The sequence below is a fragment of the Artibeus jamaicensis genome, unplaced genomic scaffold (genome assembly GCF_021234435.1).
Source record: "Artibeus jamaicensis isolate MK-2021 breed Jamaican fruit bat unplaced genomic scaffold, CSHL_Jam_final contig_444, whole genome shotgun sequence".
Lineage (NCBI taxonomy): Eukaryota > Metazoa > Chordata > Mammalia > Chiroptera > Phyllostomidae > Artibeus > Artibeus jamaicensis.
In genome coordinates, this window is record NW_026521831.1 from 9,025,433 (window position 1) to 9,127,791 (window position 102,359).

The window sequence follows — 102,359 nt, forward strand, 5'->3', positions numbered from 1 at the left end:
ATTAAAAGTTGACAGCGTAATGTGTCTTCTAATTTTGGAGGGTGTTGCTTTTACTGGTCTGGTAACTTCAAGAATCTGGGAACCACTGTCGTATGTAGACTGTAAACAGGAAATGAGGTCACTTGAACATCCTACTATTGTAAAAGTTATACTAAATATTAACTTTGCCCCAAACCTCAGTGTATATTAAGTGCCAGAAAACTAACATACGAAAATGAAACAGAGACAGCACGTAGGAGAACGCCACCAGCTGTTTTCTCGGGGGCATCTCTGGGGCTCCAGGGTGAGGAGCACGCCGGCCTGAAGTCTTTGACAGTAGAGCTTCTCCCGTTTTCCACGTGAGTCTGTGTGCAGACCCCAGTTCAAACAAGCCGTACAGAGAGCCCACGTGTTTCCATGAGTCGCCGAGCTTCCCGAGAGCTCCAAGCGTGTGCAGCGGATCCTGACGTCCTGAGCCCGTTGATTTCGGGGGAGGACAGTTAGAGGCGGTGTGTGATAGGCGGAGCCGTCCCTGGGCAGAGGGTCAAACACCTGCTCCCAGTCCTGTTCTGCCTCTGATGGTAGGATCTTGGGTAAATCGGTCCTGTCGGGCCTTTGCTTTCACATCTGTAAAACTGGGTGGCAGAACACTGTTCATAAATTCGGTACTCAGTCACTCCTCCAGGCAATGACCTTTTTAACACCCCCTGGACTGGCGAGGGTCTTTCCTGGATGCTGCCTTGGCCTGTGCACGCCTGCTGGGCTGATCAAGCCCTCCCGGTAACAACAGAAGAGGAAGTTTCCTCACCTTTAGTGAGGACCTACTGTGCCTTGACACCTGCTAGGTGCTTTACGAACACTATTTCCCTTACAACACCATGATGTTATTTTTGCCCCCCATGTTACAGCTGAAAACCTGAAGCTCAGCAAAGCTAAAAACTCGCTTAGGGCCCTGCATTTGCCAGGATTCTCCAGAGAAATGGAGATGGTATTTTTAAACATTACATACATTTAACATAAGCATGACACAGGGCAGAAGCCGTGAAGGATGGGATTAAGGTGGTGTTTTTGGCAATGCATACATTTACACTTCTATGTGTCATTTGTAACATTAAATGAAAACAGGGAAATCTCTTTGCTATAGAAATGAAGACGGGCAAAGTAAGTAAAGGTAATTGATGTCCCTTAAGGTTTCTGGTGGAGCCGGCTGCTTGTCCCCTGATGTCCATTTTCTGCTTGCACAGTAGAGAACTCCAGATTTTCAGCTAAGTAGGTTCATGATCTCTCAGAACAGACTACCTCTCCCAGTGTCCCTTGCAGCTAGATGCTGCTACGAGGGACATGTTCCAAAATGTAGGTGTGGTGGCAGTGTGCCATTTGGGCCTTGTAGAGTAGGTCACCACCTCAGAGACCCTAGGCAACAAGGTAGAAGGAGCCTGCTTCTCTGTTACCTTAAAGGAACAGAGTTGCTAAACTAGCCCTCGATCACCAACCTACAGAATGTGAGAACATGCATCGTTTTATCCTGAAACATACCTGTTGAGCTATTTCTATTGAAACACACACCACCATCACCACCACCACCACACGCCACCCCAAACCCCAAACCCAAACCACCACTGGGTGGAATCCTTTCGACTTTTTTATTAGTTCACAGAGAGTGGCTGGTTCCTGGTAAGTCAGGAGAGGAAGGAGATTTAGGGAAACATCTCAAAAGGAGTTGAACATTTGGGTCTGCAGAGAAAGAGGGAAGTCAGGGATGATGAGAGGAATTTGAGGCACCTGCACAATGCTGACTGGGAACTATGTCCCGTAAACACCTGCAGGGTCAGTGACTCTTTCCATGAGAAGTTGGTGACAAATAGAAGAGGCTGGATTTACCTTTGGGAGACTCTTTAGCCAGGGAGGAGGAGAAAGAAGAGAGGCCGGCAGAGTCGTAGTGAGCAAACCAGGGTAACTTAAAGTCACGGACATGAGGAGAGCGGATGGATGGATCACCAGTGGTCGAATCCTTCAAAGAGACAAGAGAACAATTAAAGATGAAGGGCATGGTATTTGGGCACGAGAACACCGGGAAACTTAGGAAGCATCATTTTAGGTAAATGGTGACGACAGGGCCAGAAGTCTGAGGATTTGGGTGGGACTAGTTGGTGAGGAAGTGACTGACACATGTACCCATGTGTCATGGATCCTAGCTGTGCAAACAGGAAGTCAGAGGAAGCAAGTGTTGACCCTGAGAAGGAACACACATATATCTTCCAAGAACTCCTTGCGGTTAATTGGGCTCAATTAACCACTGCTGGCAGAGGCCTCTCACACACTCCGTGTTTTAGTGAAAAGACTGAGCCGCCAGCACCCTGCAGTGGGTTCCTGCCACCTGAGCTCACCCTTATGAAGACGCTCCTGAAATCATCTTTCAACCAATGGGACTGAGACTCGCCCTGTCTAATTGGACATGCAGAACTACATCCTCATTTGCATCTTTACTAACCAATCAGAGAGGATCCATAATGACCATCAGGATGTATGATCGTGACCAATCAGGAAAATGCTATTGGATCAATCAGACTGTGCAAATCTGGATTCCTCATTTGCATACAAGTGGACCAACCAGAGACTGAGGCAAGACGTTATACAAAAGCAGTCTCCCCTTTCTCTCAACAGAACCTACTGTGGTTTTCACTGGAGGCTGCATCTCCCAGGTTTGCAAAGTGATTACCTGAATACTTTTTCCTTTACCACACCCCATACTGGGGACTATTGGGGACTAATACCAACACACCCCTGTTGGCATTATTGGGTTAGCCAAAACTTCATTTGTTTTTTTCTGTAGAATGGCTCTAGTAGCACTCAGTTGTCTTGAACTTCATTCAAAACAATTTCATTAGATTGTATTGTGACAGCTGTCATATCAATGTGCACTTTTAAAAACTTATCAAAATTAGTGAATTTTTCTGTAGCCATTTTAATATTGAAGATAGAAGAAAATAGGTAACATTTTGGGCATATTATGCTTTATTGCTTAAAGAAAGGTAAAAATGCAATTGAAACACACAAAAAAACATTTGTTCAGTGTGTGGAGAAGGTTCTGTGACTGATCAAATGTGTCAAAACTGGTCTGCAAAGTTTCCTGCTGGAGATTTCTCTCTGGACAATGTCCCGCGGTTGGGTAAATCAGTTGAAGTTGATAGTGATCGAATCGAGACATTAACTGAGAACAATCAGTGTTATACAATGCAGGAGATAGTCAACATACTCAAAATAACCAAATCGATAAAGTTATTGGTGAAAATGAAAAATCTGTCTTTTATTTTATGGAAAAAACCATATGGGCCTTTTGTTCAACCCAATAGATTGGTGGCGGTGAACTTTCATTGGAACAAGTCATGGTCAACTGGAAAAACGAGGGCTCAAGGATCAAGGAGGCTTGGCTTAGGCTAGAGTGTTGATTGTTTGCTGTCTGTGTGGCCGTGACGTCTCTAGGTCTGTTTCCCCCTGTGCAGATGGAGGGGGTCCTATTTGACGGCAGCCTCGTGGGGGTCAAAGGAGAGGGCGCAGTGGAGTCTAGCACAGTCACACACACCCAGCAACGGCCCCTTCCCTGTTCTGATGTGATTATTTTGGACAGTGAAAAATAAACAATTTAATATTAATAGTCAAAGTATATCATTACATATATTGATTTTGCGACATTTACCCTCAATTTGAGGCATCATATTTTTAAAAAATAGCTCATCTGTTTTCCAACCCATGCCACAGTGAGGAAATCGAGTCTCACGGGAGCCAGGAAAGTCCCACTCAGCAGACGATGACCTCTGACATTCACGTTACAATTCACGTTTTGTGAAGTTCTGTAGTTGTGATTGTGTTTAACCTCAATGATGAGAGGTGGGGTAGACATTAGGATCTCTATTTTGCAAATAAAACAAAAAAATAACACTTAGCAAAGGAAGTGATGACCTCTAGAAGCCAGCAAGTGTCCTTTAGCAGTCCATGACTACAAACCTCATTTTCTTTTTTAAAACAGAATTGCTAGATCTGGAAATGCTATTGATAATGTGCATTTTGATGTTAGCTGGGCATCTGATAAAGTCTCCCACCAAATCTTTGTGGACAAGGTGGGGAAATGGAAGCTGAATGAGAGAAGCTGGTAGCACCCCAAGTTAGAACATCAGCACTGGCCCCGAAATGTGGAAAATAGAGAAATGAATCGGTGCCAAGCTGGATGGAGGGCTTCCTTCTAGCACCTGTCCTGGTAAATTTTTAAATATTAATATTAATTTTGAGAGAGAGATCAATAAGTTGTTCCACTTCTTTACACTTTCATTGATTGATTTCCCGTAGGTGCCCTCACCGGGGACTGATCCTGCAACCTTGCTGTATCGGGATGCTGCTCTGACCACCGAGTGACCCAGTCAGCGCTGTCCTGGTTCATTTTTAGTGGAAATTGTGATAAAGACATCATTACCAGCAGATCTGTAGTTGTCAAAGCTGGGAATAACACTTAATATTTGGGTAGTAAACACGTTGAAAAAGATCTGGAACGATGGACAAAAATTTCATAGGGACACACGCAAAACTTTGTTTTCCATTAACAAAAAACACATCAGCAACCCAAGTACGGGATGGAGATGGCGTTAAGCAGCCTCTGTCCTGTGGACTGTTTTTGTTGGTGCAAGTTCAGTCTGAACTTGAGTGACGCAGCCAGTAGGAAGAGAGGTCGTCCAGGCTGCAGCAGGGTCGCATGGCTCACAGGGGACCTGTGGATAGGACCAGGGTGTTCAGCTGGGGAAAAGGATACCAGCTCCGGCAAGAGGTGGAACTGTTTTCACAAAAAGGAAGCTGGTTTTCTAGCAGAGAGAGAAGCCCATGGCTGCAGTGGGGACAATGACGACCAGGGGAAGGTGGTTACATGCAGGGAAATAGATTTGGGTTCAACTCAAGACAATTTTCTAACAATCAGAACTGTTTGATAGTAAGTGGGGCTGTCTTAGTGAGGCTGTGATTTCCTTGCTCACAAAAGTGGGTAATGCAATGCGTACTAGACATTAAAGGTATTTTGGAAAGGATTGTGTAGGGGCGGGAATTCGGACACAGTGACAGCCATGAGGATAACTGACTTATTTCATTCCCTCGACAACCCTCAGAGGTTAGTACAAAATTTCTCTTTGGCAGATGAGGAAACAAATGCTGAGAGATTAAGTGACGTGTCCAGGGTCACCTGGCAGGTCAACTCAGACCCAAGTCTTTGATCAGAGCCCTTTCTCTGTCCCTTTTACTCCAGCCCTGCAGTTTGAGGGTGGAAACCATCTCTGGGGCTGTGGACAATTCTGCTTCCAAGACAATCCGTTTGCTCACGTAGAAAAAGGGCACATTGACTTCCCCTCCCGCAGGAGCCTTTAGGAAGCTTGCTGGCATAAGTGAGGTGATGTGTTGTACTAAGTCATTTAAAACCCTCTCTACCCCTCCAAACAGCCCTACCTATACAGAGAATATTTTTCAATAAATTAACCTCATATCTTGAATAGGTAATACATACACGTACTACAAAATTCAAATTACACTGAAGCGTGAGCAGTGAATAGCAAGTTTTCCTCTCACCTCTCTTGCCTGGCCAGCTACCCAATCGGCTTCCTGGGAGACGAACGATGCTAACAGCATCTTGCATTTCTATATACACACAAGCAAGAACTTGTGTGCCTATATCTTCCCCAGCAATGGCCTGATTTAGACACAGGTCTACAACTTACCTTTTTACTTCATACTATAGTAGGTTGATTTAGGTGAATTTACCAATATTCTCCCATTTTGACCTACAAAATATATGGGAAATCCTTGAATATTGGCACATACAGAGCTGCTTCGGTGTTTTTTTTTTTAAAACAAAGTGGAACAGGCAGAAGATTTCACAAACCCCAACTGCACACTTCCCTGTAGAATGAACACCCAGATCAATAATTAGGACATTACCAGCACCTGGAGGCCCCTGGAGCCCCCTGGAGCCCCTTCCACCTGCTGCCCCATTTTGATTTCTATACAGGGGCATCGGCCAATAGACACTCTTATGCATGTAACTCTGTTTAATTGATTGCGCAATTATCCATTTCTGGGAGTCCCTTACTTTGTTGAACTCTGCTGACGCCCCAGTGATGGACGTTAAGGCTGTTTACAACCTTGCACCATTGCGAGCTTTGCAAACTATGAACAACCTTGTAAATATAATGCATTTAAAAAATGTTTTATGTTGGGAAATTTCCAACGTGCACAAAGTAAATAGAATAAATGGCGGGAGGGAGGTGGGGAGGGCTGAGGGGGGATGGGCTGGGATGGGAGTAAAAGGCAGAAAATGTAGTTGAACAACAATCAAAATAAAATAAGAAAGTGGGAGGGAAGGCCTGAGGCAGAGAGGTGCTTGCATTAATGTGTGTGCTCCGAATGTGATATATGTGTGCAAACATGTTAAAAGATAGAGTTGGCTCATTCAACCTTGGGCCATGTATTTTAGGAGAACTGGGTTGAAACACTTGAAGGAGGCTGAAATATAGCAGTTCTTCCTTATTCACAGTTTTGCTTTCTGTGATTTCAGAAAATATTACATGGACAATTCCAGAAATAAACAACTCATAAATTAAAAAGAAAGAATAAATGGACACTCAGCTTAGACAGCTATCAACCTGCTGCCATTGTTAGAGTAGTTTTAGACTACCGCGGGGCTAAAACAGTGACTTCTTTTCTTCCCACCTTCTACATTCTCTCAAAGGGGCCACTAATCAAATTAACAGAGATGCATTCGCAGTAGAAAATCAAATTTTTAATGCATGTGAATGGGGAATTCTCACAATCCTGAAGCAACATTGGTTACGTGTGACATACTGGAGGAAGGGGGGGGGGGAACGGAGTTCAGGTTTCAGAAGCGAGCCCGTGGTTTAGAGGCAGGTGAGGGACACCAGAACACGTGGCTGCTAAATTCCAGCTCCGCCACCCGGAAACAAGGAGACGCAGGGGAAACCCAGTGAACGGCCCTAGGACCTCCTCCGGCCCACCGTACTCAATTCCGATTAGGCGGCCCAGGCCAACCTCCTAAGGTTCCCTTCCTGGAGAGAGGTCTTTCCCTCCGGACCTGTCAGGCCTCCAAGCAGGGACGGTCCGAATTTCTGAGTCTTTTCTGCATTCGCAGCTTAAAAATGAAAATCCCGAAAGGTAGCTTCAGGGTGGCAAAACTTTGGTCCCCTTCGGTACAGTTCCATTCGCGTGCCAAAAACACGCCCTCTGAGCAGGCTAGACGCGCAGCCCGTGGATGCCCCACGGTGGGACCGTGGGCTCACCTGACCTCTCTCCTCGTCGCTTCCCAGGCCCCCGGCCGCCCGCGCGGAGCCAGGCCTTCCTGCGGCCCCTCCAGCTGCAGGTGTGGCTTCACCGAGGGCCCAGGGCAGGCGCAGGTGGGGAGGGAGGCGCTTGGACGACTGCCAGGTCCCTTTGGTCTTTTGCGGAATAGCGTCTCTGGTGAGATTTCATTTGATGAAAAGGGTTCGAATGCTTTTTTTTTTAAGCAAGAAAAAAGAAAAGTTTGAAGCCACCGATATAATGAATGTGAAGAACTTAGCAGAGGGCTTTTAGGGGGTGAGGGTCGTCCTCCTGTCCTGGCGGTCCTTTTTGTCTTTTCAAAGCACCTTTTCTGTTGTTAAAATCACTTTCCAGCCCAGAGACACTTTTTTTTTAATAAAAAAGTTTTTTTAAATATTTTTTTTAGCTATATTGGGAATATAATCAACATATAACACCGTGTAAGTTTAAGGTGCGCGATGTGTTGATGGGGTCCGGGGACACTTTTTAATTAACACAGGAACGTGCCCGGAGGCTCCGGGGCTGAAGGCGGGCGGGCGCGGCGCGCGCGCCCCGGGGAAGGTCTGCATTGCACAAGCTGATGTCTTCAGTTAGCGCCGGCCAGATTCCGTCCTCCACCCCTTCTGGAAAATCGTGAGTTCCTGTCGCTTACTCCAAGCCTCTGCTTCATTGGTTCTGGTTTCCCCATAAATCATAAGACTCGAGTCCCTGTTGCGGCGTTTGTCACGAGCTCAAGTTATTGGAGAGGCGACTCACTTTTCACGAGTGTACCAAAGCCAGGGGGTGTTGGGGGGCTGGATGCCCTCCCACGCCGCAGCCACGACCGCCCAGCCCGGCGGGGATGTCCTCACTGGGTGGGGAGTAAAGGGTCAAAAGGCCCCCCCTCCGCCCCCCGCCCCCCACTCCCCGGCACTTGCCCGCCAATCGCCTCCAGCGGAGATGCTGGGGGCCCGAGTGCGGCTGCTCGGCCCCGAGGAAAGCGCTCTCCTCCCAGCGCCGAGCACTGGGTCCTGGCAGACGCCCCAAGATTGTTGTGAGCGCTGTAATCTGAACCAGCTGTGTCCAGACTGAGGCCCCATTTGCATTGTTTAACATACTTAGAAAATGAAGTGTTCATTTTTAACATTCCTCCTCCAATTGGTTTAATGCTGAATTACTGAAGAGGGCTAAGCAAAACCAGGTGCTCTCGCTGTGGGCTGTCCAGTGGCTCGGAGGACCCAGGCTCTCCCCTCGTCCTCTGCACGGCTCACTGTCCCCCCCTGGAATACAATATCTGCGAGCCCCACGGGCCCAGAAGAGGCCGAAGTTCAGGAACTGCTCCGAGGGTCCCGCACGGCCAGCTTTTTCTTCCCCGCTTTGCTTCCGCGGCTCACGCATCTTGGACATGCCAGGATTTAAAAGGTAGGCTCTCCCCTCCGGACTTTTCCCTCCAGGGTCTGGAAACCTTCCCGAAAACCTGATGGGTGGAAAATGGCTATGACTGATTCAGGCGGTGTCAGGATATTGGAAAAGGCACGCGCTAGTGATGCAATGATATTGTTAATTATAAAAAGCTGCGCCTCTGTAATTTTCATCTTGAAGCCCTCTTTTGGGAGTGGGTGTTTTAGAATACAGTTTCAGAGTCAGCATCCGACAGAGGTCTGCAAAAACCTCAGCGCTTGGTTCCTCTTTCTTTTCGGAAAGGGCAGCAAATTAGTGTGCCGTCTTTCCAAAAATTTATGTATTTTTTTCAATCGGGGAGAGCCAGGACTGGTTCCCGAGCAATTATTTTGCTGCACTGGCTGTTGGACGAGCGAAGGAGGGGCTGCACATCCCGGGCTGGCTTTGCCCCTTATGCGGGGTCCAGGAAGGGCATGCGCCCCAGAAGTCTCAAGCCAATGAAAAGGGACCGCAGACAGAACTACATGTGAGCAAACGTTTTTGCTGTTCTTTAAGGAAATTGTAATTCCAGGCAAGGAGTCCTCCAACTGTGAAGAACCCTGTCTAGAATATATCTGCCCAGTCTTTTCCTGAGCAAAGGCTCGAAAGCGTAGCTGCTTTAGACAGGCCGTGTGTGTGCGTGCCTCTGCTGAAAACGAAGGGGTCATAGTGCCATCCTGGAGTGGGGGCACCCAGCCCTGAGATTCTGCTGGCCTCTCTGGCTTTCCCCGCGGTGGCTGGGATGATGCACAAGGTGGGTGGACCCTCCTGTTTTCCAAAGTCCCATGGACCAGTTAGGAGCACCCGAGACTTCCCTAGTACTCCTGCAGTTAGTTCATTTTTTTGTGGTTTGCTAGGGTTTTTCTCGACCAGGTGCAACTGTTTGTGACAAGCGAGAGCAGCATGCTTGGGTATTACTTCGCTTTTTAGAAAGCCCTCTCAGTCAGCCTAGAGCTGCCCTGGCCCCCAGGACCCAGCTGTGGCTTTTTGCAGGGGCTGGGCTGGAGACTGGCCCTCACAGAGGGGACCTGTCTCAGGAGCTGCTGTCCTGCCAAAGGGAACGGGAGAGTCAGGAGTAGGGGGAGCGATGGGGTGAGCATGCCTTTTCCACCAGCTCTTGGAGTCCACGGCGTTCAGGCTACCTGTTCCGTCTCCAACATAAACGAGACGGGGTTTTGTAACTCACCGAAAGAAAACCTCATGCGAAGAGACAGGAAAACATTGAAATTCATAATCTACAGCCTGGAAAATAAACTTGTTATTGTTCTTTCATTCCTTCCAGATATAAATCTGGCCGTTGCAAATATCAAAAAGCCCTGGGATTTGGCTCTGCGCTGTGTAAGGTCAGAGCTGTCTCCAGCGCTCTAGAACTTTGGCTCATGCAAGCACTCGGATGAAATAAAAACTTGTGGACGCTCAGGGTCTTCAGTCTTTGGACTGGAGACTAGATGAAGGAATTGGGCTGGCATCTTCAGTGCCACATCAGGCTTCTGTCCCCTCTGGATGCCACCTTAATCCCAGGGTACTTAATTTGGGTCCTTGGCTTCCAAGTACCCAAAGCTGTTAACTCAGATGGGCCTTGTTTCCTGAACTGGGTGAGCTTTAATAGTGGGCTGAACACTCTCGTTATGAAGGGAGGGATTATACAGTGCAGATTTATTTGACAGGAACATGTCACTGAATCCAACCAGGTCCCAGGTTCCACCGCTCTGCTGAAGAAGCCTTCGAGATCACCTCCTCCAGGAAGCCTTCCCTGACCTCCCTTTCCCTAACTTCCAGCCCGGCTCTCATGGCACTCAATGGGTATTTCTGTCAGTGTCCTGACCAAAATAGGTAGATATTATTAATTCATGTATCTCCCCAACCAGCTCTCCGGGGCAGGCATTGGGTCCTAGTTTTGTAGCCCTTCTGCCTGAGGTCCACACCTGTAAGGTAAATCCCTCAGATAAATCCCCGTTGAACTGGGTAATGATAGCACCAAATAAAGCTGTATATTTGCATAGATTTTGGTTTTTTACCATCTTAGCCACTTTAAGTGTGCAGTTCAGTAGTGTTAACATTCGCATCGTTGTGCAACCAACCTCCAGAACTTTCACCTCGCAAAACTAAAACTGTTCCCATTAAACAACTTCCCAGTCTCTCCTTCTTCCAGCCCCTGGGAAGCACCCTTCTACTCTCCATCTCTATGATTTGCATTGCTGTAGGCACCCCCCGCAGTGGGATCCGACAGTATCTGCCTTTTAGTGACTGGCTCGTTTCACTTAGCGTGATGTTTTCAAGGTCCATCCAGTTTGTAGCCTGTATCAGAATTCCCTTCCTTTTTAAGGTTGAGTAATATTTCATTGCATGGAGATACCGCATTTTGTTTATCTGTCCACTGATCCATGAGTGGAAGGTTGCTTCCACCTTCCGGCTGTTGTGCAGTGCTGCTATGCACCAGGGTACACACGCATCTCTTTGAGACCCTGTTTTTAATTCTTTTAAGCATATACCCAGAATTGGAATTACTGGGTCATATGGTAACTCTATTTTTTTAAAAATATTTTATTTGTTTATGTTTAGAGAGACAGGAAGGGAGGGAGAAAGAGAGGGAGAAAAGCATCAATATGTGGTTGCCTCTCATGCTCCCCCTACTGGGGACCTGGCCCACAACCCAGGCTTGTGCCCTGACAGGGAATGGAACCAGCGACCTTTCAGTTCGCAGGCTGGCATTCGATCTACTGAGCCACACCAGCCAGGGCCCAATGTTGTGTTTTTAAAGCATATTGGCAACTACGATTTTTGTGGGGAAGAAACTTGTGTGGTTGAAGGGTAGGAATCTCAGGCTCAGAGAGGTTTGGTGGCTTGTGAGTGTCAAAGCTGGCCCGATTCCCAATTTCGTGGCTTCCCCGAATTTTTCCCACTGTGCTTCTTCTCCTGTTGCCCAGGTTCCCTCCTCCCCTTCTCCCACAGGGCCAGCATGAAGCGTGCTGGGGTGGGGGGTTGGGTGACTTTCTGGGATCCACCTTTCCTTTCCTTTTATCATAGGCATGCTGGCTCCTTCCTCTGTCACCATTTCTTAATAAAGGTGTTTGAGACTCAGGCCCATCTCTTTGTAAGCAGTGAGATCAGAGCAGCTGGCTGATACATTGTTCATACCACAGCAGTGGGTTTCAGATTTGTTCTTTGAAGTAGCAAAGCCTTTGTTGAAAAAAACAATGCCATCTAACACATTATCCCAACGTATAAAACCAGTAGAAGAGGCCCATTCTGTATGGGATGTTGGGGTATCCAGGGTCCCCCTTGGTCTCTCCAGAGTTCCCGCCGCCCCTGGTATAAGCACAAGGTGACATCGCCATTGTAAATGCACAGCAGCACGAGATCCACCTTTACCCCCAGACCTGGATCCGGAAAGTATCTCAGGCATTTACGTCACTTTTCGCTCTCCGCAGGATACTCACTGTTACCATTCTGGCGTTCTGTCTTCCAAGTCCTGGGAATGCACAGGTAAGCTTTTAGTTTTATCAACGACCTGGAAGCGTGTTACAAATCAGGATGTCTGGCCATGCCTTTTGCAATCCTAGGCTTGGCAAGGGCTTCACAGTTCACCTAAATCAAGCTCTTCTTTACACAGAGATTAGCGGAGACTTGCCCCAGGCGATGTAGTTCAGAATTGGTAGGCCTGGGACCTCAGTGCCCTGACTCCCAAACTGAGATTCTTATCATCGGAGCATCCCCTTCATTTGTGTCCCTGTGGGGGGTGTCTTGACTCATCTTAAATGTTAAGTCAAATGTGCTCCATTGTTTCTGGGCAGCAGTGCCCCTTGCGTGTCTGCACTTGGCATTAGCTGCTGAGCCAGGGCTGGCACCCAGCTCTGCTGGTTTCCTGAGCTTTATAGCACAGCCTCCTGGCTCGTCCGCTCAGTCTCTTTTGCTCCAAGGCTCTAAGACACCTGACGTACTCCCAGGCATACAGCCTAAACCCCTCAGCTCAGGGAAGCGGAACTCCTGTGGCCTTCCTCCTACAAATGGCAGGCTCCAGGGGCTTCCCGAAAGGCCCAGTGACAGATTTTCTAAATGCAGAAACTTGTAACTCATGTTGTACATGAAGCCTACAACCCTTGGGGACCCTTAGAGATCTATTTTTGGCTGTGTCCTTGTGGAATTGTCTTGCTGCATTTGAAATGGAGGCATTTCCTTTAATCTACTTTTCTTAGAAAACAGACTGCATCGCTGAGTAGCTTTTATTTAATGTGCAGACCTCAGGATCAGATAGAGGAGTTCATAGGGTACAAGGAACTCCTGATGGGTGCTGAGAGGGGGAGGTTGAATAGCACCCAGAGAGAGCGACTGTGGACGGACACAGGAAGTGCCTTATCAGATGCATCAGATGCGATCGTTGTGCTTCGTGACTAGAGCGTGAAACAACCCCGGAACCCTCTGCTCAAAACAGGGGTTTTGAAGCAATGGTGCAGGGACTTAAAAAGTAAGGCTAAGTGTGAAATGATTGTGCACAAAAAGGACAAGTGGGGTTGTAACACATGCTGCTGTTGTGGATGTTTTATTTTCTTTGTTTCCTGAGCTTTCTGTGATACCATTCAAATGCTTTTAGAGTTAAACAAAAATATGTCAGTAAAACAACCTTGCCTCTTTCTTCTCTCTCCTCCCTGTAGCAGCAATGCACTAACGGCTTTGACCTGGACCGCCAGTCAGGACGGTGTTTAGGTAAGAGGCCACGGAAGACCCTTTGTGGGGACAGGCTCATGGAGGGGACAGGTGGTGGCAGCCGCGGGGCAGGGCTGTGTCTCCCTTAGCTGTTGCCCAATACCGTGGAGTCTGTACAAGCCTGGCCCACGGAGGAAAACGGTACCACAGGGTGCCACAGGGGGGTTGAAGTCAACGGCACCCTTTCATCCGTCACCTTCTCTGTTCCCGTCACCCGTCCCCTGCACTGGGGTGAGCCCTGGGAGGGGGCAAAGATGGGTAAGAATTGATCCCTGTCCCCAGCGAGCTCTCCATCAGCCTTAGTGTCCGCAGGCTGCCGTAACGAATGGCCACCGACTTGGAGGTTTAAATAGCACAAATGTATTATCTCAGGGGTCGGGAGGTCGGGAGTTCGACAGAGGTCTGACCAGGCTGCTCCCCACGGGCGAGCAGCGCCCGTTCTGTCTGGACGCTGCGGGGGGAGAACCCAGGTCCTCGCTCATGTGAATCGTTGGCAAAATGGAGTTTCTTTCTTTCTTTAAACCGAGATGTAATTGACATATGACATTTGGTAGGTTTAAAGTGTCCGGCATGCTCATTTGATATACTTATATATTGAAATATGATTAACGCCATAGCTCTTGATCGTACCTCCATCACATAATATAATTCTCCCTTCTTTTTGTGATGAGAACATTTAAGACCTACTCTCTTAGCGCTTTCTCAGTATGTAATGCGCACTGTTAACTATAATCCCAGGGCTGTGCATTAATTAGATCCCCAGAACTTATTCATCTCATAGCTGGAAATCTGTACCCTTCTACCAGCCTCTCCCAATTTCCCCCAGCCCCCAGCATCCACCGTTCTACTCACTACTTTCCTAAGTACGGCTTTTTTAGATTCCACATATAAGCGAGGTTAGGTAGTATTTGTCTTTCTCTGCCTGACTTATCTCAGAACAGTACCTCCAAGATTCACCTGTGTCTTTGCAAATGGCAGGATTGCTTTCTTTTGTGCCTGGAGTAATATTCCCAGTGTGTGTGTGTGTGTGTGTGTGTGTGTGTGATATCTTCTTTATGCATCCATTCATTTGTGGATAGACACACAGGTTGTTTCCATGCCTTGGCTACCAGGAATAAGGCCGCGGTGGACATGGGGGTGCAGGTGCCTCTTCGAGACCCCATTTTCATTTCCCTTGGATGTTTGCCCAGACATGGACTTGCTGGACTGTATGGCCTATCTGTTTTTTTTTATCTTAATCTTTATTGTATTTTTTCCCGTTACCACTGAGTCCCCTTCTACCCCCTCCCCAGCAGTCACCACGCTGCTGTCCGTGAGTCCTTTTTCCTCTTTGCTCAGTCCCTCCACCCCCTGACTCCCCCTTGACCAGCTGTCATCTGCTCTCCATCTACGAGTCTGTCTCTGTTTTGCTTGTTAGTTCAGTTTGTTCATTAGATTCCACATATGAGTGGAATCATATGGTATTTGTCTCTCTCTCTCTGACTGTCTTATTTCACTTAGCATAATGTTCTCCAGGTTCATCCACACTGTTGCAAAGGGTAAAAGTTTCTTCTTTTTTATAGCTAACTATAATTCCTCCCAACGCACCGCTTTCATGGATGAGTTCAGGCTGACAGCTACTGACTGGGGCATCAGAGCCCCCACTTCTGCTTTCCCAAGGTGGGAGCTGGTGGGGGGTTCCCAGGTGAGATGGCTGGGGTGAGCCGTCAGCATCCTGACATCCCCACCAGCCTCCTGTCCCACGTGGAGCAGCCCCCAAGGCTGGCGGGAGAGCCCCGTGTGTAGGGGGAGCAGGTCAGCTGCCCATCTCAGGCTGCGGCCAGAGTTCAGGCTGCCCCTGCCCTGGGCCAGCGAGGCTGGAACACCCACCTCTCCTTTCAGGCAGAGCGGGCGGAGCACCAGCCTGGCTGGCAGTGCGCCCCGCTTGCTGGCATGGTGTGAGCTGACTTCCAAGTGGGGCCCCAGCGTCTTAACCAGGAACTAGCTCTCAGCCAAGCCTCGTTTGGAGCAAGGGGCTCTTCGTTCCCTGCCCCGCTGCTGTTTGGAGCAGACATGGTTTCCAGGTCGGCCCCAGGGTTTCCTGAGCATCCTGTGGGTATACAAGTGTATCTGACATGCTGGCCCCCACAGATGCACACTCTTTATTTTAATAGTCATATGTTTATTTTTTCTGTTACCTTCTATTTATGCTAACAGATAGCGTTTTTCATTTGCTATAGTCATGTAAAAATTTTAAAAAAACATTCACTTGGGTTTCAAATGTAGTTTCATGTCTTAAAAAGTATCAAGCAGCTGATACTACAGGCGTTTGAGGATAAGGCTAAGATCCTGATGGTGGCATTTGATGGCTGACGTTTGGGGGACATTGATCATTTTGACTCAAGGTGACAAACCTGTGGTGCACTTGTCGGCGATGGGCACTGTTTGGGAGCAGATGCGGGCAGAGTGGGGTTCTTCTTGGCACAGAGGTCTGCCTAACTGAGCCCCCCACGTGCGCGGCCAGGGGGCCACTCACGCCTGTGTCTTCCGTGGCCTTGCAGACGTCGACGAGTGCCGGACCATCCCCGAGGCCTGCCGAGGAGACATGATGTGTGTTAACCAGAACGGCGGGTACTTGTGCATCCCCCGGACGAACCCGGTGTACCGAGGGCCCTACTCGAACCCCTACTCGAACTCCTACTCAGGCCCTTACCCAGCAGCTGCCCCACCGCTGCCGGCCCCAAACTACCCCACGATTTCGAGGCCTCCCATCTGCCGCTTCGGATTCCAGATGGACGAAGGCAACCAGTGTGTGGGTGAGTAGCCCGGGGTCCCGAGCCTCCTGTCCGCTGTGCTCTGCGGCAGGCCGCGCTCTAGCTGGCAGGGCCAGCCCGACGGGTCGTTAGCCGCCCTTCAGTGCAGCAGAGAAGCAGTGACTTGCTTTTGACCTACCTTGCAGCCTGTGTCTCTGGGTGCCCTCCTGTCTGAGGAGTAGTTGGGTTTGGTGGTCACAACAGTTCTCCAGGAAGCCTATTTGATTTCTCTTTATTTTCATCCGTCTCTCTATTATCTATCTGTCTACCTTCCATCCATCCATCCTCCCACCCATTCATCTTTCTATCCTATCACCTGTCTGTTTAAAGACCAAGCTCAGAGTTTCCCTCTTCAGTGACAAATGCCACTGCTCACTCTTAGTGAGCAAATCACAGAATGAGACCTGGAAAGGACCAGCGCTTTCTTTCCAACACCACCCCCCACCCCTGAGCGGGATGTGTGCTCCTGAAATAGAAGAAGTCGTGAGGGCCAAGACCACCGTTCTGGAAAGAGAGTGGGTTCTTGAGTGGGTGCCAAGCCCTTGTGGCCATAAGGAGCCTCGCTGATGGCAAGAGGGACTCCCCTGGGGTGAGGGAGGTTGCCACGAGTCCCAAAGGGGTCGGCGAGTGGTGTGACGGGGGCCCCGGGGAGCCTGGTGTTCTGGTGGCCAGCGTGGCCTTGGTGGAGGGTAACCTGGACTTCCCTCCCCACACACCTGGCCGCTCGGCTGTGGCCGGACCAAACCCTCTGTGTCTGTCTGCAGCTTTGGGAGATGGTCTAGTGTGATGATGGCTCCCAACTTTTGTGATCATGTGACTCAGGCACCAAGTCTTTTTGTCCCTGGACACCCATTATATGCAATGTATAAATTACATACATATCCTGTTACACGAATACGGTTTGAGGAGTGAAAAGCATACGTAAGAAATAGAAAAATTTAAAGGATGTGGTAAAATGAATGTGACCTGAGGTTCTAGTATTTCCTTCCTTTACCCTAGAAGTTTGGGAAAATGTCCCCAGTCCATTTAGTGAGATATGTTTTGGTTCCATTTCAGGGCTCTGGGGTGTTGAGCAGTAACCAACGGTTAGACTCTGTGTAGTTGTTTTGTTATATTTGAATGCGTGCAAATAATATGCCAGCAAGTGTCCTTCAGAGCTACAAGGGAAAATTGGACGCACCTGAACTCAAATGTCTCCATTCTTACTGGTCTCAAGAGGTGGGGTGTGGGAGAAAGGGAGGAGGGAAGGGGTGAGCTAGTTCAAGGTCACTTTGGATGCAGATGACTGCAGAGGGGAAGAGTGTGGGACCCAAAGCTTCGTGGCCTGCAGCTCTGGTGGGGAAGAGAAGAACACTCTTCTTGTAACAAGCAGCAGAGCAATAGACACTGGGATGGGAAGACACCTTACATGTTACCTTTGGTGTCTTCCTTCTGCAGAAAAGGGAGTGTGGACTCCGGTGGGTCAGATACGTGCAGAGGTGGGCGGGGGTCCGCTCTCCTGACAGCCACTCTGCATTCTCCTAATTCGACCACACGGCCACTTGCATCTGCAGAGAGAAATGATCTCACAAGCAAATGCAGAGAACTCGGGGTGGGGGTGGGGGTGCGGCTCTTCCAGGATATCCTGTGCGACCGGACAGGCCCAGTGACCCATGTGCCTCTTGACACAGCGAAGAGGGAATAATGGCCATTCGAGGCAATCCAGGATTTCGGGTGGGGCTGCTCCATCTGATGTCTTGGGCCGTCTCCCAGGCCCCGTTGGCACAGCAGCTGGGAAGGGCCACGGGGCTCTCAGCATCCCCTTGGCTCCCACGGACCTCCTTCCAGGACCCCAGTGCCTTTGAGCATAAGGGCACAGCTGGGAAAGCTGTTCACCTCCTGGTCCCTGTGACAGCGCACAGTGTGACAACTCTAACCCTGTCACACGGGAGATGTGGGGCCTTCATAATGGTCCTTTTGTAGGAAAAATACAATCTAGGAACCCTGGTGAGGACTGGCACTGGGCCCGTCCATTTCCAGAAAGTTCAGCATTATGCATTCATAAGTCCGGAGTTCTCTCTAACTTCCCTTCACTCCACCCGACGGTTTCCTGATTTACAGAGGGTCCTTCTGGACATTGAAAGAGGTGGCCTCATGAGGAGGGGTCAAGAGAGGGGACAGGGAAGGGAGTCTCTCCGTCCAATGCTGTCTCCTCCAGGAAGCAAGAAGAGAGAGGTAGACCTGGGAACAGGCCACTGGGGAGCAAGGCACATGGGCAATGGGCAGGGGGAGAACTGAAGAGGGGACATTGTCGTCGCCGCTGAGGGAAGGAGCACCTTGGTGTTTCCCAGAACACAGGTCCAGTCCTACAGAGGAAGCATAGCATGAACCGCGGCACCTGGGGAGGACCGGGACACAGTTCTGAAACTCTGGTGCTCTAGGAGAGGCAGACCACGTCTCCAAAGGGGTCCCCTCCCCCTCCTCCTCCAGATAAAAGTAACAGACAACAGTAACAGTAGCAAACAAGAGTGCCATGTGCCCGGATCTGCCCACGAGCGAACACGTTTAATCCTCACGGCAGCCCTACGAGGCAGGACGATTATTATTCCTATTGTGTGCTGACGCCCAGAGCACAGAGAGGTCAGGAAACCATGGAAGCTCACACAGGATGGTGGGGCCAAGCCAGGATTTGAACCCATTCAGGCTCTGGGGGAAGAGATTGGGGTGCAGCGAGGTAAAGGTTTGTTCAGAGCCTCTCAGAGAGTCGGTAGCTGGAGCCATGATTAAAAACTGGGACCTTCCTTTTGAAAAGTTTTTTTGGTAATTAATGTTTGTGTTCTGTAAAGTTCTGACCCTCAACAAAAGCAGAGCAACTTGGTGAACGCTTAGCTGCCTGTCACCCGGCTTCAGCAATTAGCCGTGTACACCCGTCTCATTCCTGCGTCCCACTCACCTGGTGGGTTTCTTTAAAGCAAATCCGAGATGTCATATAATTGTATCGTGAACTACTTCAGAATGTATCTCCCAGAGGTAAAGTTTCTTTTTTTTTTTTTTTTAAAGATTTTATTTATTTATCTTTAGACAAGAAGGGAAGGAGAGAAACATCAATGTGTGGTTGCCTCTCGTGAGTCCCCTGCCGGGAACTGGCCTGCAACCCAGGCATGTGCCCTGACTGGGGATTGAACCCCGATCGTGTGGTTCACAGGTTTCTTCTTAAAAAACAGACACAATACTGTCATCCAACCTACGAAAGTCCACAACAATACCTGGGTGGTGTCCACACCTCCTCGGTCACCTCATAAACACCGTGTTTCTGTCGGTTGGTTTGAATCAGGCCCAGACAAGGCCTGAGCGTTACATTTGGTTGACAGCCCTCTTCACTCTAGTCTCGAGTTTCCTTTGCCCCTTCCCTGTTGAAGAGTCTGCGTCGTTTGTCCTGTAAAGCTTCCTGCACCCGGGTTTAGCCGGTAGCGTTCTTGCGGTGGTATTTCGCACGCTCCTTCACCCCTCTGTTTTCCTGCAAACGGGTAAGACTTAGATCTAGAGACTTGGTCCAATTCAGGACTAGTTTTTTTGGCAAACTGCTTCCCAGGTAGCAGCACTGTTCCTTTGTTTCCTCCGTGCCCTGGTTTCTTCTACATCTCTGGAAGTCCGTGTGAGTTTACAAATGCAGGCAGGCGTCCCTTTCACTGGGGTTGACTGTTTCTGAGTTTTGGGCCCTTTCAAGAAGGCAGTTTCCTCCCTGTGCCTGAATTAGACCATGCCCTGTGTCTGTGGGTCAGGCAGGGCCAGGCTCCTGACCTTGGCACCCGGGTCCCTGGGGCCTCTGAGCTTCCTTCTCCCCATCTCTGATTTGGGTTCCTCTTTGACGTGACTAGACTGTGCTCCTTCAGAAACACAGTTCGGTTTGAGTCCATAATCCCCTAGATGTAAATCTGCGTCACTTGGGACACTCGCAGACAGAGCGAACGGTGACTCAGGAGCCAAGAAAGTTTTGTGTTGTTTAGAAAACTGGGCTCTGGCCGGGTGGCTCATTTGGTTGGAGCATCGTCCTGTACACCAAAGGGCTGTGGGTTCAATTCCTGGTCAGGGCGCATACCTAGGTTGCAGGTTTGATTCCTGGTCAGGGTGTGGACAGAAGGCACCAGATCAATGCTTCTCTCTCTCTCTTCCTCCTCTCTCTCTCTTCCCCTCTCTCTACAGCCAATAAGCATATTCTCGGGTGGGGATTTAAAAAAAGAAAGAAAACTGGCATCTTGTCTCGGGGGTGCTCAGTATCAGCGCCACCTCTACAAGGGTGGTGGGACTCACATGTAGTTAGAGTGTTTCCGCCAAGTCTTGGACCCTTAGCAGATCTGCAGACCAGCTTCTCGGGATGGAGAACCAGAAGGACGTGGTTAATTGGCAAGGAGGAAAGGGCTGCCAGAAGGAAGCCTTACTTACCTAGAAAACAACCAAGACCCAGACAAAAGGCACAAACACACACGAAGGGTTCTGAGTTGGCCCAAAGACGTCTTGGGAACAGAATGGTGTGGTGCTGAGGGCTCAGCGAGAGGGGTGAGCTGCGCCGCGGGGTTGGGGTGCCCTGGGTTTGATCCCCCGTTCAGGAACCTTCCTGTCGCAGCTCGCCGCCTCAGAGGCCTCTGGCACAGGTTCCTGAATGTGGATGCCACTTGCTTCTGAGCACTCATCTCCTTTGGGGCTCAATTTGTCACCTCTCTGGGTGGACATTCTTAGTTCTGCCTTTGCTAATCAACTTGGCAATGGCAGATTTCGAGACTCCACCAGTAACCTGTGTTTGCGGCGTAGAAGCAGCTATTCATTGGAGCCACGCTACCTGGGGGCTGCAGAAACTCTCCTGGCCACTTGCGATGGAGCAGTACCTGTATTCTCCTGGCTCAGGGTTTTTCTCCTGGATCAAAGCACCTGAGTGGCGCAGAGCGACACATATGGGTCCTTTTGGAAGACGGATGCTTGTTGGCCTGAGATTTTCTCTTGAGTTATTTTTCCTGAAAGCCAGCCAGTATTCACTCAATCAATGTATATACAGAACCTTGTTGGTGCCAGGTTCCGGCCCAGGCATGGAGGGGGCAGGGAGTCTGGGCAGAGCCACGGGGCTCCCTCCAGAGCTTGCTGTCAAGGAAGGGAGATTAGATACAAAGCGAGCCACTGAAACACCAGGCGGCCTCCGCCAGGCTCCTGAGAAGACAGGTGTCCTGGAGTGGGGAGGGCCGGAACTCAGGAGTCACGCAGGTCTTGATTGGCACCTTGGTTTGGCCGCTTCTGAGCTGTGAGGGCTGGGTCCCCATGTTCTCATCTGGACAATGGGTATAACAACGCCTGCCTCGCAGATAACAGGTGGAAATGCCTTGTTCAGGGTCTGCAAAAATGTACTGGAAGCCTAACTCCTTTTTTTCTTTTTAAAAGATTTTATTTATTTATTTTTAGAGAGAGGGGAAGGAGGGAGAAAGAGAAGGAGAGAAATGTTGATGTGATATGAGATAAATCAGTTGGTTGCCTCTCATAGGTGCCCTGACTGGGGGACCAAACCCAAAACCCAGCTGTGTACCCTGACTGGGAATCAAACCGGCCACCTTTCGCTTCGCAGGACGATGCCCAGCCCCCTGAGCTGCACTGTCAGGGCTAGAGGTCTACTTCTTTAACACGTTTAAAACGACCTGAAACTGAACTTGGCACACACCCACCTTGCAGGGCTTTGCCCAGGTCAGCCCCTTACAGCAACATCAGTCAGATTCTGCTTTGAAATACCAGCAAGGCCTGGGTTTATTTAAATGGTGGAACAGAACAGTGGGAAGTGGTCCTGGGGTGGCGTTTGTTCCCAGCACATAACACAAGGGCAGGACACTTGGAAACCTCTTCCGGCCATGACGTCACAGGCTTCCCTTCTGACTTTTTATATAGGCCTGGGCTGTAACTTGAAACCCAGTCCTCAGGAAAATGCAGGAAGCCCTGGCCACTGGGCTTAGCAGCAGCAGCCGAGGGCTTTGGTACCAGGAAGGCCTGGGAGGTGGTGGCCCAGCACTGAGGCCTGGGGTGGGCGGGGGGCCCACAGTCGGGTTTGCTCGGGTGTTCTTTGAACTGGGCCTTAGCACACTTGTTCAAGTGCACCCCGCTTCTTGGGTTGTCCCCTCTTGCTTCAGGTGTTTTCCGATCTATGGCTGGAAGGGTGAGCAAGCAGCGCAGCCTCTCTGCACCTCAGTTTTTCCATCTGCGCATGGGGGTTGCAGGGCCAGCCTCCTTCCGCAGCACAGTGGTGAGAACGAAGGCGAAAATGCAAGTGAAACACCTCGCACTGAGGCTGGCTCGAGAGTGGGGGGCCAGTTCCAGCTGCTGTGGTTTTGTTTTCTTTCTGTCGGGCCTCCCAACCCAGCGTGGATTCTCCCACCCACCAGTCATGTTATTCTGCCAGCGCCTGTTCTGCTTTGTGGAGACTAGCTTGGCCAGTGCCTGCCTTTTAGAGGGTTGGGGGGTAAAGCCTGGTCGCTTTTCAGCATGAGGGGTTGGAGACCTATACCTCCAAGGAGATCTCTGCAGCAAAGAGGCCCCAAGAATCATGCAGAGCCGCTCTTCTCTGAAGGTCATGTGCCCAGGGCTCACCAGGGAAGTGCAGGTTCCGACTCCAAGGGCACTTTCTCACTCGCTCCCTGCAGATATGAGGCAGCCGGTCCCCTTGCATCAGCGAGGTTCTGGTCCGTCTGTCTGCTGTTACACAGGATTCTACGTAGAGAATGGTAGAGACTCCCTTTCTTAAATGCAATTTTTGGTTTGTTTGAATTTGTTAGAAGAAGGTATTTTGTTTAAAAACAAAACAAAAAGAAATCTAAAAGAAATGGTTTTAAAGCCTACACAGAGGCAGCAGGCTGTAGTGGTGAAGGACCTGATAGGACATCAGTAAGAACTGGTCTTTGATCCCAGACTTGCTGGTATTAGCTGTGTGACGTTACAGAAGTCACTTGGCCTTTCTGGTCTACATTTTATTATTTGCAAAAAGAATCGATAGCAGGAAATCAGGGTAGGAAATAATCTAGGGTCTGTGGATAGAATTTAGAGGATTCATTTTTGTGTGTTTTCCCCACTAACTTGTAATGAAATTTAGCATTACCTTCAGTTATATAGGCAATAAGTTATAGGACTGTTAGCAGTAGCTGGGACAGTATTAACAAGAGAAACAGAGATCTATTTTTAAAAGATTTTATTTATTTACTTCTAGAGAGGGGAAGGGAGGGAGAGAAACATCAATGTGTGATTGCCTCTCTGGCACCCCCTACTGGGGACCTGGCCCACAACCCAAGCATGTGCCCTGACTGGGAATCCAACCTGTGATCCTTTGGTTTGTAGGCCAGCACTCAATCCACTGAGCCACACCAGCCAGGGCGAAACACAGATATTTATACATCCCACTACAGCTGTAGCAGTTCTAAAATACTTTGAAGATTTGACATTTTAAAATATTTTTAAATATCTTTCTCACTTATTCCTACTTTAAAATCATAGAAGACAATAATTAGTCTTGCTGCCAATCTTGTTTAATGCACTGACAAAGAAACATATATATCACCATAGCACAGGTTTGTGTGTAAAATATCTTGATAAGCGTCTTTCAGTATAACGCTTTTCTTTTGTAATCCTATGACTGTTAACATTATGCACTTAGAAGCACCATTTCAAGAAGGGCCCCTGGGTCTTATCTGTCGGCACAACGGGTTCACAGCATGTGCCCAAGAGGCTTCCACCCCTGGACCAGAGAGATGGTTTCTCAGGTCCTCTCGGACTCGAGAATGTCCCACTACTCCATGTGTCCCCACCCTGCAGGAGCGCCGACACTCGTGTGCAGACCCTCTGGGTCTTCTCAGAGCTCATCGTCATCTGCATGACTCAGTGACACGGGCTTTTCCCCCTTGTCAACCAGCCCACGTGCTCAGGAACATCTTCTGCCAGGGCCGCACCAGTTCCCCTGCGGGAGGCGGCCTCTCCCACCCACAGCGGGAGCTAACTTTGCGAATCGGCCCTGGCCTGCGGTGGGGTGGGGGCCCGTGGGTGGGGCTCGCCCAGCCTTGGAGCCTTTGTGTGGTAGGCACTTCTCCGGTGCCTCGTGTGGCAATTTTCTCAATGACCTACAAATTTTTCTTGGCTCTCACCTTATGTTCCTTGGTCTGGTCTTGTTTCTGTTCATTATGTTCCACTCTGCAATGAGCCAGTGTGTGGGAAAAGCAAGAGACGTTGCAAGAGGCTAGAAGTGTGCACTTTCAACGGCGGGACAGTTCCGCTCTGCTCTCCGTGGTTCTGGCCCGGTCTCCAGAGAGTGCCTGCCGGGGGACAGGAGGTCACGGCTGCCTGCCAGGTCTCAAAGAGCCTCGAGTGCCAGGGCCAGGGCAGCAGACCATTCGGCAGACTGGTCAGTCGGGTGTGCTTTCATTCACCGGCGGGTGCAGGTTCTGGTCTTTCTCACCGAGGCAAGACAGTGCCAAATGGGTTGAAGCAGAGGAAGGTGACTATAGCTTCTCCTTTTTCATCCAGGCTAGGAGATTTCTTTTTGAATGTCCTTTCACTGGAAGTGGGTGGAGTATGCCCCTGGTGAACTCCACAACAGCCTGCTCGTGTGGGTCCCTGGTAGCTTCTCCAGATGTTCCCCGGGGTCCTTACGTGCTATGTGGGCGCGCCTGCAGGATATTGGCGGCTCCCTCCCCCCGGCCGTATGATGCGAGAATGGCCCAATTTGGGAGCTCTTTGCGCCATCTGGAATGGAGTCAATGAAATAAAGAGGTGAAAATATCACCTGAATGCAATTTATTAGTGACATGGAGGCTATGTGCATGAGAGCAATAAAACCGATTACAACCACAGATTAGGAATCCCATCTGATGTTGCTGACAGCAGCCTCGTGTGAATATGATCTGACAGGCCCAGGTTATAACACCTTTATGTTCTCACAGGACCTGGGGGGGGCGGCTCATCGGGCCGGGTGTGGTGGGAGGTGCTGCGATGCCGGGAGAAGAGCCTGCGGTTCAGACACACCGGGGCTCGCATCCCGCCCCCACAGTTGTCCCACTTGAGGTGTTAAACCCTTAGAGTCCATCTACAAGACTGGACCCTAGTACCTTCCTTGTGGGGCTGTTCTGGGGCCTAGCAAACGGGTCTGCTGAGTATCGGACAGTCAAGTCTGCATGCCCGCAGTGACCAATTGGGCTGTCATGCCACCCTCTCCGCCTCCCCGCGGGGGCAGTGATGCATTTGCTCCACATCCACCAATCACTGCCCAGACTCAGGTCAGAGAGTGGGGTGCTATTGGCTGCTCGTTCCACATGGGGAGGTTTGGGAATGGAAAAACCGCCTTTCAGCTTGTGCCACATGCTGACGCTTCTCCCCTTCCTCACTCTGACTCTGCTTGGGCAGGTGGCCTTGACCTTTCTCGGGACCCTCACCCCTGGCAAGGCCAAGGAGCACATGGGCACAGTCATCTTCTGCTCTCTTTGGCTGCCAGCTTCTCAGGACACATGGACACGCAGACAGACAGAGACTCCAGACCACACTGGCCTGGCAGGCTGTGACTGGGGAAGTGCTGGGGCGTCGGGCTGACCCCTTAGTGGAAAGAACCCCCCCCCACTCCATTAGGTGACCTTCCCCGCAGACCAGAGCAGGAGTCTCCGTGTTTCTTGAGTGTCCTGTGGCCCGTACCCTGTGTGGTCCTCCCACCGTGGGCACTCTGAACTCTGAGCTGAACTTAACACTGCAGCTGGAGGCTGATGGTAAAAGATGCCCGTGGGGAACCTTCCGGTCAGACTAACTTTAGGAGGAGACCCACCTCCCCTTCACTCTCCACCTTGGGGTGCACCACAGGGGAATCCGCGGCAGGCTGTGCGTGTTCCCACCTTGAAGCCAGCGCTTGGTTTCCCTGCCAGGGGAGGGTCTGGCTTCCAAGAATTTACCTCTTGCCAGGGCCAGCTCCTTGCACAGCTCCAGGGGGTGCCATTCAATTGTGTAACATGCCATTAACATGTAACATGTAACAGTCAGGGGCTCCTGTTTGTCTCGGAAACAGGAGTGGGCCAGGGGAAGGGTCCCCAGGCCATCTCCGTGGGGGCTGGCAGGGAAAGGACATTCACAGGATTCCTTCTCTCCCAGGGCCTCAGACATCAGACTGGATGTCAGGGACTGACCTCCCATTCCCCTCCAGCTGGCAGAGTCTGGCCAGAGGGGAGGCCGGGACAGCCAGCACCGGGCCCTGCCCTGGGGAGCCAGCATGCACAGACTCCAGGGGACCACGGGCGGCCGGGCCGGGGGAGCCGTGAGGCTTGGGGGACTTGTCAGTGCCGTCTGGCTTGCCCTCAGACTAAGAGACCCAGCCAGAGTTGATTTATGAGCTCCACATAGTTTGCATGACTTAACACCCCCCAGGAGTCAGCGAGTCAGACAGAACAGACTTCGCATCCGGAACCAGTGCGCGTTGGCATTTCAGTAGTTCCCATGGGAATCAGGGGGTTGTAACTGGAGGGAGAGGGTGTGAAACAATGGAAACACACACACACACACCCCCCACGACTCTGCTTCATTCCTGCTGGGGAGGAAGACAAGTTGTCTGATTTCTGCCTCTGAGACTTGGGAGGTGGCGCTCATGGCCTGGCCGCTGTGAGCAGAGGGAGCGTGAAGCACTGGGCCGCCAGTGCCGGCCGTGAGCTCAAAGCACACCTAGCAGTGACCACAGTCCCGGGCTGTGCCCTCGGCACACGCTCCTTAACTGTGATAAGTAGACATTCGTGGTTGTTTATCTCACATCTTGATCCCGAGGGAGCTTTCTGTCCTGGTTGCTCTTGTATTTTTAGCGCCTGGTAGGTTTTTGTTGAACAAGCTGAACACCTAGCTATACGGGGTGAATTGTAAGTGTAGGATTCAGAGGAGCAAAGGTGATTATGTCTTAGATGTCCACACAGGTTAATTTGGTATTATTAATGGACTTCATTGATTCATTTATCATGTAACTGCTGGGGTCTGTGTTGTGCACACACACTAAGATAAATCATCCATCGTGACCGCCCTGGGGAGGTCACACCCTCTTGCCAAGAGTTGGGTGGGGTGGTGGAAAGTGGGGAAGCCACCCCCCCCCACTCTCATAGTTGCGACCCAGCGCAACGCAGCGGCGGCAAACGCACGTAGGAGGCTCCCGCCGGTGCCGGCTGGAGCGTCCCCGAAACTGTCCACACAGACAGGTGTCCCACATCTGTGCATCACTTGTTTGGACAGACATTCGCTGAGCACATCTCTGTGTCCGATGCCGCCAAGTGCTGGAAGGGGATCTGACGAAGCGTCAGACATGGTCGCTGCCCTCAGGCCCTCGCAGCAGAGAGGATGTGGGTGGGGGGAGGGTGTACATCACTCCTCAGCGTCTTGCATGAGCTGGTGCAGAGGCGTCGAGAGCGGTATTGCCAGGGGCTGGGGGCTTGAGTGTCCACCAGAAAGAGGGACTCTGTTCCGGGAATGGATACAATGCCCGTGATGTGGATTTGGGAGGATTTTTATGTGAGGGATGGAGAAGGGCTGTTTTGGTCGAAGGCATAGTGGGGACAAAGCCTTGGAGGCTAGAAATTTCAGGGAGCATGGACGAAGCATGCAGAGGCCAGCCTCAGCCGTGAGCCTGCTGACTGCCTGCCCAGTCAGGAGACCCGGCCTGGCCGTGGACTGGGGGCCGAGAAGGTCGCCTGGACTCTGGGGCCTGCGTTGCTCTGCCAGTGGCTCGGGCTTTATTCTGTGAGCCCTGGGTCTGCAGGGGCAGAGCGGCGCGTTGACCTCTGCCTGGAGAAGATGCCTGCTGTGGGGCCCAGGGAACTGGGGTCCTGGTCCCATCCTGGTGCTGCAGCAGGCTCCGTGGGTGGCTGTGGCTCCAGTCCCTTCTCTCTCTGGCTCCTTTTTCTCACTGATACCAGAGGGGCTGGACCACATCTCTAAGGCGCCCTCCACCCCGACTACTCAGGGTGTGAAAATCTAGGTGGAGGGGACCTTCTGCAGGCAGGTGGATTCTGCAGACAGTGTCTTGTCCTCTGAGGCGTTGATGTTGCATTTAGTCCGAGCTCTGGGGGCTAATCACTGGGCCACCTCATAGTAATACCACCTGCGTGTTCCCGGAGTCCCGGTTGGAGCCGGCCAGAGTCCTGGAAGTTTTGTGCCTGAAAGTTTGTTCCTTTAGGCTGGAGGCAGAGGTGGGCCCTTCTCTGAGTGCCTGCAGGGAAGGGGCATCAGTCAGATGGTGAAAACACAGGGCCTGGTTCCATGGGACATCTGGCATTGCCCTCACAGCACCTGGGGAGGGTTTGCAAGCAGCTGGAGTAAAATACCAATTTGGTATGAAGGCAAGAACCCCCTTAGAGTGACCAGTAGGGTGCTCCACTCTCAGCCTTTTTCTGGAAAAGCCCCCACTGCAGACCTCCTAACGGGGCCCCTTTGAAAGGATCCCCTCAACCTTGTTTGGCTCCAGAGAACAGCCACTGGCCGGGGGCCAGGCGGTGCTGGCCTGTGGTCAGTTGGCTTCTCACTGTGGGATGCTGGTTTCTGCGGCTACATCCTTAATCGACTCCCTTAATTGTGATAATAATTCCCACTTGGACACTGCCTCTCGCTCTTCCCAACGCTTTCACATTCGCTAAGTCACTGAATTCTCAAACGGCCCAGCAGGCAGGCTCAAAATGGTTTCCCTATTTTGGACAGAACTTGGGAGGGCTGCGGGACTGTCCCATCCCAGCACCCACAGTTTGTCCGTGGGAGCGGCCCACCAGAGAGTAGGCCGGCTGACTCTCAGGCCCTGCCTTGCCCTTGAGATGTCTTGATGCTCTTTGTGGCTCACGGGGCCCACTGGCCTCCTTTCTTTTCCTCCAATGGATCAGGCCCTTTCCTACCGCGGGGCCTTTGTGCGCGCCGTTCTCTCTGGGACTCTTCTGCCTCTTCTCATCGCTGGCTCCTTCTCCTCTTACAGGCTTCAGCTTAGTTTAGATATTACCTCAGTTTCACCAACCTGTCCAAATAAGCCTGTGGTCACTCTCCATCACAGCCCTTGTCATTATTGTCCGTCACAAACTTGAGCATGCGTAAAATCGCCTGGAGGAGCTCAAACACAGGGTTGCTGGCTTCCACCCCCCAGAGTTTCTCGTTCAGCAGATTTGGGACGAGGCCAGGATTTCCAAGGGATGCTAATGCTTCTGGTCTGGGCACCACACTTTGAGAACCACTGACTGATAGTTATCTTTTAATTAATTAACTAATGAATTAATACTGAGGTATTTTGACATATAACATTTAAATTTTTTTTAATTTATTGATTTTAGAGAGTGAGAGAGAGGAAGGGAAAGAGGGGGAGAAACACCGATTCATTGTTCCCCTTACTTATGCATTCACTGGTTGATTCTTGTGGGTGCCCTGACCAGGGATCGAACCTGCAACCTTGGTGTAGTGGGATGAGGCTCCAACCAATTGAGCTACCCGACCAGGGCAACATAGAACATAATAGTTTCATGTGTACAGCATAATGATTTGATATTTGTATGCCTAAGCAAATAACCCCAGTTAATATCCGCCACCACACAGAAAAATATAATCCTGGTTAACATCCATCACCACGTATAGGAAAATATTTTTTCTTGTGACGAGATGTGTAAGGTTTACTCCCAGTACCTTTCGAATGTGCGATACAGTATCGTTAACGACGGTCAGCAGGTTGTGCGCTGCGTCCCCGTGACTTAGTTCATAACTGGAAGTTTGTGCCTTTTGACCCCCTTCACCCTTTTTTCCCACCCCATCCCCCGCCCCACCTCGCTGTCCTCTGCATCTGTGAGTTTGTTTGTTTTTAAGACTCCATGTAAATGAGAGCATAAGGTATCTCGCTTCACTCAGCAAAAAGCCCTCGAGGTAGACTCATTCCCTTCTTTTTCATGGCTGAGTAATATTCCACTGTGTGTATATGCTGCATTTTCTTCATTCACTCATCCGTCACGGACACTTATGTTGTTTCCATGTCTGCTGTGTTTATTTGTTTATCTTGTCTCTTACCTTGTCTCTGCCGTATTCCCAGCCATCGCTGGTGCCTGGTGGGCATTTGTTAACGAGTGCTGACTGAAGGCTCAGTCAGGACCCCTCGCTTCACGATCATCCCACTCGTGACAAGGGGAAGGAGACCGAACACTGACAGAAACCCCAGGAGTTATTTGGTCTGATCACTTCTCCAGTTACCTTTTTCTTTAACTTTTCATGCCCGAGCTTTGTCTAGAGCTCACTGTGAATTTTGTGGGTAGATTGTGCGGGTGACGTTTGTAAAGTCCCAGGGGAATGAATTGGACCGTCTGGATTCGAGCCGGGTTGTCGGAAGACACCCAACCACACTATAGGACATCCAGCCAGGTGTGGGTCCCCCCTGCTATGTCTCTGTGCTGGGCTGGAACCCCGACATTTGCCTTCCTTGCGAGCAGGTGGGGAGGGGCGCACACACCAACTCTTCTCCCGGGAGATGGGGTTGGGGGTGGTGGGGCATGGAAGGCTGAGGCTGTGACTCAGGGCCTTCCTCTGTGATGAGCAGACTGGCACAAAGGGAGGGAAGGAACCTTGACCGTGGGCTTGTCGGCACCACACTGTGACAAACTGTGTGGCCCAGCCCAGCTGCCGCGGCTCTGCGCCTCCTGGGGACCGTCTGGGTAAGTGAATTAAAATTTGATGACTGGCTTGCACAGAACACTTCTCAGAATCCCCAGAGCGGTGCTTTGAGAACCGGCGAGTGTCTGGGGCCTGGTCTTGCTCTTTGGTTTCAAAAGAACAAAGCTGAGGTCTTTGCCAGACTGGAATTGGGTTTGAACTGTAAAATTTTATCTTCCTTGGCAAGGAGGAGTTGAAGATAGAATCTGGAGTGATTGTAGATCCCCTGAAGCTATTACTGTGGCCAAGGATTGCTGAGGGTGGGCTTAGATCGGGTTGAAGCTTCGTTCTCCAGGTGGGGGCAGGGCTCCCCCCCATCAGGACTCACAGGAAGTGGAGTGTGTGTGTGTCGGGGGGGGGGGCGTGCTGCCAACTCTGCTGGGGGCCACCTCACCTCGTGGCTGCCGTGGACTAAATATCAAGGGAGCAGCTAATTCTGCCCAAGGCTGTCACGGGGGTCTAAGCCGAGAAAGGACATTCACAGTTCAGTTGGGAAACCTGGAGACCAGGGATGAGATGTACTTTACCTCCAAGATCACCTCCAAGGTCATTCACAGAGCCGGGGGGACAGCCCAGAGTCTCTGGATTCTTAATCCTAAGAAAAGACACTGGCTTTGGAAGCTGAGTGACCGTGGGCAAGTCACTCCTCCCTGTGGGCGTCCCAGAGGAGGGAGATTCACAGGATTAGTTCAGATAGTCATTCGTCGTGAGGATGCAAAATACGGGATGTCGATGGACGGTTTGGGGAGCTCTGATTCTCTTAGCCGTGCTCATTTCTGTATGTTCTAAACAGTTTGGTCAGGCGAGTGTTTGTCAGGGCAGGGCAGGGCGGGGCCATAAACAGAACTGTCTTCCTAAAATGGGCTCCTGGCAAAGGCTTCCAATCCTCGAAGCAGACTCCGGCTTCACAAGAACCCTCCTCCAACCCAGCTCCGCAAAAATGCCACGCTTAGTGTTCTTTTCAGTTTTAGAGCCTCTGTTCTTTCCCCACTCAAGCTCCGTCGAGAGTTGTACGTGGAACAGATTTGACCGCCAGTATGAACTCTTTCTAAAGAGGGAAAAACAAACAAACAAAAACCGAAGCAGAAGACCCTGGTACTTCAGCAGGCAGACGAGCCACCAAAGGGTTAATAGAGCAGGAAGGGATGGGCACTAGGAGACAGTGCAACTGTCTCTTCTCTGTTGAGGAGGGGAGGCTGGCCAGGCCCACATTCCAGCACAGGCTCCTGACCCCACTGACTGAGCAGGAGCGTGCGTGCGGGGTCTGGTCCACAGCGCCCCTGAGTCCAGACGGGGGACAGAGGAAGGCGACACTGTCACTGCCCCTTGGAAGGCCTGCTGCAGCGTGGGAGGTGCTGGGCGGGCACATGGAAGGTCCGAGTCTCCTTGGGCAGCCACAGAGATACCTCAGACAGGGTCTCAAACAACAGACACTTGTTTTCTCGCAGTTCTGGGGGCTGGGCATCCGAGATCAAGGAGTCAGCGAAGTTGCATCCTTCCTCGGATGGGGTCTGTTCTGAGTGTCCTTCCCACGTAGAAGGCTGTCTTCACATTGTCCTCCCTCCAAGTATCTGTGTGTCCAGATGCCTTCATCCTTGGAGGATACCAGTCACACCGAATTAAGATCCACCCTGATCACCTCATTTTAACTTCATTACCTTTTTAAAAGCATCTAACCATCTTCAAGTAGTCCCATTCTGGGGCACGAGGGATTTGGACTTCAACACAGGACTTTGGGGAGGGACAGGATTCAGCCCGTAACTTAGGACACGGCCCTGCTCTTCCAGCAGGGACCCGTCCGAGATCTGAGACACGGGGAACACTGTTCTTTTTCCTTATCCTCAGTGAGCCAGGCCAGATGCGATTTCCTCTTGGAGGCCTTCTTCGTCTCTATTACCCCATCCATTGGAATTCACTCCCCGCCCCCCGCCGAATTCCCCAAACACTCAGCTCGTTCCTCTGCTGGGGCGTCTGTCATCGTCCACCTTAGACTTCATGAGAAGCGTGTCTGTGTTCTCGGTGTGTTAAAGCTCTCACGTATTTGTCTCTCTCGCACCTCCTCCACCTCCTCTCTGGCACACGGAGCCGGTTCAGTGTTCGCTGGCTTGCTGATGGGTCAGCTGGCCCACAAAGCTGGGTCACCCATGCCAGCTAAACACGAAGATGTGGCTGTTAAGAAGACAGCGACAGCAACGTGCCTTTCCTTAGATTCTTTGCACCCCTCGTCGACAAAGTCCAGCTCCTGGATTTATAAAGCAAAGAGGCTCTTTTGCCCTTCTGTCCTCGTTTGACCACAGCGGGTCAGCGGAGGAATCTGCAGACTGGACGCCCAGCATTCTTAAACCCCCAGAGTTCAAAGAGAACGACTCCTTTGGCGAGTCCTGAAGAAACTCCTCAATCATTTCTGGAATAATGGCATTCTTTTGGCTCAGCTCTATGGCTACTCCTCCCTCCGCCCCCAGTCCGGTGACCTTCTGTCCCTTTGTTTCTTGGCTGGAAGTCTGGGGCTGCTGCTGAGAGCAAAAGCCGTTTCAGCAGAGCGAGGGGTCCTTCCCACAAGTCCGGAGCCACACGCCCCGGAAAGCCTGACTGTGCAGAAGCAGCTGGCCTGGGGCAGGCTGCTTGTGAAAAACAGGGCTCACAGTTTTAAAGCACTTCGTGCCAGCTTGGAGGACAGAGAAGGTACCGTCGGATACGGCGGGTCTCCCATCTTCATAAGAGAAGGCTCTATTTTTACTTCCGCTCATGAAGCTGCTCACCTGGCACCTGGGGGAGAGGCATGTCTGGGGATTGGTTGCCTCTGGGAAGGCCGGCAGGGGCTTGGGATGCCTGAGTCCTTGGACCAATCACATCACTGGCGTACTCTCCTCGGTGCCTTACAGTCTTGTAGAATTTTCTGTGTGTGCCTCAACGTGGAAAAGTTGGGGAAGGACTACTTTAGACTGGCGTGCTCTATGGAGATTCTAAGAACACAGAGCAGGTTTCTCAATATTTACCTTTGAAAATGAAACACGTTCACTTATTGCTCTTGGTGCTCTGGCTTTTGACAGAGTGAAGGCCGACATCACAACTCCGCAGACCAGTGGAACTGTAGGCTGTTTGCATACACACAGTGTATTAAAATCACCAGGACTCTGGGCTGCACGTCACAGATACCCAGCTCGAGGTAGCTTAAGCAAACGGTGAAAAGAGAACAACAGGATACAAGAGTTAAGAAAAACTGCATGCCCGCATAATTTGTTTTTTTACAATGGAAAAGGCCGTGAGTAGACTTCGCTTTAGCTATGGTGGGACCCAAGGGCTCACGCGGCATCATTTGGACGCGGTTTCTTCTTTCTCCGTCTCCTGGGTCCCATACTTAGGCTTCCTCATGCTCGCGGCAGCCTCTCTCAAGCAGTGGCCCCTGAGGGCTCCGGGCTTTTCCCTGTCCAATTCGGCAGCCCACAGAGAGGACACCTCAGTCACTACAGCTCCGGCAAGAGGACGCGTCCAGGCTCCGGTAGCCAGCTTGAGTCCCATGCCCACCCCTGAGCTCCAACATGTGCAGCTCGGACTCCCTCAGCCCACGGCTCAAGTCCAGACCCAGAGCCAGTGGTGGGTCTAAAGCCGCCCCCGACGCGTGCACCCAAAGTAGGGGAAGACGATTCCTCGTGGGGAAAGTGGGGTGCTCTTACCAGGTGAAGGGAGTTTAGACGTTGAGAGGGCAAGAGCTGTGCCTGGGACCTCAGCATCCCCCTGGAAAGGGGAGAAGCAGAAGGTCCCTGAGTCTGGTCTGAGCCAGCAGGGCCGGACAACAAGGGGTGGGCTCACTGGCTGATTCAGCTCTGTGTGCGTTGGGGGACAATGACCAGTGAAAAAGGAAGGGGACCGAGGCCTTCATCTACACTGCCCACCTGTGCTCAGGTGCACAGGTCCCCACAGGGCACCTCAGAGGCAACTCATGCTCCCTTTCATTATAAGTTGTCCGGGAAATAATACCACGAATTCTCTTTATAGAAACATTAGGCTGTTGCAGCATTCTGAGTCAAGAAGAGATGTCTAGTGCCTTGCTCGAATCTTCTGTGCTACTGTCTTTCTGGTCCTGCCCTTAGGAAAAACAAAAAACCGGAGATTGTGACCATGTATAACTGCCGTCGTCACCACCACCACCACCGTCATCACCTCCGTCATCACCCACATCAAAGTACCTGTGTGTCCCTGACCCCGTGTTATTTTAAGGTGGTAGCCCTGGTCGTGCGCTTGACCTGCCTCCACTCCCGGGTACAGAGCTGTTGGTCCTTCTTTGCCTCCTGTCTCCTCACCACAGTGCATCTTGGGAATGGCCTTTGTTTTCTCATCTGTAATATGAGGATAATCCTTATCATAAATGTTTTGGGAAGGATTAAAAGAAAGTACACAAAGCATGTGACGTTAGAAGGTGCCCAGTCAGATGCATAGCTAAACAGCCCTAAGACAGGTTTCAAGAGAGCAATTGACTTCTTCCCTTAAAGTCCCGCTGGTCACTTATACGGTGTGTGGATGCTCGTTCTGAGAGCTTTCGAGCTGGGACAGTGGTCAGGGGTGTGCCACTGTGCTGCGCCCCAGAAAGAAAATCATAAGCAGTTGGGTAACACTATTCTAAAAATCAATGAGGATTATTCTAGGAGCTTAGAGCTAAGGTATCCAAAATAGACTAGAGTCTTCCCAGCTCAGCCCCTTGCTAGCTGTGTGACCTTGTCCTAAACTCTGAACCTCAGTTTTCTCTCCTGTCAAATGGGATAAAATTCCTGCCCTGCCTTCTTCACAGGATCCTTAGAGATGCAGTAGAGCCTTGAGTGCCGCTGAACTCTGCAGGACTAATGGTTTCCAGAGCATTTTAAAAACTGCTCCCCACAATCTTTATGAGTGTGTTGGCCCTGTCGTCAGTCTGCCTTGGTGAACTGCGAGCTGAACTGTGGAGAGGACGTGTGCAATATTTGATACATGCACAAAATTGTCTGTCACACATGTAAGCCAGAAGCGTATCGACTGTGCACATGGGAGAACCCAGCACCCAGCCTGGGGACCTGTGGGCTTCTCTGTCATGGGACCCTCTATCTGCCTCCAGGGTCTTCTGTGACTTGCCTGTTTCATTCAACATGTTTCTAAGATTCCCATCCATGTGGTTGTATGTAGCTGTAGTCTATTTCTTGCTTTTGTATACTTTTCTACTCTGAGACTTATGTGAGGGCACCGTGTATTGATCTACTATTTTGTCAGAAGACACTTGGGTCGTTTTAGGTGTTCGCTATCAGAAAGAGTGGCGCTCGGAGTGTTCTCCCGGCTGCAGGGCAGGTGGGGGTGTTTTCGTTTTCTGGATCGCCAGTTTGCACATCACTCCGAGGAGATTAAATCTCTGTTGATCTACAGTCCACCCAGCGCATGGTGTCAACAAACTTCTTGATTTTTCCAGTCAAGTCATTGTAAAATGCTTTTTCTCCTATTCTTAGTTGAATTTTCCAGGTTACTAATGAGGTTAATCATCTTTTAACATATTTATTGGCCACTTGTGTTTACTCTTGTGACATAGTCTGATCATCCTCTTTGCCCATTTTCCTATTAAAGTTTCTTTATTTTGTGCTTGTGATTTGTCTGAATTCTTTTAATATCTAGATACTAAACCCTTTTCAGTTGTATAAGTTGCAAATATCTTTATGGTGTTTTGAACAACAGACAACCCCCATTCATGTAGCTGAATTTATTCATCTTTTCTTTTGTAGTCAGTGTTTCTGTGGGGGCTTATTTGAGAAATCCTTCCCTATGCTAAGGTCATAAATATGTTTTCTTATATTGTCTTTTAAGAGTTTTAAGGCTTTGACTTTCACGTATGAATCTTGAACCTACGTGGAGTTGATTTGTGGGTATGGTGAGACAGGATGCGGTCACCCTTTCCTTCCTACAGACAGCTGCCTGTTACTCCATCACTTTTTATTGCATCCCTCCTCTCTGTTGCTCCGTGGTGCCCCCAGGTTACCTCCCCTGTTGTGTCTTTCTGTTCTCTGTGTCTTTCATTGCCGGTTTGTGCACCGATGCCATGCAGTGTTAATGATTATAGTTCTATAATGTTTTATGAGATAAGCCACTTTAAAAAATGTTTTTTTTTTCTTCAAGAGTGGCTATTCTTGAGTCAAGTGCCTTAAAAAAAACCCAAAAGCTCTATTGAGCTTTTCATTATATTTCACTGAATCTTTAGATAAATTTGAAGAGAACCGACATCTTTATTTTATTGGGTTTTTTTTGTACCCTTGAACCTCAAATCTCTTCCTCTTTTAAGGTCTTCTTTAAATATCTTTCAATGAGGTTTTATAATTCTCTCCAAACAAGTCTTGAAGTCTTTGTCTAGGAAGCTTTTTTGTTGTTGTTGCTATGTTAATAGTATCTTTACAAAATTTAGTGTTTCTATTGTTGCCAGTATTTAGACATGCAATTTATTTTTGAATATTGATCTTATATCCAAATGGCCTGTGAAATGCTCCTATTATTTCCAATACTCAGTCTGTAGAATTTTGGGGGTTATTCTGACAATCACACTGTCTGTGAATAGTGAGATTTGGTTCTCTAATTTCTATCCTTCTTATTTATTTTTCATGTTCTACTGCATTGGCTGCTACCTCTAAAACAGCCCTGAGTATGGGTGGTAACAGTGGCTGTCCTTGTCTGATTCCTGATAGTGAAACGACTGTGTCTAATGTTTTCTCATTCACAGCAAGCTTTGCCAAGTTTTCTCTTTTTCTGAAAGTATTGACTGGTATTGAATTTTATTAAATGGGTTTTCTACAACTCTTGAGATAAATTATGTTTCAAAATCTGCTCATGTAGGGAATTACATTGATGGATTTTTTTATTAAACCACCTTTCATTTATTACTTGGATAACTAAGTTGGTCATGATATAGTATAATCTGTTTAAAATATAACTGCTGGATTTATTTGGCGAATATTTTAATTAGGGCTTTTTTATCATGTGTATGTATTAAAATGCCTGTCACATTCCTTTTAAAAACTACTCTTCCTGGGTTTGCTATCAACATATTAGCTTGATAGAGTGAGATCATCTTTCTTTTCTGTTCTCTGGAAGGCTAGAATGGTCTGTTCATGAAAAGTTTATTAGAAAAGAAAGTTTATTGGAATGTGTATTGGAATGTTTAGACCTCTATTATAAGATCATTGAGGTCTGTTTTGTGTGTGCGTGTGTGTGTGTGAAGATTTTTAGCTGCTGATATAATTTCTTTAAGAGTTATAGGACTATTTGGACATTTTACTCCTTAAGTCAGTTTTACAGTTATGTTTTTGTAAGAATTTCTCCATTCAAGTTTTTAGATTCATTTGCATGAATTTTTTCATAGTGTTCTTAGTACTGTCTTTAAAGTCTACTGAGTCTACTCTGTCGCTGTTCTCTTTCCTAATATTGTTGTGCAGACTCTTTTTTTTTAAATGCTAAAATCAAATCCATTTTTAAAGAACCGATTTTTGGCTTTGTTGATCTTCATTTCTTTTCTTTTTTTACTTTTTTGCTGTTTATTTCATTTATTTTAGCTCTTTATTATCTTTTCTAATTTTTGGATTTCTTTGTTCCTTTCCTAATTTCTTAAGTCAAGTGTAGGGCTATCTTCTTTCTGAATATCGGCATTTAAGACCATATATTTCTCTCTCTGTCCTACAAGTTTGGATATGTAGTATTTTCACTGTCATTAAGTACTAGGAATTGTCTGATTTATTGCGGCTACTTCTATGGTCTATGATTTATTTAGTGATGAGTTTAAAATTTTACACATTTATGGAGGTTTATCTTTTCTTTAACTGATTTCTTTTTAATTATGTTATCACCAGAGAATATGGTCTGCGTGATACTGATTCTGTGAAATTTGTTTGGAACATGATTTGTTCACTTTGGTATCTGTACTGCCTCGCATGGTGCCAAGAATGCAGAAGTGTTTGGTAAATATTTGCCGATGACATGAATGACAGATGAATGACTGTCTAGTGACCAGGCATTAGAGGAATTGTCTCTTTCTGCTCAGCCAAGTTGTCCAGTCCTGCCAGCTACATCACGTTGCAAATTAGCCTTGCAAACGAGCGCCAGTGATATAATGGTCCTCCAAGGTTCTCTTCTAGCCTGTTCACTCCTTCCCCCTTTGGCCTGGGAAGCAGACACTGAGTAGGTGGGTGAGAAACTGCTTATAAAACTGGTGGTGTGAGACGGTCATGCCCAGCCTTGAATGTAATACAGTTAGATCACTGCTTTCTATTTATTTCTTCTATGACCTGGAGAAAAGTATTTCTTCTCTAATGCCAATAGTCTCTAAAAATACATGTAAGGTAGCGTTTCCTCCAAAGGAAACTTAAAAAAAATACTTACAACATTGTCTTTTTGAAAAACATTTTATTTATTTATTTTCAGAGAGAAGGAAAAAGAGGGAGAAAAGGGAGAGAAACATCCATCGGTTGCCTTGCACGTGCCCCCAACCGGGGACCTGGCCCGCACGCAACCCAGGCATGTGCTCTGACTGGGAATCAACCCAGCAACCTTTTGGTTCACAGACTGGCACTCAGCCCACTGAGCCACACCAGCCGGGGCCCAAAGGAAACTCTTATCTCATTGCATCCCTGAAAGTAACCAGTCAGGATCCCCCCTTGTAAAAAAAAAAAAAAATTGAGTTCCTGATCTGTGCTTTTCATTCTGTCCAGGGACCATATCCACCTCATTTTATCACTTAGAATAGAGGGGTGGTAATGCCTTAGACTTGTCTAAGAGAATATAAAGGCATAATAACATTTGACTGAATTCTGCTGGTCAAGGGCATTTGAAGACGAATGGAAAATACATCCACTCTGCTGTCGTCAATACGTATTGGTTAAGTGAGTCTGAACAAATGACTGGTCCTCATTTTGATGAGTTACATTTTAGCCTTTTTGAATCAATACCACCTGGACATACGAGGGAGAAAAGAGTGAATTGTTTGCTTCTCTGTCTTTTCCTAAGTCCCTGAGAAATGCCTTTGGAAGATACCTATTAATTAGGTCCTGAAAGAGGTCCCAAACATTCTTATTTCAGAGTAAACCTCAGGGGAGGTGGCAGTGTTCCTAGATTATAACAACACTTATAGATTATAACAACATTCATATAGTGTAACAATGTTCATATACTGTAGCTGACCATACATTATAACAAATGTATATATTGTAGAAGATACTTGACATGAGGCTGACCAGACAGTAGAAGATAACTAACTTAATTGTTCTCCCCAGTACTTTTTAAAGTGGCATCAAGTTAGGAGCCCTTCCCATTCAGGTCACCCTGTGTTTGCTCCCTGCTTTATAATAGTCTTGGTCTACAAGGTCATGTTCTCATTTTTTGTTTGCCGAGGCAAATTGTGGGCATCTCCCAGCCATGCTGTGTCTATTCCTCCCGTGTCCTCCAGAGGGCGTCCTTAGCCCTGCCTAGGGCAGAGGTGGTGGACAGTGAGTTGGGGGACGGGGGGACGGGGTAGGGAACTTACCTGGAGCGCAGAGGATTCAGACTGATCAACCTTTTTAGACGAGAGACCTCAGACGTCATTTTTCAGGGGTGGAAATGGGCTGAAAAGGACTTGCCTGAAGGCCACCAATGAGCTAGTAGAAGGTTCTGGACTAGAACTAGGCTTTCAACCCCCTTTCCTCTCTTCTTTCAGGGGGTGAGTTTCCCACCCACTCACTTCCTCCTCCTCTTCATCCTCTTCCTTCTGCTTCCCTGACTGAGGCCATCTGTCTGCCAGGCATGATTTAAAGACTTTATTTACACAGGAATCCTCACAAAAGCCCCATGAGGTCCGTAACATCCTTTTTACAAATGAGGAAACCAAGGCTTTTAGTAGTAAAACCAAAGGTTAATAACAACAACAAAAGACGCATTTAAAATCGCACAGCGAAAAAACATGGGGGTGGTAGGATTCAAAGCAGGCCTGACGCCAAAGCCTGTGTCCCCACCAACCTGTGTGGCCTTCGAACAGGTCTCTAGAAGCACCAGATGCCTACAGTCCAGACCTGCTCATTCCCTTCCTCCCTCCCCAGCCATCTGCTGCCTTCAGCCTTCTCTCCCTCCATCCCTTTTCTCCCTGGTTCTCTGCACCCACCCCGGGGGATACACGAGTCTTAATTCCTGTGCAGAGAAGGGGCTGCTGGGGAGTGTGGGCTGTTTGGACAGCGGAGGGAAGCCCCCCCGCCCCAAAGCTCGGGCTGCTGCTGTGTGTTTCTTCACCAGGACTGTGCTGCAGACCAGAGGCGGATTCTGACTCTGGGCAGGACCCGTTCACACAATTTAGAATGGAATTCAGTGAGGAAATAGGCTTTGATGTCCAGATGCTAACTCTTTCATTCTGGTAAAAACACATACCGTTTTCATCATTTGTAAGTGTCCAGTGGAGCTGTGTTAAGTACGTTCATAGTATTGTGCAACCCATCATAAGAACTTTATCTCCTTGCAGAACTAAAGCCCTGTACCCGTTACATGTGAACTGCCCACTCCCCTCTCCTCCCAGCCTTTGGCAACGGCCATTCCACTTTATGTTTCTACAAGTTCAACTACAGTAGATACGTCCTGTAAGTGAAACCATACAAAACTTGTCTTTTTGTGCCTTATTTCACTTAGTGTAATGCCCTCAAAATTCATCCATATCGTAGTATGTGTCAGAATTTCCTTCCTTTCTAAGTCTGAATAATAAATACTCCATTATGAACGTATGTGATTTATACGCACACACCCATTTTGTTTGTCTACCCATCTGCTGGTGGACATGACAGGGGTGGGGTCACGGGAGACTTTCCACTGAAGACAGTCTCTGAAGAAGAAGGGCTGGGTTGACTGTGCCTCATGTTGCTGAGACACAGCGAAGAGTGGAAACAGGGTTATTAGAGGTGACATTGTGGAGGTTGCTCGTGACCTGGATGAGAGAGGCTATAGTCAAGGGAAAGAGAGGGAAGCCTGACTAGAGTGGGTTAAAGAGAGGTAGGGTGGGGGCCCTGGCTTGTGTGGCTTAGTGGATTGTGTGCCTGCCAGCAAACTGAAGGGTCGCTGGTTCGATTCCCACGTGCCTGGGTTGCGGGCCCGGTCCCCTGTAGGGGGTGTGGGAGAGGTGACGGATCCATGTGTCTCTTGAACATCATTGATGTTTTCTTCCCTCTCTCCCTCCCTTCCCTCTCTCTAAAAATAAATATATAAAATCTACAAAAGTGAGAGGGGACACGCAGAGGCCGAGCAGTGACTGTAGACAACAACCCGTAGGCTGTCTGCGGCAAAGGGGCACGAACTGCACTGGTCCCTCGGGAGGTACATTGGACCTTCTGTTTTATTGTTTTTCTTAGGATTTCCTTCACTACTGCTACTCATACTTACCCAAAGTGCATTTACTAGGAACCCGATCGAGCAGGCTCTTGATGCAACTGTTTAGAATTGGGGACTACATTTTGGGGGGTGGCACCTTATTGTGGCTTTTTTAAAATACAAAAGCCAAGTTGTTATGATTGAAGCTAACCCTGAGAGCTCACTAAAACATAAAACATAATTTTAGTTTTTGCTAAAGTTAGTTTCGTCTCTTGACTTTCTTTCTTTTCCCCTTTCCAGTTCTTCCTGACCCCCCTTCTCCATCTCTTCCCCCTCCAGCCTCCTTAGCTTGGCGCCTGATGCTTCACAGATGGGCTCCCCTCCCCGTGCCCTTGCCGAGTTCACCTGCACATCTGCTCACATCAACAGCTCTTCACTCTGAATGTGCTCTGTCCCCTGCACCTTTGCACTTGCCTCTGTTAATGCATCTACTTCTCTTTGTTAACTCCCATTCATTTGGATTAGGGAATATAGAGGGAATGTTATAGTTAAGCTGCTATAACAAAGAGATCTTCAACACACCCATTTAGGTAAGAGAGAACTTTATGTCTGTCTCACGGCATAGTCCAGAGGCAGGTGGTTCAGGACTGGTAGGGTGGCTGGGCCACTCGCAACGTGTGGCTTTTACCTCTGGATCCAAGATGGCTGCTCCAGCTCTCACCATCACACCTGCATCCCAGCCAGTGGGAGGAAGAGAAGGGGCAACAGGACCACACACTCATTCTTTTTAGTATGTGACACAGATGTTGTTTCATGTCACTGTTACTTACATCCCACCAGCCAGAATTTAGTCACATAGCCACATTTCACTGTAAGAGAAGCTGAAAAGAAATCTTTATGTGGGAAGATGGATAGGAGAGGGCGAGATCCGATTGTGGCAGCTTCCGCCACATCATCCATCTAGACTTACCCAAATATCTTCTGCTCCAGGAAGCCTGTTCCTCCTGGGGGTATCCCCATTCTTCTTTCTAGCATGGCACGTACTGTACAGAATTGGGATGACCCGCCCTGGCTGGTGGGGCTCAGTGGACTGAGTGCCAGTCTGAGGACCAAAGGGTTGCTGGTTCGATTCCGCACACGCCTGGGTTGCGGGGCTAGGTCCCCTGTAGGGGGCGTGTGAGAGGCAACCACACATGGATGTTTCTCCCCCTCTCTTTCTCTCTCCTTTCCCATCTCTCTAAAAATAAATAAATAAATCTTTTAAAAAGTTTTTTTTAAAGGATTGGGATGATCTGGTCCCTTATCTGTCCCCTGCTGGACGGTAACCAGACATGGCTCGTGTCCTGTTTGTCCCCGAGTCCCTATCACTTATAGCAGTGTGAGCTCCTGGTGAGTGTGTGCTGCGTAAATGAACCTGAACGACTGTGCTGTCGGCGCAGAGACTCGGGCCCTGGGCTCCGTGGGCGGGAGGGGGCTGGAGCGGCTTGGCAGGTAAGGTGGTTGGTTGGCCCCACAGGTAGCCCCTTCACCTCTCTGCCTTCCACGCCGAAGTCCAGGAGTCTGCCAGGGACCACAGGGAGGTGGAAGGAAACGAGTTCAAGTACTTATTTTAAGTTCAAGTGATAGAATCCAACTCTTACCAAGTCCAAAACGCGGTAGGGTGTGGCTGTCTCAGCTCTGTGCTGTGTGGCGTGGGGCCCTGGCTTCCACACTCTCAGGACACGTGGCCCCCTTGGGCAGGAGGAGGCCAGGACTTTCTCTCTCTGGCATCATCTCCCTACCCCTGCGGTCCCCATTCTTCATCTCTTCCTGCCTTCTCCTGAGGCTTCATCTCCTGAGTTGCAGCCTCAACAGTTATTCTCTGATGTGTTGGGATCATCCGCTGGAGCCCGGAGCTCCAGACCGGGTCGGGGAGGAGGGGCGAGGGCGGGGCGGGGGGAGACCAGCAGAGTGGGGGTGGGGGTCTCAGCACGAAACAGTCACACCCTTCTTCATTGCTTGGCCCACTTCCTGCAACCTGTGATGTAGAAAGAGCCATTCGCCTGTCACGTCCCTCCGTTTTCCTAGGAGACTTCGGGGTCCAGGAATGGGTGTATGCGAAGGGACTGTTCTCCTATGTCACTGTCCAGTGTCCAGACCCGCCCACACGGCCCAGATGAGGGATGCCCCGGTTAGTGTGTTCTCACGGCCCCCTGCAATGTCCTCTGTACTTGCTGGGCCCGACCGCGGCCATCCCCACCAGACCGTGAGCCCTGGGAGGGCCGGGATGGCAGCCTCATTCAGCAACAAGGAAGCAGATGCAGGAAGTCAGTGACAGTTGCCAGGTGACGACGCTGGTTAGATATTAATGGAGTCGGAAGGGGTAGCAGGGTCTCGGATCGATCACAGGGCTGGGGAAGAGAACATATGCATGGTTCATTATCTCACTCCGAGTGTGGCCCTCAGGGAACTGTTGTTGCTGACGAGGGGCCGACCGGTCCCTTGCCGGGGAACTTGCGCACCTGCGCGTTCTCACGGCCGGCCCCGGGCTGGGGTCCGCCCCGAGCCGAAGAGTGGGTCGGATTCCCTGGTTGTGCCCTGAGCGGGTGCTCGGATGCCCGTTCTCAGGCCAGGCGGACGGGGTGCCTTTCCCCTCCTGCACGGCCCCGCCCTCCTCTGGTTGTTGTGAATAAACTTCTCCCCTGTCTGCGACCTCCCGCTGTCTGGGAAGCAAGAGGGAACATTTCCACCAGGCCAAGCACACGGAGGCCTTGGGGGGCTGAGGACACTCTCACATCAGGCCAAGACCGGGATGGGAGTGAAGCCTCAGACACCACAGGCCGGGGCCTGAGGCTCCGTTGGTCCGGGCCTGTGAGCCAGTGTCCGTCAGATGTCCTTCATTCCATGGCAGTGAGATGCAGGCCACAATGGAGGCGGGAGGCCGAACTGTGTCCTCTGACGCCCGTGACTTAATCCGCCTTTCCCCTCTGGCGGTCAGAAAAGCCCGAAAACAAAGTACCTTGGTTGCCAGTTTTCTTCCCTTCCCTTCTCTACCGTGCCAGGCATCGTTCGTTGCCTAGGATACGAGTGTGACTGAGACCCATTTCCTGCCTTCAAGAGACTCGTGGTTTGGAGGAGGAGACAGAGCTGTCCACAAGGAACCGCGTCCTACCATGTGCTGTGCCTGTGCCGAGCACATGTGGGGTGTCGGAGCACATGTGGGGGTGACGGAGCACATGTGGGGGTGTCGGAGCACATGTGGGGGTGTTGGAGCACATGTGGGGGTGACGGAGCACATGCGGGTGTCGGAGCACATGTGGGGGTGACGGAGCACCTGTGGGGGTGTCGGAGCAGCCTGCATGTGCCGTACTGCCGGTGCAGGAAGCAGAGCTCTGAGTTCTAAAAGGAGGGGACGCACAATTTGGAGTAGCAGAGCCCCATGGTCTCTTCTGGGTCTCGGATGGCATGAAGCCGTGATTACTGTGCATTCAGAGGGAGACACGGAGGCCAGTGGACTACTAACAAAGCCATGACGCTCGTTTAGAGAGAAGTCAGTGGTGTAAAGAAAGAGGTCAGCGGGCCAGTTGTTCCAGAACTGCCCACGAGCCAGGAGTGGTGGGCATGGGGATTTGCAGGTGACTGAGGATTCTAGCCAGGGATACTGAAATGCAGTGACTGGTGACAGGGACAGCGTCGGAGAGGAGGGTGTGGGGGTGGGGACAAGGACAAGACGGAGAAGCAGGGAACGAGGAACTCTGGCTCTGGGGGAGGAACAAGCTCCGGGGGAAGCAGGAGCAGGGTCCTGCAGGGAGACGGCAGGATGCCGAAGCTGTTGCCTTTGTCCACTCTGCCGGTGAACGCTCCCTTCCAGAGCAAGGGTCTGTTCGTTTGCATTGTAGTCACAGTTATGACCAAGCCTCATGCCCTTTAAGGAAAAAAAAAATACCATGTCTAGATTGGCAGTGAGCAGCCAATCCTCGTACTCCCAGAACATCTTGATGCATGATGCTCAGGGAGGAATCTGTCATCTCCCTCTTGCCACATCCTCCGCAACTGCAGTGACCCTCCGTCCCCTGGCAGAACCACAGGGGCTTGGCCTACTCACTGCCCAGTGTGAAAGTGGCTGAGGTCAGCTGATGTTTACCAAGCCTTCGGGATGAAAATCGTTACTCAAGAAGCACTCAATGTGGTCCCCATTAGTGGCCACAGTGTGTTTCTGCGGAAGGTCAGCGCTGGAAGGGGCCTTGCAGACTCTCCTCCAAGCTCCCACTTTATGGACAGAAAACAGACTTCACAGAGAGGTGGGAACCTGCCTTCCAGCTGGTTTCTTCTAAGAGGAAAGGATGTTCTGTGGCTTGGAAAATGCACCGCATACTTGTTGCCTTCCTGGAGATAAGACGAGCGAGCCTCGTATCTGAGGCTCAACGTCGAGCGTGAGGAAGCATGCCGTGAACACAGAAAGAGCTGGATCCTCACGACCGCCCGGGTCCCACAGACACACGGAGAGCAGATGTCCTGGGAATCCAGCGAGCGAGTTCTCAAACGCTGAGGTCTTTAATTAAGCAGGTGTTTGGGAAGTAGGCCCCGCAGAGCTTCCAGCCTTGGCTGGGCTCGTCTCCCTGAAAAATGGCACCGGCCCAGCTCAGCAGCAGGCCCGAGGCTGGCTTCGGTCGGAGACGCAGGAATGTGCCATTGTTATTTTCTTCTTTCTTATCAAGCCCCATGAGCTTGAGCGAGGAAGGAGCAAAAACAGGCTGGGAAAACATGTTGTTTCACCGGGTAAAAATTTACTACCAAGGAAATGATTTTGCCGTGTCTAAAAAAGGACTAGTGGGGGCCTTTGGACAGGCGTGGTGGTCCAGATGCTTCGGGACAGTGTCTCCCGGTGTCACCCAGTGTCACCCAGTGGGAGTGTCTTCTGTTGGCCGATGGCTGTGCTCACGCAAGAGCAGAGACCTTCTGCTGAGGCTGTGGGCACAGGCTCACGGAGCCAGCCCTTCGAGTGCACAGTGCGGGGGAAGAGGACATGCAGGAAGAGGGAGGAATCACGGGGCGTGCGGAGGCCAGTCCTCCTTGGCTGTGGCATCCAGTGGGATGCGCACCCGCTTAGGCTTTCGGATGTCTACCACGACGGAGCCACAGATGGGCCCGGAGAGGCCAACGTGCGGGGGAGCCGAGGCCGTGCAGGAATGCTGCTGCCTTCGTGTGCCTCTCGCCTCTCGTCCCAGTCTGCTGGCGCGTGTCCGGGGCCCGGGGGGAGCAGGCTCTGGCTCTGGCTCTGGCTGAACCTTGCAACGAGCCATGCCTTCCAGCCCCAGGTCTGTCACCTTGGTGTCTGTGGTGAGTTCCAGAACAGAGCCCGCAGGAGGCAGGAGCCAGGAGACAGGAGCCAAGCTGCCCGGGTCTGTCCCAGATGCTGGAAGCAGCGCTGCACTGCACCGGGGCCCGGGAGTGGCGCTGCGGGGCACCTCCCCCACCCCCTCAGTGGTGAGGGGGCCTGTGGGTATGTTCGGTTGGGAACACCCCATGCAGCCTCCAAGGCAGGCTGGCAGCTTTACCCTTCACAACACCCGAGGGTCCAAAAGGGCAACGAACTTGCTCAGTAACCATCGGTGATCACGTACAGGAACCTGTCCACACACCCAGCTCTGCCTGGGTTCTTGTTTTATTTTTATTTTTTACCCACTAGCCCTTTCTGGGGAGGCTCAGCTCTTTGGTGCTGGGAGCATGTTCTCCCTGTGGGCATGAGGGAACCATGAGTCTTGGACTTGGAGGACGTCAGCCTGTGTCATACATCTGTCCACCTGAAGCTTCCATCAGGCTGGAGATATGAGACCCAGCCAGGGGTGTGAGACCCCTACAGGGGTGTCCCTAACATGAGACCTGGGAGCCACTGCTGCCTGTGGCCTCCTGGGGGCCGTTGAGGATGATGTTGACTGGTTTTGCTGACTGTCCTGCGTCCACAGTTGTCTTGGACTGTGCATGTTCTCACTGAAGGGGCGTCGGCAGGAAAGGGCAGCAGCTTGGACTGGGCTGGTGGGCCCACAGGGCCGCGCTGCCCCACATGCAGGGCAATTCCTCCCCAGGTGGCACAGTGCTGGGCTCTCATTCTGGAGGAGTCTGTGAGAAGCCCTGTCCTCTGGTTGCCATGACAGCAGTGGGCGTTGCCTCATCTGGGTGGGGAGGAGCCATGGCTGCTGGTCCTGCCATCCTCCCAGTGCCCAGGCAGCTGCTCCAGCTGCAGCCCCAGGAGGGGCAGGGGTGGACAGGGAGCTGGCAGAGGACTGTCAGTAATGTCTGCTCTGGGGATCGGAGCAGATGCAGCACGTGTGCTCGCTGCCAGCGCTCCCAGGTGACCTGAGGTTGGAGAGGACACACACACACACACGCACAGAGCCACTGCAGGGCATGAAGGATGAATGAGAGGATGAGTGAACACATGGCTAAATGAACGCGGCACTCTGTCCTCTCAGGAGACGCTTCCTAAATGTCACACAGAAGGGAAGGAAATTGCAGGCACAGTCTGCATCGAGGGTGGTGGCGCTCGCTCAGGTGGCTGTGACTGGTACTTTTCCGCTGATGCAGAAAAGCACGCGTTGCCAAAGAATGTCCTTGGAGGGAGTCGATGTATTTTTCCTTCTGTTATTTAAGTCAAATGTATTTAATGTAAGCGATTCAGCTGTGAGCTGGGATGTGGGATGGGTCTCCTCACCCCTTGTCGAGCCCCTACCGTGAGCGGGTCCAGCGGCAGTGCCGCCCACTGTGTCGGCTGGCCGCGGTTTTTGGTGGGTCGGGTTGCTTTTAGAGTCCACACACTGGGGCAGCCTCATTAGCAGGTCGGCTGGGAACAGCTCGCCTGGGGTGCAGAGGCAGTAATGCTTGGTATTCACGTGTCTGTTCATTCCTTCACCAAGCAGTTCCTTCTCCAAATACATTTAGATTGACAATCCATTCAATCAGATAGTAAAAGTCGCAAATTTACTTGGTTTTGAATGTACATCAGCAGAAATGCAGTAAACCGAGCTCATTCTTTAACTCTGTAAAAGTGGTGGGGCTTTTAAAAAAATGAACTTTAAAGATTTTGTGTCTGGGTTTGACTGTTTTGCGTGTGCCTGTGATGTGTGCACACACACACATGCACACTTGGGCCCCGCCTGCACTGCTCAGCCCAGTCTCAGGGCCCACACGTGTTGGGCCTTCTGCTCCGGCCTGTGGGCACATGGTGTGCGTGCAGGTCACCCAGACGGAGCCTTGGGAGCTCGCTGTCACCGAGGCTCTGCCACAGCTCTTCTCGCCCTGGGTCTCTCTCGCCCTGCACTCCCCTCAAGGCAGGAAAAAGAGCACAAATTCCTGAGGCAACGTTGTTCCCAGGGTACAATTGCCATCCATCACGCCCCTCTGGAAAAATGTAAATATGCTCCCGCCGATAGTGGCATTATTTATTATCCCAGGCTGCCACATGGGCTGGAGCGGGCGCGGCTGCCGGCCAAGCCTTATCCGTGGTTCCCCTGGGAGGCTCCACTGGGAGGGCGGGTGGGGTGGGGGGAGGGGGAGGGAGGAAGGCCGAGGGAGAGGCGGGAGCTCTGGCAGCCGGGCTGGGGCTTTGCCACCACCGAGGCCTTGCATAGTCAACGTGTCGGGCGGAGTGGGGCTGCCGCCACCTTGGAACCAGGTTCTTGGAGTCGGTCCATGTTTGGACGGAGGCTGGCTCCACGCGATGCCCAGACACATGGTTTTTTGGGGGGTGGGAATCTATGCATGTCGTTGGTGTTTGACTTGCAGCAGGTGGGTAGTGCGTTGTGCTGGCGTCACTTGAACCCGAGAGACCACTGCCCACCTGGCCAACATTTCACCAAGCCAGCTATGCTCACTTCCTGTGTGCACAACTGAGAAGGCCTGTGTTGCAGAAGACCCTTGTTCTCAGGGCGCTTACACACGGGGGCTGTGGGTGCCCCCACCCCCACTGCACTGCAATATGCAATGTCAAGCGGCAGACAATTTTCCAGGAGGGCAGGAGAAGGCACCCAAAACTCAGTCCGGTCTCCTCTCCCAGGCCTGCCAGCTCCCTCACAAACCGGCTTGGTTCCGGCGGTCACATCCACTGTCATTCCCACACAGAGCGTGGCTGGAGTCAGGCAGACCAAGTTCCCATCTGTGAGGTGGGGTCCCCGCCCGCGCCCACTGCACAGGGTGACGGTGAGAACCAATACAGTGAGTTGGGCACACTCCCCAGAGCTTTTCATGTTGTTTCCAACTGTGCGGATGTCTGTTTGGGGGGGGAGGGGGGAGGAAGCTGCAGGGGATCAAGCCCTGACTGCAGTGATGTGGGAGCCAAAGGCGCAGACAGGCTCGGGCGGACAGACGCCAGGGATGGACGCTGGAGTCAGGCCAGGCAGGCCCAGGGCTTTAGGTGGACATGAGAGTGGGTATCGGGAGGTCCCGTGGAAGAATGCTGCATGTTGTCCCTAGAATACAGTGTGGGACACAGCAAAGAAGGGTTCGCCCTGGTGTAAATGAACCGTTTTGGTGCTGCCTGTGTGCACTGGACGTCTTGACAAGTAGGACTCTGCTGCAGCTCAGTCTCTGGGCATTGAAGCGCCCCATTAAGACGGGACTGACTTGGACAGAAGTACCTCCTCGCTGCCAGGCGGAGGCCGGTGGGCATGGAGCAGTGTAAGCAAGCCTGGCGGTAGCAGAGGGCAGGAGAAATCAGCTGTGGGGGTGAAAGGAATGCTGGAGGGCTCCATGAAGCTTCTCGAAGGGGACGGAACCCCAGACCCAAAGATTTCCGTGGAGGGATCCAGTCCAGTGACCCGATGACAAGGTTCCTTTGGCGGGGGACATTTCTTTGTCTTCTGTTAAGGTCTCAGAGGTATCATAGCTCTGTGCACACAGTAGGTGCATAAAAGACCCCTATTTCATCAGCAGAAGGAATAAGCCTAAACAAAATGCATTTCTCTATGGAGTAATGGTGATTATCCAGGTGACTTTCTTTCAGAAAATGATGGGATAGGGCGGCGGAAAAGAGCTTATGGATGTGCGTTCTCTTCTTGGCCATTTCCCTTTGTGGGTTTCTGGGGAGTGGACCAGCTCTGCCCCCTCAGAAAAGGCCAGTGTCTCCTAGTGACGCTCCGCAGGGAGGTGCTGCGTCTTCTTGGCTGTAACCCAGGGACACGATCCACCGCCTGCCAGCAGACAAGCAGGCAGCTGGCACCTTGGTGGCTCTGAGTAGATGTAGGTGACATTCCTGGAAATACGTCTCGTTACAGATGTGGACGAGTGCGCGACGGACTCCCACCAGTGCAACCCTACGCAGATCTGCATCAACACCGAAGGCGGGTACACCTGCTCCTGCACCGACGGCTACTGGCTCCTGGAAGGCCAGTGCTTAGGTGACCGCTCTGGGGCTCGCGGGGACTCCTGGAGGTGACGGTGGCCGGAGGGGGGGAGGTGTGTGAAATGCGGGCCTGGCTGGGGGTCCCTGAGGCAGTGGGCCTTTCTTTGCAGGGGGCGGGGACATACAAGCCTGTTGAGCTTCCGTGTGTCACGCATCACCGCCCTTTCAAATCAGTCGTCACCGTCACCGTCATGTCCTCATTAGAATTTGTTTTATCCTCATGGGAGGACATTTTTTAAATTGCTTTTTTTAGAGAGAGAGGAAGGGAGAGAGAGAAATATCGATGCAATAGAAGCATTGATTGGGTGCCTGCGTGTGCACCCAGGCCCGGGATCTGTGCTGAGACTGGGGATCGTAGGTGTCTGGACCGGGGGTCACATGTTCAGGTGCCCCTTCTGGGAATCGAACCCACAACCCTTCGGTTACAGGACAGTGCTCCAACCACAGAACCACTCCAGCCAGGGCCATCAGAATTTCTGAATGCATTTTTTAAGCTCCCGTTTGATTTTTAGCTACGCTGTCTCCTCTCCTTCTGAAAGCTGATATCCAAGGCAGGAAATGGGAGAGGTGAGAGTTACCCTGTCCGAGTTAGAGATCATGCCGAGAGCAGAGATCAGTTGGTGAAGTCCCAGAAAAGCTTCCGTCTCCAGCGTGGATCAGTGGATTCCGAGCTCACACCGTCTCCTCCCAGCACCCCAGTGGATCCGACGCCACACCCACCCCGAGAGCTGGTCTTTCCTTTACTGTGAAACAGTCAGTCATCCCCAATCGAGAATTCTGTTTCTTGCAGTTGGCATCTGCTATATGATCTCTCTGTTTATTTTTACTAGAGGGCTGTTTTCCTTTCTTTCCCTCTAGTTTTTGGTCCAGCCAAGCGAATGAATTCATAGCAGTCTCGGGCTGTCGGTTTCGTTTCTTCTCCTGGGGTCTGATTTCTATACTGTGTTCTTGGAGAAGCCCTGCCGTTGAAATTCTCTAAGTCACTCTTCTGTTGCCTGAACGTCAGTGCGGAAGGAGCTGAGTAACAAACCCCGACTGCATCATGGAAACCAAAAAAGAAGGTTCTTTTGTCCAAGTCTCTCCTGCCCGAGACTGAATTGGGGCCGGCTCTCGGGCCCTGTCTGCGGCCTCCTCGGGGCCTGATAAGCCCGCCGAGGCTTGGCTTGGCTGTGCTTCCCAGGCGTGCCCCCGAGAGCTGGCTGCACATGGGCATCTTAACCAATCTCAGCTATTATGGAAAATCTGATGCCAGGGCTTTGAACATAAGCAGATCATTGTGAGTGAGTTATTTGTACGGGAACTTAATATGCAGAATTTCATAACTGGAAGGGGTATTAGATATTATGTCATTCAACTTTCATAGAGCTGGAAACTGACCCTCAAAGAAGAAGGACGTTTTGGACAAGGTGAATTCGGTGTAACATCTCTCTTGTTTCTGTCCAGTTTTTGTCCACCACAAGGGGGCGCAAGAGAGGCTCACAGGAACACACAGGCTGGATTGATTGCTTATACAGTGGGAAGCCCTCGCCATCCGAGGAGGGCCAGCCCCCAGGACAGTCCTGTGCCTACCTGAGAGGGTGGCTACATTCACCCTCTGGGTAAGCGGGAAGCTCCGGGAGGGATGCTCCTGGAGGCCTAATGTGGTACCACACATACGGCCTGCCGATGACCCAGATCCGAAGTGAAGGCCTTTACTCATTGTGGCTGAACTCATGCCATCCTCTGGCCAAACTTGTCTTTCTCTTTTAAATCCCAAGTTCCGTAGCCATCCACCCCACCCCTGCCCCCACGCACCTTTGGAGGCATTGCTTTTGGAGAAAAAGAACGGGCGCAGGACTACCTTTCCTCCAGAGTACCCCGGGATGTCCCCTCTTTTCCCTGCCGCCTCCCTGTCCTTGGCGACGTGTCCAAGGAAACTGCACCCAGGAGAGAGGTTGGCCGGCACCTGCACAGGCCAATGTGCCTTCTAAGCAGGAGCTGCAAAGCTCTCGGTGGGCAGTGGAGTGGGCCAGGTTAGAAGCAGATGGGACTCAGAGACAAAACAGAACCCCAAGGGTGGGACGAAGGTTGGAAAGCAGGTAGGGTGGGGGGGTCCCTTCTGGCAGCAGATGGTAGAAACTAGGCACAGAGACGGAGGTTCTGAACCAGCGTCCAGAGCCCTGGGTGGACCCTGGTTCCAAAGGAACTAGGGTACCAGGGAGGGGATGTGGTTAGTGTAGGGGGCAGTGGGGACACAATATGAACCAGTTACAGCTCCAGTCACATCGGTTGGTGACAGCAGGTGCTTGTATAGGTGAGGACTCTGTCTCCACCCGTACACTTCATTCAGGACATGTCAGCCTCCAGCAGTGAATGTTCTAGTCCATCAGCCCATCACCCTGGGCATTGGGGAAGAGCTTTCCCGGGGCCATCAGGCTCCCCACTGACGGGTACCTGCCAGCAGGGAGGTCGCATTGGCCACTCAGCTGTGACCCATTCACTCACAGAGCTGCCCGCTCAGCAAAGGCCAGCCATGGCTTGGAAGAGGTGTGTTTACCCGGAGTTCTGTGTCTGCTCTGGTGCAAGTTGGAGACCCAGGGAGCTCCGGAGTCCTTGTGTTACTGTGTTACCCTAGACCTTGTGTTACCCTAGACCATAGTGCTACCAGCTCATCCTCACCTACCTTGCCCTTGTTCCTGACTCGTGGACACGTTCACTGTTGATGGGGCTGGCGAGGAGCCTGGTGGAGTGAGGCTACAGGTTCCTCTTACACTTTGCGCTGCCTCGTCCCTTCACAGGGCAATGAAACATTTCCATAGAATCTTAGAGTTGGCTCTTAACGTGGATAAAAACCCTGCTCGCTCTAAGCAGAAATTTCCTCTACAACTTTCAAGACAGGTTCAGGTGTTCACAGGACTGAGGTGGTCCGAGGAGGGTTACAGGGATATTGAGCCTTGCAATCCAGAGGATATCACGATCGCTGACACTCAGCAGGCACTGTCTTCACGCTGGTTCCCTGGGCTTCCCTTCGTGATCTCTCTCCAGAAGGGATGGGCAACAAGGATGCCGGGGGCGGCGTTGGTGGTTGAGAAGGAGGGTCTCACCTGTGCGCGTCTCTGTTGCCAGACATCGACGAGTGTCGCTATGGCTATTGCCAGCAGCTGTGCGCGAATGTCCCTGGCTCCTACTCCTGTACATGCAACCCTGGGTTTACCCTCAACGAGGACGGAAGGTCTTGCCAAGGTACGTGACCCGAACGGTGACTTGAACATGCTGTCTCATCCACAGTCTGACAGTCTGTGCTGGTGGGAAGTGCTGTCGTTAAAGGGCTTTCTTTCTGCTGGTCGTCTGTGCCTGCTCATCCCTCTGTGTCCTGAACAGAGGTTATCTGACCCATGTCAAAAGGTACGCTGGGCACTGCTGAGATGAGGAGCGTTGTCATCCTCCGGGAGCTCAGGGCCCTGTGCATTAGCTTCGCCCTGCAACCCGGGAGGAGTCCTGCTGGCTTTCTTGACCACTTAGAAACATTCTTGCATATCCTGTCGCCTAAATTCAATTCCTGGGGCCAAAGTGGAGCGGTCAGAAAGAACTCCTGACCCTGGATGAGTCACAAAATAAGCATGTACGCTCTTGGCAGGGGTGTTGGGGGCAATCACTGCAGCTTTTTCCCTTGGGCCTGTGCCAGGAGGGCCTGCTGCCTTAGCAAAGAGTCAGGTGGCAACGGCAACTTCCCTACTGCTCAGCATTCCCCACAGAAACAGAATGGAGCCAAGGCGTTTTCTGGTTTTCACATGATCTCTCCAAACACTGATAAGGAAGACAAACAAGCTACGTGCTTATTGTAGTTTCCCTCTGCAGGTTTCTTCTGCTCAGGAAATGAATGGGCGACTTTAGACTCGAGGAATTAGCGCGAGTCCCTCCCAGCCGCTGGCTCCTGCCCCCAGCCTCCAGCCGGGCCTCCAGCCCCTGGCAGCTGCTGCGTCCAGGGGGGAGGCAGTGCCAGGGGCTCAGAATGAGGTCTTTGTCTGGAGCCTGCCACCAGGCTTTGCGGGGCCCATTTCCTTGTCACCCCATCCGAGGTCTGGCTGGCAGGCTCCTGGCCAGCTACTTGGAGGATATTATGTCTCCATTAGTTTAATCGTATGGAAATCACTGGGTAAACAGGAAGGCATCAGCGTTAAGGAGTTTGATCCTGGGTTCTTTGGAAGTCTCTCCTCCAAAGCTGGTTCTGCGGATTGTTCCAAGAAGTCTTGATTGTGTTCCTCTCACCAGGAGAGGTCATTTTCTTCTGAGAGTGAAGCCAGGGCTGGGAGATTGAAGGAGCTGATAGAGCAGGGCCATCCCCGCCCCTTCATTGGAGTAGAAGTGGGCGAGTGGGCGCCTGGCTCCCTCGCTGCTCCCGGTATAAGCAGCTTAGGACCGACCAGGCTTCGCTGGGCCGAGGCCGGGGGCTAGATGTGCCAGCCCAGGTCCCCCCCCAGAGGCTGGCTCGGTGCACCCGACACCTCCTGAGGCACAGCCAGGCACGGCAGAGCCAAAAGTACCATGTGTCCTTGAGGCCTCTCAGGGACAGGCCTGTGACGAGGAGCAGACAATGCACCTGGCAGTGCCAAGTCCAGCAGCGGGCAGAGCACCCAGGCCGCACGGGCACTTGGCCACCAGGAGGTTGCATCAGCGGGGCCCGCTGGTGACATGGACTGTTCCCAACTCTGTGGAGCTTTCGTAATTCTAGCACCTCGTGCGAGGAAGCGTGTGCTTTGCACTCTTCCAGGCTTGTCACATCTGTTCGTCTCACTGAATGCTGACAATGGCCTTGTGGGGTAGGCAGGGCAGGTGTTTGTGGCTCTGCTCACAGATGAGGAAATCGAGGAGCAAAAAGGTTAAACAATTTGGCCAGAGTCCTTCAGCCAGGTGGTGGCAGAGGGGGGAGCAGATCCGAGCGCCTTCGCCTTCCTGTCCAGCAAGTGGGAGTGGGGTGCGGGCTGCTCCCCGGGACTCAGAAGGACATTTGGGTGTGTGTGGATCCCAGGGCTGGCAGGGAAGGGCAGCCAGCGCTCCTGGGGGCAGAATCCTTTGGGTCAGGGGTCCCCAACCTCCTGGCTACGGACGGGTACTGGTCTGGGCCTGTTAGGAACTGGGCCACACGGCAGGAGGTGAACTTGAACGTAGGCGCTGGAATCATCCCGAAACCATCCCCCCACCCCTGGTCCTTGGAAAACTTGTCTTTCATGAAACCAGTCCCTGGTGTCAACAAGGTTGGGGACCACGGCTTTGGGTCCTCATGCTGGGCAGAAACATCTGGGAGCTGAGAGAGTGTGGGACTCACGCTCATTCATCTCTGTGTGACCGGCGTCTGGCCGGAAGCCGAGCACGCCAGCCCCGTGCTGGCCAGGCCATTCTGCCCGAGCCTGTGCTCTGCGGCCTGGCGCAGCAGCCTCTCCCCCGCCTCCCAGGCGCAGGCCTCCAAGCTCCCGTGGGCACCGGCGGAGACCGGTATCTCGCCAGACCCTCCCTGCATGGCTGGCCATTATTTTTCTTTCTCCATATTGCTGTACAAGTGCCAGGAAGCAGGAAGTATGTGGGCATGGGATTAGCCCTTCACCTTGAGAAAAGCTTCTCAAGCTGCTCCCTGTGAAGGTGTTTAATTCTGAAAACACTCTAGTCTCTATTCAGAGTCTGAAGAGCTTTACTGGGACTTGTGAAGAGGATAGAAACTCTCTCAGCGGGAACTGGGGTCACTGGCATAAGGAACACGGAGAGAGTGTGCTTGGAGCTGGTCAGCCTGCTCCACCCTACGGCGTAGGAGGGCCCGCCTCCACCCTCCGGCCCCGCCACCTTCAGGAGCTGTGCAGAAAGAGTCTTGGGTTCTACAGAAAGACCCCAACTCATGTCCCAGTTCCATCTGTGCCCTTGTTATATTTGGACACATCTGTCAACCTTAAAACAAGTGTGAGCACCTTGCTGATGTGTAATTGGCATACAATGAACTGCATTGTTAAAGGTACGTGATACCATGAACGCTGGCATGTCCATATCCCACAAAAGCATCACCACTCTCAGATGACGAATATTCCATCCTTTCTAACAGTTTCTTATGCCCCGTTGCAGTCCTCTCCTTAGCCAACTACCTTATAACACGGGGCCGTGGTCCTGTGGGGGTCCTATTATTATCAGTGGTGTTATTTATGCATAATTGTCTTAGCTTGGGCTGCCCTGACAAAATGTCTTAAACTGGGGACTTAAACAACAGAAATGTATTTTCTAACGGTTCTAGAGGCCAGAAGTCCAAGGTCAGGGAGCCAGCATGGCCGGGCACTTGGGAGGGCTCTCTTCTTGGCTTGTGGACGGCCCGTGTCTCTCTGAATCCTCACATGGCTGAAAGAGCAAGAGCAGGCTCTCTGTGTCTCTTTTTAGAAGGGCACTAATCCCATTGGGATGTCCCCACGCTAGGACCTCACTTATGCTTAATTACTTCCAAAAGTGCCAGCCTCCAAATTCTGGAACACGAGAAATTAGAGCTTCAACATGAATTGGGTCGGGACATTCTTAGAATTGTCACAGTTATATATTTGTTTACCTGAATATCAAAGTCAATGGCAGTGAAGAGAGAGTTCATTGGGAATGGAATGTGGTAGGTGACGGGTAAGAGCAGATATTGGCTAGAAAGTCCTGTTGGTGACCTCGGAGAGTGGACTTCCTAGGAGGGTGTACATGTGTATGTGCATATATGTTCATGACATGTATACATGTCACTTCTACCCTGCCCACTTCTTGACTCCAGAGGGACATGTGGGTGGAGCCCCTGATTCTTCAGTGAACACATTTGGGGCTGACGTCTCGGTCTGCTAGGTCCCAGGTAGAGGTTGGTGTGCTTGTGGGTCTGGTCCCCCAGCCACAGATATTGTTGCTGGTACATTTTCTCATCTGCCTCGTTACAGCAGATGTTTTGTTGTGGGAATGGTCAGTGATGGTCTGTGGCTTTGGCTTTCCACAGATGTGAATGAGTGTGCCACCGAGAACCCCTGTGTGCAAACCTGCGTCAACACCTACGGCTCCTTCATCTGCCGCTGTGACCCAGGATATGAACTTGAGGATGACGGAGTCCGCTGCAGTGGTAATGATCTTTATTTAGCATCGGAGATTTCCACCTGCACTGGGGACCCAGGGGTGGCGGGCGGGGGGTCAATGGCGTTCTTCACAGGTGTTTCCTCTCGTTTCCCAGAAGCCTCTGCAGTTTGGAACATTTCCCGGTGCAATGGGGTCACAACCACACAAAACAGAGATGAGTCAGTGCTTGAAAGGTGGAGTGGGGCCCACCTTCCTTGTCATTTGAGCCCAAATGCAAAAACCCATGGAGCTACCTTTGAGGGTCCGAGATGGGGGCGAAGGAGGGAAGAAGGCACCCAACTGGTGTGGGTCGTCTGTCCTCATCCACACTGACTCGCGTCCTGGGGACTGCGGAGACAGTGCTGGCAGAGGCAGCGGCCCTGGTCTGACAGCTCACCTCACAGGGCCGGGTTGGGAGAGGTGGGTGTGGGGTGAACGAGGTCAGGCATGGAAGCGCAAACACTCGGTGAACTTCTAAAATCTCTGCAATACTCGGTGCTCAGCCCCAGGCACGTGGTGAGCATGCAGTAAGCAGTTTTGAGATCAATGAGTGAAGGACTGAAGAGTGAACCAATGAAATCTTAACTCGTTGTGAGAACACAGACCTGATGGCTCAGCCGACCTTTTATAAATGCCTTTCAAGCCCAGGAAGCTGACTGTCTGCTCATGCTAGATTGTAAATTCTGTTATAATTTTCTTATTAACCCGTGTAATAAGAAACTTGTAAGCTCCTTAAAAAACAGGGACAGCCTCTCCCTCATATTTATTAGTATCCTGCATAGAGCCAAGCATACTGCTTTCATTTTCTTCTTTTTTTCCCCCCTTTTTCTCTGTTTTTGGTTTGTTTTGTTTTGTTTTTTTGGTAAATGTTGAGTTGAGCTCTAACCCGTCCACTTTTGGCATTATCAGCAGTCAGTGGTAAATGAACACGGTCCAAATTAATAATGCTCCGTTGTGCTTTTCAGAGTAAGTGGGCCATGCCCTCGGGTGTGACGATCTTTTTGTCTTGTGGAATGGAAAGTTTCCTAATCCTGGGTCTCACTGTGACAGAAACTAGCCCTGTCGTGAATGGGGCTGTGTGAGAGGACAGCAGTGCTCTGGGGACAGGGTTTCCCTGAAACAAATGGGCACCTCTCCTGGGGGCCAGGAAAGCCGGAGCAGCGAGGGAGCAGAGATGGGGAGTCTTACACCCATTCAACGTCAGTCCCAGAAACCGAAATAAAATACCCACAGGCATGAAAAGCCGCTTTCTTCCTGGATTCCAGCGCCCCGCTTGGCGCTCTTTGGGGAATCTGGGCTCAGGAACGAGGGGGTGGGACGTTTGGTTGGGGAGGGGCCCGTCTGCTTCTCCAAAATTCCCAGCGCATCCCCAGAGGTTCCCCGAGCACCCGGTGGAGTGGCTCTGGAGCCGGAGTTCGATTCCTGGCTCTCCCGTCTTGTGCTTTCCCTGGCCGGCTCACTTCCTAAGGCTCAGTTCTCTCGTTCATTAACAACAAACGTGTGCCCCCGAAGGGCGGTCACACAGGTAAAGCGACATAGGCGTACCTGAGTGTCATTACAAGGTCACGTACTTTCTCTGAGTGTATGTAGGTGGAAGAGGCCTCTAGCTTTTCGAGCAGTTTTCACGTCCTCGGTGGTTTGGCAAGCGTTTTCGGCGGATTTCTTGTCCCCAACGTGGCTACCTCCTCCACGTTCCTTAAACTCAGAGTGACCTTGACTCCTGGACACCGGGGGCTTCAGGGCTGGCCTCGGGCAGCAGTGTGGCAGCGAGAGAGTTCGTTCCCTCTTCCCTCCTGCGCAGCCCCTTTCTCTGCTGGTCATTTTCCCCAGGAAATGTTACCCTCTGCTATCACGGCCAGTGTGGCTCCCCCGTGCAGCCTGGACCCTCCCTCACTGTGTCCCCCGTCCCTCAGGGATTTGCGAAGCTGAGCTTATCCCAGAAACCACGGTGGGTTCTCACGTGGATGAATGAAAATGGCCTCATGTGAGCTCCCGGCCGGAAACTAGGCTTATATTACATTGGGTTGGCCAAAATGTCTGTTTAGTTTTTTTTTTTTTTAAGATTTTATTTACTTATTTTTAGAGCGATGGGAAGGGAGGGAAAAAGACAGAAGGAGAAACATCCATGTGTGGTTGCCTCTCACATGTCCCCTGCAGGGGACCTGGCCTGCAACCCAGGCATGTGCCCTGACTGGGAATCGAACTGGTGACCTTTTGTTTCACCGGCCAGCACTCAATCCACTGAGCCACACCAGCCAGGGCTATTAGTTTTTTCTGTAAAAGAAAAGACACATATTTCATTTTCACTAATAAATTTACTGACTTGGATATTTTGAGTATGTCGGCTGTCTCCCACTATTGGCTTCTAGTGGGTAGAGGCCAGGGGTGCTGCTAAACACCTTCCCGTGCATAAGACAGCCCCACAGCAAAGGATTATTTGGCTAAAATGTCAGTGGTACCAAGAAACTTTGGAAACCACTTTTGACTCATTTGATCAGTCATAGCACCTCCTCCGTTCACTACAGAAATCTTTCTTTGTGTTTCAGTTGTGTTTTTACCTCTCTTGAAATAATAAAGGCTAATACACCAAAAACACTACTTTCTTCCATCTTCAATATTAATATGGCTGCACAAAAATTCACCAATTTTTTTAAAATTTGCTAATTTTTTAAAAATTCGCCAACTTTGTCACGTTTTTTGAAATGCCTGCTGATACAACAGCTGTCACAGTGCAATCTAACAAAAGTGTTTTGGATGACGTTAAAGACAACTAAGCAGCACTAGAGCCAGGGTCAGGAAAAAACTAGACAAGCTTTTTGGCCAACCCCATATTTTGGCTCTCTGGCCTGGGGCTGCAGACCCTGAGACAAACTGGGTGTGAGTGTAGGGCCCCTTCCTGCCCAGTGGGAGGTGGGCGGGTGCTGCCATCTCTGCCTGCACAGGAGCTCACCCTGCTCTGGGCAGTCCCCCAACCTCAGGACCCCCCAGATGCTCCCATTTTGAGTCCTGAACGTGATGGGCTCAGGGAGACATCACGGCATTGCATTGAGAAGCGTAGGATCTGGAGGCTGGCCGGGTTCAAATTCCATCTTTACTGGTTACCCATTACCTGCGAATTCACAATTTACCGCACTTTCTTAAGCCTCAATTTCTTCTCTGTGAGATGTGGCTCCTAATAGCGCCTCCTTCCGAGGGCTGAGGCGAGAATCAAATCAGATGAGGCAGGCAGAGCAGTTAACTCGGTGCTTGGCTCCTACCGAGTCTGGGGAAGGGCCCAGGTTCACACTGCTCCTACTGACGACAGGGAGGAGTCTGCAAACTGACCCATTTTCAGCCTCCTCGGACCCACCTGACCCCACACCAAGCGAGAGTTCTCCACAGCAGTGCCAAGCAATAGAAATAGAAGGTGCCCTGCAAGCATGACATGTATGTGATCCGCGGAGAGTGAGGCCCCTCTTTGTTCTGATGGGCTGGGGCCAGAGGCACGGGCTCCTCAGTCTCCCAGGGGTGTGGGGGAGGGGGTGCAGCAGAGCAGACCCCTCCACGCATGCTTTAACTTTCAAGTCAGCAGCCCAGTTCTGCTGGCCACGACCCATCTCCTGAAGATCCCCGGAGAGCCTGGGAGGAGTTTTTCCTCCTTGGATGTGAGCAGCATCGGCGTGTGACCGGGGTTCTCCGATGGCGGAGAAGCCTCTTCCTCTGCTGACGCCCCCCCTGGGTGACTCCAGCCATCAGTGGGCTGTTAGAGCAATCCGAGGACATGCCACTTGGGGAAACTAGTGAAAGCAAGTTTTCGGGAAACGACGAATGAAACAAAAACATGTTTTCTTTGGCGTGTTTACTGAATGACGCTCAGACGGGGGCTTTGTTGCCAGACTCCGAGTGTGATAAAGAGCTGGCTTTGCTGTGGCGCCTGCTCCTGCATCAGCAGCCACGGAGGCTCCCCGTCCCGTCCCCACCTCTGCAGCCGGACAGTGGCCCAGCGCCAGGTGCCCGGGTCCCAGAGCCCTCCTGAGGCAGGCAGGCCGTGGAGGGACGCTGTTTCCACCCATCCCATGCCACTTTAGAGATTTCTCATTCCCGGAGGTTTCTGGACGTAATGAAGTTTTAATACTGGGTTGGCCAGAAAGTCTATTTAGTTTTCCTATAAAATAAAAGACACATTTTTTCACCTTTTCCAATAACTTTATTGATTTGGACATTTTGAGTGTGTCAGCTATCTCCCACTATTGGCTTCCAGTAGGTAGAGGCCAGGGTGCTAAACATCTTCCAATGCATAAGACAGCCCCACAGCAAAGAATTATTTGGCCAAAGTGTTAATAGTACCAAGAAACTTTGCAAACCATTTCTGACATGTTGGATTAGTCACAGCATATTCTCCATATACTGTACAAATCTTTCTTTGTGTTTCAGTGGCATTTTTACCTTTCTTGAAATAATCAAGTGTAACATGCCAAAAATGTTGTGTTATTTTTTTCCATCTTTAATATTCATGTGGCTGCACAAAAATTTACCAATTTAATGTTTTTTTAAATGCATGCTGATATGACAGCTGTCGCAATACAATCTAACAAAATTGTTTTGAATGAAGTTAAAGACAACTAAGCACTACTAAAACTGTAATACAGAGAAACTAAACAAACTTTTGGGCCAACCCAAATATAACGGACACCCCTGGCCTTTTGGGTGTGTCCCTTTTAGTTGTAACTTTAGGAATAATATTGTTTTTCAACTTGGGACGATTGGTAAAGTTGCTCATTCAGAAGACCAGGACCAGTGAATGATTTTTGGATCCAGGGGATGAGGTCTATACCCAGAAAACTGCAGCAGGCAAACAAATCTCACCTCCAGACTCAGGGGGTAGGTTCACCTATGGGGCAAAGTGAATCAGCAATGACTAGATAATGTAGCAGAGCCAGAGGCGGAGGGTGTAGGGAGCCCGATGGAGATAGGTTTTCCCTCCCTGAGGACATAATTCTCTAACAATTAGGGCTATCCAAATATCAGTGGGCTTCCTCGTAGGTAGTGAGCTCCCCATCTCCAGAAGTATTCAAGAAATGAATTGGCAACTTCTCAGCAGTAAAACTCTCACATGAGTCAGAAGGGTGTGGAAGCTGGATTAGATGGCCACTAAGTTCTCCAAGTAGTCTGTGATTATAAACACCAAGTGTAACTTGTCACCCCCAGACATGGATGAATGCAGCTTCTCTGAGTTCCTCTGCCAACACGAGTGTGTGAACCAGCCCGGCACGTACTTCTGCTCCTGCCCCCCTGGCTACATCCTGCTGGATGACAACCGCAGCTGCCAGGGTAAGGCTGTCCAGAGGACTCTGGCTGTGGGCGATGTAAGGTGGGGCTGCTTCAGGATGCTGTCTCCTGGGGAGTCCTGTGCAGTTTTGGGAAGGTGACATGGTAAGAGCATGAGTGGCTGTCTGTGGCCCCCAGAGCGGCAGGCTCTGGGCAAGGTGCTGCAGCCAGGGCCTTCCTGCCCGGTGATTCATCCTCTGGCCCCAGATAGGACATGGCCACTCTCACTCCTAGAAGTGAAGTCTGCAGAGAGATGGCTTCCAGAAGGGCTGGTGCTGCCTCCCCAGGCAGGTCTCTGCAGGCCACTGAGGACTGCTCCTGCCCTCTCCAGGACATCTGTGGCCTGACCCACTGGGGCTCGGGCTTTCTCACGGCCCCTGCAGGCCCCTGGTCATTTTTTTCCTACTGACTTCCTAGAGAATGGGTGCCAGGGAGACCTCACGCAGCTGACTGCTCTGTCCCTCAAAGGGTCAGGACCCCAGGCTGTGTAAGGGGTGGGTCTTGTTCAGATGGACTGCGTGGCCCAGCCTCCAGCCCTGTGCTCCGCCCTGACCCTGCACCAAGCAAGCATTCTCCACAGCAGCACCAAGCAGAAGGAATGTCATGTGAGCTAGGGGGCTAGCATAAATGACGCCCCCGTTTTTTAATCACAAACTCTTTTATTACAAAATTGTGAGCGTGTAATTCTGTAACATAACAATGTCACACACAAGCACACCATGTAAGATTTTAGATGAAATGTTGAGATTAAAACTATAAATTATTACACCCATATTCTTACCCTACCAACCACATTCCAGCACGCATTACTTCTTCCGGACCCTGTACAATTTAAAATTTCCTAGTAGTCATGTTAAAGGAGTAATTCTTTTTAGGTAAAAATAATTTTACTTCTTAATTTCTTTAATTTTTTCTGTACTTGAACAGGTACAATTAGATTTAAGATTATATTTTATTTCATGCGATATATCCAAAATATGATTCCCACATGTACACAATATAGGGATTATAAATAGATAGTTTACACTCTTCTGCACTAAGTTGTCCCATGGGATGTGTATTTTCCACCCACCGCACGTCCCACTGTGGACTCGCCCCCTTCCTAGTGCTCAGCAGCCACGTGGGGCCCGAGGCTGCCATGTTGGAAAGGGCCGCTCTGTGGTGGGTCGTGGGCAGCGCTCACCCGGAGCCCAGGCACAGGGCCAAACGCCTGGGAAGTACTGCCCTGCCTCAGCCTCTCGTCCCCCCTGCCTTTCAGACATCAACGAGTGCGAGCACAGGAACCACACGTGCACCCTGAGTCAGACTTGCTACAACTTGCAAGGGGGGTTCAAGTGCATTGATCCCATCCGCTGCGAGGAGCCTTACATCCAGATCAGTGATAAGTAAGTCATCGCTTCCCCTTGGGAAACAGGGATGTACATGAGGGGCCTGGTCAGGAGGCTGCCAGGGTGGCATAAAGGAGAGAGCGTCTGCCAGCGGGCTGGGGGGCCTGGGCTACTGCCACCCTCCACCCCCACACACACACGGTTCTCGGTCACTGGCCCACTCACGCCAGAGCTATATGAAGATTCTCCAGGGGTCGTCCAACCTCGTTGGTATCTCCGGGCCACACCGGAAGAGGAAGAGTTGTCTTAGGCCACACATTAAATACATTGAGACACAGAATCACACAAAAAAATCTCATACTGTTTTAAGTAAATTGACAGTGTTGTGTTGGGCCACACAACCATCCTGGGCTGCATGCGGCCCTGGGGCCGCAGGTCGGGCACCCTACCAGGGCTAACGGGACGGGAGGCCGAGCTCACAAACCTCCTTTCCCTTTGATAACGTTGTGCTGGATACAGGGGTCTTTTCAGAGCCAGGCCCAGCTGTCCTGGGCATGGGGACCACATGGTGGTCTTGTCGGTCTGATCCAGCGGGTGGCGCGAGAACCTGGCTTTCTGGCGAGCGCCGGGTGAAATGGTGGCGGCCCCTGTCTCTGGACTGTGCTGTGAGTAGTGAGGGCCAGGAGATGGTATCAGAAAGTTCTCAGGACTCGAGGGTACTTACCTTGCTTTAATCATTTCCAATGTCATCATGTTCAACATTTTACTAAACCACCAGATGGCAAATATTAGAGCCGAGGGTAGAATTAAATCGAAGACCTCTCCAAAGTAAAAGCACTAGGACAGTGTTTTTCTGTGCGTGGGCTACTAGGAGCACATTTTCCTTCTTTTCTTCTCCACTTAACCACCTCGGCTCCTCCTCAGGACACACACACACACACACACACACACACACACACACGAGCGTCCTCCCTCTGCCCTCCTCTCCACTGGGGGCACACTGACTGCCCTGAGCCCTGGGATGAAATGCACATGCCCGCGGTGTCCTCTAGGAATGCAGCACCCAAGGGGGATGTGTGGCTTACCAGTGTTTCCCTCTCTGACCAAAACTAACAGAAGACAGAGCAGCAACAGGCAGGTCCTGCAGAGACGCCTCTGCTCCTTGCTGAGAGCTGTGCTGCCCAGCAGCCCTTTGGAACTGGCTCTTTGATTTCTGGCTCCAGGACCCTTCAAGGCAGAGCAGAGCTTTGGGCTGTGCGCACCGGCTTCCATTCCCAGTTCGCTCTAGGCATCTCCAGGCTGCCCTTGTCCATGGCCGGGAAATTGTCCCGGTTTGACCCAAAGCACTGAGCTGGCGTTACTGGCGAGGTCCCTGGCACGCCACTGAAAATGTTCAGTGACTCCAGCCACCTCTCCCAGCCCCTTTCCTCGTCCAGGTGTCCTGTACTCCTGCCAACCCGCACAGCACACGCCCTCGAGCGTCCAGCCTCCCGGCTTTGGTGCACACATTTCCTGCCTGTGGAAGGCATTGCCGTCATCGCCACACGGACAGATCTGCCCCGTCTTTCAGATCTCAGCCCCATGCCGCCTCCCGCAGCTGTTTGTGATCCTCTGCAGCTGGGGGCCATCACTCCTTCCTCCCACATCTTCTAGGAAACCATTCTTTATGTGACACGGGACATTTTAATGTGACCATTTGGCACCAGGCACATTGGACTTGGCAATTTTGATGCGGCCTTAAAGAACAAAACTTCAAACATTGTTTTCCACATTCATGTAGTCGAGCTCCTGTTATGCGCCAGACACTGGGCTGGGTGCTGTGGGCGCTGCTCTCATGGCCGTGGAGGAGAGAGACATTAAACGTGCTGTCGCAAGTGAACACACAGCTGCGTCCGATAGGTTGTGAGGGGTGCTGCAAACAGGGAGAACAGAATCCACAGAACGGAAGGTGAGGTTGGACCTGGTCGAGGCTGGGAACTTGTGAGCCCTCCCGAGGAAACGACACGTGGGCTGGTGTGGGAAGGAGAGTGCAGGTTAACGTAACAGACAGTTGAAGTGCAAGAGGAGCGGCATGTACACAGGCTGCAAGGCAGGAGTGACCTTGATGTCTTCAGGGCGTAGAAGGGGCCTGAGTTGCTACAGCCTTGTGAAGAAGTGGACAGCGACTCGAGGGGAGGTTAGAGACATTGACAGAGGCCAGAGCCCAGGGGCGTCTCCGAGGTGAAAGTGGGCAATTCGTTTCCATTCATCTCACAATGGGTGGCAATTGTGGCGTCCTTGAGCCAGGTCGAGACATAATCTGATTTAGGTGACAAAGGGTACTCTGGAGTGGGCTGGAGAGGGAGACCCATTAGGGGCCATCACAGGGGTCTGGGTGAGACAGTACAGGGGCAGTGGGGATGGTCAGACAGAAGTGGCTGGATTTGGACGGTATTTTGGAAGTAGAACCAATAGGTTTTGAAGGTATTCAGTAGACTGGGAGTTAGGGGAGAGTGGCAGACACGTGACAAGGCTCCCTTTCACTCTGGCCACCAAGGTTCATATCCACAGGTGTCCTCATCCTGCTGTGAACGCTGAGCCCCAGCGGAGTCTCAGGGGTGAGGCCATAGATGGGAGGTGGTCAGGACTCAGTTAAGGGGTGTCTACAACAGGCGCTCCATAGGAATCAATGGTTTTATGTTATGACGGTGCTCCTCCTTGTGCTCCAAATTCGCTGCTCTGGATTAGAGACATTTGTGTTTATGATTTATCTCCCCTGGTAGAAGGTAAAACTATGTGAGGTCAGGATCTTATTTACCATTACAATTACAACGTGTCTTAAGGTTATGTCTTTTTAAAAATAGCATAATGTATTGATTATGCTATTACAGTTGTCTCTATTTCCTGCCTTTGCCCCCCTCCCCACAGCACCCTGACTCCCCCAGGCAATGCCTCCACCTTTGTTCATGTCCATGGGTCATGCATATAATTCTTTGGCTACTCCATTTCCCATACTGTACTGTACACCCCCATGGCTATTCTGTAACTGACCTTTTGTACTCCTTAATACCCTCACCTCTTCACCCTTTCCCCCACACCCTCCTCCCATCTGGCAAACATCAAAATCCTCTCCGTTTCCGTGATTCTGTCTCTGTTCTTCTTGTTTGCTTTTTGGATTCAATTGTTGATAGATTTGTATTTTTTGCCATTTTATTATTCATAGTTTTGATCTTTTTCTTAAATAAGCCCCTTTAACATTTCAAATAATAATGCTTTGATGATGATGAACTACTTTAGTTTTTTCTTATCTGGGAACCTCTTTAATTGCCCTTTGATTCTAAGTGATAGCTTTGCTGGGTGAAGCAATCTTGGCTGTAGGTCCCTGCTTTTCATGCCTTTGAATATTTCTTGCCAATCCCTTCTAGCCTGCAATGTTTCTTTTGAGAAATCATCTGACAGTCTTATGGGAACTCCCCTGTAGGTAACTAACTGCTTTTCTCTTGCTGCTTTTAAGATTCTTTCTTTATCTTTAATATTAAGCACTTTAATTATGATGTGTGGTGGAATGGGCCTCTTTGCATCCATCTCATTTGGGACTCTCTGTGCTTCCTGGTCTTGCATGTATATTTCCTCCACCAAATTAGGGGAGTTTTCTTTCATTGATTTTTCAAATAGATTTCTACTTTCTTGCACTTTCTCTTCTTCTGGGACCCCTGTGATGGAAATGTTGGAATACTTGAAATGTTGGAATATCTGAGAGGCTGCTTACAATATCCTCATTTTTTAAATTCTTTTTTCTGCTTGTTGTTCTGATTGTTTTTGCTTCCTTATATTTCAAATCATTATTTTGATTCTTGGTTTCATCCACTCTACTGTTGTTTTCTTGTAAATTGTTCTTTATTTCAACTAATGTATCCTTCATTTCTGACTGGATTTTTTTTAATGCTGTTGAGGTCCTCACTAAGTTCCTTGAGCATCCTTATAACCAGTGTTTTGAACTCTGCATCTGACAGATTGCTGATCTTCATTTTATTTGGCTCTTTTTCTGGAGTTTTGATCTGTTCTTTCATTTGGGCCATGTTTTTTTGTTTCCTCATTTTGGCACTGCCCCCCCCCCCCCGACATGTTTGTTTCTGTGTATTAGGTAGAGCTGCTATGACTCCCTGTCTTGGTAATGTTGCCCAATATAGTAGGTGTCCTGTTGGGTTTAGTAGCACAGCCTCCCGTATCACCCAAGCTGGGTGCTTGAGGTGTGTCCTTTTTGTGGGCTGAGTACACTGTCCCCTTGTCACTGAGCCTTGATTGCTGTGAACAGGTCAGTGAGAGGGATTTACCCAGCTGAGTCTGCCTTTGCCCTCCATGGAGGATCAGTTGTGTAGCTTTGACTTAGTCTGTAGCTGTCCACTGTGTGTGCAGACTTTGGAGTTTCCTGAGTGGTGCAGGCCAAGGTCAGCCCCCACCTGTGTTCTGGGGCCACCCTCCATGAACTATAAAGCAATCTGAGATGGCTGCTATTTGTGCTGGGCTTGGAGATTCCCAGGCAAAGCCAAGCTATAAACCTAGGCTGGCTGCTGCTAGTGCCAGGCCTGGGGCCACTTAGAAAGATGCAGTGGGGCTAGAGGCTCACTGAGACCAGCTGTTGCTTGTTGAATAGGATTTAGGAAGTTGTGAAGCATGAGCCAAGACCAGCCATTCACAGGGAAAAGTCACATTTGACAGCTTAGTGGGCCCCAAATGGGTAATTTGGGTGGGGTGGAGTCTCAGAGGATCTCCAGGGTGGGGCAAACAGTGGTAGCCAGGTTGATGGAGTCTCAGATATGGTATCCGCCTGTCAGCTCTGCGGCTCTGTTCGGGGAGTGTTAAGACAAGGGACAGTGGCCTCTGTCTGCCTTTCTGTCTGGGAGAAAGCTGTCCCTCAGCTCTTGCCTTGATGCCAAACACTTTAGTTCCTCCCTGTATGTCACTGGTGCTTTTTAAGCTGCTACCCTGGTGCTGGAGCTCAGCAGGAGTGAGTCTGAGGGAGTCCATGTGTTGGTTCTTTAAGGGGAACTGCTTGGGACTCCAGAAGTTTCTTCCACTGACTCCATCCCTGCTGGTTTTTGTAGCCAGAAGTTATGGGGACTTATCTTCCTGGCCCTGGATCCTTGGGCTTGGGAGGCCTGGTGTGGGGCTAGGACTCTTTGCTCCCCAGATTTCCTTCCTGAATTTTTATCCACCACATGTGGATGTGGGACCAATCTCTTCCAAGTCTGTGCCCCTCCTGCCAGTCTGGATGGATGCAGTTTCTTTAATTCCATAGTTGTTGAACTTCCATTCAACTCCATTTATGATGGTGGTTCTGTATTTTAGTTGTAATTTTGATGTGGTTGTGCAAGGAGGAGGCAAACCCTGTTTATCTATGCCACCATTTTTCCTGGAAGTTCTTGATTTTGTGTCTTAGAGGGAATTCTAAGCTCTTGAAAAGATTAAATTATGCTGCACACCGACTAAGCTAAGCGTGGCAGGGCACAGAAAGGACCACCGAAGCCCTGTCAATCTAATGTAAGTTTTCACTAGGAAAATTTCCCTTTTTCTTTATAAAAATAAGAAATAAAATTTCTTAGCATGTACAGCTGGCAATGTGAAGGACAATACCTTGGCGACACATTTTACTAAGTACACGACAAATGTGAGGTGTATAGAGAATGCCCCAGGACTCCAAAGCCAGACATCTGAGGTTCACACTCCAGTGACAGGAATAGCTGCTTGGCCAAGAATGCAGGCCATTCTCTAGGAAGCAGAGAGCTCCATTGCATGCTGGAGAGTGTTTCAGTGACAGCCAGGCACGGAGCGGGTCTGCCGTTACAGCTTTGCACACAAACAGTGGGGTGGCCTCCTTCTCAGTGCTGAAAAGGGAGAAGCAGGTATGACCAGTGTCCCGAGAGGGCTTTCCAAGTTCTCACACAATCTCCCTTCTCAACAGCCGCTGCTTGTGTGCTGCCGAGAATCCTGTCTGCAGAGACCAGCCCTTCACCATCTTGTTCCGGGACATGGACGTGGTGTCAGGACGTTCCGTGCCTGCTGACATCTTCCAGATGCAAGCGACAACACGCTACCCTGGGGCTTATTACATTTTCCAGATCAAGTCTGGGAATGAGGGCAGAGAATTCTATATGCGGGTAAGAGGGGATGGCGGGTGATGGTCACTCTCCCCAGCGATGATGCATCGTGTTGTCCAGCCTGGCACGTGCTTCTAGAAGCAGCTCAGCGTGCCGCTAGGAGGGGTGGGTGTGAAGAGTGAAGAGAAGAGCGGAGGGGGGTGAGGACTTCAAGGTTCTGGTCCTCATCTCCCGTGTCTTTCTTCCTACAATTCTGTGGGAGGGGCATTTACATAGCCTTTTATCCATCCACTCATTTGACGAATGTTTATCAAGTACCTGCTCTGCACAACTGGAAACGGAGAGCGTAGCAGTTGATAAAACACCCCCAGGCCTTGCCCTCCTGGCCCCTACACTGCGGTGAAGGTGAAGGTGCTCCTCGCAGGGATGGGCTCTGCCCGTGTTGCCTGATGCAGTAGCAGTTGGGCTAAAGTTTAAACGGATTGAAATGAAATCAAATAATAAATTAGGTTTTTCTGTGGCACTAGCCGTATCTTGAGTGCTCAGTAGCCTCATGTGGCTGCTGTATTAGCTCAGACATAGAGCATTTCCGTCATCGTTACAAGTTTTATTGAAAAGAACTGACTTATCCATGTCAGTAAAAATTGCAGAGCACATGCCCTAAAATGCATTTGCTTTTTTGTGAATTCCATTCATGTAACAGTGCCATTTATATGACTGAGCTTTATGTCCCATAACTTCTGGTGTGACAACACCTGTATTTTTTTGTTTTAAAGATTTGATTTATTTATTTTTAGAGAAAGAGGCAGGGAGGGAGAGAAACATTGATGTGCTAGAGAAACGTGGATCCCACACCCCCAGCTGGAGACCTGGCCTGCAACCCAGGCGTGCGCCCTGTCTGGGAATCAAACCGGTGACCCTTCGCCTTGTGGGACAACGCCCAAACCACTAAGCCACACGGGTCAGGGCAGTGAGACCTCTTCAGGGACCCCTGGCTTAGATGCTTTTCACATTTCCATGTGAATCTGGGCACTGGTCCAAAAAGTGGATTCCAGAGCTTCATCTCCAGAGAATCTGGAATTATCTGAATTACCCAGAATAAGTCAGAATATGGTGGCCGAGACCTGGCACATCAGTTTCCTATGGCTGCTGTAGGAAATCACCAAAACCTTGGTGGCCTAAGACAGCAGAAGTTCCCTCTCACGCAGTCCTGGAAGCCAAAAGTCGGACCTCCCTCCCACGGAGCTGCGATCAGCATGTTGGCAGAACCCCGCTCCCTCCAGAGGCTCTAGGCAAGAATCCATTTCCTCTCCCCCTCCAGCTCCTGGTGGCCGCCAGCGTTTCTTAGCTTGTGACCACATCGTTCCAGTCTCTGCCTCCTTGGTCCCCAGCCACCTCCTCTGTGTCTCTTATCTTGACCCTTGTGATTGGACATAGGGCCCACCCGGGTCATCCAGGAGGAGCTCTGTGTCCGGGCCCTTTACGTAGTCACACCCGCAAAAGTTCCCTCTCCTTTTTCGGTGACATTTATAGGTTCTGGGACATAGGACCTGATATCTTGGGGGGGGGGGGCATTACTCAGGAATCTGTTTCTGTCGATTACAGTGGGGAGTCCCCCTGAGTCACTGTGGGGAGTGAGGCTCAGGAAGATAGGCTGTGAAAGTTTATCCACTGCGGGGGCAGATGGCCCCAGGGCCTGCAGAGGACCACAGAGCGGAGCTCTCTACCCCTCCTCTCCCAATGTCCTGGCAGAATCTTCCAGTCCTTGCCTCTGGGGATGAGCCTGCCTGAAAACAGGGAGGTCTCAGACACAGAGGTCAGGGCAGATTAGAGAAGGTCTCAGGCGCTGGCAACATGCCTGCATCCTCACTGATAAGTTTTTGGCAAGACCCCAGCAGGGCCAGGTCCATGGGATAGCATGGCCTGCCGAGCCAGAATCTGTAGACCAGCTTCACTGGCTCGGGGGCTTTGGAAGAAGATGGAAGGAGCTGAGGAGAAAGGAGCTTCTGCAAGATGAAAAAGATGGAGCTGTGTTTATGTCTTTTCCCCAAACCATAAGCAGCAGCTGTTCGTCAGCATCCCACATCTGGGAGCTTCTGTGGGCCTGCTGCCCGTGGGAGCGGAAGGCTGCCTGCTGACCCCGCTGGGCTGGCCTCTCTCATCTGCACAGATGCAGCGGGCCCCTCCTGGGGGCTTGAAATACCATCTCTGATGCCACCTGCCTCCGTTCCCGCCCCCTCCCGCCAGCAAAATAACAGATCTGCAGAAGGTGGTCTTTGCCAGGCAAGATTTCTCCCGCTAAGATACCACCCACTAAAATCCCCCAGTGTTCCCTGTGTGTCTGACTTTTAAGAGGCACCCGGGATGGTGGGGGAGGCGGATGATCCTACACCTGGAATGGACAGGTGTGAGGGCTCCTTCTGGAAGCTTCCTCTACTGCCCAGATTGTCACAGCAACTAGGGGACCCTTGGAACTCACAACACTGAGCTGTGTGTGGCTTGTGCCCTCTCTGAGAACATTGGGAAAGACCCCGATTCTTTCGTATTTATTCAGAGGAGGAGGCCAGGGTGCTGAGGGAACCTGGGGACTTGGTACTCGCTCTGAGAATGGCTGCAGGGACTTAAAGACAGGAAGGTGGCTGCTGGCTGGGACGGCCCACGGGCAGCACCTGGGAAAAGGGAAGGAGCTCAAGGCGGGGAGCCTGTGAAGAGGCCACGGGCGTGGGAGGAGGAAGACAGGCAAGGCAGGACGGCCCCAAGTCCAAGCCTCCCAGAGTTGCAACACCCTCCTCAGGGCACATTTGAATTTTTATTTTTTACATGGCTTTTTTTACATATTTATGGTAGAAAAATGAGAATATTCAGATTAACCCCAAAGTCACAGCGTAACTAATGGGTTAATGTTGGCTTACCCGTGTTCCTAATGCTGGCTCCGGAGCCAGGCCGTCCGGCCTCAGTTGCGGTTTGCAGTTCCCCAGCTGCGTGACCTTGGCCACATTACCCAACCTCTCCAGCCTCCACTTCCTCATCTGCGCAGACAGGGTGCTGGTGACAGTATTTACTTTAGGATTAGATGAGATCACGTCCTTGTGCAGCGCCTGGGACACAGAGTGCCTTCTCGTCAAACGACTGGCATCGGGCGAGGGGGAAGCATTCGATAACTTTCTTTTTCCCACCCTGCCATCTTGAGCCCAGGCACCCCGGGAGACACCTCAGGTTAAACCCATAGGGCTCACAAGTGCTTTCAGTTACAAGTGAATCGTTTCCTCCTCCACATCCAAAGTCCAAGCTGGTTTAAGTGGGAACTTGGACCTGTCAGTCTCTCATCCAGTGTAAAGGTGGGATTCTGGAAGAATCCAGGGCGTGGTTCTGGAGGAGTGCTTGGCTTCTGTGCACCGTGCTCTTCCCCTGCCCCCACTGACTGGTGCTGCCCCTGACTCCTCCTCCAGGGTGGGGGGGCAGATGGCGGAAGGGAGAGGGTGGGGCCCAGGTCTTGGTCATTGCCATGGCAAGCAGGTGTTACTGGGCTCTCTGGGGCAGAGCCTCACATGCTCTTGCTTTGGGTGGATGTTTCGTGGGATGTTTGGAGATTTCCCTGAGAACTGAGCACTGACCATTCCCTGGTGTGGGTGACAGGGCCTCTCACCCCTCTTTCTGGTGTTGCATCCAGCACAGAGTTTCCGGGGGCAGGGTCGCCACCTCACCCTGGCAGGCAGACCTTACACCTGGGCTTCAGGACACCAGCAGCCGGGTCCCTGCTGCAGCTGCTGTTGACTGGGGTGTGAGGCCGCTGTAGGACTCTCTGGGTTTCCCCAGGAGGGACTCAGATACTGCCCTCTGCACCCTGAAATGTCAGGGGACCCACACTTCTGAACAGTTCTCTTGAAACCCTCTCTTGCTTGAGATGGGGACTGATACAGTATATGTTTATAGGTTGGAGGTGGTCACAGAGGGAGAGAAACGGATCTGGCTTGGGGCCACCACTTTCCAAGTCCTATAAAACAGAACAGACACCACACAAGTCCTCCACCGTGCTCAACAGCTTCAGGCACTGTGCCCAGGGTTTTCCCACAATCCCATGTGCAGGGCCTGCCTGGCCAGCCCAGTTTACAGAGGGGAGTGCTGAGGCACAAAGAGGCTAAGTAATTGCCCAAAATCTCAGTCGGGAAGCCCCAGAGTGGGATTCACATCTGATGGTCTGGCAACAAAAACTCTAGACATGCTCTTGTATTTCTGTTTAGGATGTGGGGTATTTTTACTTACTCTTCTAGCTTTGGGACCTCAGCAGAAGTTGAGAAGATGAGAAAAGTCTGCTGTAAGTCTAGTAACAATGGAGGGTATCCAAGAAGCATTACTTGCTACTGCATTGATGGGGTGGTTCCCGCTGCTGCTGTTCCTGCTGCAGTTAGGAGCCTGTGAGCTCCGGGGCCCAGCAGGAGTCAGCAGTGCTGCCCACGGGCCTGGAGCATCACGTGGGAGGGCAGCTGATGGCCGCCCGGCTCTCCCACCCTGAGGTTCACTGGTCATATCACAGACACTCGGGAGAACTTCATCTTACCCAGCAGGCAAACCCCATTCACGTGCACACGCACATGCACACAGACATGCATGCATGTGCGAACACACACACCCATGTGCATGCACACACACCCCCACCTGTACCTGCACATGCACGCATGTTCCTTTCACAAGCCCTAGTGGCAGTCTGTCTCACCCTGAGCCCTAGATAGAGGACTGGTGATTGGTTTTGGCCAGTGATGCAGGGACTTGACTGGAACCAGAGGAGGAAGCGCAGTCAAGGGGTTCGGGCTTTGCCAAAGCGTGTTCAGCGCATGACGCCTGTGGGTCAGGTGGCAGGGCCAGGGAAGCCAACTTGCCATGGTCTGGCTGCATGCTGTGCATCAGACAGTGCTGCCCCTCAGGCTGGTCCAGAACAAACCCAAGCGTGTGGGAGCAGGGCCAAGAAGACATGCTCAGGTGTGCTGTTTGCAGCCCATGCCCACTGTGGGCGACTCCGTGGGCACCCGGTACTCATCCCTCCTTCCTTCGCCAACAACGATTCAGCACCACCCTGTGTGTGGCTTTGGGTAGGCACGTGCGCTCAAGAACAAACAGGACACGGCCTCTACCCTTGAGGAGCCCACACTAGAAGGAAGGGAGGGAGGGACAGCCACGCAGACACTTACAATGCCAAGGGGGGACTATCAAGTAGAGTTACTGCTGGGGCATCGGGAAATGAGGAGGCATCAAGACTTCACCATAGAGCGTGGTGGTCAGAGCATGATTTTTAGAGTCAGCTCTGCCAGTACCATGGGCTAGTTGGGCGACCTGCTCAAGTACACTTAACCTACTCATGTGGGGTGATGAGGGTCAAGTAGGAGACGTGTGAAAGGCCGTGGCCAAATGCCTAGTATCAACCCCTCCACCACTTCTGCTCACCTGCACCTCCATTATCATCATCACGCATCCCCCAACCAGCACCCACCACCACCTGCACCACCACCATTATCATCATTTTGCTCTGTGACCACCAAGTCCACCAATGGCCAGGGGCTCTCAGGGTCCCATTTCATTAATGCCCTGACTCTGCCCTAAAAGATGAGTGAGCGGTGTGGGGGCACTGCCCTCAGCTCCCCTGGCTGGCGCCTGAGCCCTCTCTGTGCTGTGGGCAGGCCTTTCTCAGGAGATCAAGCTCCCTGGCCTCTGAAGTTACTTCCAAAGGGGAGAGACAATGAACTTGTCGTACTCCGGAGACTTTTGCTGGGAAAGCCCAGAGACACAACCTGGAAGTTTCTAGTTGTTCCACCCCTGCTCTGCACTCTGTCTCTCTGCCTTGAGAGGGCCACCCACAGCTCAGGGTTCTCAGCCCTCGGCCTTGGTTCATGCAAACAGCGAAAGCTGGTGGGATATTTATGCACGTAAATGCTGCATTTCCCTGTGCGGCTGTGCCCTGAAGACCTGGCCTGGGGCTCTAGGTTTTGCAAGAGTTGACAAGGAAGTCCGTGAGATCCTCTGCGTGAGCAGGTGCCAGTTGCGTTGGTGCTGACGTGAACAGAGGGAGCTGGTGCCAACAGGAAATTGGGTCAGTGGACAGTGGAGGTCTCAGTACCTGGCTGACACCTGCCTGCCAGCCCCACCCTTGGCATACCTGTGGAGCTCTTGGGGATGTCTAGAGCCTTATAGGAAGCCCTCCCTTGTGGAAACAGATAAAACACCCGTGGCCAAGTTTCTTGATTTGCAGGGCCCATTGCTTTGTTCCTGGGCACAGTGCCAGGCTCTGCAGCTTATAGGAAGCAGTTGCCCAGCACTCCCTCATTCCCATGCAGTGTCCGGTCCAGGGGCCCGCTGCCTGGCCATTTCACGGAACCTCGAGCATCTCCTCTCCTTAAGGGCAGGGCTGGGAAGACAAGTAAAACCCACCAGTCTCCTCTGATAATTGTGCAATGCCATAGCCTGGGGCTTGGCGTCGGATGGAAACTCCTGAATGAGCTCCTTTGGCTCTGGCCCTGGCCAGCCGGGTGAGCCTGAGCAATTATTAACCCTACTGGGCCTCAGCTTGCTTATTTTTAAAATTGGGAGATAATGAGATACCTTTAATGTGGCAGCCAGGATCTGTGCTTTTATTTATTTATTTTAAATTGTTATTATTTTAAACCTCACCTGAAGTTACGTTCATTGATTTTAGAGACAGACAGAGGGGGAGAGAGCAACATCAATGTGAGAAACACCCATCGGTGGCCTTCTGTGTGCCCCCACTGGGACTCAAACCTGCCAGCTCGGTGTGTGCCCTGACCAGGAATTGAACCCACAACCTTCAGGTGTAGGGGAAAGTGCTCCAACCCACTGAGCAACCCGGCCAGAGTGGGATCTGTGCTTTTAGATGAGCACTTCTCAGTTGTTAATGTGCCCACAAATCACCTGGAGATTGTGTTAACTACAGATTCTGGCTCAGCAGGTCTCGGGTGGGGCCTGGGACCTTGCATTTCTAACAGGCTCCCTGGTGCTGCCGAGGCGGCTGGGCCAGGGACCGCGTTGTGAGCAGCGAGGCCTTCCCGGGTTTTCATGAGGGTTAAACACACACGTGTGCACAGGAGGGGCCAGAGGAGGGCCTCGCCCAAGGTGGGTCTCCGCTGACGTCAGTCTGCTCTCCCTCCCACCTCAGAAATTGTGGGAAGAGCTTCAGTGGAGAAGAATGGTTCACATGAACTTGTTAGGACCACGGCGGTAGGGTTGTCACAGGGAGTTGACAGCGGTGTCTCTGCGGGGGTTGCCCATTGCAACCACCTGGAGACTCATCATCGAATTTCGGTCGCCTCAGGCGTCATCGAAAAATCCTCTGAGGCACAAAATCCTGGAATTGGTGCCTGGAACCTTTAGTTCAAAAAATGTGTCTGAGGTGCTTTGGAGTCTGTCGACCTAGAAACCACTGATCTGGCACAAACCCTCGTTGCAGAGCTGGGACTCCGAGAGGTGAAGTGACAGCTTTGGGTCAGTTTCATCACTTACTCGTTCTTTCATTCGAGATGTGTTTACTGAACACCCGCGTGCCAGGCACCACCGTGGTGTTTAGGGGACCCAGTGGTGACAAACCTAACCCTGATCCTGGTCCTATGGAGTTCATGGTCTAGTGGGGACCTAGCCTTTGGACGTGGGCCAAGTAAATAGTGTGGACAGTGGTACATGGTAATGATTATTTTCCATTCTATGCAGAATAGTAGGTGCAATGGCAGAAGGCTGGGGGGCAGGTGGAGGGAGGCGTGACTTCCATCAAGGGAAGCAGGGAAGGCTGCTCTGAGGAAGTGATGTTTCTGGGTGAGACCCGAAGCATTAGCAGGAAAGAGCCAGCTGGTTTGTGGGCAAAGCCAGGGAGCGCGTGGCACCAAGGGGGTGCCAGTATGACCATAGTGGGGAAGCAGGAGCACCCTAATTAAGGCTGCAGAGGTGGGCTGGGGCCAGACCACCCCAGGCTTCTACTTTGGGGATCACGTGAGAGACCGTGTGTCCTGATGGACAGCCGTCTGCTTTCCTAGCCTTCTCTGCTGTTGGTGACACTTCCGGGGTCAAGCTTACTCTTCCCCCTCACGTTGGTCAGATCTTCTCTAACTAGTGTCATGGGTTCTGTCCACAGCAAACGGGCCCCATCAGTGCCACTCTGGTGATGACGCGCCCCATCAAAGGTCCCCGGGACATACAGCTAGACTTGGAAATGATCACTGTCAACACCGTCATCAACTTCAGAGGCAGTTCCGTGATCCGACTGCGGATACATGTGTCGCAGTACCCGTTCTGAGGGCCCAGGGCTGCAGCCTCTGACACTGCCTCTCAACAGCGCCCAGGGACAGGAAGAGAAGAGACGAGAGGGAGAACGAGAGCGAGACAGACGTCAACGCCATTCCTGCTGAATGTTTCCCAAGGAGACAGCCCGCTGTCCTGACCCCACCCATATTATCATAGACCTGATGTCCCGAGGGGTGCACTGGCCCCCATTTCCACAAAGCAGTTATCGAAAAGTATTATTATTGGCACCCTGACCTGAGGTCGACGGTGATTTTTGGAGCCCTTCAGTTTATCTTCTTATTTTGTAAAGAAAATAGCTTAGGCTTGCTGGGGTCCAAGTCCATGTTCAGAGACTGTGAACAGCGCCCTCTCACCTCCTCCGTGCCTTCTCTCTCTCGCTCGCTCGCTGACTGCTGCTTCGCGAAGGCCCCGAGAGCTCATGCGGATGCTGTGTGTAGCTAGTTTGCTTCTTGTATGTACAGAGCAGGCGATGGAAAGGAACCACTGCAGGATCTAAGGGTTTTAAAGAGTCTATTTCAAAACCATGTCTGGTATTTTCAGCCATAAAAGAAGTTTTAGTTCTCCTGAAATTTGTATAACTATTTAATCCTTTATTTTTTTGTTCATTTTGAGTTTTTTTGTTTTTGTTTTTTGAAATAACAAGTGGTGGAATTCCTTCAAAAGGCCTTCAGGCACATGTTATGTTCTGTCTTCCCAAACCCAGCCTCCTCTCCGTTTTAGCCCGGTGTTTTCTCCCAGGACCCCTTCTTTAAACTTTCTTTAAATTTTTTACCCAACTGGGTTAGAAGGCAGAGGTCTCCAAACTGATTAAATATTTGAAGAGATTTTGCGTTTGGTTCCTTTTGACATCCTAGGTGACTCAGCACTTGCGGTTGGTTCTAGCTGTCTTTCAGCCTGTTTGCTGTACTGGCTTCAAAAGCTCTTCAGAGAACTTGACCTTCGTGACTCAGGCAGGTGATGGGGACAGGGGAGCAGAATGGGGGTGGAGAAGTTAGGGGGAAGCATGCAGCCTGAATCCTATTTCATTTGATTAGAAAACTATCAGCTCCTCTGATATGTGGGTTATTTCCAAGGACTTTTTCCAGAGCAGGAATCTATTCAAGTCACTCTCAGTCAGTGGTCCCTCACCTTGCCTGCAGAGTGGGGGGGACGAGTGGGGTTTTTAAGACACAACTAAATTCCTGGGCATCACTCCCAGAGACTCTGATTGAGTTGGTTGCAGGCGGGGCCCAGGCATCAGGAATTTTTAAAACTCTAATGAACAGGTGGAGCTGAGAACACACGGTAATGAACACTATGAAGAAAGGGAGACCAACGTGGCCCAAGTCCTGGCCCCCTCGCCATCCACACCATTTTTATTTACTTGTAGGATGTATCATCCTTTCCCTGAGCAAGGACTCTTCCAGTGCTAGAACACTAGGCAGGGGCGAAAGGCCAGAAGTACAAGGCACGGATTAGAGAACAGGTGGGGGAGGGGGGGCAGCTGCCTTGTACCCTAGCCCACAAGTTGACTGAAGGCTTCAGAAGGAGCAGGTGTACTCCCTGATGTCCAGAGTTGCTTCTACAGGATAGGTCTGTTCGGATATATTTATTAAACACCCCCTGTTTGCCAGGAACTGTGCCCTGGATTCTTAGGGTTAAGAGGAGTTTCATAGATTCTTAATAGCTGGTTTTTCGGTGCAAGGAACAGAGTGCTTGGCTTCCTCACCCAGAGAGCATGTCTCGTAGCCACACTGCACATGTGGCTTTGCTGTGGCTATTTTTTTCTCTAAAACTAGTCATATCCAAACCATCTCCCATTGTGCTCCTTCAGCAGGTTCGAGTGATATTAGCAATACCATTAACGGCTCCGAACACCTCGTTCCACAGCTCGGAAGAGAAGGGATGGCTTCCTAGAGGTGTGCCAGGGCCGGGCTGCGCTAGCTCTCCGCTGAGCGGAGACCAGATGGTGGCTCTGAGCCCAGCTCCCCCTGCAGGGTGGGGGAGTGAGGCTTCAGGAATGGGCCTGGAGTTAGGGGTGCTGTGGGGGTTGGTGTGGGCTCCACACGGAGCAGCTCCCAGTTACAGACTCAGGCTCCACAGAGCACACGGGTTAGGTTTCCTTGAACTTCCGGAAGAGAGGGCAGGGGAGCTCGGTCTTGGTGACCTCAGGACCCATTGGTTTCAGAGGTGCCACATTTGGACCCAGACCGCAGGCCTTGCATTTTATTTGTCCATGTCAACACGTGGCTTCCCGCTCCTAAGAACAAAGGCACAGGGACTCGTAAAGCCACTCAGAGAGCTTCTTGGGCCTCAGGTTGCTCTTTCCAAACACGGTCTGATGAATTCAGTGTAAATGAATCAGAAGCATGTGGGATTGATTTACCTTAAAATACACTTGGGCCTAAAAATTAAGGAAAAAACACCCAGGGGCAAAACGTGTACAGCAAGGCCAGACTCAAACACTTGGGAAAGAGTTCTGGCGGCTCCCTGACCCTGAGGAGCCGTTTGCTTTGCCCTTGAGAACAGGCAGATGTTATTTTCACAAGACCGGGGCTAAGCCTGCTCTTTGAATCACACAGCATTGTGCTCCCTCTGCTGAGTCTGTGGGGCTGGCTGTACCGTTGAGCCCTGAGCCGCCTGGGCCTCCCACATCTGTCCCTTGTCAGCTTTGTCCCATTTCCCAGGAGGGCCGAGAGCCCGTCATTCGACCCCTGCTCCATGCTGCTCCTCCAGGGCCTGAAGAATGATGGGTCCTTTGTGGGAGGGGCACCGGGTGCAGAGCGGGGACACCTGCAGAAATCCTTGTATTACCGCCCGATCTGGGTTCAATATGGATGAAAACCTCCACTCAGCTGCCTCTACTTCTCAAGTTTTGAAATGCCTTGAAATGTTCTCTGGGGACGACAGCCAGAATCTCCATTAAAGTGCAGTTTTAGAGTTTCACGGTGGTGTGCCAACCACGACACTTTCTAACTGGTATGGAATCCCCCTACCTGCCGCCCCTCCGGCCTGGTAATGTCCTTAGACGTTTTCCTAGGTAACTGTCTTGGCCCTTGGGATGTTATTTCTCCAGACGGCGGAAATATTTCACTTGGTCTGATTACTTCATTTTCAGTGGTTTCAATGTGTTTTTGTGGTCTGAGTGTTTATTGTAGTGTGCGCAACTTCTTCCTGAAGCAAAAGGCTCACCAGACAGAGAGAGAGAACTCGACAAAGGAGCGACTCTTCTCTACTTCCTTCTCAACCCCCGGAGTCCTGCTGCTGGAGCCAGGCCCTGGATTCAGAGAAGCGAACGAGACAGATGAGGTCCACCGATAAGGTGTTTATGCAGGGGTGGGTGCAGCCTGTGAGAGCGAACCAGAATGAGATGTGATGGGAACGTTTTTGCAGTGTGAAGAAGTGGTTTTGTCGTGTTGACCGCATGGGGTTCTGCAATGCCAGCTCCTTCCAGACATCACCTACCTGTGGCTCTTCACTGTACATGCAAGGGCTAGCACAGTGCCTGGCACAACGTAGGTGGTCAGGGTCATTGAGTGAAGATGATGATGGGACGTGACGAGAAAATGGAGAGAAGGGGAAGTCTGGAGAGAGCTGTGGTAGATGGGATCACTAGGTCTTGGGGGTTTATCGGGCTTGGAGGCTGAGGGAGATAAGGAACAGCCTGGAGTGAGCTCAGGAATACCTTAGAAGGAGGAGTTTTGGGAGTGGGGAAAGATGGATTCCATTTTAAACATGCATCTCTTAAAACATGTTTTTGTTGCTGTTGAGGTGTAATTTTCATAGAATGAAATGCATCAATTTGAATGACGCCCTTGGATATCCTTGCACAAATAGAATGTGCTGAATTTGAGGTGACTCTGGGACATCTGGTGGAGGTACTCAGAAGGCAGTGGGAAGTGTGTATGTGGTGAGAGAGTTTGGTGCTAGAGATGATGGGGCCCAGGGTCCTATGTGAAGGGGTTCTGGGGGTGCCAGTCAGGGGGCTCTTTGGGGCTGAGAAATGTGAGGTTACATTGTTCGGTCGAAATGACCAAGTACACTCATGAAAGCCGTCATCCACCCAGAGTGAGCCAGTGAATTGCTTCTTGAGTGAGTGATGGGGCTCCTGCCCCCAGTGGGGTGCTTGGCACATGTGAGGAAAGAAGAGGAAAGAATGCTAAGACAAACAAGAATGACTCATAGCCTAATATGAAAACTGAAAATTGCATTAACCGTGTGACCTCTAAGCTTCCTGAAACAGCAAAGTCATTTTTTTTAACTTTTTTTTTTATTGATTATACCATTACATTTGTTCTATTTCCCCTCCTCCGTTCCCCTCCACCCTGCACACCCCTCCCCCACCATTCTCCCCTTTAGTTCATTAACACATGTCTCAAATTCTTTAGATTCTATATTTCCCCTACTATTCTTACCCTCCCCCCTATCTATTTTCTATCTACTGTCTATGCTACTTATTTTCTGTACCTTTTCCCCCCTTCTCCTCCTCCCACTCCCCTGTTGCTAATCCTCCATGTGATCTTCATTTCTATGGTTCACTCCTGATCTAGCTGTCCTTTTAATTTGCTTTTGTTTTAGGTGTGGTTGTTAATAACTGTGAGTTTGCTGTCCTTTCACTGTTCATCTTTTTTATCTTCTTTTTCTTAGGTAAGTCCCTTTAACATTTCATATAATAAGGGCTTGGTGATGATGAACTCCTTGATCTTATCTGAGAAGCACTTTATCTGTCCTTCTATTCTAAATGAAAACTTTGCCGGATAGAGCAATCTTGGTTGTAGGTCTTTGGTTTTCATGACTTGGAATACCTCTTTCCAGCCCCTTCTTGCCTGTAAGGTCTCTTTTGAGATATCAGTTGACAGTCTGATGGGAACTCCTTTGTAGGTGACTGTCCCCTTATCTCTTGCTGCTTCTAGGATTCTCTCCTTCATTTTAATCTTGGCTAATGTAATGATGATGTGCCTTGGTGTGTTCCTTCTTGGGTCCAGCTTCTTTGGGACTCTCTGAGCTTCCTGGATTTCCTGGAAGTCTATTTCCTTTGCCAGATTGGGGAAATTCTTCTTTATTATTTGTTCAAATAACTGTTCCACTCATGGCTGTTCCTCTTCCCCTTCTGGTACCCCTATAATTCAGATGTTGGAACGTTTAAAGATGTCCTGGAGGTTCCTAAGCCTCTTCTCATTTTTTTGAATTCTTGTTTCTTCATCCTTTTCTGTTTGGTCATTTTTTTCCTCTTTCTGGTGTATTCCTTTGATCTGAGTCCCAGTTTCCTTTCCATTACTATTGGTTTCCTGTGCAATTCCATTCATTTCAATTAGTTTAGCCTTCATATATTCCTCTAATTTGTGACTAAAATCAACCAGTTCTGTGAGCATCCTGATCACCAGTGTTTTGAACTGAAAGTTTGGAAAGTTTGGCTATTTCTTCATTGCTTAGATTTATGGGCTCTGGGGCTCTGAGTTCTTCTTGAGCCATGTTTTGATCTGTTTGTGCCTGTTACGTATGAGGAGAGGCGCCATGGTGTTTACTGGAGCGGGACCACCCAGGTCACTGGTTTGTGACGCTGTATATGGGGGCAGGGTCACAGAGGGAGCAATGGCGGTCCTCTCCACTCACCCAGTCCGCCTCACCGCTCGCCCCTGCTTGCTTATCTGAGCACAAATGTGTGAGTCTGCCACCCTGCGCCAGTGGCTGGGGCCTGGGAGATCTGTCTCAGTGCTCGCCTCTTCACTGGTTTATCTGCATGCAAATGTGCGACCGACTGCAGACAGCCAGCAGCGCCTCTTCCCTGGGTTCCGCCCGTAGCTAGCCTGCACCTGGGATCCGTGCCCTGGGCTGCCTGTGCACCACCCAGATCTTTTTTGCCCGACTGGCTCCGCTGCTGGTTTCGCCCCTCTCACCGGTTTAGCTGAGTGGTCCATTGTTTCCGGACTCCGTATTCGATTTTCTGTATGGTTTGGTTGTGTTTATTGTTGTTAAAATCTTACTGTTTTTAGATTTGGTTGTGCGAGGACGAAAAGTGTTCCCACCTACGCCTCCATTTTGGCAGAAGTCCCTCCTCCAAAGTCATTTTCTAATGAACCCATTAGGCAAATGAACGTTCTTGGTTGGAGGCTGGCATTCATTCCCCTCCAAAGTATACTGCATCTAATTAAATGTATAGGGAAATTTCCGTTGGCCTCAGGAGGTGTGGTGATGTGGTCAGAAGATCTCTAGTCTGGAAGCCTAGACAGCTCTAGTTTTTCCCCACCCCTCTCTGAACAAAAGGAAAACATTTTCTAGGTCTCTTTGGATCTGGGGCAAGTCACTTGGCCTCTCTAAACCTCAGATCCTTCTTTTGTAACCTGCAGAAATTTTTAATCCTGAATTTGCTATTTATTCAACTTCGGAACAGGTATTTCTCAAGTTTCTACTCTGTTCCTGGCTCTGGCCCACTAAGAATCCTGCTCTAAAAAGTCTTTGCTCCGGCCTATTTAAACGACCTTCCTGTTGCATCCACAGTGTGCTGGATGAGTCCAAAGGTTGCTAGAAACCACAGCCCAGTGTGAGGAAAGCGGAGATGAAATGGACTTAATTTCAAGTCCATGAGCTGAAATGGAGAGACAGAAGGAAATTGCTGAGGGAAATGGACCACTTTGGTCCTCCAAGTTCCAGGAACTCTGTTTATAGACAGAGTCTTGGCTCAGGAGAATGGCTTTGTTTTTTAGAATATCTGAGGCCAAGAAAGGCCTGGGGATACTTGCTACTTGCTAGGATAATAGGGAAGAAAAGCATTTCCACACATCCTATTTCTCAAAACAACAAAGGGGTATCTTTATCCCTTCTTAACAGAGCAGGAAAATGGGGCTCAGAGAACCTAAGCAGCTCACTCCAGGACACAGACTAGGACATGCAGAATTAGGACCCAAATCCGGGTCTATTCAACTCCCATCTCAGGGGTCCCTCCACCTCGCCAGACTCGCACGAATACTTGCAGTTGTCTCAGCCAGAGTGAAATGCCTATTTAGCACCTGAGTGGTGCACACACCCCTTTCTGCCCCAGAGCATAAAGAACACGGGAATGCTTTTGAACTGAGGGTGAGGGCCTCCATACAGATCCTGGCTTCTCAAAGGATCTAGATATTATATCAAGAGGTCTGATCACCTGTTTACGGTGAGGCTTCTGAGGCTGGGCATGAGGGATTGATTGGCAGGTAAGCTGGCGGTAGACTAGCCTATAGGTCTCTTGATTCCTGGTCTAGCTCACTTTCCCCTAAACCACAGAATCTTTCCAGTCCTAAAACCTGTTAGCTGCTTGTGTCTCAAGTGCTGTGAGAGCCGCGTGCTTCACTCGGGGCTCTCCTTGCCCTTTGTAGAAGGACCTTCGCTAGTGCGGACCACTTCCATGTCCGTGTGCGGGAATTCAGTAAGGTCAACTCTGGTGCTATGAGGGACAGCTAAAACCTCAAAGAGGCCAGAAGTGTGTGGCAACTGAACCTAGAGCCAAGACAGAAGGTGCATCATTGGAAAATGAAAGACTTCAGGGGCCTTCGGTGGAAAATGGACTCGCACCACTTCAGTCTAAAGAACTGGGAGGCAGAGAGGGTTTCCGAGTGGTGCTCCGGCCTTGGAGGTTAATTAGGGTCATGAGCAAGCAGCCATGGTATAGGCAGCTCTGGGTGACCGTGGGGACAATTTTTGGTGACACAGCATGAAGCCTCCCATGCATATGTCTCCTGAGTTTGCTCGGTTCCTAGGCCATTTCGCCACCACCGCCCCCTTCCCTGGTCCCTTGCTAGTTGATTTGACATGGAACTGCCTCTTACTTTCCAAGAAAACAAGATGAAACAGTGCAGTGGCAGGTTGACTAGTGTCCCCACAAAATCCACGCCTGCCAGGAACATCACGATGCGATCTCTTTGCACATGTAATTAACCGAGTTCAGATGAGGTCATCCTGAGATCGGGCGGGCCCTAACTCCAGTGACTAATGTCCTTATAGGAAGAGGTGGAGACACACAAACATACATGACCCAGAAGGCCACGTAAGGATGGAGGCAGGGTTGGTGTGATGTGGCTAAAGGCCAACGAACACCAAGGATTTCCCGGAGCGAGAGGAGGGTGGAGGTAGCATTCCTCCCTGGGGCCTTCAGAGGGAGCACGGTCCTGTTGCCACCTTGATTTGGGCCTTCTAGACTCCCCAGCTGAGAGAGAATGTATTTCTATTGTTTCAGGCCAAGTTTGTGGTATTTTGTTATAGCAATTCTAGGAAACTCACGCAAATGCATTTTCGTTGGGGCACGGAGTCACCTCTGCTGAGGACCCAAGAGTGGAGAGTGGGACAGAGAAGACCTGCCGTTTCGGCTCTCTCCACTCTCTCACTACCTCTCCTTCCGAGCCCCCTTGCGTCCTGACCCCTCCTCCTTAGGAAGCACCTGAACTCCAAATCCATCTGGCTCTGTCGTGCGGAAACGCTTCTGTCGCACTCAGCTGCCAGCCCGCCGCTCAGGCCAGAAACCCCCAGGTGCTCGGCTGCACCAAGATCCTCTGCAGGAAACAGCAGCCCCGAGAAGAGAAGGGAGCTGTGGGTTAAAAGCCCTTCCTGTCTCCATTTTGAGCAGACATATTCCTTTTCCACTGCCTGTCCTTCGGCCGGCCAGAGGCAAGCGGGTAGATGCTGTCGGCCTGTGCCCCCCCTGCCGCTGGAATGCTCCTCCGCATGGACTGTGGAGACCAGAAGAGCCCATCCACCCGCCAGTCGGAGGTGCGGCCCTGGGCACTTCGGGGAGGTCCTAAGGGAGTAAAGAGGTTGTCCCGCCCTTGAGGAACATTCCAGAAGACTACCCTTAGCTTGTCTTTTTTAAAAGTTTTGTTCACCTTGTTTCATCTCTCCTGTCTCCTAATAACAATCTGACATTCTAACCCTCTCCCTCCCCCCATATGTCCTTTTCTTTTATGTGTCTGCATGTATAGAGCTTTTAAACCTCCTGTTACCCTTATTGTTCTATTTTTATAAATATTACATTCTTTTTTCAAAATTAATTTTTTAAACTTTTTGATTTCAAAGAGGGAGAGAGAGAGAGAAAGAGAGAGAGAGAGTGACTAACTGTTGTTTATGCATTCATTGGTTGATTCTTGTAGGTGCCCTGACCGGGGATCGAACTCACAACCTTGGTGTATCAGGACAATGCTCTAACCAATTGAGCTACCCGGCCAGGACTATTCTATTTTTTTATGCTCGTAAATTTCTAAGACATATGGAGCAGTACTGTACTTTCCATCTTTTATAGGAAAAAGGCAAGTCAAACCCAGAGGTAAAAGAAATTATTCAAGATCACCTATATTTAAGTGACAGAGCTCACCCTAAACCACAGGCCAGCGCCCTTCCTGCAGGTGCCAGGGCCTCTTGTCCAGCGGCTGTGAGCTTCTGCCCGCAGCCTGGGAAACTCCCGAGTTCCGACTGGCCGTCATGTTGGAGAGAGAGCTCTGGACACAGCGGGTGATTCCGTTCCGATCCCATTCTGTTTTAAAAACCCATTTCTAGACTGGTTTTATATTAAGTTTATTAACTGGTTGGAAGAACTCTGGATTTTGACTCTGGCCTCAGAGAAAGGTTCTTACTAGGTTACACGAATATTGTGACTCAATAAAAATTTGCACAAACAATGCGTCCCACAGGAGAAACGCACGCCAGATCCCAGATGTTTAACACGTTTGCCTCAGATATTGGAGGTCGTGGCCTCTTGTGCTTGTCAAACCAAAAAATGTGAGACCATAGAAATGATTTTTATATCTAAGAGTGCCGCAAGGTCAGGCTGGACTCCAAGTAATTGTGGCATTTCAACAAGTTTTTTGATCACAGGTTTTTTTTGTGTGTGTAATTTAAAAAAAAAGAAGAAGAAAAGAAAAGGAAAGAAAAAAAAACAATCCAAGCAGAGAGTTCATGAGTCTGAACTCTTTAGTTTTGACTCAATTCCAGTTCGTTTTGGTCAATCTATATAAAATGCTCAAAAATTTCTTTTCCAATCCCGACGCTGACCATTCAACATGCACTCCCTTACCCGGGACTGCCATTCGATCAACCAACCATTTGGCGAGCAGTCTCGGGGTTCAGGGTGCAGTGACACTAGTCATAGCCGGCACCCCTGTGGACGGCTCTCTCTGCCTGGCAGAGATCCTCTACCCGGTCAGCTTTACCCTCCTCTCTGCCCCCGCTGTGTGCACGGGCAACCCAGTCTCTCTGCTGCCATGCTTGCCCCCGGCTCCCTGCAGTGTATTCTCAATGCCATGGGTCAAGTGCAGATGGTAAATTGGTTCATGTCATCCTCTACTCCATACCCTCCAATGGCTTCTCAGCCTATCGGGGTAAAAGTAAATAATAATGGCCTATGCTCTCTCCTCATCCCAACCCCCACCCACACTCCCCTGTCCCATTTCTACCCCCCTCCCACTCTCTCTTTTGCTCCAGTCATCTGACCCTCTCGCTGTCTCTCCAACATGCCAGGCAGGTTCCTCCTGTATGGTTCATGGGCCAGCATAGGTTGCAGCACACGCGTTGCATTATGGGTATGAAGGTAGGAAAGTGGGAGATAATTTGTTTCAAGCAATTGACAACAAGTTAAGGATTTATTGGTGGGGTCAAAAAAATACAAAGCCCACAAGGATTCATTTTTTCAACAGTCTTTCCTATAGGAAACTTGTCCCCAAACAGGTTTCCCTTATAAATTGAAAAAGTCAAGGTTAGTGAGGCAAAGTGTTTCCATCCCGATAGAATATACAATATTGTTGGGAGATGGGTCATTTTCACTTACTGTGAAATGTTGAGGGTTAGGATCTTTATGTGATGGGGACCTAGTACCTACGATTAACTTATTGAACCATTGAGTGAGCAGTGATGCCCCCAAACTAAGTCTCCCTTGCAGAATTGAGACAATGAAACATTTCAGGAAATGTGTTTCAGCTAATTAGGAATATGCTTTTTGAAGCATTAAACCTTCAAAATAATTTTAGTCATTTTGATGGCCATTAGAAGTAAAGTGTTGGCCACCTGTCTGTCGTGGAGGCCATACTGTACGTATCATAAGTACAGCATCACTCGATTCGGGATTATCATTGCGAACTTTCCTGGCTGCATTCTGCTGTATCACCATACAGTGGAAGAGCTGTTCGCCCCACAGCTGACTGTGCTTCTTGAGCCCTTGTGTCTTCTTTGCATAATTTTACATGGGGATTTGGGCAGAGAACAAGGAATATGTGGGCAATTTGCATCCTGAGAGTTTCGTGGGAGCCTTAGTCATATTGATGGTTCAAAAGGAGGTAAATTTGTGTGCTAGTTATAAGTGAAAGGGCCCTAGACCATTTTAATAGTCTCTCCCTTCACTGTCATCTCCCACTGATGCTTCCGTGAACAGCATCCAGGAGCTCCAAGACACTGGCCGCTTTCAGAATTTGGGTCCAGAGGCACATCGACTGTCTGGGTCGAACAGAGGGAGCACCACCAAAGACAGAATGGAGGGGTACTAGGCACAAGTCCCCTCCACTCCCCATTTTGCTAACAGGAAGTTTTGTTCATGGTGCCGATATTGTTGTTCAGCCCAAGACCCTCTCAACCTGCCTGTGTTAATCATTGCACACACACTCCCCTATCGTGAAGTGGCCATGATCATATTAACTCACATTAACTAGTGCTTGAAAGTGCACATATTCTTTCAGTTTTTAATGTTATTCATCAGACATTTGAATGTTATCTACACCACGGTCCCAGGCTTTGTGGTAGACACACAAAAAATGCAAAAATGAATACGGCCCTGCCCCTTTCCTTATTGTGACCATCGTATTAAGAGGTTGTGAGAGCAAAGATTATCATTGTCCACACTTTCTTGAAAGAGGTAGTGAGGTTCAGGGTGGCCTTTGCCCTGGCTCGAAAAATATATTAAAGCTAGAATTTAAACACAGGCTTTCAGCCCCTAAATCCCATGTTTTTCTCTAGGATCCCATGCCGCAAATAAATACTGAGAGGCAAGCACTTGAAGCAAATATAAACATATGTAAATCTCAGTCAATTCAAAATGCCAGACTCAGTTCCAAAGAATCTCGTAGGAACCTAGTTTTTGGTGTGTTTTTTTTTTCGGTGCTCATATGAAGTTTCATGTGTTTAAGTGATGAAAGCTTAACATGCATCATCTTAGCCAAAAGATGTCATTTGTCAGATGTGTCCTGGTGCAACAGGAAACCAGAGTGTAGCTTCCCATGGGACTGACCGCAGCCAAGAACTCTAATGCCTTTGGAACCTCTTACTCCGCCTCTTATCTGTGCTTCTCTCCGATTACCAGCTTCATCCTCCCTCACCGTATGGACTGCTGCCTCGGGGACCTGGCCACCAAAGTGTTTTCTGCTGCTAGAAAGAGGATGGACTGTTCTTACCTAGTTATTGTTTGACGAAGAATTCTAGAGAAAGATGCTGGGTGGCCCTTTGGAGTCAGGTGCCTTTTCATGAACCAGTCCTCTCCGACTAGGGGAATAAAATCTTGGAAAAATATGGTAGCCACAGCTAGAAGCACAAATTTGGAAAATTTGTACTTGAGGGAGTACTTCTTACGATCATCTCATGATATAAAGAGATGTCTACTCTGAGCATCCTAAATTTAATCTACAAAAATATTTTTTCAAGAAATACCCCATTCAATTTTGGAAGTGAAGGATGTGCAGAACTCCACCACAACATTTTGGGTGTTTAAAGGAGTCAGCGCCATGCCACAAGGAAAGGGCAGGAGAACTCCATGAAGAAAAAGCTAAGGAATCCTCATTACTTTTAGCCAGTCCAGGAAGTAGAAGAGGAAGGTAGAATTTGGAGGTGGCCCAGAGCGGTGACAACAAACTAGTAAAGGATGGGAAGATGGTGGCTCTGAAGACGACCGATCACAGAGCATGGCTGCCACCGAATGGCATCGATTTTCAAGCATGGCTGTCGTCATCTTGGAGAAGACAGGAGGTAGAGTGCAGAAGTTCCTGGAGCTAGAAAGCTTAGTAACCTCCTGGTCTACTCCTTTCATTTTTGGTATGAGCAGATAGATGAAAGGAGTAATCTGCCCAAACGGTAAAGCCTTACTTATTTCATTGGCACAAACAGGAAAAATAATGAGCCCAGCCCTTGCCTATGTCAGGGGTTATTCTTCTGAGGGAAACTGGAGGAAGTTACCAGAATCGAATAGCACCTTTTTAACCACCAGGCTGGCCTTTGCCAGAGAGCAGGTATAAGTATGCAGGGAGCTGATGAAGATGGGACAGCTGATAAAAATGGGGTGAGGGGACAAGGAGAAGACCCCAAGTCAATGGGTTTCAAAAGCTGACTTGACCTCCTCCTTCGTGACATGTTCAGAGCTCAGCCCTGCACAGCTTGCCCAGGCCAGCCCCAGTCCTGTGAATCTTCTCCTCGTTATCACATACGTGCCAGGCCTGGGCACAACCTGAGGCTTTTCCTACCTGCCTGACTTCCTTTTCAAATGCTCACACACCAGTGAAGTCCTTTCCAATCTCCATGCTAGCCCATAAATAGCAGCAATATGGTTTGGTACAATACAGTGAACTCAACGGTTAGGCCTGATTAGTCAAAACATTATTTTGTCCTTTTTGCTAGTTATTTGTTTAAGAATGAGCATGTGACCCAATTCAGGCTAAAGAGATATGAGGACAGGTCTGCCAGCTTCTCTCAAGAGCAGTCCAGGGGAATTTATTCTGCCCCTTCACCCGAATCACCCTGGCAGGCATTCTATAAACAAAAGGCAACTAGATTTAGCATGAAGCTTACAAAATCTGGAACAGAGCAAAGGGAAGGAAAGCCTTCAATGATATGTGGCTAAATTGCTGGATTGGTGACTCTGAAGTCTGGTCTACCTTTGGACTTCCTTTTAGGTTAGCCATGTCAGTTACCCTTGCTGTAGAACAAGCCTTCCCAAAACGTAGTGGCTGAAAACAACACATTATCATCATTCAGTCCATAAATCTGCAATATGGGCAGGGCCCAGTGGGGACAGCTTGTCTCTGTCCCATGAGGTCTCAGCTGGAGGCCGGAGGATCCACTTCCCAGATGGCTAACCATGTAACTGGAAAGCGGGCACGGGCTCCGTCAGGTCAGAGCGTCTTGACCCCTGATTCCTTCTCATGTGCTTCCTGATCCCCAAGCTGCTTAGGCTTCCTCAGAGCACAGTGGCTGGGCTCCAAGGGCGAGCCTCCAAAGAGAACCAAGCAGAAATGGTATTGCTTTTTATGACCCAGCCTTGGACGTCATATTCCATTATTTCCACAGTCTGTCATTTCCACGGTCGTCTCTTGGTCAGCCAGTCCCTCTGGTTAGCCTACACAGAGGAGGGAGCATATCCCAATCTTTGAAGAGAGGAAATTCCAAGAATTACGAACATGATTTAAACCACCACACCAGCTAATGCATTTCCTTATTTTTATGACCATTTGAGCTGGGTTTTTTATTTGTGGCTGAAAACATCCTTATTGATATAGTTGGTGTCATCTCAGCCATGGACAGCAGAATGTCTTAACTTCCCAAAACGATGCCAATAGTAACATGCTAATCAGTAATTTACTGGCCATTGAATACCAAGGTTTTGAAACTATTCCCTTTTTTCCTTTTGCAAATTAGAACAGCATCAAGCTTAACACTATAATGGATTGGAGCCATTTATCTTAATTCTAGTAGACTTTTTTAAATAGGTGGTATAGTGATGGGATCAGGGCAAGAATATGGTCCTTGCAAGCATTACTTCAGGCTAAGAGCTTTTGGCTGGATGCCCCTTTTAGTAAGAGTGGGAATGTGCTTCAGAGTTCATGAGCTCAGGGTCAGATTCTTTTCCTTCTCCACAGATGCTCCAGTTAAGCCAGTGAGGTTAAAGACTGTGATCACATGTGATGTTCTCTCTGTAGTTCTGACGTTCTTTCTGTGGGCAAGAGAAGGAATAAAGATCGCGTTCTGCATTGCCCATCTGCATTGTCCTGCCCCTTTACCAACTCGTTCTAGTAAAACGAATCATTTCTAAGTGCCACTGTGTTCTTAGCACTCTGCCAGGCACTGCAGATATAATGACCTTAAGGCGTGGTCCTCACCTGGTGGGGTGGCTCAGTTGGTTGGACCATCACCCCATGCACCAAAAGGTTGCAGGTTTGATCCCTGGTCAGGGCGTGGGCAGCAGGCAACCAGTTGATGTTTCTCTCTCACATCGATGTTTCTTTCTCTCTTCCTCCCTCTGTCTCTCTTTCAGATCAATAAACATACCCTCAGGTGAAGATAAAAAAAAAGATGTGGTTCTCTAGGAACAGAAAATAAATAAAATGCAATCAAAAAGCAGTGGGAAACTACTTAAAATGAAGGACTAAACCAGGTGTATAAACAGCCTAATAAAGGAAAGGGGAGTGAATGAGAGCTGAGCACTTACTGGATTTCAAGATGCTTCTCCATCCAGATTGAGCAGCAGCAGATCACTGATTCTTTCTCTCCCCCCGACGCCCCCCTAACTCCCCAGCTACCTGTGACTGGACCTCGGTGAACATGTGGCGTAGGGGTGCCCAACCGTAGACTAGCTAGCAACCTGTGCCCTAGCTAAAAAGTATAAACTGAGCCCATCAGATTTCTCTCCTGGGAATCTGGAAAGTGACAAGCCGGTATTACTCTTAGGCTTCAGGTCTAGTGGTCGAGGAAGTGGTGGAGCTGGGGGCAGACTGCTGCTTTGAGGGACAGGAGACTGGGGAAGCCGGTTGGGATGGGCAGGTGTGCAGAGAGAAGCGGCCTCTCTGAGACCAGAGGCGGAGAGCTGCCTGGACTGTCCCGGGCTCTGCCCATTCTAACACCCGCTTGTTCAGATTCCTGAATTCCACTACGTTCCCGTTCTCTCCTCATCTGTGCTGGGGCTGGGCTGAGAAGACCATGCTGGGCCTTCTACTTGAATGAATTTCAGCAGGTTTCTGTTACTTGTCACCATCAGAGCTCGGTTCAGAACAAGGCAAGGATTCATAGACGAGTTGGTGATGTCGATCGGCCTGGAGTAAGGAGTTGGGCTGATGCGAAACAGTGGCTGTGATTTAAAGAGAGGAGCTTGACCCTCGGAGACACACACAGCCTGCGGTTCAAGTTCTGGCTCCTCGATTGCTTCCTGGTGATCTTGAAAAAAGTTACTTATCTGTAAACTTGAGACAATATATCTACTCTGCAGGGGTGTTGAAAGCATTAAAATAAGTGTGTGTATATATATATATATAGGCCATGAGCACAGTGCTTGGCATGGGATAGGCCAAAAGAGAATAGGTGCTATTATCACTCCAAACATATTAGGAGGAAAAATAGGAAGTAATTTCAACTCTGCTCCCAGTAATATAAAGTGGTTTTCATCGAGGCATTTTGTATGTCTTAACATTTAAAAAATGGCTTCATAGGTCTGGGATTGAGGGGCGGGGTGCGCATGCGTGTTGGTTTGGCAAGGGCACTGTGTGTCCTCCCCCTCCCACTGAAGCCGCACTCACGATGTTCTTGGACGAGCTGCTGTTGCTGGGCACGCAGCCTGAGACGGACAGGGGCTGAGGGGTCCGTCAGACTGCCAAGCAAGTTCATGTTTTGCAGGAAAAGCCAGATTGTTTCCTGAGGGGATGTTTTCAGAAATGGAGAGGGAGGCTTCACCGGCCCGTCCCCACCAGACCCTGCCCGGTCCCTTGAGTGCTGTTACTCTGTGGGGTGACAGGACAGCTCTCTGACAGCTGGCGCTGTCACGGGGCGCTGTCACGGGGCGCTGTCACAGGGCACTGTCACGAGGTGCTGCCGAGCTGTGCTGGAAGTGCTCTTGCGCTGTTGCCAGTGACTTCTGTCCTTCTTGCAAATGAGGCCCCACATCAAGTAGGAAATGGGCTGCAGACCTCCCAGGTTTCCTCAAAAACTATTCCAACGTCATGGTCCCTGATAAACTGGAAGGGTGCGGGGAGCTAGCGAATGGCAGGGACTGGTGGGGAAAGTAGGACTGTCTGAAAAATTAGGATTATAAAATGTTGTGAAGACACCCCACGCCATACTTCTTATTAGTGTAAAGACAAATGTATACTTCAAACTGAAAGATTAAGATACAATTGTCATAAAAACATGTCTTTGGATACTCGGTTCATCTGCCAACCACATTTATTCGTGAATTGACTGTGTGGGCCTGGAGCAGATTCAAAGAGAGGGGAAGAACGTCTTGGCGTCCTAAGCTGCCTGGGGATTTTGTTGGGTGTATGAGTTTTTCCTAAAACTCTGATAAAAACAAAAATCACAAATGATATGATTCATTTTTTTTCTGATAGTGATTTAGAGTTGTATTTGCAAACAACCATGAATATTCTGAGGTAGTCTTCTGAACAGTTTGTAAATCTTTCTCTCCTCTGCTGTGACAAATAGTTACATTTTACATCTAATCAAAAGGATAAAAAAATATCAGATAGAATTTTACTGGGGGAACAAGGATGGTTTTCTAACCATTTCTAACCAAATGGTGCCTCCCAGTGATTTGGTGGGAGAACCCTGGGCACACTGGTCTGAACTCTGGTGCAGTGATGGGGTAAGAGTGCCTCTCCCGCCGTCCCAGAAAATCATGGTTGGAGGGCGTGTCAGGTAACTACTGCTGTGTAACAAACAGTCCCAAAATGCCATGGCATACAACAATAACCATCTATTATTTCTCACCTGTCTGCTGGTTAGCTGGGGGTATGCTGATCTAGTCTGGGCTTTTCTGGGGACTCTGGTCCATGTCTCTCATCCTTCTTGGACCAGCTGGCTGACCCAGGCAAAATCTTCTCATGGTATTGGCAGAAGTGTAAGAGGGTAAGCAGAAACATGAGAGTCCTGTTCAGGCACAAGCTCAGAACTTTAACACTGTTACTCCATCTCATTCTATAGGCCACAGCAGGGCACATGGCTGAAGTCATCATCAAGGAGTAGAGAAATACACATCACTCCTTGAGTGAAAGGAACTTCAAACTACTAAAGGGTATGAATACAGTGAGGGATGAAGCACTAGGTCAATACTGTAATCTACTACAGAGAAGGCCTGTGGCTGTGACTGGACCCTCAGTGAATGGAATTGCACAGCTGGTCTGCATCTGTGATGGACCAGTCTATTCTGGGGTATTGATGAGGCTATCACAACTTGATGTTCTCCACCACTCAATATTCCTCTTAAATCTCCTAATCTTGGTAACATATCCCTCCCTAGCAACCTTCTGATAATCTTTTAGCTTCCTGTATGGCTATTTCTGAAAGTGTAGCACTTTGACCATAAGATATAAATGTCTGGTGCCTGCAATAATTCTACTTCTCATGCAACATTAATAGGCCCTATTGATATTAATAGACCTTATTGTCTCCTCCAGTGTCTAGTGAGCCTTCAGCTAGAGTTGAATCTTCTTCAGCAGAGTTTAACTGAGCAGGCAAAAGAGGGAAAGAATCAAGTTGCTAACATTGAAAAACTAAAAGTCAGTTTCCATTCTACAGTCAATTGACAGTAGGAAGCCAATGGGCCTCCATGAAACTATCAGTCTTTTGGTGCTATGAAGATTCATTGATTAATGGGGTTTGGAGGAGGGAAGGGCCGTGGAGCGAGGGCATTGAGGAAAGAGGCCCTCGTCATGATTAGGTCTCTTGGTGAAGCATCTATGACCAGCCATTTTTTCCCATTGTTGCCTTAGCTTTAGTGGGTACCAGTCACCCAGGAAAGAATATGGCAGGAGAAGGGAAAAAAGAAAGAAAAAAGTCATCCCACTACAAATAGTCCATACTTTATTCAACTCATATGTCCTGAAGATCAATATACAAACTTTTTAGTAAGCTAGTCAAGAGCCTACAGGACGCCTCTTCTCACTCCTATCTGCTGTCACTCCCAATACGCACTCTATTTTGAATAACACTAGACCTCCTGAAGGTCGCTCAGGGAAATTCTTCAAAGTGCAGGAAGGAGACTGACAGTGGCTGATAAAGGGGATGAAGATGATGGGGTGGGTGACTCTGTGCCTGTTTTCAAGTCAGGACGTCAGCACTTTGATCGGGTGGCCATCGGAGAGCAGGAATGAAGAGCTGTGTGCCCACAAAGATTTTTCTTTATCTATTTGGGACAAACTTTAAGTCTTTATGACCTTAATACCTTCTTTGATAAATTCTCACGTTTCATGTTTCCCATGCAAAGCAGGAGACAACATTTATCTAGTGTGTTGTGTAATTTATATGTCATAATTTATGACAGTGTTAATCAGGGTAAGTAAAGCTAGCCGATGGGAAAGAAATCCCCAAATATGATTAGTTCACACAATAAAGTTCATTTTTCACTCGAGTCACAATCTGATACACTTAGTGAATGGTGGTGGGAGCTCTGTTCCGTGAAGTCGATCGGTCACTGGAACTTCTCCCAGCTGGTCTCATTATCTGCGTTGGCGATGGTTTAAAGGGAAGAGGGAAAGAGTGTGGAGAAGACTCACCAGTTCTTCATTGCCTAGGTCGGAAGTGAAACTCCACTTCCGCTCAAATTCCATTGGTGAGAACCGGTCACATGGCCTTCCCCAGATGTAAGAGAAATGGACAAAGGACCTTAGTTTCGTGCCCAGAACAAGGAATCGAGGTTTGGCGGGCATTCATGACTCTGCTGAAACGTCACTTTCTCTCAGAAGCAAGTGCTGAGGACTGTGCCTGGCATACCATAGCCACTCAGAAATGTTTGTTGAACAAGTAGATGAATAAATGAATACCTAGGCATAAACTGTTCCTGATGTTTTTCTAAGGCCGAACATGGAAAGAGAGTAACAAGGGGAAACAGGAATCTGTCTGTCCTCCCTACCCCTGCATTGTACTGATATGACCATTTGTATTTGTGAAATTATTTTATAAGCACTCTGGGAATTCATATATTTTTAAAGATTTTTCATTCAACAACTATTTCAGTGCTTTCTATGTGTCAGGTGCTATGTTACGTGTTCAGGAAACAGGTGGAAGTCCCAGTTCCTGTCCATTGGTAACTCAGCTGGAATGAGTTCAGTGGGAAAAGGGAAAAGAAGTTAATGACCACAGCTATTGTATCATTGCTGTGACAGAGATATGGGTGGGTTACGGTGGGAACATTGAGGAAGGGCACTTAATTCACGCTGGGACGTGTGCTGTGGAGCTCCACCTTCCAGAAGAGGTGATACTTCAGCTGAATGAACAAGAATTTGCCAATTGGGACCCACAAAATAGAGTTAAGGGGAACAGTAGTGCAAATTTGGCAATTTAGGGAACTACAATTGATTAGGAAAGTCAACAACTTGTGGTGGAGGGTAGTGGGAGGTGAGCCCGGAGAGGCAGGGCTGGACTGGGTCACAAAGCACTTATAAACTGCACTGAATGAAGGAAGAATGAGAAGGGATTAGGACAGGGATTAAATGATTTGTCTCTATCAATTGAAAGAATCGATAGGCAGAGCGAGATCTATACAGCACTCTTGTCCTCATCAACCCTAATCTATTTTTGTGCTTCAGATCTGCCTCAAGTAATACAAGACATTAATATTAAAAACACACTTTTATTTTAAAGAGCAAGCAAACAGAAAACGAAAACTTACTCAGAATGTTGCACAACCGTCCTTTTGTGGGAAGAGGTTAACCCCCGGGGCACAAAGAAAGGTGTGAGTACAATATCCACCATTTAGATCAATGCAGCCTCGCCTCTGAGAGTGGAACAGGAAGGAGGCCCATTTCAAGGAAAATAAAGGAAGTGGTTTCATTGTTTTCAAAGAACTATTTCTGTCAACAGAGTGGATTATTCTAAGGAGTCTTTTTTAGATGAAAGACGGAAGAAAACTAAGTACAATTTGGGGAGGTCTTGCTCTTAGAACTTCTGCATCAGTGAAGAGGTTGTTAAGGTTGCTCAGTTAGGGCATTGAGGGAGGACTCAGTCCAGTTCAATAAGCATTGTTGAACCCTCATGCATTCATCCATTTCTCATTCATTTAACACATTTGAGTGGCAATTTTGTGCTCTGAACTATGACGTCAGATGTTGCAGGGAGTAAAAGCTAGGTAAAGGTCCTTGGCCTTTCTCTTTCTCTCTCTCTCTCTCTCCTTCTCTCTCCCATTTGACTCTTAAATACAGCACATCATATACCTCTAAAAGGCCTTTGAGTCTGAAGTCCAGAGTCAATCTTGACTCTGGCCAGCCACTGTTTGTTCAATCCTCAATACCTTCAACTATAAAATGAGGACAATAGCACTTGCATCATAATTGTGAAGATGAACTGAGATGAATCATGGGAAAGTTTTGTATAAACCATCCAGAACTTTGCGAGCATTTGTAATAGAGTGAAAAACTATTCATGGTAAATGTACTTGAACTTTAAAGCAATGTTTAACAAAGTGTGTTGATTGAAGCCCTAATACCCTGGGATTGTAACAGGTATTTCTCAAGAGTTGAGTGGTCTCTAGAGGAGGTAAAACTTAACCTTTTTAGGGTTTCTGACCAGAAATGAAGATTAAATTGACATAGACTAATAGTAGTAAAACATGCAGATTTTACATGCACGGGGGAGCCCGAATAGGAAAGTGAAGACCTGAAGGAGCAGCTAGAGCTAGACATTTATATACTAAGTTGGAAAACGAGTAGTGAATAGTGAAAATGCAACAAGACAAAGGGACTCGAGCTATGGTAGTTAATTGTGTAGTGATTAGGAAGATAAGGGTCAGTTTAACAAAGTTTCTATATATTTCCCTCAACTTGACACCCATCTCTGGTGATCAGAATGTTTCTTTCGCTCTGGTATTCTGGGAGACACCTTTCACACTGGCGTTTCCTTTGCTTTCAAGAAGAAAAAGGAAGGTCTTAATTCAAAGGGGTATGTTTTAAGGTGGCACAGTCTGCCACCCTTCAGGTCAAATACATTTCAGAAATGTAGGATGATACAAAATAAAACAGTTTTCAGGCCTGTAAATGTGTCATCAATTTCAAGGAGAGCAACTATACAGGGGTGGGCAAAAGTAGGTTTATGGTTGTTCATATGGAAAATAATATAGTAATTGATGATACAATAGTACACTGTGTTTTGCATGCTCACAACTCTAAACCTACTTTTGCCTACTCCCGTATTGTGTTTCTTTCCCCAGATTAATTTGATCTTGGTTTTATCCCCTTCCCACGCTCCTCCCCGCCCCCACCCTGAATCCTTTTCCAGTATATCTGGGACCTGGAGATTAACAGAATCCACTTGGAGAAAGACTGCTATACAGGAAGAAATGTATTACCTTTATTTCAATCTATAATCATTGGCCTCTCACTAAACTATTCACTAACAGATACTCTAGGAATTCATTCAACAACTTTTCTACTATAGAGTTACGATTCCTACCTTGGGAGGCGAAATTGACAAGGGCCAGCCAACTCCGCGCCAGATTCCAGCGCTAGATTCCAGCACAGAATGGGGCCCAGGTCATTGCAACGGATACCCTTAGGATCCCTTTCAACATACCTACTGCTGGCAAGGTGCAGGCAGATGCAAAACCACAAAAGTGAAGACATGCGGGCTGAGTATCAAAGACGTTATAATTAGGACATAAAAACACTAAAGTCCAGTAACACTACAACTAAGAAGGTTCTGTGCTTCCCCACCGTCCCCCTTAAAGGGTGCAGAAATATCTCTGGCAAATATCTATGCTTCCTCCTTCCCTATTCAAAAA

At 50.1% G+C, this 102,359-nt stretch overlaps 1 protein-coding gene across 2 annotated transcripts; it reads left to right on the forward strand.

The window, feature by feature from the left end:
* Positions 1-8,095: 8,095 nt before the first annotated feature.
* FBLN5 (fibulin 5) lies at positions 8,096-80,517 on the forward strand. 2 transcript variants are annotated; one of them, XM_037130248.2, is made up of 11 exons: positions 8,096-8,724; positions 12,174-12,228; positions 13,395-13,446; positions 15,987-16,241; positions 51,470-51,592; positions 54,703-54,819; positions 58,571-58,690; positions 63,871-63,993; positions 65,249-65,375; positions 71,260-71,455; positions 79,524-80,517. In XM_037130248.2, exons 1-11 carry the CDS (start codon positions 8,708-8,710, stop codon positions 79,683-79,685), a joined length of 1,347 nt encoding a protein of 448 aa, XP_036986143.1. In that variant the 5' UTR covers positions 8,096-8,707; the 3' UTR covers positions 79,686-80,517. The 2 variants fall into 2 exon arrangements, with proteins under 2 accessions (XP_036986143.1, XP_053522006.1); XM_053666031.1 differs by lacking the exon at positions 8,096-8,724 and adding an exon at positions 9,001-9,229.
* Positions 80,518-102,359: the final 21,842 nt, after the last annotated feature.

Excerpts from the sequence above, each read along its gene's own strand:
- FBLN5 (XM_053666031.1), top strand. The coding sequence starts at position 9,042 with ATGTATTTTTTTCAATCGGGGAGAGCCAGGACTGGTTCCCGAGCAATT. Across the intron at positions 9,230-12,173 it reads GACCGCAGACAGAACTACAT|GATACTCACTGTTACCATTC; the intron begins GTGAGCAAACGT and ends CGCTCTCCGCAG. Across the intron at positions 65,376-71,259 it reads TACATCCAGATCAGTGATAA|CCGCTGCTTGTGTGCTGCCG; the intron begins GTAAGTCATCGC and ends CCTTCTCAACAG.